The sequence below is a fragment of the Coregonus clupeaformis genome, chromosome 12, assembly GCF_020615455.1.
Source record: "Coregonus clupeaformis isolate EN_2021a chromosome 12, ASM2061545v1, whole genome shotgun sequence".
NCBI classification, from domain to species: Eukaryota; Metazoa; Chordata; class Actinopteri; order Salmoniformes; family Salmonidae; genus Coregonus; species Coregonus clupeaformis.
Window position 1 is genome coordinate 16,757,998 of NC_059203.1, and position 144,179 is coordinate 16,902,176.

The following is a 144,179-nucleotide window of genomic DNA, read 5'->3' on the forward strand; positions in this document are numbered from 1 at the left end:
GGACTGGAGTTGGGCTGTTGGGAGGACTGGAGTTGGGCTGTTGGGGGGACTGGAGTTGGGCTGTTGGGGGGACTGGAGGACTGGAGTTGGGCTGTTGGGAGGACTGGAGTTGGGCTGTTGGGGGTACTGGAGGACTGGAGTTGGGCTGTTGGGGGTACTGGAGTTGGGCTGTTTGGGGGTACTGGAGTTGGGCTGTTTGGGGGACTGGAGTTGGGCTGTTGGGGGGACTGGAGGACTGGAGTTGGGCTGTTTGGGGGACTGGAGTTGGGCTGTTGGGAGGACTGGAGGACTGGAGTTGGGCTGTTGGGGGTAGTGGAGGAGGGCTGTTGGGGGGTACTGGAGGACTGGAGTTGGGCTGTTGGGGGTACTGGAGGACTGGAGTTGGGCTGTTGGGAGGACTGGAGTTGGGGCTGTTGGGGGTACTGGAGTTGGGCTGTTTGGGGACTGGAGTTGGGCTGTTGGGGGACTGGAGGACTGGAGTTGGGCTGTTTGGGGGGACTGGAGTTGGGCTGTTGGGAGGACTGGAGGACTGGAGTTGGGCTGTTTGGGAGGACTGGAGGAGTTGGGCTGTTTGGGAGGACTGGAGTTGAGACACTGGTCTACAGGCTCTAACATCTATCAGGTGAACTCAGTGAGACACAGAGCTGTTGCGTAATCTCACCTGTGATTAATCAGACAGGGCATGGAACAACGACATGGAAAATAACCGTTCAGTATATTCTGTGACATCAGCATGTTGTAATGATTGGTAGTTAACTTGAGCTGTGAAGGTGTTGTGTTCATTTGATTATGGGTTTTCTCAGACTGATCTGTGGGTGTAGTGAATTAAGGGGTTTTCATTCATTTAAAGTATCTTGTTTCCTGTTCTATCCTCGTCATTAGAGCTCCGATGACTCTGATCCAAATAATCAGGCTTCTGGATTGATGTATTAGTGTTATAATTAGCAATATTTAGTGATTATGTATACATCCATTAGTATTACAATTAGCTCTTGTGATTTTGTATACATCTCTGACTCTAAGTCAGCAGCCTAATGGCCTGTACCCAGTTGTTGGTTACGTCTGCACTCGTCCTGAGTGGGCGATTTTAAACAGACCTGGGTTCAAATACTATTTGAAATCATTTCAAATACATTATCTGGGCTTGATTGACCTTGCCTGTTGCAATGGAACTAATAGGACAGTCAATAAAGTGCAACTTCTACCCGTATGGCACTCCAGGCAGGCTGAAGCAAACGCTAAAAGTATTTGAACGTTTTCAAATAGTTTTTGAACCCAGGTCTGGTGCGCTGGGCAATGTAAGGGCCCCATGTTCAAGCTGTGAACACTGCTCCCTCCTTGTGTGGTCCTTTAGTTTAACTGCTGCTAATGGTGCCAGTTTTAATCCCAAAGATAAAAGGAAGACTGCTGTTTAATGTCTTATGTGTTTTTAATGATAATATATGTAAAACAGATGTGGTTTAAAAGCTACTGTTGGGGGTACTGAACATTTATGGTAATTCATCTACAAGCCTGATTGGCTCCTTATGTCATATGTTAGACATCGGGGGTCCTCCATCTCTGGCTTGTCCAGGGCAGGGCAGCCTCCATCTCTGGCTTGTCCAGGGCAGGGCAGCCTCCATCTCTGGCTTGTCCAGGGCAGGGCAGCCTACATCTCTGGCTTGTCCAGGGCAGGGCAGGGCAGCCTACATCTCTGGCTTGTCCAGGGCAGGGCAGGGCAGCCTCCATCTCTGGCTTGTCCAGGGCAGGGCAGGGCAGCCTCCATCTCTGGCTTGTCCAGGGCAGGGCAGGGCAGCCTCCATCTCTGGCTTGTCCAGGGCAGGGTAGGGCAGCCTCCATCTCTGGCTTGTCCAGGGCTGGGTAGGGCAGCCTCCATCTCTGGCTTGTCCAGGGCAGGGTAGGGCAGGCTCCATCAATGGCTTGTCCATGGCAGGGCAGCCTCCATCTCTGGCTTGTCCAGGGCAGGGTAGGGCAGCCTCCATCTCTGGCTAGTCCAGAGCAGGGCAGGCTCCATCTCTGGCTAGTCCAGGGCAGGCACAGACAATTTGCCAATTCCAGTAGATTGTATCTGCTGGAGTTGGCTACTGCAGTCATATCTCTTGCACAGCCTTGATTGCAATTGAGTCATACGTTTCTGTTCCCAGTAGATAAGAGGGGTATCAGTGGACTGAATTCAACAATCCTGATTGAACGCTGTACTGGTCTCCTCCTGCTTGTACCCTAGTTCAGAGAGACAGAGATGTTCTCTGGTTTCTGAGTTCCAGCAAAAATGATAAATGAGAATGGAAAGGACAAAATGGCCGAAGGACGGGGTAACTGTTCTAAGGAAGATAAGGAGTTTGGATGGTTTATTCTATAATACTACAGGGCTGTTTGGAATAACAAAGTACTGGAACTAACCAAATGTCCTTCCAAAGAAAAGTGTTGGTTTCAGTACGAACTAGCTATCCAGATTACATAAATCCACACACAGATACACAGACAGAGGCTCTGAGCACCAGTTGGTCTGGTTCAAAGCGTTTCCGCTCGCTGTCCTTTTGATGTTTATAAAGCAGCAACAGAGGAACATTGAAGAGACTTTGTTTGATATGAATGTGCTGTTAGGTCCCACTGGAGCTCTCTTTCTCTCTCTCTCTCTCTCTCTCTCTCTCTCTCTCTCTCTCTCTCTCTCTCTCTCTCTCTCTCTCTCTCTCTCTCTCTCTCTCTCTCTGTCTCTCTCTCTCTCGCTCTGTCTCCCCCTCTGTGTGTGTGTGTCTCTTTCTCTGTCTCTCTCTCTCTCCCTCCCCCCTTCCCTCTGTCTCTGGCTGTCTCCCTCTCAACAGAGGAACAATGAAGAGACTTTGTTTGATATGAATGTGCTGTTAGGTCCCACTGGAGCTCTCTTTCTGTCTCTCTGTCTCGCTCTTGCTCTCTCTCTGTTACTCTCTCTCTCTGTCTCTCCCCCTCTGTGTCTTTCTCTCTGTCTCTCCCTCCCTCGGTCTCTGGCTGTCTCCCTCTCAACAGAGGAACAATGAAGAGACTTTGTTTGATATGAATGTGCTGTTAGGTCCCACTGGAACTCTCTCTCTGTCTGTCTCTCTCTCTCTCTCTTTCTAGCTCTGTCTCTGTGCCATAGCCACTGTGTAGAGACCCAGGAGTTTGTATTTCAGCATCCCAAATGGCACCCTATTCCCTACTTTTCACGAATGAAACCAAACCCTCCTTATGACTAGTGTTTGTACTAGCGAGGCCTCTGTCAGCCTGACTTGGGGAGCAGGTGTATGGGGAGAGGCCCGAGGCCTTTAACAGAGAGTACACAGTGGCAGAATACCTGACCACTGTGATTGACCCAAAATTCAGGAAAGCTTTGACTATGTACAGACTCAGTGAAAATAGCCTTGCTATTGAGAAAGGCCGCCGTAGGCAGACCTGGCGCTCAAGAGAAGACAGGCTATGTGCACACTGCCCACAAAATGAGGTGGAAACTGAGCTGCACTTCCTAACCTCCTGCCAAATGTATGACCAAGTAAAAGACCAAGTCCATATTATGGCAAGAACAGCTCAAATAAGCAAAGAGAAACGACAGTCCATCATTACTTTAAGACATGAAGGTCAGTCAATACGGAACATTTCAAAAACGTTGAACGTTTCTTCAAGCGCAGTCGCAAAAACCATCAAGCGCTATGATGAAACTGGCTCTCATGAGGACCGCCACAGGAATGGAAGACCCAGAGTTACCTCTGCTGCAGAGGATAAGTTCATTAGAGTTACCAGCCTCAGAAATTGCAGCCCAAATAAATGCTTCGCAGAGTTCAAGTAACAGACACACCTCAACATCAACTGTTCAGAGGGGACTGTGTGAATCAGGCCTTCATGGTCAAATTGCTGCAAAGAAGCCACTACTAAAAGACACCAATAAGAAGAGACCTGCTTGGGCCAAGAAACACAAGCAATGGACATTAGACCGGTGGAAATGTATCCTTTGGTCTGGACTCCAAATTTGAGATTTTTGGTTACAACCGCCGTGTCTTTGTGAGACGCGGTGTGGGTGAACGGATGATCTCCGCATGTGTAGTTCCCACCGTAAAGCTTGGAGGAGGAGATGTTATGGTGTGGGGGTGCTTTGCTGGTGACACTGTCTGTGATTTAGTTAGAATTCAAGGCACACTTAGCCAGCATGGCTACCACAGCATTCTGCAGCGATACGCCATCCCATCTGGTTTGGGCTTAGTGGGACTATCATTTGTTTTTCAACAGGACAATGACCTCCAGGCTGTGTAAGGGCTATTTTACCAAGAAGGAGAGTGATGGAGTGCTGCATCACATGACCTGGTCTGCACAATCCCCCGACCTCAACCCAATTGAGATGGTTTGGGATGAGTCGGACGGCAGAGTGAAGGAAAAGCAGCCAACAAGTGCTCAGCATATGTGGGAACTCCTTCAAGACTGTTGGAAAAGCTGGTTGAGAGAATGCCAAGAGTGTGCAAAGCTGTCATCAAGGCAAAGGGTAGCTATTTGAAGAATCTCAAATATATTTTGATTTGTTTAACACTTTATTGGTTACTACATGATTCCATATGTGTTATTTCATAGTTTTGATGTCTGCCTATATCAATCATCACAACTGAGGAGAGGCCTATATCAATCATCACGACTGAGGAGAGGCCTATATCAATCAACACGACTGAGGAGAGGCCTATATCAATCATCACGACTGAGGAGAGGCCTATATCAATCAACACGACTGAGGAGAGGCCTATATCAATCATCACAAGGCATTGATCTCATGTCCAAAGCTGTTCTTATTTTATTCTGTAACTCTGGAGGCCGTTTAAAGGCCCACTCCGTAGGCTGTAATTAAGATAATGAAGTGCATAATTATAGCCTCTCTCTTGCAGACTCCCTCTTGAAAAACAAGGAAGGGCCGTCATGCCAAAACCACAGCCAGGGATAAAATGGGTTATTCTATGTGTCGCTTTGGGACTATCCAGTGGTACGGTAATGTAGTTACTAGACCTGACTACCACAGTGGTACTGTAGTTACTAGACCTGACTACCACAGTGGTACTGTAGTTACTAGACCTGACTACCACAGTGGTACTGTAGTTACTAGACCTGACTACCACAGTGGTACGGTAATGTAGTTACTAGACCTGACTACCACAGTGGTACTGTAGTTACTAGACCTGACTACCACAGTGGTACTGTAGTTACTAGACCTGACTACCACAGTGGTACTGTACTGTAGTTACTAGACCTGACTACCACAGTGGTAATGTAGTTACTAGACCTGACTACCACAGTGGTACTGTACTGTAGTTACTAGACCTGACTACCACAGTGGTACTGTAGTTACTAGACCTGACTACCACAGTGGTAATGTAGTTACTAGACCTGACTACCACAGTGGTAATGTAGTTACTAGACCTGACTACCACAGTGGTAATGTAGTTACTAGACCTGACTACCACAGTGGTACTGTACTGTAGTTACTAGACCTGACTACCACAGTGGTACTGTACTGTAGTTACTAGACCTGACTACCACAGTGGTAATGTAGTTACTAGACCTGACTACCACAGTGGTACTGTAATGTAGTTACTAGACCTGACTACCACAGTGGTACTGTAGTTACTAGACCTGACTACCACAGTGGTACTGTAGTTACTAGACCTGACTACCACAGTGGTACTGTAGTTACTAGACCTGACTACCACAGTGGTACTGTAGTTACTAGACCTGACTACCACAGTGGTAATGTAGTTACTAGACCTGACTACCACAGTGGTACTGTAGTTACTAGACCTGACTACCACAGTGGTAATGTAGTTACTTGACCTGACTACCACAGTGGTACGGTAATGTAGTTACTAGACCTGACTATCACAGTGGTACTGTACTGTAGTTACTAGACCTGACTACCACAGTGGTACTGTAGTTACTAGACCTGACTACCACAGTGGTAATGTAGTTACTAGACCTGACTACCACAGTGGTACTGTAGTTACTAGACCTGACTACCACAGTGGTACTGTAATGTAGTTACTAGACCTGACTACCACAGTGGTACTGTAGTTACTAGACCTGACTACCACAGTGGTACTGTAGTTACTAGACCTGACTACCACAGTGGTACTGTAGTTACTATACCTGACTACCACAGTGGTACTGTAGTTACTAGACCTGACTACCACAGTGGTACTGTAGTTACTAGACCTGACTACCACAGTGGTACTGTAATGTAGTTACTAGACCTGACTACCACAGTGGTACTGTAATGTAGTTACTAGACCTGACTACCACAGTGGTAATGTAGTTACTAGACCTGACTACCACAGTGGTACTGTAATGTAGTTACTAGACCTGACTACCACAGTGGTAATGTAGTTACTAGACCTGACTACCACAGTGGTACTGTAATGTAGTTACTAGACCCGACTACCACAGTGGTACTGTAATGTAGTTACTAGACCTGACTACCACAGTGGTAATGTAGTTACTAGACCTGACTACCACAGTGGTACTGTACTGTAGTTACTAGACCTGACTACCACAGTGGTACTGTAGTTACTAGACCTGACTACCACAGTGGTAATGTACTGTAGTTACTAGACCTGACTACCACAGTGGTACTGTAGTTACTAGACCTGACTACCACAGTGGTACTGTAGTTACTAGACCTGACTACCACAGTGGTACTGTACTGTAGTTACTAGACCTGACTACCACAGTGGTACTGTAATGTAGGTACTAGACCTGACTACCACAGTGGTACTGTAATGTAGGTACTAGACCTGACTACCACAGTGGTACTGTAGTTACTAGACCTGACTACCACAGTGGTACTGTAGTTACTAGACCTGACTACCACAGTGGTACTGTAGTTACTAGACCTGACTACCACAGTGGTACTGTAGGTACTAGACCTGACTACCACAGTGGTACTGTAGTTACTAGACCTGACTACCACAGTGGTACTGTAGTTACTAGACCTGACTACCACAGTGGTACTGTAGTTACTAGACCTGACTACCACAGTGGTACTGTACTGTAGTTACTAGACCTGACTACCACAGTGGTACTGTACTGTAGTTACTAGACCTGACTACCACAGTGGTACTGTACTGTAGTTACTAGACCTGACTACCACAGTGGTACTGTAGTTACTAGACCTGACTACCACAGTGGTAATGTAGTTACTAGACCTGACTACCACAGTGGTACTGTAGTTACTAGACCTGACTACCACAGTGGTACTGTAATGTAGTTACTAGACCTGACTACCACAGTGGTAATGTAGTTACTAGACCTGACTACCACAGTGGTAATGTACTGTAGTTACTAGACCTGACTACCACAGTGGTACTGTAATGTAGGTACTAGACCTGACTACCACAGTGGTACTGTAGTTACTAGACCTGACTACCACAGTGGTACTGTAGTTACTAGACCTGACTACCACAGTGGTACTGTAGTTACTAGACCTGACTACCACAGTGGTACTGTAGTTACTAGACCTGACTACCACAGTGGTACTGTAGTTACTAGACCTGACTACCACAGTGGTACTGTAGTTACTAGACCTGACTACCACAGTGGTACTGTAGTTACTAGACCTGACTACCACAGTGGTACTGTAGTTACTAGACCTGACTACCACAGTGGTACTGTAATGTAGTTACTAGACCTGACTACCACAGTGGTAATGTAGTTACTAGACCTGACTACCACAGTGGTAATGTACTGTAGTTACTAGACCTGACTACCACAGTGGTACTGTAGTTACTAGACCTGACTACCACAGTGGTACTGTAGTTACTAGACCTGACTACCACAGTGGTACTGTAGTTACTAGACCTGACTACCACAGTGGTACTGTAGTTACTAGACCTGACTACCACAGTGGTACTGTAGTTACTAGACCTGACTACCACAGTGGTAATGTAGTTACTAGACCCGACTACCACAGTGGTACTGTAGTTACTAGACCTGACTACCACAGTGGTACTGTAGTTACTAGACCTGACTACCACAGTCGTACTGTAGTTACTAGACCTGACTACCACAGTGGTACTGTAGTTACTAGACCTGACTACCACAGTGGTACTGTAGTTACTATACCTGACTACCACAGTGGTACTGTAGTTACTAGACCTGACTACCACAGTGGTACTGTAGTTACTAGACCTGACTACCACAGTGGTACTGTACTGTAGTTACTAGACCCGACTACCACAGTGGTACTGTAGTTACTAGACCCAACTACCACAGTGGTACTGTAGTTACTAGACCCGACTACCACAGTGGTACTGTAGTTACTAGACCCGACTACCACAGTGGTAATGTAGTTACTAGACCTGACTACCACAGTGGTACTGTACTGTAGTTACTAGACCTGACTACCACAGTGGTACTGTAGTTACTAGACCTGACTACCACAGTGGTAATGTAGTTACTAGACCTGACTACCACAGTGGTAATGTAGTTACTAGACCTGACTACCACAGTGGTAATGTAGTTACTAGACCTGACTACCACAGTGGTACTGTACTGTAGTTACTAGACCTGACTACCACAGTGGTACTGTACTGTAGTTACTAGACCTGACTACCACAGTGGTAATGTAGTTACTAGACCTGACTACCACAGTGGTACTGTAATGTAGTTACTAGACCTGACTACCACAGTGGTACTGTAGTTACTAGACCTGACTACCACAGTGGTACTGTAGTTACTAGACCCGACTACCACAGTGGTACTGTAGTTACTAGACCTGACTACCACAGTGGTAATGTAGTTACTAGACCTGACTACCACAGTGGTACTGTAGTTACTAGACCTGACTACCACAGTGGTAATGTAGTTACTTGACCTGACTACCACAGTGGTACGGTAATGTAGTTACTAGACCTGACTATCACAGTGGTACTGTACTGTAGTTACTAGACCTGACTACCACAGTGGTACTGTAGTTACTAGACCTGACTACCACAGTGGTACTGTAGTTACTAGACCTGACTACCACAGTGGTAATGTAGTTACTAGACCTGACTACCACAGTGGTACTGTAGTTACTAGACCTGACTACCACAGTGGTACTGTAATGTAGTTACTAGACCTGACTACCACAGTGGTACTGTAGTTACTAGACCTGACTATCACAGTGGTACTGTAGTTACTAGACCTGACTACCACAGTGGTACTGTAGTTACTATACCTGACTACCACAGTGGTACTGTAGTTACTAGACCTGACTACCACAGTGGTACTGTAGTTACTAGACCTGACTACCACAGTGGTACTGTAATGTAGTTACTAGACCTGACTACCACAGTGGTACTGTAATGTAGTTACTAGACCTGACTACCACAGTGGTAATGTAGTTACTAGACCTGACTACCACAGTGGTACTGTAATGTAGTTACTAGACCTGACTACCACAGTGGTAATGTAGTTACTAGACCTGACTACCACAGTGGTACTGTAATGTAGTTACTAGACCTGACTACCACAGTGGTACTGTAATGTAGTTACTAGACCTGACTACCACAGTGGTAATGTAGTTACTAGACCTGACTACCACAGTGGTACTGTACTGTAGTTACTAGACCTGACTACCACAGTGGTACTGTAGTTACTAGACCTGACTACCACAGTGGTAATGTACTGTAGTTACTAGACCTGACTACCACAGTGGTACTGTAGTTACTAGACCTGACTACCACAGTGGTACTGTACTGTAGTTACTAGACCTGACTACCACAGTGGTACTGTAATGTAGGTACTAGACCTGACTACCACAGTGGTACTGTAGTTACTAGACCTGACTACCACAGTGGTACTGTAGTTACTAGACCTGACTACCACAGTGGTACTGTAGTTACTAGACCTGACTACCACAGTGGTACTGTAGTTACTAGACCTGACTACCACAGTGGTACTGTAGGTACTAGACCTGACTACCACAGTGGTACTGTAGTTACTAGACCTGACTACCACAGTGGTACTGTAGTTACTAGACCTGACTACCACAGTGGTACTGTAGTTACTAGACCTGACTACCACAGTGGTACTGTACTGTAGTTACTAGACCTGACTACCACAGTGGTACTGTACTGTAGTTACTAGACCTGACTACCACAGTGGTACTGTACTGTAGTTACTAGACCTGACTACCACAGTGGTACTGTAGTTACTAGACCTGACTACCACAGTGGTACTGTAGTTACTAGACCTGACTACCACAGTGGTACTGTAGTTACTAGACCTGACTACCACAGTGGTACTGTAATGTAGTTACTAGACCTGACTACCACAGTGGTAATGTAGTTACTAGACCTGACTACCACAGTGGTAATGTACTGTAGTTACTAGACCTGACTACCACAGTGGTACTGTAGTTACTAGACCTGACTACCACAGTGGTACTGTAATGTAGGTACTAGACCTGACTACCACAGTGGTACTGTAGTTACTAGACCTGACTACCACAGTGGTACTGTAGTTACTAGACCTGACTACCACAGTGGTACTGTAGTTACTAGACCTGACTACCACAGTGGTACTGTAGTTACTAGACCTGACTACCACAGTGGTACTGTAGTTACTAGACCTGACTACCACAGTGGTACTGTAGTTACTAGACCTGACTACCACAGTGGTACTGTAGTTACTAGACCTGACTACCACAGTGGTACTGTAGTTACTAGACCTGACTACCACAGTGGTACTGTAGTTACTAGACCTGACTACCACAGTGGTACTGTAATGTAGTTACTAGACCTGACTACCACAGTGGTAATGTAGTTACTAGACCTGACTACCACAGTGGTAATGTACTGTAGTTACTAGACCTGACTACCACAGTGGTACTGTAGTTACTAGACCTGACTACCACAGTGGTACTGTAGTTACTAGACCTGACTACCACAGTGGTACTGTAGTTACTAGACCTGACTACCACAGTGGTACTGTAGTTACTAGACCTGACTACCACAGTGGTACTGTAGTTACTAGACCTGACTACCACAGTGGTACTGTAGTTACTAGACCCGACTACCACAGTGGTACTGTAGTTACTAGACCCGACTACCACAGTGGTACTGTAGTTACTAGACCTGACTACCACAGTCGTACTGTAGTTACTAGACCTGACTACCACAGTGGTACTGTAGTTACTAGACCTGACTACCACAGTGGTACTGTAGTTACTATACCTGACTACCACAGTGGTACTGTAGTTACTAGACCTGACTACCACAGTGGTACTGTAGTTACTAGACCTGACTACCACAGTGGTACTGTACTGTAGTTACTAGACCCGACTACCACAGTGGTACTGTAGTTACTAGACCCAACTACCACAGTGGTACTGTAGTTACTAGACCCGACTACCACAGTGGTACTGTAGTTACTAGACCCGACTACCACAGTGGTACTGTAGTTACTAGACCTGACTACCACAGTGGTACTGTAGTTACTAGACCTGACTACCACAGTCGTACTGTAGTTACTAGACCTGACTACCACAGTGGTACTGTAGTTACTAGACCTGACTACCACAGTGGTACTGTAGTTACTAGACCTGACTACCACAGTGGTACTGTAGTTACTAGACCTGACTACCACAGTGGTACTGTAGTTACTAGACCTGACTACCACAGTGGTACTGTACTGTAGTTACTAGACCTGACTACCACAGTGGTACTGTAATGTAGTTACTAGACCTGACTACCACAGTGGTACTGTAATGTAGTTACTAGACCTGACTACCACAGTGGTAATGTAGTTACTAGACCTGACTACCACAGTGGTACTGTAGTTACTAGACCTGACTACCACAGTGGTACGGTAATGTAGTTACTAGACCTGACTACCACAGTGGTACTGTAGTTACTAGACCTGACTACCACAGTGGTACTGTAGTTACTAGACCTGACTACATCAGTGGTACTGTACTGTAGTTACTAGACCTGACTACCACAGTGGTACTGTAATGTAGTTACTAGACCTGACTACCACAGTGGTAATGTAGTTACTAGACCTGACTACCACAGTGGTACTGTAATGTAGTTACTAGACCTGACTACCACAGTGGTACTGTAGTTACTAGACCTGACTACCACAGTGGTACTGATGTTACTAGACCTGACTACCACAGTGGTACTGTAGTTACTAGACCTGACTACCACAGTGGTACTGTAATGTAGTTACTAGACCTGACTACCACAGTGGTACGGTAATGTAGTTACTAGACCTGACTACCACAGTGGTACGGTAATGTAGTTACTAGACCTGACTACCACAGTGGTACGGTAATGTAGTTACTAGACCTGACTACCACAGTGGTACTGTACTGTAGTTACTAGACCTGACTACCACAGTGGTACTGTACTGTAGTTACTAGACCTGACTACCACAGTGGTACTGTAGTTACTAGACCTGACTACCACAGTGGTACTGTAGTTACTAGACCTGACTACCACAGTGGTACTGTAGTTACTAGACCTGACTACCACAGTGGTACTGTAGTTACTAGACCTGACTACCACAGTGGTACTGTAGTTACTAGACCTGACTACCACAGTGGTACTGTAGTTACTAGACCTGACTACCACAGTGGTACTGTAATGTAGTTACTAGACCTGACTACCACAGTGGTAATGTAGTTACTAGACCTGACTACCACAGTGGTAATGTACTGTAGTTACTAGACCTGACTACCACAGTGGTACTGTAGTTACTAGACCTGACTACCACAGTGGTACTGTAGTTACTAGACCTGACTACCACAGTGGTACTGTAGTTACTAGACCTGACTACCACAGTGGTACTGTAGTTACTAGACCTGACTACCACAGTGGTACTGTAGTTACTAGACCTGACTACCACAGTGGTACTGTAGTTACTAGACCCGACTACCACAGTGGTACTGTAGTTACTAGACCCGACTACCACAGTGGTACTGTAGTTACTAGACCTGACTACCACAGTGGTACTGTAGTTACTAGACCTGACTACCACAGTCGTACTGTAGTTACTAGACCTGACTACCACAGTGGTACTGTAGTTACTAGACCTGACTACCACAGTGGTACTGTAGTTACTATACCTGACTACCACAGTGGTACTGTAGTTACTAGACCTGACTACCACAGTGGTACTGTAGTTACTAGACCTGACTACCACAGTGGTACTGTACTGTAGTTACTAGACCCGACTACCACAGTGGTACTGTAGTTACTAGACCCAACTACCACAGTGGTACTGTAGTTACTAGACCCGACTACCACAGTGGTACTGTAGTTACTAGACCCGACTACCACAGTGGTACTGTAGTTACTAGACCTGACTACCACAGTGGTACTGTAGTTACTAGACCTGACTACCACAGTCGTACTGTAGTTACTAGATCTGACTACCACAGTGGTACTGTAGTTACTAGACCTGACTACCACAGTGGTACTGTAGTTACTATACCTGACTACCACAGTGGTACTGTAGTTACTAGACCTGACTACCACAGTGGTACTGTAGTTACTAGACCTGACTACCACAGTGGTACTGTACTGTAGTTACTAGACCTGACTACCACAGTGGTACTGTAATGTAGTTACTAGACCTGACTACCACAGTGGTACTGTAATGTAGTTACTAGACCTGACTACCACAGTGGTAATGTAGTTACTAGACCTGACTACCACAGTGGTACTGTAGTTACTAGACCTGACTACCACAGTGGTACGGTAATGTAGTTACTAGACCTGACTACCACAGTGGTACTGTAGTTACTAGACCTGACTACCACAGTGGTACTGTAGTTACTAGACCTGACTACATCAGTGGTACTGTACTGTAGTTACTAGACCTGACTACCACAGTGGTACTGTAATGTAGTTACTAGACCTGACTACCACAGTGGTAATGTAGTTACTAGACCTGACTACCACAGTGGTACTGTAATGTAGTTACTAGACCTGACTACCACAGTGGTACTGTAGTTACTAGACCTGACTACCACAGTGGTACTGATGTTACTAGACCTGACTACCACAGTGGTACTGTAGTTACTAGACCTGACTACCACAGTGGTACTGTAATGTAGTTACTAGACCTGACTACCACAGTGGTACGGTAATGTAGTTACTAGACCTGACTACCACAGTGGTACGGTAATGTAGTTACTAGACCTGACTACCACAGTGGTACGGTAATGTAGTTACTAGACCTGACTACCACAGTGGTACTGTACTGTAGTTACTAGACCTGACTACCACAGTGGTACTGTACTGTAGTTACTAGACCTGACTACCACAGTGGTACTGTAGTTACTAGACCTGACTACCACAGTGGTACTGTAGTTACTAGACCTGACTACCACAGTGGTACTGTAGTTACTAGACCTGACTACCACAGTGGTACTGTAGTTACTAGACCTGACTACCACAGTGGTACTGTACTATAGTTACTAGACCTGACTACCACAGTGGTACGGTAATGTAGTTACTAGACCTGACTACCACAGTGGTACTGTAGTTACTAGACCTGACTACCACAGTGGTACTGTACTGTAGTTACTAGACCTGACTACCACAGTGGTACTGTAGTTACTAGACCTGACTACCACAGTGGTACTGTACTATAGTTACTAGACCTGACTACCACAGTGGTACGGTAATGTAGTTACTAGACCTGACTACCACAGTGGTAATGTAGTTACTAGACCTGACTACCACAGTGGTACTGTACTGTAGTTACTAGACCTGACTACCACAGTGGTACTGTAGTTACTAGACCTGACTACCACAGTGGTACTGTAGTTACTAGACCTGACTACCACAGTGGTACTGTAGTTACTAGACCTGACTACCACAGTGGTACTGTAGTTACTAGACCTGACTACCACAGTGGTACTGTAGTTACTAGACCTGACTACCACAGTGGTACTGTAGTTACTAGACCTGACTACCACAGTGGTACTGATGTTACTAGACCTGACTACCACAGTGGTACTGTAGTTACTAGACCTGACTACCACAGTGGTACTGTAATGTAGTTACTAGACCTGACTACCACAGTGGTACTGTAATGTAGTTACTAGACCTGACTACCACAGTGGTACTGTACTGTAGTTACTAGACCTGACTACCACAGTGGTACGGTAATGTAGTTACTAGACCTGACTACCACAGTGGTACTGTAGTTACTAGACCTGACTACCACAGTGGTACGGTAATGTAGTTACTAGACCTGACTACCACAGTGGTACTGTACTGTAGTTACTAGACCTGACTACCACAGGGGTACTGTAGTTACTAGACCTGACTACCACAGTGGTACTGTAGTTACTAGACCTGACTACCACAGTGGTACTGTAGTTACTAGACCTGACTACCACAGTGGTACTGTACTGTAGTTACTAGACCTGACTACCACAGTGGTAATGTAGTTACTAGACCTGACTACCACAGTGGTACTGTAGTTACTAGACCTGACTACCACAGTGGTACTGTACTGTAGTTACTAGACCTGACTACCACAGTGGTACTGTAGTTACTAGACCTGACTACCACAGTGGTACGGTAATGTAGTTACTAGACCTGACTACCACAGTGGTACTGTAGTTACTAGACCTGACTACCACATTGGTACTGTAGTTACTAGACCTGACTACCACAGTGGTACTGTAGTTACTAGACCTAACTACCACAGTGGTACTGTAGTTACTAGACCTGACTACCACAGTGGTACTGTAGTTACTAGACCTGACTACCACAGTGGTACTGTAATGTAGTTACTAGACCTGACTACCACAGTGGTACTGTACTGTAGTTACTAGACCTGACTACCACAGTGGTACTGTACTGTAGTTACTAGACCTGACTACCACAGTGGTAATGTAGTTACTAGACCTGACTACCACAGTGATACTGTAATGTAGTTACTAGACCTGACTACCACAGTGGTAATGTAGTTACTAGACCTGACTACCACAGTGGTACTGTACTGTAGTTACTAGACCTGACTACCACAGTGGTACTGTAATGTAGTTACTAGACCTGACTACCACAGTGGTACTGTAATGTAGTTACTAGACCTGACTACCACAGTGGTACTGTAGTTACTAGACCTGACTACCACAGTGGTACTGTAGTTACTAGACCTGACTACCACAGTGGTACTGTACTGTAGTTACTAGACCTGACTAACACAGTGGTACTGTAGTTACTAGACCTGACTACCACAGTGGTACTGTAGTTACTAGACCTGACTACCACAGTGGTACTGTAATGTAGTTACTAGACCTGACTACCACAGTGGTACTGTAATGTAGTTACTAGACCTGACTACCACAGTGGTACTGTACTGTAGTTACTAGACCTGACTACCACAGTGGTAATGTAGTTACTAGACCTGACTACCACCGTGGTAATGTAGTTACTAGACCTGACTACCACAGTGGTACTGTACTGTAGTTACTAGACCTGACTACCACAGTGGTAATGTAGTTACTAGACCTGACTATCACAGTGGTAATGTAGTTACTAGACCTGACTACATCAGTGGTACTGTACTGTAGTTACTAGACCTGACTACCACAGTGGTACTGTACTGTAGTTACTAGACCTGACTACCACAGTGGTAATGTAGTTACTAGACCTGACTACCACCGTGGTAATGTAGTTACTAGACCTGACTACCACAGTGGTACTGTACTGTAGTTACTAGACCTGACTACCACAGTGGTAATGTAGTTACTAGACCTGACTATCACAGTGGTACTGTAGTTACTAGACCTGACTACATCAGTGGTACTGTACTGTAGTTACTAGACCTGACTACCACAGTGGTACTGTACTGTAGTTACTAGACCTGACTACCACAGTGGTAATGTAGTTACTAGACCTGACTACCACCGTGGTAATGTAGTTACTAGACCTGACTACCACAGTGGTACTGTACTGTAGTTACTAGACCTGACTACCACAGTGGTAATGTAGTTACTAGACCTGACTATCACAGTGGTAATGTAGTTACTAGACCTGACTACCACAGTGGTACTGTAGTTACTAGACCTGACTACATCAGTGGTACTGTACTGTAGTTACTAGACCTGACTACCACAGTGGTAATGTAGTTACTAGACCTGACTACCACAGTGGTAATGTAGTTACTAGACCTGACTACCACAGTGGTACTGTAATGTAGTTACTAGACCTGACTACCACAGTGGTACTGTAGTTACTAGACCTGACTACCACAGTGGTACTGTAGTTACTAGACCTGACTACCACAGTGGTACTGTAGTTACTAGACCTGACTACCACAGTGGTAATGTAGTTACTAGACCCGACTACCACAGTGGTACTGTAGTTACTAGACCTGACTACCACAGTGGTACTGTAGTTACTAGACCTGACTACCACAGTGGTAATGTAGTTACTAGACCCGACTACCACAGTGGTACTGTAGTTACTAGACCTGACTACCACAGTGGTACTGTAGTTACTAGACCTGACTACCACAGTGGTACTGTAGTTACTAGACCTGACTACCACAGTGGTACTGTAGTTACTAGACCTGACTACCACAATGGTACTGTAGTTACTAGACCTGACTACCACAGTGGTAATGTAGTTACTAGACCTGACTACCACAGTGGTAATGTAGTTACTAGACCTGACTACCACAGTGGTACTGTACTGTAGTAGACCTGACTACCACAGTGGTAATGTAGTTACTAGACCTGACTACCACAGTGGTACTGTAGTTACTAGACCTGACTACCACAGTGGTACTGTAGTTACTAGACCTGACTACCACAGTGGTAATGTAGTTACTAGACCCGACTACCACAGTCTCCTCCCCTTCCTTCTCTGTGTGACTGTGTTTTAACAAAGACTCACCGGCAGCATGGTAGTCTGTCCCTGATCCTACTCAATCACACTATTTATTTTTAACAATAATTTAAATGTTTGTCATTTAGTAGACACTCTTATCCAGAGTTACTTGGAGGAGCAATTAGGGTTAAGTGCCTTGCTCAAGGGCACATCGACAGTCTTTTCACCTAGTCTGCTCAGGGATTCGAACCAACGACCTTTCAGTTACTGGCCCAATGCTCTTAACTGCTAGGCTGCCTGCCGCGGATCAACGTTTGTGGTCTCAGGGTTGCATCCCAAATCACTACATAGTGCACTGTATAGGGAATGGAATGCCATTTGGGCCGTGGTCTTAGTGTCCTGGAAGTATTAATCACATCTCAACTTTCAGGTTTCTGAAGCTGCATAGTGCCAAATATGATGTGTGAGTGAGTGAGTGAGTGTGTGGTGAGTGAGTGTGTGAGTGTGTTTTTGTATTGAGTGTCGACTTCGGTAAAAAAAAAACATGTAATGTCTACGTGAGGTTTATTTGATCTAATAGAAGTTTCATAATGTTTAAGTTGTTATGAGTGTACTGATATAAGTAGGAACTTGACATCCTGGAAACTTGGAGAAAAAACACTTTATATCAGAGTTGTGCTTGGTCATCACCACTAGTTACCACAGCCACAAAGTCATACAGCCTTGCCTATTTCTACAATGTCTCGTCTTAAAATGTGATTTTAAACCTAACCCTAACCACACTGCTAACCTTATGCCTAACCCTAACCTTAAATGAAAACCAAAAAGCAAATGGTTGTTGTCATGAATTTTTACAATATAGCCAATTTCGACTTTGTGGCTGTGGTAACTAGGGGAAACAGTTGTACCTGTTGTTCACATGCGTATCTGCCCTCTCATTGGATAGAATGGTCCCACATGAGCTTGCTTCCTCCTGACTGCCATTTTTGAATACATTTATTTTCCTTGTTAGAGGGGCCACTGTGGATAATCTGGATAATCTGTGGCTACATTCAGGGCGATGGCTTTCTGCATAGTCTCTTTTTTGAAATGGAAGCAAACCTGTCCTCTTCTCGCTCTCGCCTACATGTGAGCAGTTTATCTGATGTAAAACTCTCATTGTTATGTTTGTTTTATTGTCTTTTTAGATTTGGGACATGAGTGATGATGAGAGCATCTGAGAGGGAGGACGGAATCCGAAACAACAGAGTTCTAGAATGGGAACGCACGAAACGGAACACGGAACACAGTCCCAAAGGGATTCTACTGCGTTCCGACTATAGCCGTCTCTCTTCTGGTCAGAGTTCAGCTTAGAACATATATGGGCCTTCTTCGCTATAATTATTTTCTAAAACCCAGTTGGTGTTTGTTATGTATGCCACTGATAACAGTTTTAATAATGGCTAACAACATTTGAAATGGTAAGTTGAACTAAGAATATGGGCCTTCAGTATTTTCTGAAACTATTTGAATTGTCGTTGGGTATCGTCAGAAGGATGAAAAATGTAATCTTTAAAATGCCGCTGATACGGTTTTAGATAAACATCTAATAACATCTGAAATGCAAAGAATGTCTGCAGTGCTTCTGCAATGTTACATCAGTGAACTGATTTGACTTAACAAGGGTAAACCCTACAGGGGAAAACCCCTTGCATTATAAGTGTCACTCTCATGAGAACTAATATGAAGAGACATTATTTCTGTTCTAGTCATTCGATTTCTATGTGCTGAAGGGGAATGTAAGATGACCTATTTTGAGGGTTGTTGAAAATGTTTAAATGATTTCCAGTGTCTCTTGAATCTTTGTATTCATTGTGTTGTTATGTTCCCAGACAAGCTGTCCTGATACGACCCAAACCAACTTTACTGTCTGTCAGCTGACTTACCTTGTAATATATGCTCCTTTCCTGTTACCCTTGCAGTTTCTAATTTGTTACGGGGGAACGTATACATCTCCCAATTTGGCCTTTTACTGTAATATACACAATAAATAGTATATATATATATATATAACATTTACATCAATCTTCTGACCCCTTTACTGTTGCCCTTACAGTTTTAGGGTCTTTTCACACTTTTACACTCAACTAAACGTCTCTTTTGTTCCTCACCATCAGTTATGTCCTTTCAGATTATCACACTGTGGGGAAATATGGCTTGATGTAGACAATATACATACAGTACAACATACGCCAGTAGATTGAAGGAAATGCTTTACAACCCCGAGGGTAGGTACCGCGGTTTGGGAGACACTGAATGATGCCACCATACTCCGTATGTTTTCATATTTTGTCATGTTTTTGTCTTATACTTTCTGTAACGTCTTTGTCAAGTATATATAAAAGCCACGTACATGCGTGTATATCTGACTCTTACATTGGATGACATGTAAATCAAATTAAATGTTTCCTGTATGGATGTTGTCCTCTGTGCTTTATGTAATCTACATCAACCACCCACTTACACTGAGTGTACAAAACATTAAGAACACCTTACTAATATTGAGTTGCACCCCTTGACTTTTTCCACATTTTGTTACGTTACAGCCTTATTCTAAAATGGATTAAAAAATAAATAAATGTCCCCTCATCAATCACCACACTATACCCTATAATGACAAAGCAAAAACAGGTTATTACACATTTTGCAAATGTATTAAAAATGTGAAATATCACATTTACATAAGTATTCAGACCCTTTACTCAGTACTTTGTTAAATAATAATAATAATATGCCATTTAGCAGACGCTTTTATCCAAAGCGACTTACAGTCATGCGTGCATACATTTTTTTTGTGTATGGGTGGTCCCGGGGATCGAACCCACTACCTTGGCGTTACAAGCGCCGTGCTCTACCAGCTGAGCTACAGAGGACCACTTGAAGCACCTTTGGCAGCGATTACAGCCTCGAGTCTTTTTGGGTATGACGCTACAAGCTTGGCACACCAGTATTTGGGGAGTTTCTCCCATTCTTCTCTGCAGATCCTCTTAAGCTCTGTCAGGTTGGATGGGGAGAGTCTCTCCTGAGATATTTGATCGGGTTCAAGTCCGGGCTCTGGCTGGGCCACTCAAGAACATTGAGACTTGTCCCGAAGCCACTCCTGCGTTGTCTTGGCTGTGTGCTTAGGGTCATTGTCCTGTTGGAAGGTGATCCTTCGCCCTAGTCTGAGGTCCTGAGCGCTCTGGAGCAGGTTTTCATCAATGATCTCTCTGTACGTTGCGCTGTCCATATTTGCCTCGATCCTGACTCGTCTCCCAGTCATTGCCGCTAAAAAACATTCCCACAGCATGATGCTGCCGCCACCACCATGCTTCACCGTAGGGATGTTGCCAGGTTTCCTCCAGACGTGACGCTTGGCATTCAGGCCAAAGAGTTCAATCTTGGTTTCATCAGACCAGAGAATCTTGTTTCTCATGGTCTGAGAGTCTTTAGGTGCCTTTTGGCAAACTCCAGGTGGGCTGTCTTGTGCCTTTTACTGAGGAGTGATTTCCATCTGGCCACTCTACCATAAAGGCCTGATTGGTGGATTGCTGCAGAGATGGTTGTCCTTCTGGAAGGTTCTCCCATTTCCACAGAGGAACTATGGAATTCTGTTAGTGACCATCGGGTTCTTGGTCACCTCCCTGACCAAGGCCCTTCTCCCCCGATGGCTCAGTTTGGCTGGGCGGCCAGCTCTAGGAAGAGTCTTGGTGGTTCCAAACGACACAATTCTGTCTCGGAGCTCTACGGACAATTCCTTCGACCTCATGGATTGGTTTTTGCTCTAACATTCACTGTCAAGTGAGGGACCTTATATAGACAGGTGTGTGCCTTTCTAAATCATGTCCAATCAATTGAATTGACCACAGGTGGACTCCAATCAAGTTGTAGAAACATCTCAAGGATGATCAATGGAAACAGGATGCACCTGAGCTCAATTTCGAGTCTCATAGCAAAGGGTCTGAATACTTATGTAAATATGGTATTTCTGTTTTTAATTTTTATGAATTTGTAAACATTTATAAAAACCTGTTCACTTTTATTATGGGGTATTGTGTGTGGATTGATGAGAAAATAATGTAATCCATGTTAGAATAAGGCTGTAATGTAACAAAATGTGGAAAACGTCAATGGGTCTGAATACTTTCCAAATGCACTGTAAACCGTGCCTTCAGAAAGTATTCACCCCTTGACTTTTTCCACATTTTGTTACGTTACAGCTTGAATTTTGTCACTGATCTACACACAATAACCCATAATTTCAAAGTGGAATTATGTACTTAGAATTGTTTACAAATTAATTTAAATGTAAAGCTGAAAAATGTCTTGAGTCAAAAGTATTCAACCCTTTTGTTATGGCAAGCCTAAATAAGTTCAGGAGTAAAAATGTGCTTAACAAGTCCCATAATAAGTTCCATAGACTATGTGTGCAATAATAGCGTTGAACACTAAATGGCTACCTCTTCTCTGTACCCCACACATACAATTGTCTGTAAGGTCCCTCAGTCAAGCAGTGAATTTCAAGCACAGATTCAACCACAAAGGCCAGGGAGGTTTTCCAATGCCTCTCAAAGAAGGGCACCGATTGGTAGATTTTGAATATCTGTTTGAGCATGGTACAGTTATTACAAAGATACAGGCGTCCTTCCTAACTCAGTTGCCAGAGAGGAAGGAAACCGCTCAGGGATTTCACCATGAGGCCAATGGTGACTTTAAACAGTTACAGAGATAAATGGCTGTGATAGGAGAACACTGAGAATGGATCAAGAACATTGTGGTCCTCTGTAGCTCAGCTGGTAGAGCACGGCGCTTGTAACGCCAAGGTAGTGGGTTCGATCCCCGGGACCACCCATACACAAAAATGTATGCACGCATGACTAAATCGCTTTGGATAAAAGCGTCTGCTAAATGGCATATTATTATTATTGTAGTTACTCCACAATACTAACCTAATTGACAGAGTGAAAAGAAGGAAGCCTGTACAGAATACAAATATTCCAAAACATGCATCCTGTTCGCAAGGATCTAAAGTAACACTGCTAGAAATGTGGCAAATAAATGAACTTTTTGTCCTGAATACAAAGCGTTATGTTTGGGGCAACTCCAACACATCACTGAGTACCACTTCATATTTTCAGGAATGGTGGAGGCTGCATCATGTTATGGGTATGCTTGTCATCGGCAAGGAGTATGTTTTTGTTTGGGAATAGAGCTAAGCACAGGCAATTCCAATACAACACATTACTGAGTATTACTGAGTACAACTCTCCATATTTTCAAGCATAGTGGTGGCTGCATCATGTTATTGGTATGCTTGTAATCGTTAAGGACTGGGGAGTTTTTCAGGATAAAAAAATGAACGGAATGGAGCTAAGCACAGGCAAAATCCTATGGAAAACTTGGTTCAGTCTGCTTTCCAACAGACACTGGGAGATTAATTCAACCTTTCAGCAGGACAATAACCTAAAACACAAGGCCAAATCTACACTGGAGTTGCTTACCAAGAAGACAGTGAATGTTCCTGAGTGGCCTAGTTACAGTTTTTACTTAACTTGACAAAACTTGAAAATGGCTGTCCTACCAATGGTCAACAATCAACTTGACAGCTTGAATAATTTTTAAAAGAATGTGCAAATATTGTACAATCCAGGTGTTCACATTGGCAGTTTTAAGTGACTCAAATCCTATTTATTTGCATATCTGATTTGAATCTGTTATTTTTCCTGCAGTCTGAACAGCCAAAAAGCACATGGAATCTGATTCCTGGCAATGTGACTTGTCTGAACGGTCAAATATGTTTTTGTCCCCCCTCACGCGGTTTTTAGGCTGTTATTCTGCATATCTTGTTGCTTACTAGCTACTCTGTTGACAGTTTGACAAGAACATGTGGTAGATAACTAGCATGTTAATTGTTTACAAACAAATTGGTGAATGTGCTAGAAAGCTAAACAGCTACTTGGCTAGGACCCGTTTTGAAAGTTGTATCATCTTATCCTTTGAGGCTTTAAAAGTGTTCTTACACTATGATTTTGAACATTCAAAGCAACTGGGAAACGTCCATGGCAGGCATTGTTGTCACCTCAGCTTGCTACATAACTTCTGAGTGACAGGAAGCACCCCCCCAAGACACAGACGCAAGCGCTTGGAGTTTGCCAAAAAATAATTAATTAATTAAATTATAATGACTGGAAGAAGGTGCTCTGGTCAGATGAGACCGAAATTGAACGCTTTGGTCAGATCCAGCATCGGCATGTTTGGCGTCGAAACAGAGATGCATACAAGGAGAGGCACCTCATACCCACGGTGAAATATGGTGGTGGGTCAGTGATGTTTTGGGGCTGTTTTAATTCCAGAGGTCCAGGGACACTGGTTAAGTATCAGGCAATTTATTAAAATATCTCAATCATCAACAAGTGAAATACCTCCTGTCTATATGTGGATGACCTCCTGTCTATATGTGGATGACCTCCTGTCTATATGTTGATGACCTCCTGTCTATATGTGGATGACCTCCTGACCTCCTGTCTATATGTGGATGACCTCCTGTCTATATGTGGATGACCTCCTGTCTATATGTTGATGACCTCCTGTCTATATGTTGATGACCTCCTGTCTATATGTTGATGACCTCCTGTCTATATGTTGATGACCTCCTGTCTATATGTGGATGACCTCCTGTCTATATGTGGATGACCTCCTGTCTATATGTTGATGACCTCCTGTCTATATGTGGATGACCTCCTGTCTATATGTGGATGACCTCCTGTCTATATGTTGATGACCTCTTGTCTATATGTGGATGACCTCCTGTCTATATGTGGATGACCTCCTGTCTATATGTGGATGACCTCCTGTCTATATGTCGATGACCTCCTGTCTATATGTTGATGACCTCCTGTCTATATGTGGATGACCTCCTGTCTATATGTGGATGACCTCCTGTCTATATGTGGATGACCTCCTGTCTATATGTGGATGACCTCCTGTCTATATGTGGATGACCTCCTGTCTATATGTGGATGACCTCCTGTCTATTATTATATGTGGATGACCTCCTGTCTATATGTGGATGACCTCCTGTCTATATGTGGATGACCTCCTGTCTATATGTGGATGACCTCCTGTCTATATGTGGATGACCTCCTGTCTATTATTATATGTGGATGACCTCCTGTCTATATGTGGATGACCTCCTGTCTATATGTGGATGACCTCCTGTCTATATGTGGATGACCTCCTGTCTATATGTTGATGACCTCCTGTCTATATGTTGAATACCTCCTGTCTATATGTTGATGACCTCCTGTCTATATGTTGACGACCTCCTGTCTATATGTTGACGACCTCCTGTCTATATGTTGATGACCTCCTGTCTATATGTTGAATACCTCCTGTCTATATGTGGATGACCTCCTGTCTATATGTTGATGACCTCCTGTCTCTATGTGGATGACCTGTCTATATGTGGATGACCTCCTGTCTATATGTTGATGACCTCCTGTCTATATGTTGATGACCTCCTGTCTATATGTGGATGACCTCCTGTCTATATGTGGATGACCTCCTGTCTATATGTTGATGACCTCCTGTCTATATGTGGATGACCTCCTGTCTATATGTTGGTGACCTCCTGTCTATATGTTGATGACCTCCTGTCTATATGTTGATGACCTCCTGTCTGTGTGGATGACCTCCTGTCTATATGTGGATGACCTCCTGTCTATATGTTGGTGACCTCCTGTCTATATGTGGATGACCTCCTGTCTATATGTTGATGACCTCCTGTCTATATGTGGATGACCTCCTGTCTATATGTTGGTGACCTCCTGTCTATATGTGGATGACCTCCTGTCTATATGTGGATGACCTCCTGTCTATATGTTGATGACCTCCTGTCTATATGTGGATGACCTCCTGTCTATATGTTGGTGACCTCCTGTCTATATGTTGATGACCTCCTGTCTATATGTTGATGACCTCCTGTCTGTGTGGATGACAACCTGTCTATATGTGGATGACCTCCTGTCTATATGTTGGTGACCTCCTGTATATATGTGGATGACCTCCTGTCTATATGTTGATGACCTCCTGTCTATATGTGGATGACCTCCTGTCTATATGTTGGTGACCTCCTGTCTATATGTGGATGACCTCCTGTCTATATGTGGATGACCTCCTGTCTATATGTTGATGACCTCCTGTCTATATGTGGATGACCTCCTGTCTATATGTGGATGACCTCCTGTCTATATGTTGATGACCTCCTGTCTATATGTTGATGACCTCCTGTCTATATGTTGATGACCTCCTGTCTATATGTGGATGACCTCCTGTCTATATGTGGATGACCTCCTGTCTATATGTTGATGACCTCCTGTCTATATGTGGATGACCTCCTGTCTATATGTGGATGACCTCCTGTCTATATGTGGATGACCTCCTGTCTATATGTGGATGACCTCCTGTCTATATGTGGATGACCTCCTGTCTATATGTTGATGACCTCCTGTCTATATGTGGATGACCTCCTGTCTATATGTGGATGACCTCCTGTCTATATGTGGATGACCTCCTGTCTATATGTTGATGACCTCCTGTCTTTATGTGGATGACCTCCTGTCTATATGTGGATGACCTCCTGTCTATATGTGGATGACCTCCTGTCTATATGTGGATGACCTCCTGTCTATATGTGGATGACCTCCTGTCTTTATGTGGATGACCTCCTGTCTATATGTGGATGACCTGTCTATATGTGGATGACCTCCTGTCTATATGTGGATGACCTCCTGTCTATATGTGGATGACCTCCTGTCTATATGTTGATGACCTCCTGTCTATATGTGGATGACCTCCTGTCTATATGTTGGTGACCTCCTGTCTTTATGTGGATGACCTCCTGTCTATATGTGGATGACCTCCTGTCTATATGTGGATGACCTCCTGTCTATATGTGGATGACCTCCTGTCTATATGTGGATGACCTCCTGTCTATATGTTGATGACCTCCTGTCTATATGTGGATGACCTCCTGTCTATATGTGGATGACCTCCTGTCTATATGTTGATGACCTCCTGTCTATATGTTGATGACCTCCTGTCTATATGTTGATGACCTCCTGTCTATATGTGGATGACCTCCTGTCTATATGTGGATGACCTCCTGTCTATATGTTGATGACCTCCTGTCTATATGTGGATGACCTCCTGTCTATATGTGGATGACCTCCTGTCTATATGTGGATTACCTCCTGACCTCCTGTCTATATGTTGATGACCTCCTGTCTATATGTGGATGACCTCCTGTCTATATGTGGATGACCTCCTGTCTATATGTTGATGATCTCCTGTCTATATGTGGATGACCTCCTGTCTATATGTGGATGACCTCCTGTCTATATGTGGATGACCTCCTGTCTAAATGTCGATGACCTCCTGTCTATATGTGGATGACCTCCTGTCTATATGTTGATGATCTCCTGTCTATGTTGAATACCTCCTGTCTATATGTGGATGACCTCCTGTCTATATGTTGATGACCTCCTGTCTATATGTTGATGACCTCCTGTCTATATGTGGATGTCCTCCTGTCTATATGTGGATGACCTCCTGTCTATATGTTGATGACCTCCTGTCTGTATGTGGATGACCTCCTGTCTATATGTTGATGACCTCCTGTCTATATGTGGATGACCTCCTGTCTATATGTGGATTACCTCCTGACCTCCTGTCTATATGTTGATGACTTCCTGTCTATATGCGGATGACCTCCTGTCTATATGTGGATGACCTCCTGTCTATATGTGGATGACCTCCTGTCTATATGTGGATGACCTCCTGTCTATATGTGGATGACCTCCTGTCTATATGCGGATGACCTCCTGTCTATATGTTGATGACCTCCTGTCTATATGCGGATGACCTCCTGTCTATATGTGGATGACCTCCTGTCTATATGTGGATTACCTCCTGTCTAAATGTCGATGACCTCCTGTCTATATGTGGATGACCTCCTGTCTATATGTGGATGACCTCCTGTCTACATTCCCCAAGAGAGGATGGCTTTCACTTCAGCAGTAATAAATTCATGAACTTCTTTGAGGAAAAGATCATGACCATTAGAAAGCAAATTACGGACTCCTCTTTGAATCTGCGTATTCCTCCAGGGCTTAGCTGTCCTGGATCTGCACAGCTCTGCGAGGGCCTGGGATCGGGAGAGACACTTAAGTGTTTTAGTACTATATCTCTTGACACAATGATGAAAATAATCATGGCCTCTAAAACTTCAAGCTGCATACTGGATCCTATTCCTACTAAACTGCTGAAGGAGCTGCTTCCTGTGCTTGGCCCTCCTATGTTGAACATAATAAACAGCTCTCTATCCACCGGATGTGTACCAAACTCACTAAAAGTGGCAGTGATAAAGCCTCTCTTGAAAAAGCCAAACCTTGACCCGGAAAATATAAAAAACTATCGGCCTATATCGAATCTTCCATTCCTCTCAAAAATTTTAGAAAAAGCTGTTGCGCAGCAACTCACTGCCTTTCTGAAGACAAACAATGTATACGAAATGCTTCAGTCTGGTTTTAGACCCCATCATAGCACTGAGACTGCACTTGTGAAGGTGGTAAATGACCTTTTAATGGCGTCAGACCGAGGCTCTGCATCTGTCCTCGTGCTACTAGACCTTAGTGCTGCCTTTGACACTATCGATCACCACATTCTTTTGGAGAGACTGGAAACCCAAATTGGTCTACACGGACAAGTTCTGGCCTGGTTTAGATCTTACCTGTCGGAAAGATATCAGTTTGTCTCTGTGAATGGTCTGTCCTCCGACAAATCAACTGTACATTTCGGTGTTCCTCAAGGTTCCGTTTTAGGACCACTATTGTTTTCACTATATATTTTACCTCTTGGGGATGTTATTCGAAAACATAATGTTAACTTTCACTGCTATGCGGATGACACACAGCTGTACATTTCAATGAAACATGGTGAAGCCCCAAAATTGCCCTCGCTAGAAGCCTGTGTTTCAGACATAAGGAAGTGGATGGCTGAAAACTTTCTACTTTTAAACTCGGACAAAACAGAGATGCTTGTTCTAGGTCCCAAGAAACAAAGAGATCTTCTGTTAAATCTGACAATTCATCTTGATGGTTGTAAAGTCGTCTCAAATAAAACTGTGAAGGACCTCGGCGTTACTCTTGACCCTGATCTCTCTTTTGACGAACATATCAAGACTGTTTCAAGGACAGCTTTTTTCCATCTACGTAACATTGCAAAAATCAGAAATTTTCTGTCCAAAAATGATGCAGAAAAATTAATCCATGCATTTGTTACTTCTAGGTTAGACTACTGCAATGCTCTACTTTCCGGCTACCCGGATAAAGCACTAAATAAACTTCAGTTAGTGCTAAATACGGCTGCTAGAATCCTGACTAGAACCAATAAATTTGATCATATTACTCCAGTGCTAGCTTCCCTACACTGGCTTCCTGTTAAGGCAAGGGCTGATTTCAAGGTTTTACTGTTAACCTATAAAGCGTTACATGGGCTTGCTCCTACCTATCTTTCCGAGTTGGTCCTGCCGTACATACCAATACGTACGCTACGGTCACAAGACGCAGGCCTCCTAATTGTCCCTAGAATTTCTAAGCAAACAGCGGGAGGCAGGGCTTTCTCCTATAGATCTCCATTTTTATGGAACAGTTTGCCTACCCATGTGAGAGACGCAGACTCGGTCTCAACCTTTAAGTCTTTACTGAAGACTTATCTCTTCAGTAGGTCATATGATTGAGTGTAGTCTGGCCCAGGAGTGTGAAGGTGAACGGAAAGGCTCTGGAGCAACGAACAGCCCTTGCTGTCTCTGCCAGGCCGGTTCCCCTCTCTCCACTGGGGTTCTCTGCCTCTAACCCTGTTACAGGGGCTGAGTCACTGGCTTGCTGGTGCTCTTTCATGCCGTCCCTAGGAGGGGTGCGTCACTTGAGTGGGTTGAGTTACTGACGTGATCTTCCTGTCTGGGTTGGCGCCCCCCTTGGTTTGTGCTGTGGTGGAGACCTCTGTGGGCTATACTCGGCCTTGTCTCAGGATTGTAAGTTGGTGGTTGAGGATATCCCTCTGGTGGTGCGGGGGCTGTGCTTTTGGCAGAGTGGGTGGGGTTATATCCTTCCTGTTTGGCCCTGTCCGGGGTTTCTTCGGATGGGGCCACAGTGTCTCCGGACCGCTCCTGTCTCAGCCTCCAGTATTTATGCTGCAGTAGTTTATGTGTCGGGGGGCTGGGGTTAGTTGGTTATACCTGGAGTACTTCTCCTGTCTTATCCAGTGTCCTGTGTGAATTTAAGTATGCTCTCTCTAATTCTCTCGTTCTCTCTTTCTCTCTGAGAACCTGAGCCCTAGGACCATACGTCAGGACTACCGGGCATGCTGACACCTTGCTGTCCCCAGTCCGCCTGGCCTTGCTGCTATTCCAGTTTCAACTGTTCTGCCTGCGGTTACGAAACCCCCTACCTGTCCCAGACCTGCTGTTTTCAACTCTTAATGATCGGCTATGAAAAGCCAACTGAGAGACCTGAGCCCTAGGACCATACGTCGGGACTACCGGCCGTGGTGACTCCTTGCTGTCCCCAGTCCGCCTGGCCTTGCTGCTATTCCAGTTTCAACTGTTCTGCCTGCGGTTATGGAACCCCTACCTGTCCCAGAGCTGCTGTTTTCAACTCTTAATGATCGGCTATGAAAAGCCAACTGAGATTTATTCCTGATTATTATTTGACCATGCTTGTCACTTATGAACATTTTTGAACATCTTGGCATGGTTCTGTTATAATCTCCACCCGGCACAGCCAGAAGAGGACTGGCCACCCCTCATAGCCTGGTTCCTCTCTAGGTTTCTTCCTAGGTTTTGGCCTTTCTAGGGAGTTTTTCCTAGCCACCGTGCTTCTACACCTGCATTACTAGCTGTTTGGGGTTTTAGGCTGGGTTTCTGTAAAGCACTTCGAGATATTAGCTGATGTAAGAAGGGCTATATAAAATAAAATTGATTGATTGATTGATATATGTGGATGACCTCCTGTCTAAATGTGGATGACCTCCTGTCTATATGTGGATGACCTCCTGTCTATATGTTGATGACCTCCTGTCTATATGTTGAATACCTCCTGTCTATATGTGGATGACCTCCTGTCTATATGTTGATGACCTCCTGTCTATATGTTGATGACCTCCTGTCTATATGTGGATGACCTCCTGTCTATATGTGGATGACCTCCTGTCTATATGTTGATGACCTCCTGTCTGTATGTGGATGACCTCCTGTCTATATGTGGATGACCTCCTGACCTCCTGTCTATATGTTGATGACCTCCTGTCTATATGTGGATGACCTCCTGACCTCCTGTCTATATGTGGATGACCTCCTGTCTATATGTTGATGACCTCCTGTCTGTATGTGGATGACCTCCTGTCTATATGTTGATGACCTCCTGTCTATATGTGGATGACCTCCTGTCTATATGTGGATGACCACATATAGACCTCCTGTCTATATGTTGATGACCTCCTGTCTATATGTTGATGACCTCCTGTCTATATGTGGATGACCTCCTGTCTATATGTGGATGACCTCCTGTCTATATGTTGATGACCTCCTGTCTGTATGTGGATGACCTCCTGTCTATATGTGGATGACCTCCTGACCTCCTGTCTATATGTGGATGACCTCCTGACCTCCTGTCTATATGTTGATGACCTCCTGTCTATATGTGGATGACCTCCTGACCTCCTGTCTATATGTGGATGACCTCCTGTCTATAAGTTGATGACCTGTCTATATGTGGATGACCTCCTGTCTATATGTGGATGACCTCCTGTCTATATGTGGATGACCTCCTGTCTATATGTGGATGACCTCCTGTCTATATGTGGATGACCTCCTGTCTATATGTGGATGACCTCCTGTCTATATGTGGATGACCTCCTGTCTATATGTTGATGACCTCCTGTCTGTATGTGGATGACCTCCTGTCTATATGTTGAATACCTCCTGTCTATATGTGGATGACCTCCTGTCTATATGTGGATGACCTCCTGTCTATATGTGGATGACCTCCTGTCTATATGTGGATGACCTCCTGTCTATATGTGGATGACCTCCTGTCTATATGTGGATGACCTCCTGTCTATATGTGGATGACCTCCTGTCTATATGTTGATGACCTCCTGTCTATATGTGGATGACCTCCTGTCTATATGTGGATGACCTCCTGTCTATATGTGGATGACCTCCTGTCTATATGTGGATGACCTCCTGTCTATATGTTGATGACCTCCTGTCTATATGTTGAATACCTCCTGTCTATATGTTGATGACCTCCTGTCTATATGTGGATGACCTCCTGTCTATATGTTGATGACCTCCTGTCTATAAGTTGATGACCTCCTGTCTATATGTGGATGACCTCCTGTCTATATGTGGATGACCTCCTGTCTATATGTTGAATACCTCCTGTCTATATGTGGATGACCTCCTGTCTATATGTTGAATACCTCCTGTCTATATGTGGATTGCTTCTGTGGACAGGTGTCTTTTATACAGGTAACGAGCTGAGATAAGGAGCACACTCTTAAAGGGAGCGCTCCTAATCTCAGTTTGTTACCTGTATAAAAGACACCTGTCCACAGAAGCAATCAGTCAACAAAAATAAAACAAGAAAATTGTGCCATCTGGTTTGCTTAATATAAGGAATTTGAAGTGATTTATACTTTTACTTTTGATACTTTAGCACAGTACCAGTCAAAAGTTTGGACACACCTACTCATTCCAGGGTTTTTCTTAATTTTTACTATTTTCTACATTCTACAATAATAGTGAAGACATCAAAACTATGAAATAACACATATGGAATCATGTAGTAACCAAAAAAGTGTTAAACAAATCAAACTATATATTATATTTTAGATTCTTCAAAGTAGCCACCCTTTGCCTTGACAGCTTTGCACACTCTTGGCATTCTCTCAACCAGCTTCATGAGGTAGTTACCTGGAATGCATTTCAATTAACAGGTGTGCCTTGTTAAAAGTTAATTTGTGGAATGTCTTTCCTTTTTAATGCATTTGAACCAATCAGTTGTGTTGTGACAAGGTAGGATTGGTATACAGAAGATATCCCTATTTGGTAAAAGACCAAGTCCATATTATGGCAAGAACAGCTCAAATAACCAAAGAGAAACAACAGTCCATCATTACTTTAAGACATGAAGGTCAGTCAATTCGAACATTTCAAGAACTTTGAAAGTTTCTTCAAGTGCAGTCGCAAAAACCATCAAGCGCTATGATGAAACTGGCTCTCATGAGGACCGCCACAGGAAAGGAAGACCCAGAGTTAAGTTCATTAGAGTTACCAGCCTCAGAAATTGCAGAGTTTAAGTAACAGACACATCTCAAAATCAACTGTTCAGAGGGGACTGCGTGAATCAGGCCTTCATGGTCGAATTGCTGCAAAGAAACCACTACTAAAGGACACCAATAAGAAGAAGAGACCTGCTTGGGCCAAGAAACACGAGCAATGGACATTAGACCGGTGGAAATCTGTCCTTTGGTCTGATGAGTCCAAATTTGAGATTTTTGGTTCAAACCGCGTGTCTTTGTGAGACGCAGAGTAGGTGAACGGATGATCTCCCATGTGTGGTTCCCACCATGAAGCATGGAGGAGGAGGTGTGACGGTGTGGGGGTGCTTTGCTGGTGACACTGTCTGTGATTTATTTAGAATTCAAGGCACACTTAGCCAGCATGGCTACCACAGCATTCTGCAGCGATACGCCATCCCATCTGGTTTGCGCTTAGTGGGACTATCATTTGTTTTTCAACAGGACAATGACCCAACACACCTCCAGAAGGTGTAAGGGCTATTTGACCAAGAAGGAGAGTGATGGAGTGCTGCATCAGATGACCTGGCCTCCACAATCACCCAACCTCAACCGAATTGAGATGATTTGGGATGAGTTAGATCGTAGAGTGAAGGAAAAGCAGCCAACAAGAGCTCAGCATATGTGGGAGCTCCTTCAAGACTGTTGGAAAAGCATTCCAGGTGAAGCTGGTTGAGAGAATGCCAAGAGTGTGCAAAGCTGTCATCAAGGCAAAAGGTGGCTACTTTGAAGAATCTAAAATAAAATATATAGTTTGATTTGTTTAACACTTTTTTAGTTATTACATGATTCCATATGTGTTATTTCAAAGTTTTGATGTCTTCACTATTATTGTAGAATGTAGAAAATAGTAAAAAATTAAGAAAAACCCTGGAATGAGTAGGTGTGTCCAAACTTTTGACTGGTACTGTGCTAAAGTGTCAAAAGTAAAAGTATAAATCACTTCAAAATCCTTATATTAAGCAAACCAGACGGCACAATTTTCTTGTTTTATTTATTTTCGGATAGCCAGGGGCAGACAGAGCATGTGTGTTTAGTGAGTCCCCCAGATCAGAGGCAGTAGGGATGACCAGGGATGTTCTCTTGATAAGTGTGTGGATTTTTACCTTTTTTCCTGTCCTGCTAAACATTCAAAATGTAACGAGTACTTTTGGGTGTCAGGGAAAATGTATGGAGTAAAAAGTACATCATTTTCTTTAGGAATGTAGTGAAGTAAAAGTAAAAGTTGGCAAAAAAATATAAATTGTAAAGTACAGATACCCCCAAAAAGGACTTATGTAGTACTTAAAAGTATTTGTACACCACTGTCTATATATAGATAGCTCAACATACTAATAACCGTTCTAATGTGGTATTAACAAGTGCCCATACGCGGGCTAACTGATCCACAGTGTTCTAGTTTATATTAAATCTAACATATAAAAGACACCATTGATAATAACCAGTGTAGTATTCTTAGTATAAAGCAACTCAAGACTTGGACTCCAATGCTAGGGACTTAGACTCAGAGTTTAGTGACTTGGTAATAACATTAATAAAACAATAATATAACAGAGTAACATAACTAATAACAGTTACTTATAACATAAGTGACCAGACCGAGACACGACTTGAGGTTTAAAAGCAGTTTATTGTTCATCGAGACTACTTAAGTACAAAAAAGGTGGCCTGCCAAAACCTTTTTAGTTGGAGGAACAAGGCCACAAAATGAAGGTTTAACACAGATTTACTAACAGCCTGGACAGCACAATACAGAGTACTAGTATGTATTACAATGTTGGTGCAGCTTCCAAGTTAAGGAGCTTGAATATTTTGTGTCTCATTGGAAATGGCACCTAATTCCCTACGTAGCTACTGTTGACTAGTGCACTACATTAGGGGAAAAGGGTGCCATTTGGGAGGCATACCATTGATTTGGAAGCACACAGCCAGTCTTCCTGGGATCTTCCATTAAAATAACACAGCTAATACAGTAGCATCTTTATCCCAACTGGTTGGATGACTAACTGGATTTACCTGTTATTACTGGGATCACAAACAAGTCAAACAAGATGGATGACAAATATATTTTTGTTCAATTGTCTCAAGAGGCAAATGGGTTGAATAAAAAGCATTGTTGGTCTGTGTCATCAATGGCACTATATAGAGAATAAGGTAACCGTTATGTTCAATGGCTTTGTAGACTGTTGAGTAGCCTCTATTCAGCATTATAACCGTCATAATGCACAAGTCAACGCAGCGTTTTCATATTATAACTGTGTTCCTGCACTTTAACCTTTTAAAAGAACAAATCTAAAAACAAACAAAAAAGATCAACTTTTTTTTTTTTTTTTTACACCAAAGAAAAAAAAGAAATAAAATGCATGATTGGACAGAAAGGGAAATTAAATAGCTACATGTCATTAACAGATTAATTGATCCTCCAAAATACCTATGATTTTTTTTTTTCTCTGTACATTCGTTACGCACAGCGTAATGATGGTCTTATAGTTACCTATATAAAAAATAATTTTTTATTAAGTGATTTTCCTACAGTGTGTAGGGAATTGTGTTACCGAAGCAGAACGAGTGAGAGCCTACAAAATTCCGGTAACTTTCCCAAAACTCCCATATTTTCCAGAAATCCTGTTTGGACAATTCCTGCATTTCCTGCTTGTTCCCTCCCGATTCTGTGATCTTCCAACCGGGATTTCTTGAAAATCTGGGGAATTTTGGGAAAGTTATTGGGAATTTGCAACCCTAGTGACGGTAGTGAAATGTGTTTTTATAACAAATGACCTCAGGATACTAGGGCCCTTCCCTCTGCCCTCAGGATACTAGGGCCCTTCCCTCTGCCCTCAGGATACTAGGGCCCTTCCCTCTGCCCTCAGGATACTAGGGCCCTTCCCTCTGCCCTCAGGATACTAGGGCCCTTCCCTCTGCCCTCAGGATACTAGGGCCCTTCCCTCTGCCCTCAGGATACTAGGGCCCTTCCCTCTGCCCTCAGGATACTAGGGCCCTTCCCTCTGCCCTCAGGATACTAGGGGCCCTTCCCTCTGCCCTCAGGATACTAGGGCCCTTCCCTCTGCCCTCAGGATACTAGGGGCCCTTCCCTCTGCCCTCAGGATACTAGGGCCCTTCCTCTGCCCTCAGGATACTAGGGCCCTTCCCTCTGCCCTCAGGATACTAGGGCCCTTCCCTCTGCCCTCAGGATACTAGGGCCCTTCCCTCTGCCCTCAGGATACTAGGGCCCTTCCCTCTGCCCTCAGGATACTAGGGCCCTTCCCTCTGCCCTCAGGATACTAGGGGCCCTTCCCTCTGCCCTCAGGATACTAGGGCCCTTCCCTCTGCCCTCAGGATACTAGGGCCCTTCCCTCTGCCCTCAGGATACTAGGGCCCTTCCCTCTGCCCTCAGGATACTAGGGCCCTTCCCTCTGCCCTCAGGATACTAGGGCCCTTCCCTCTGCCCTCAGGATACTAGGGCCCTTCCCTCTGCCCTCAGGATACTAGGGCCCTTCCCTCTGCCCTCAGGATACTAGGGCCCTTCCCTCTGCCCTCAGGATACTAGGGCCCTTCCCTCTGCCCTCAGGATACTAGGGCCCTTCCCTCTGCCCTCAGGATACTAGGGCCCTTCACTCTGTGCTCATGCACATTATAAAATGACGGTTCATTTCACCACATTGGCCTAAATAACAGAACGTTTTCTCATAATGTGTCAAGAAACAACATTTACAGAAAGTACAGACCAATCATTCATCTGTTACTACTATAGATTAGAGGAGTTTGTTTACATCTAAAACTCAGAAACATTAAAAGTCAATAATAATAACATCATCAACTGAGTGGCAGCTGGACCCCGGCTCTGACAGAATATGGTTTTTTCGGATCCGTCCCAAACGGTTCGTTATTCCCTACATGGTGCACTACTTTTGGACAGACAAAATTTGAGAAAAGCACCAAAAAAAGAGAATATTGTCGAGAGTCCATTCCCGTGTAGCCCATCTTGCTTTTATTAAAGCTCATCTGAAGAGATGAGGGGCTGGCCAAAAGTAGTGCACTGCCTAGGGAATAGAGTACCATTTAGGAAGTGTAGCTTTAGTCAATGTAAATATGTTAATGTCCAAGGATATAGTCAATGTAAATATGTTAATGTCCAAGGATATGAGTTGGGATGATGGAATGTAAGGACATGTATAAAAAGGGCTTTAAAGCATTAAAGATGGACAGTGCTTCAAAAATAAAATAAAATAACCTATAGCTTTACCATGTTCTGTCACCTTCAAGTTATCGATTACCACCAGTGTTGTACATTTCCGGTAACTTTTCCAGAAATTCTGGTTGGTTGGAGGATTCCTGGATTTTCCAGAATCTTCCAACCGGAATTTCCAGAAAATCTAGGAATTTTTGGGAACGTTTCTGGAATTTCGCAAACCCCTAATCACCACCTTTTCCGTTAAATATGTTTGTTGCTATACTGACACTGAGAAGAATGCAACACCCGTACTAATCAAATCAAATCAAATCTAGGGTTCCCTATAAATAGGGAGGAATGTATGTTGCCTTGGTACAGGTTATTAAAACAAGTCAGTTTCACAAAGCTGCAGCAGCCTACCTGCCTACTTACCACTAGCAAACATCATATTAACGTTCTAGATTATAATCCAACTGATCAGATAATCCAACTGATCAGATAGAGCATATTAGTATAGAAGGCCCTGTACAGAGACTGTCCTCTGTGTCGCTAGCTGGCTGCTCCCAGAGAGAATATTACTGAAGAAATGCTAAATAATAAAATGGAGTACAACTGTCCCAGCAGTAAGTATAATCTACGACCATTACTGAACAAAAATAAAAATACATCTAGAAGAAAAAGCCTAGTATTAAAGATTGAAATGTCTAATAAACATGAATAGATACCAGCTATTTAAAAACAAACATGCATCGGTCTTATCCTGTACGGTTCCTCTGTTCTAACCTTCACACCAGAGCTCAAATCTACCTACCAACCCACACTGCTGCAGAGAGAGAGGAGCTATCTATTCTAAACCAGAGGAAATACAACAACGCCCAAAAGGAGGAATAGAAAATAGTCCAGTTGTGAGCACCAACAATAGTAAGAAGTGTTTGAATAAAAGAAAGAGATCTTTCCCCAGAAAGAAAAGGATGTTTTGACCACATGATGCAACATCACAGAACCGTCAGCGGTTGTCATCCGTTTCTAAACATATGAAAGTATTGTTATATCGTATGTTATAAGCATGTAGCATGTCTCATGTGTATCCATCGTGAGGTTGATATGCAAACCCTAGTCCCTCAACATTAGTGCAAATCAGTCGGCCTCTTTTCAAGTACGCACATACAGACATACAGGACAACTGGACAAAGAGGAGAGGAGGGGAGGACATGAGGGTAGAGGAGGAGAGATGGGAGGAGGAGAGATGGGAGGAGGGTAGAGGAGGGGAGATGGGAGGAGGGTAGAGGGAGTGAGAGATGGGAGAGAGGGGAGATGGGAGGAGAGGGGAGATGGGAGGAGGGGAGAGGAGGGGAGATGGGAGGAGTAGGGGAGATGGGAGGAGGGGAGAGGGGAGGAGAGATGGGAGGAGAAGGGTAAAGGAGGAGAGATGGGAGGAGGGTGGAGGAGGAGGGAGGATGGGGAGAGGAGGGAGAGAGGAGGGGAGTGGGAGGAGAGAGAGGAGAGAGGGGAGAGGAGGGGAGAAGGAGGGGAGGGGAGGAGGAGGTGGGGAGAGGAGGAGAGGGGAGAGGGGAGAGGAGGGGAGGGGAGAGGAGGGGAGATGGGAGGAGGGTAGAGGAGGAGAGATGGGAGGAGGGGAGATGGGAGGGGAGATGGGAGGAGAGGGAGAGGAGAAGGAGAGATGGGAGGAGGGGAGATGAGGAGAGATGGGAGGAGGGGAGGGGAGGAGAGAGGGAGAGGAGGGAGATGGGAGGAGGGTAGAGGAGGAGATGGGAGGAGGGTAGAGGAGGAGAGATGGGAGGAGGGGAGATGGGAGGAGAAGGGTAGAGGAGGGGAGATGGGAGGAGGGGTGAGAGAGGGGGGGGGAGATGGGAGGAGTAGAGGAGGAAGATGGGAGGAGGGAGATGGGAGGAGAAGGGTAGAGGAGGAGAGATGGGAGTGAGGAGAGATGGGAGGAGGAGAAGAGATGGGAGGAGGGGAGATGGGAGGAGGGGAGAGGAGGGGAGATGGGAGGAGGGGAGAGGAGGGTAGAGGAAGGAGAGATGGGAGGAGGGAGATGGGAGGAGAAAGGAGAGGAGGGAGAATGGGAGGAGGGTGAGATGGGAGGAGAGGGGGAGGGGAAGATGGGAGGAGAGGGGGGAGGGGAGATGGGAGGAGAGGGGGGAGGGGAGATGGGAGGAGAGGGGAGATGGGAGGAGAGGGGAGAGGAGGAGAGATGGGAGGAGGGTAGAGGAGGAGAGATGGGAGGAGGGTAGAGGAGGGTAGAGGAGGAGAGATGGGAGGAGGAGAGATGGTACTCTACAGTGGGGTGCTAGAGAGATGGAAAGGGGAAGTAAAATAATGGCCTTTTCATTATTTTAAAAAAGACAGATTTGCACCAGAGTTCTCTTTGGTAACGAAGGCATGTGGTTGGTTGGGATGCTTCTCCATACAGAATCCATAGGATAGAAACAAACACTTCCTCACTTTCAGCTTTTCGGGCATCCAATAACGCAAACCTACTTCAAAAAAAGAATACAATTCAAATAAATGAGAAAAGGAAACTCCCTCCATGGTTATGTACATGGCTTTGTAGCTAGCTACTAGCACAGCTCTCAGAGGGGCCAAATCATTCAGGGTAGACTTACACCAGGGACCAAGGCCAACCCTCTTCCTGGCTAGAGAGCTACTGGAGATGCAGTGTTTTGCTCCAGCCCTGTTATAAAGCACACCTGGATTGTACGCATTAGAGCTAAATAACAACAGAAAACTAAAACCAGTTTGGTACCTGGTGAATACGACCCTGATCCTGCTAAATCAGCTGCTCCTCAGGACCTCCATTAGCTTGCTCCAGGTGTGTTAGATGGTCTTAGTGCAGGGCTGGAGCAAAACAAAACCACCCTGCCTGCCTACCCAATAGCTCCCCAGGAGGGTGGTTCAACCAGCCCTGTGTTGGGTATAGCTGGCTCTGATTGGCCTACTGTAGCTCCTCCCTTCAGGACACAACCGAGGGGGAGTGGTTGTGGTTGACCATGTGACTGTTGGGAGAGGAGTCAGGGGAAGAGGAGGAGCTTCCTTTGGCTTTGATCTGCAGCCAGGTCTCTCCTAAGGCCTTGGTGAAGTGGTCGTCCACAGAGCCGGTGATGGACACAGAGTTAGTGACGGGTTCCGGCTGCTTGTAGTTCCTCCCCAGGCTGCGACGGAAATGCTCCTCGATCACCGGGTCCACACACACCGTGTTGGCTGGAAGAGAGCGGGGGAGAGAAGAGAGCGGGGGAGAGAAGAGAGGGGGAGAGAAGAGAGGACATTTCAGTTTTCTGTGAGGGGAGAGGAGGAATAAGCAAACTGGACAGACACTAGTTCATTAAAATCTACAGAGAGACAGGGCTATAAATATATTGACACATCAGACAGAATAATAATAATAATAATAATAATAATATGCCATTTAGCAGACGCTTTTATCCAAAGCGACTTACAGTCATGCGTGCATACATTTTTTGTGTACGGGTGGTCCCGGGGATCGAACCCACTACCTTGGCGTTACAAGCGCCGTGCTCTACCAGCTGAGCTACAGAGGACCAGAAGAAGACTGAACACATGATCTCACCAGCTTGAGATGACAGAAGACGGAACACGGTAAACCAGCCTGCTGTCAGAGCGACTCCTGTGTGTTTCATAATGACTGGCCGTGTAACAGTCCAGTCTGGTGTTTTTCCCTGGACGAACCATAAGAGTTAGACAGAGGTGTCCTTTTTGGATCTTTGTGCCGTTTGGCGTCTGACAGCATAGGTAGCGTCATTGAGACTATATCCACTTTAATGTAGTCCATTTTCTTGTTCCTTTGTGTTGTTTTGAAAAAAGCATAAAGCTTATATTGGTGATTTACTGCCACCTGCAGTGCTGGAGCCCTGAAATAAATATTGTGGCCACTAGATGGTGGTGATATAGCTTAAAGCCATTTGCAACCCATTTTGAAGAAGACAATGCTCTGATCATTGGCAGATCGCTCCCAATACATAGGAATCCCCACCCGGTTGACTACTTTAAAATGGTGGAAGCCCTCGATGGCAATGTCCATGCTAAAACAGGTTATATCCATGATGAGTCCTCTAGTCATCCTCTATGTCCATGCTAAAACGGGTTATATCCATGATGAGTCCTCTAGTCATCTCTATGTCCATGCTGAAACGGGTTATATCCATGATGAGTCCTCTAGTCATCTCTATGTCCATGCTGAAACGGGTTATATCCATGATGAGTCCTCTAGTCATCTCTATGTCCATGCTGAAACGGGTTATATCCATGATGAGTCCTCTAGTCATCTCTATGTCCATGCTGAAACGGGTTATATCCATGATGAGTCCTCTAGTCATCTCTATGTCCATTCTAAAACAGGATTTTATCCATGATGAGTCCTCTATTCGTAGAACAAGACAACGCCCAAGAGGACCTAGCTCCCTCTCTGCAGGAAGTAGTTCCTGCTGACCCGTCAATACACCCTATTCCCTGTGTAGTAGTTTTTCCAACATTCATTTTTCCCATAGGCGAATTTAGAAACACTTAAAATAAGGTCTGTGTTTCGTGTAGGCTTACCCTGGCGTGACGTTTTAATAACCGTGTAAATCTCTCTTGGACAAGGAGACTTTTATCAATATATTCGCCTGTTCATACCCCCCAAAAATGAAACGCTTATTAGCAGCTAATGTGGCTGTCATAAAGAACTACAAATGCCATGATCTGGACGAGACAGAATCTCTTGATTAACTATCTAATGTAAGCAACATTTTGTCTTGAATAAATTGGCAACATTTCTTTAAATTGACAATTCTGTGAAATAGTCCCATTCTACTGGTCTACATTACAATAGTCCCATTCTACTGGTCTACACTACAATAGTCCCATTCTAATGGTCTACATTGCAATAGTCTCATTCTACTGGTCTACATTGCAATAGTCCCATTCTATTGGTCTACATGACAATAGTCCCATTCTACTGGTCTACACTACAATAGTCCCATTCTACTGGTCTACACTACAATAGTCCCATTCTACTGGTCTACACTACAATAGTCCCATTCTACTGGTCTACACTACAATAGTCCCATTCTACTGGTCTACACTACAATAGTCCCATTCTACTGGTCTACACTACAATAGTCCCATTCTACTGGTCTACACTACAATAGTCCCATTCTACTGGTCTACACGACAATAGTCCCATTCTACTGGTCTACATGACAATAGTCCCATTCTACTGGTCTACATTACAATAGTCCCATTCTACTGGTCTACATTACAATAGTCCCATTCTACTGGTCTACACTACAATAGTCCCATTCTACTGGTCTACACGGCAATAGTCCCATTCTACTGGTCTACACTACAATAGTCCCATTCTACTGGTCTACACGGCAATAGTCCCATTCTACTGGTCTACACTGCAATAGTCCCATTCTACTGGTCTACATTGCAATAGTCCCATTCTACTGGTCTACATTGCAATAGTCCCATTCTACTGGTCTACATTGCAATAGTCCCATTCTACTGGTCTACACTACAATAGTCCCATTCTACTGGTCTACACTACAATAGTCCCATTCTACTGGTCTACATTACAATAGTCCCATTCTACTGGTCTACATTACAATAGTCCCATTCTACTGGTCTACACTACAATAGTCCCATTCTACTGGTCTACACTACAATAGTCCCATTCTACTGGTCTACATTACAATAGTCCCATTCTACTGGTCTACATTACAATAGTCCCATTCTACTGGTCTACATGACAATAGTCCCATTCTACTGGTCTACATTACAATAGTCCCATTCTACTGGTCTACACTACAATAGTCCCATTCTACTGGTCTACACTACAATAGTCCCATTCTACTGGTCTACACTACAATAGTCCCATTCTACTGGTCTACATTACAATAGTCCCATTCTACACTACAATAGTCCCACTCTACTGGTCTACACTACAATAGTCCCATTCTACTGGTCTACACTACAATAGTCCCATTCTACAGGTCTACATTACAATAGTCCCACTCTACTGGTCTACATTACAATAGTCCCATTCTACTGGTCTACACTACAATAGTCCCATTCTACTGGTCTACACTACAATAGTCCCATTCTACTGGTCTACATGACAATAGTCCCACTCTACTGGTCTACATTACAATAGTCCCATTCTACTGGTCTACACTACAATAGTCCCATTCTACTGGTCTACACTACAATAGTCCCATTCTACACTACAATAGTCCCACTCTACTGGTTTACATTACAATAGTCCCATTCTACTGGTCTACACTACAATAGTCCCATTCTACAGGTCTACATTACAATAGTCCCATTCTACTGGTCTACATTACAATAGTCCCATTCTACTGGTCTACACTACAATAGTCCCATTCTACTGGTCTACATTACAATAGTCCCATTCTACTGGTCTACATGACAATAGTCCCACTCTACTGGTCTACATTACAATAGTCCCATTCTACTGGTCTACACTACAATAGTCCCATTCTACTGGTCTACATTACAATAGTCCCATTCTACTGGTCTACATTACAATAGTCCCACTCTACTGGTCTACATTACAATAGTCCCATTCTACTGGTCTACACTACAATAGTCCCATTCTACTGGTCTACATTACAATAGTCCCACTCTACTGGTCTACACTACAATAGTCCCATTCTACTGGTCTACACTACAATAGTCCCACTCTACTGGTCTACACTACAATAGTCCCACTCTACTGGTTTACATTACAATAGTCCCATTCTATTGGTCTACATTACAATAGTCCCACTCTACTGGTCTACACTACAATAGTCCCATTCTACTGGTCTACACTACAATAGTCCCATTCTACAGGTCTACATTACAATAGTCCCACTCTACTGGTTTACATTACAATAGTCCCATTCTACTGGTCTACACTACAATAGTCCCATTCTACTGGTCTACATTACAATAGTCCCATTCTACTGGTCTACACTACAATAGTCCCACTCTACACTACAATAGTCCCATTCTACTGGTCTACACTACAATAGTCCCATTCTACGGGTCTACATTACAATAGTCCCATTCTACTGGTCTACACTACAATAGTCCCATTCTACTGGTCTACATTACAATAGTCCCATTCTACTGGTCTACACTACAATAGTCCCATTCTACTGGTCTACATTACAATAGTCCCATTCTACTGGTCTACATTACAATAGTCCCATTCTACTGGTCTACATTACAATAGTCCCATTCTACTGGTCTACATTACAATAGTCCCATTCTACTGGTCTACACATAATGACTTTACAACAACTATTAGATCATGTATGTGTACCACTGAGGATAACTTGTTGAGCACATATTGTTGTGTTGAATAATAATGGTATTTTTTGTTGGCAAGGTCTCCTGTAGTACTATACTGGTAGTAGTATGGTATAATATGGAACTATAGTATGCTACTTACAGCATATATGTACATACAATGTGTATAATATAGTATTATATCATATATTGTGGTATAGTACTTACAGCATATATGTACATACAACGTGTATAATATAGTATTATATCATATATTGTGGTATAGTACTTACAGCATATATGTACATACAATGTGTATAATATAGTATTATATCATATATTGTGGTATAGTACTTACAGCATATATGTACATACAATGTGTATAATATAGTATTATATCATATATTGTGGTATAGTACTTACAGCATATATATACAATGTGTATAATATAGTATTATATCATATATTGTGGTATAGTACTTACAGCATATATATACAATGTGTATAATATAGTATTATAGCATATATTGTGGTATAGTACTTACAGCATATATGTACATACAATGTGTATAATATAGTATTATATCATATATTGTGGTATAGTACTTACAGCATATATGTACATACAATGTGTATAATATAGTATTATATCATATATTGTGGTATAGTACTTACAGCATATATATACAATGTGTATAATATAGTATTATATCATATATTGTGGTATAGTACTTACAGCATATATATACAATGTGTATAATATAGTATTATAGCATATATTGTGGTATAGTACTTACAGCATATATGTACATACAATGTGTATAATATAGTATTATATCATATATTGTGGTATAGTACTTACAGCATATATATACAATGTGTATAATATAGTATTATATCATATATTGTGGTATAGTACTTACAGCATATATGTACATACAATGTGTATAATATAGTATTATATCATATATTGTGGTATAGTACTTACAGCATATATATATATACATACAATGTGTATAATATAGTATTATATCATATATTGTGGTATAGTACTTACAGCATATATATACAATGTGTATAATATAGTATTATAGCATATATTGTGGTATAGTACTTACAGCATATATGTACATACAATGTGTATAATATAGTATTATATCATATATTGTGGTATAGTACTTACAGTTGCTGGCTGGTCTCCTGCTGTAGTTGCTAGGGAGGTTGCTGGAACAGCCGTTGTGAGACACAGGGCATTGAGACAGGTTACAGTTACGGTTGTTGGCTGGAGCGCACGTTATCACTGACGGACGATTCTAAACACACACACACACACACACACACAAACACGTTTGGACTTAGCATGTGGTTTGAAGACCACTTTTTACCTGCATGTTCTGAGCTTTGAAAGACTGTGTGTGTGTGTGTGTGTGTGTGTGTGTGTGTGTGTGTGTGTGTGTGTGTCTCTCTCTCTCTACCTGCTGGCGTTCCACAGGACTGACGGCGGTTGGCGAGATGGGGAGGGTGCGGGCGGCGTCCATGTTGTTTTTAGTCAGGGCGAGGGGCTGGTCCATGGCCAGACTGGGAATGTGGTGGTGGGGGGCGTACAGGTGGTGGTTGCCATGGAGACCCATGGAGGGGGCGGCGGCTCTCTCTATGGGGCTGCGGTCCCTTGGGTCCTTGGAGGTGCGATAGTCTCCGTTGGAAGGCTTGCCTCTGCAAAGAGTAGGAGAAGATTACTTTACTGTCCAATTGTACATGGACGTCCAACGGAAACTTGTCTTCTGCTTCATTCCAACCCCTCTAAGACAAACATGAGAGAAGAAAAGGTCAATCATTAGGCAACGGAAAACCTTTTTAAAAGTTTGGCTACAGAACACAAAAAAATGAACACTTCTTATTGAACGAGCTCAGGTAGTCCCCTCGCTGTTTGAGTGTTTTTTTGTTTGGTGCCTGGTGAACAGGTTGGTGCCTGGTGAACAAGACCCAGAAGAACAAGAGGGGGATTGTACTGAGAGGAAGAGGAGGGGGGAGGAGGAGAAGAAGAGGGGGGAGGAGGAGAAGGGGAGGATGAGAAGAGGAGGAGGAGAAGCGGTGGAGGAGGAGAGGGGGAGAAGGAGAAGCGGTGGAGGAGGAGAGGGGGAGGGGGAGAAGCGGTGGAGGAGGAGAGGGGGAGGATGAGAAGGAGAGGAGGAGGAGAAGGAGTAGGAAGAGAAGCGGTGGAGGAGGGGGAGGAGGAGAAGGAGTAGGAAGAGAAGCAGCGGAGGAGGAGAGGAGGAGGAAGAGAGGGGGAGGAGAAGCGATGGAGGAGGAGAGGGGGAGGAGGAGAAGCGGTGGAGGAGGAGAGGAGGAGGAGAAGATGGGGAGGAGGAGGAGAAGGAGAGGAGGAGAAGGAGGAGGAGAAGGAGAAGTGGTGGAGGAGGAGAGGGGGAGGAGGAGGAGGAGAAGGAGAGGAGGAGAGGGCGGAGGTAGAGAGGGGGAGGACCTACTACCATACCCCAGTTCAAAAGGCACTTCAATCTTGTGTCTTGCCCATTCACCCTCTGAATGGCACACATACACAATCCATGTTTAAAAATCCTTCTTGAAGATGTCTCCTCCCCTTCATCTACACTGATTGATGTGGAAGGTGACATCAATAAGTGATCATAGCATTCACCTGGAGTCACCTGGTCAGTCTATGTCATGGAAAGAGCAGGTGTTCCTAATGTTTTGTACACTGAACAAAAATATCAACGCAACATGTAAAGTGTTGGTCCCATGCTCATGAGCTGAAATAAAAGATCCCAGAAATCTTCCATACGCACAAAAAGCTTATTTCTCAAGTTTTGTGAACAAATTTTGCTTACATCCCTGTTAGTGAGCATTTCTCCTTTGCCAAGATAATACATCCACCTGACAGGTGTGGCATATCAAAAAGCTGATTAAACAGCATGATTACACCAGTGCACCTTGTGTTGTGGACAATAAAAGGCCACTCTAAAATATGCAGTTTTGTCAACACAACACAATGCCACAGATGTCTAAGGTTTTGAGGGAGCATGCAAATGGCATGCTGACTGAAGGAATGTCCACCAGAACTGTTGCCAGAGAATTGAATGTTAATTTCTCTACCATAAGCCACCTTCAACATCGTTTTAGAGAATTTGGCAGTAGGTCCAACCGTCCTGTTACCACAGACCACATGTATGGCGGCGAGCGGTATGCTGATGTCAATGTTGTGAAAAGAGCGCCCCATTGTGGCGGTGGGGTTATGGTATGGGCAGGCATACCATAATGAACACAATTGCAAATTTGAATGCACAGAGATACCGTGAAGAGATCCTGAGTTCCATTGTCCTGCCATTCATCCGCCGCTATCACCTCATGTCATATCTGTACACAATTCCTGGAAGCTGAACATTTCCCCATTCTTCCATGGCCTGCATACTCACCAGACATGTCACCCATTGAGCATGTTTGGGATGCTCTGGATCAACGTGAGCGAAAGCATGTTCCAGTTCCCGCCAATATCCAGCAACTTAGGAGATGTATCGCGCTGCATGAGGCAAATGGTGGTCACACCAGATACTGACAAATTTTCTGATCCACACCCTACCTTTTTTTAAAGGTATCTGTGACCAGATGCATATCTGTATTCCCAGTCATGTGAAATCCATAGATTAGGGCCTATTGAATCTATTTCAATTGACTGATTTCCTTATATGAACTGTAACTCAGTCAAATCTTTGGAATTGTTGCATGTTGCGTTTATAGTTTTGTTCAGTATATGTATTCGGAATGTATTCAGACATCTTGACTTTTTCCACATTTTGTTACGTTACAGCCTTATTCTAAAATTGCCTTATTCTAAAATCTACACACAATACCCCATAGTGACAAAGCAAAAACAGGTTTTTAGAAATGTTTGCTAATTTATAAAAAATAAAAAATAAACTGAAATATCACATTTACATAAGAATTCAGACCCTTTACTCAGTACTTTGCTGAAGCACCTTTCAAGGCTGTAATCGCCGCCAGTTTTCTTGGGTATGGCGCTACAAGCTTGGCCAACCTGTATTTGGGCAGTTTCTCCCATTCTTCTCTGCAGATTCTCTCAAGCTCTGTCAGGTTGGATGGGGAGCGTCGCTGCACAGCTATTTTCAGGTCTCTCCAGAGTTATTCGATCGGGTTCAAGTCCGGGCTCTGGCTGGGCCACTCAAGGACATTCAGAGACTTGTCCCGAAGCCACTCCTGCGTTGTCTTGGCTGTGTGCTTTAATACAGTGGTTCTCAAACCTCTCCTCGGGGACCCCCAGATGTTTCACAATAACTCACCTGATTCATCTGATCAAGGGCTTGATGATTAGTTGACAAGTTAAATCAGGTGTGTTAGCTGTGGAATATATCAAATACATGGAACGGCTGGTGGTCGCCGAGGAGAGGTTGGAGAACGGCTGGGGGTCCCTGAGGAGAGGTTGGAGAACGGCTGGGGGTCCCTGAGGAGAGGTTGGAGAACGGCTGGGGGTCCCAGAGGAGAGGTTGGAGAACGGCTGGGGGTCCCCGAGGGGAGGTTTGGGAACGGCTGGGGGTCCCCGAGGGGAGGTTTGGGAACGGCTGGGGGTCCCAGAGGAGAGGTTGGAGAACGGCTGGGGGTCCCAGAGGAGAGGTTGGAGAACGGCTGGGGGTCCCAGAGGAGAGGTTGGAGAACGGCTGGGGGTCCCAGAGGAGAGGTTGGAGAACGGCTGGGGGTCCCAGAGGAGAGGTTGGAGAACGGCTGGGGGTCCCAGAGGAGAGGTTGGAGAACGGCTGGGGGTCCCAGAGGAGAGGTTGGAGAACGGCTGGGGGTCCCAGAGGAGAGGTTGGAGAACGGCTGGGGGTCCCAGAGGAGAGGTTGGAGAACGGCTGGGGTCCCAGAGGAGAGGTTGGAGAACGGCTGGGGGTCCCAGAGGAGAGGTTGGAGAACGGCTGGGGGTCCCAGAGGAGAGGTTGGAGAACGGCTGGGGGTCGCCGAGGAGAGGTTGGAGAACGGCTGGGGGTCGCCGAGGAGAGGTTGGAGAACGGCTGGGGGTCCCCGAGGAGAGGTTGGAGAACGGCTGGGGGTCCCCGAGGAGAGGTTGGAGAACGGCTGGGGGTCCCAGAGGAGAGGTTGGAAAACGGCTGCTTTAATACACACCAGTTCAGTTACACTTCAGAGCAGCAACACAACAATACAAGGGAAGTTAACATTGGGAAAAACAAGGGAAAACCTTTACCTTGTAAACAATTAGCCTTATTGATACATGTTTGTTGTTTGTTTTTTTCAAATATATTTCCCTTTATCACTTTCCAACCCCACCACTCCTTCCCTAATTGGAGTAAACTCGCGAACAACAATGCTTAGGCCTCTACTTCCAGCTTATTTAAAAAAAAAAAAATAGAAAATGTAACCTTTATTTAAACAGGTAATCCAGTTGAGAACAAGTTCTCATTTACAACTGCGACCTGGCAGTTATACATACTATATACATTTTATGGCCACAGTCAATTTTACAATAATTCTATTTTTGTTTGTTTTTACTCATGAACGTCCCTCAACCTCTGCGATCATTTTCATGATGTCCATCCGGTTTGCTTCTATATGCCATATCTTTCTAACTGTGCTCTTTCACAAAAGCTCTCAACCTATAACCTATATACTTATTATGGATACATGTTACTACAGATCCATTAGCAGACCAGGAGACAGCTACATGTGACTAAATTAGGAGGTATATTCTTCCACAAGGCAACAAAACAACTACAGTACTAGGAAAGCAGACTGACGAGGAAAGCATCTGCAGTCAGTCCACTGTTACCTCTACCACCTGCCCAAGCCCACGGACACATCTTTCTTTCACACAATAACAAATCTGGTCAGCTGAGGGTGGGGGGGGGGGGAAGAGAGAGAGAGATGTAGTATATACACGTGACACTAGAAATGAGAGAATGAGCTGCAGTGTTTCTTTCCGCTCTTCCTTCCTCTCCCCCCCCCGGTCTCTACTCTTGGCCTTCTCCCCAGTACACCTCCCCCAGTACACCTCCCCCAGTACACCTCCCCCAGTACACCTCCCCAGCACACCTCCCCCAGCACACCTCCCCAGTACACCTCCCCAGCACACCTCCCCAGGACACCTCCCCAGCACACCTCCCCAGCACACCTCCCCAGCACACCTCCCCAGCACACCTCCCCAGCACACCTCCCCAGCACACCTCCTGTGTCTTTAGGCTGCGTCCCTACAGGCACCCTATTCCCTACAGGCACCCTATTCCCTACAGGCACCCTATTCCCTACAGGCACCCTATTCCCTACAGGCACCCTATTCCCTACAGGCACCCTATTCCCTACAGGTCCCTATTCCCTACAGGCACCCTATTCCCTACAGGCATCCTATTCCCTACAGGTCCCTATTCCCTACAGGCACCCTATTCCCTACAGGCACCCTATTCCCTACAGGCACCCTATTCCCTACAGGCACCCTATTCCCTACAGGCACCCTATTCCCTACAGGTCCCTATTCCCTACAGGCACCCTATTCCCTACAGGCACCCTATTCCACTTCCCTACAGGCACCCTATTCCCTACAGGCACCCTATTCCCTACAGGCACCCTATTCCCTACAGGCACCTATTCCCTACAGGCACCCTATTCCCTACAGGCACCCTATTCCCTACAGGCACCCTATTCCCTACAGGCACCCTATTCCCTACAGGCACCCTATTCCCTACAGGCACCCTATTCCCTACAGGTCCCTATTCCCTACAGGCATCCCTACAGGCACCCTATTCCCTACAGGCACCCTATTCCCTACAGGCACCCTATTCCCTACAGGTCCCTATTCCCTACAGGCACCCTATTCCCTACAGGCACCCTATTCCCTACAGGCACCCTATTCCCTACAGGCACCCTATTCCCTACAGGCACCCTATTCCCTACAGGCACCCTATTCCCTACAGGTCCCTATTCCCTACAGGCACCCTATTCCCTACAGGCACCCTATTCCCTACAGGCACCCTATTCCCTACAGGCACCCTATTCCCTACAGGCACCTCCCTATTCCCTACAGGCATCCTATTCCCTACAGGCACCCTATTCCCTACAGGCATCCTATTCCCTACAGGCACCCTATTCCCTACAGGCACCCTATTCCCTACAGGCACCCTATTCCCTACAGGCATCCTATTCCCTACAGGCACCCTATTCCCTACAGGCACCCTATTCCCTACAGGCACCCTATTCCCTACAGGTCCCTATGAGCCAACAGCCACCAACTAGCTTCAGTTTGGTGGAGGAGACGTGACTTTTGTTTGTTCCATCTTTTTTGGTTAGACTAGAGGCTCCAATACAGACCACAGCCTCTCCATGAAAAGATTTCCAACAACTGGAGTTTGTTGCTGTCAATGTTTAGCATTACATTAAATAACATCCCAGTTGTGATTAGTAGAGCAGATTTAAGTAGAGTACTGAAAGTTAAGTAGAGTACTGAGAGTAGAGAGAGTTAAGTAGAGTACTGAGAGTAGAGAGTTAAGTAGAGTACTGAGAGTTAAGTAGAGTAGAGAGAGTTAAGTAGAGTACTGAGAGTTAAGTAGAGTAGAGAGAGTTAAGTAGAGTACTGAAAGTTAAGAAGAGTACTGAGAGTAGAGAGAGTTAAGTAGAGTACTGAGAGTAGAGAGAGTTAAGTAGAGTACTGAGAGTAGAGAGAGTTAAGTAGAGTACTGAGAGTTAAGAAGAGTACTGAGAGTAGAGAGAGTTAAGTAGAGTACTGAGAGTAGAGAGAGTTAAGTAGAGTACTGAGAGTAGAGAGAGTTAAGTAGAGTACTGAGAGTAGAGAGAGTTAAGTAGAGTACTGAGAGTTAAGTAGAGTACTGAGAGTAGAGAGAGTTAAGTAGAGTACTGAGAGTAGAGAGAGTTAAGTAGAGTACTGAGAGTACAGAGAGTTAAGTAGAGTACTGAGAGTAGAGAGAGTTAAGTAGAGTACTGAGAGTACAGAGAGTTAAGTAGAGTACTGAGAGTAGAGAGAGTTAAGTAGAGTACTGAGAGTACAGAGAGTTAAGTAGAGTACTGAGAGTAGAGAGAGTTAAGTAGAGTACTGAGAGTACAGAGAGTTAAGTAGAGTACTGAGAGTAGAGAGAGTTAAGTAGAGTACTGAGAGTACAGAGAGTTAAGTAGAGTACTGAGAGTTAAGTAGAGTACTGAGAGTAGAGAGAGTTAAGTAGAGTACTGAGAGTAGAGAGAGTTAAGTAGAGTACTAAGAGTTAAGTAGAGTACTGAGAGTTAAGTAGAGTACTGAGAGTAGAGAGAGTTAAGTAGAGTACTGAGAGTAGAGAGAGTTAAGTAGAGTACTGAGAGTAGAGCAGCGTTAAGTAGAGCACTGAGAGTTAAGTAGAGTACTGAGAGTAGAGATAGTTAAGTAGAGTACTGAGAGTTAAGTAGAGTACTGAGAGTTAAGTAGAGTACTGAGAGTAGAGAGAGTTAAGTAGAGTACTGAGAGTTAAGTAGAGTACTGAGAGTTAAGTAGAGTACTGAGAGTTAAGTAGAGTACTGAGAGTAGAGAGAGTTAAGTAGAGTACTGAGAGTAGAGAGAGTTATGTAGAGTACTGAGAGTAGAGAGAGTTATGTAGAGTACTGAGAGTTAAGTAGAGTACTGAGAGTTAAGTAGAGTACTGAGAGTAGAGAGAGTTAAGTAGAGTACTGAGAGTAGAGAGAGTTAAGTAGAGTACTGAGAGTAGAGAGAGTTATGTAGAGTACTGAGAGTAGAGAGAGTTAAGTAGAGTACTGAGAGTAGAGAGAGTTAAGTAGAGTACTGAGAGTAGAGAGAGTTAAGTAGAGTACTGAGAGTAGAGAGAGTTAAGTAGAGTACTGAGAGTAGAGAGAGTTAAGTAGAGTACTGAGAGTTAAGTAGAGTACTGAGAGTAGAGAGAGTTAAGTAGAGTACTGAGAGTTAAGTAGAGTACTGAGAGTAGAGAGAGTTAAGTAGAGTACTGAGAGTAGAGAGAGTTATGTAGAGTACTGAGAGTAGAGAGAGTTATGTAGAGTACTGAGAGTTAAGTAGAGTACTGAGAGTAGAGAGAGTTAAGTAGAGTACTGAGAGTAGAGAGAGTTAAGTAGAGTACTGAGAGTAGAGAGAGTTAAGTAGAGTACTGAGAGTAGAGAGAGTTAAGTAGAGTCCTGAGAGTTAAGTAGAGTCCTGAGAGTTAAGTAGAGTACTGAGAGTTAAGTAGAGTACTGAGAGTTAAGTAGAGTACTGAGAGTAGAGAGAGTTAAGTAGAGTACTGAGAGTAGAGCAGCGTTAAGTAGAGTACTGAGAGTTAAGTAGAGTACTGAGAGTTAAGTAGAGTACTGAGAGTTAAGTAGAGTACTGAGAGTTAAGTAGAGTACTGAGAGTTAAGTAGAGTACTGAGAGTAGAGAGAGTTAAGTAGAGTACTGAGAGTTAAGTAGAGTACTGAGAGTTAAGTAGAGTAGAGAGAGTTAAGTAGAGTAGAGAGAGTTAAGTAGAGTACTGAGAGTAGAGAGAGTTAAGTAGAGTACTGAGAGTTAAGTAGAGTACTGAGAGTAGAGAGAGTTAAGTAGAGTACTGAGAGTAGAGAGAGTTAAGTAGAGTAATGAGAGTTAAGTAGAGTCCTGAGAGTTAAGTAGAGTAGAGAGATTTAAGTAGAGTAGAGAGAGTTAAGTAGAGTAGAGAGAGTTAAGTAGAGTAGAGAGAGTAGAGAGAGTTAAGTAGAGTACTGAGAGTAGAGAGAGTTAAGTAGAGTACTGAGAGTTAAGTAGAGTACTGAGAGTTAAGTAGAGTACTGAGAGTAGAGAGAGTTAAGTAGAGTACTGAGAGTAGAGAGAGTTAAGTAGAGTACTGAGAGTAGAGAGAGTTAAGTAGAGTATAGAGAGTTAAGTAGAGTAGAGAGAGTAGAGAGAGTTAAGTAGAGTAGAGAGAGTTAAGTAGAGTACTGAGAGTAGAGAGAGTTAAGTAGAGTACTGAGAGTAGAGAGAGTTAAGTAGAGTACTGAGAGTTAAGTAGAGTACTGAGAGTTAAGTAGAGTACTGAGAGTAGAGAGGTTACGTAGAGTACTGAGAGTAGAGAGAGTTAAGTAGAGTACTGAGAGTAGAGAGAGTTAAGTAGAGTACTGAGAGTAGAGAGAGTTAAGTAGAGTACTGAGAGTAGAGAGAGTTAAGTAGAGTACTGAGAGTAGAGAGAGTTATGTAGAGTACTGAGAGTAGAGAGAGTTATGTAGAGTACTGAGAGTTAAGTAGAGTACTGAGAGTTAAGTAGAGTACTGAGAGTAGAGAGAGTTAAGTAGAGTACTAAGAGTTAAGTAGAGTACTGAGAATTAAGTAGAGTAGAGAGAGTTAAGTAGAGTACTAAGAGTTAAGTAGAGTACTGAGAGTTAAGTAGAGTACTGAGAATTAAGTAGAGTAGAGAGAGTTAAGTAGAGTACTAAGAGTTAAGTAGAGTACTGAGAGTTAAGTAGAGTACTGAGAGTAGAGAGAGTTAGGTAGAGTACTGAGAGTTAGGTAGAGTACTGAGAGTAGAGAGAGTTAGGTAGAGTACTGAGAGTTAGGTAGAGTACTGAGAGTAGAGAGAGTTAAGTAGAGTACTGAGAGTTAAGTAGAGTACTGAGAGTTAAGTAGAGTACTGAGAGTTAAGTAGAGTACTGAGAGTTAAGTAGAGTACTGAGAGTAGAGAGAGTTAAGTAGAGTACTGAGAGTAGAGAGAGTTAAGTAGAGTACTGAGAGTAGAGAGAGTTAAGTAGAGTACTGAGAGTAGAGAGAGTTAAGTAGAGTACTGAGAGTAGAGAGAATTTGACCAACTTCAACGACAGATTCTAAAGCAGAAGGCTTTATAGTTTGTAGACTTTATAGTTTATAAAGATAAAGTATATCTTACACATAAACAGAGAGTGAAGTGATGAGACCAGTCACGTATTCCCCTTTTATTTTTTATTTTCTTCCCTTCTTTTCCCTCCCTCCATGTCATTAGTGTTCTCTAGAGAGAGGAGTCTCAACATGTTCTGTCTCGGTTTCTCCCTGGGCTCTTTACCTTCATTCAGCAAGCTGAAACAGCGGACACCAGGAGAGGAGAGAAAGAGGGGAAGAAAGAGGAGAGGAGAGAATAAGGTGTAGAAAGAAAGTAAGGAGGAGCAATAACATGACATGTCCCTTCCCCCTTTCACTCCTACCTTTACAGAAAAGTGATGTTAGAAGTATCTAAATCAACTTCATGTGAAAACATGAAGCTGCAGCTGTTTTGATAAAGAGGGTTGGGGATGGGGTGGGGACAGGGAGGGATGTGGCTGGCTGGGGTATAGGGAAGGCTGGGAGGTTCTGGGGGGGGGGCTAGCCCAACTTTAATCATCGTCAAGAAGCATGAAGCAAACCCAGCATCCTCCCACTAGAAAGACTGGCTGGGGCCTCCCAAACTTGGCAAGGCGCTGTCTGGGGGAGGGAGGGAAAACAGAGGGTCTAATCTGGGCAAGTTGTAGTAGTCTTTTCACAAGAAATGTTCCCTACTATACCTTTCGCTGCTTGGAGACACAAACCTACTACACCTCAGCAGCAATAGTAAGACATTTTCTGATGTTTATCTTAATTTAATTTCAGAAAAAGAGAGAGACAGAAAAAAAAATACCATACGACAGACCACGTATACACCCTGCACACCCTTATCGACAAACAAACAAAACAAAAGCAAAGTCTTCTCATGTTTGGTTGATTTCAAAAAAGCTACCTTGGCCTAAACATCAACACATTTACATTTTACATTTTAGTCATTTAGCAGACGCTCTTATCCAGAGCGACTTACAGTTAGTAAGTGCATACATTTTTCATACTGACATGAGACATGAGGGGTGGGATGTGTGTTCTGGGTGACGGGTCCACACAGTGTCAGAACAACAGCATCCCCATGCTGACTAGTGGGTTGGCTGGCTGTGGACATCTTTTTTTGTCCTGTTACTGTGCTACATTTGGACATGCTTAATTACCCTCTTTTCCTAGCTGTAGTTAGTTAGTTAGAATATTACCGTAGCTGCATATCAGACGAGGCTAGCTACTCCTGAAACTCACAGCCAGAGCTAACGCCACCAGCAGCCTAGCCATGCCGCGCAGCTAGCTAACCGTTTATTCATTAAATCAGACTCAGTCACTCTTCAAACAATAAACTTTAAAATTACAAAAAAACTGCCCTAACACCATTATCGTTATACTACCATTTGAGAGTAAAAAAATTCCTTGACGGCTGGTGAAGGAAGGATGAATGGTGGCTTTGAAAGGTGGTTCTGAGGAGTGCAGGGCAAGGTTGGATAACCTTTTCAGCAGGGGAGGCCTTGTTGTCATAGTCCTCAACTGGAGCAGCAGGTTGCTAGTGGCATAGCTGGGAAGCACAGGGACTGGTAATCATAGATGCATTGTGGGCATGGGGGACGGGACGGGACGGGATGAGTATTATGGCGGCCAGAGGGTAGATCAGGGGATGGCAAATTGAACCACTAGCTCTTCTTTAGCATCCACCTTGATCTGAGAGATTGCACTGTAAGCATAGGCAGCTATCTTGGACACCTGTTGTACATCCGAGTCTGGCAACAGATCACTAGCGAGCACTTGGTGCGGCTGGCTGGTAAGGGAAGGGAGAGGGAGGGGCTTCTTCTGAGACAGACTGTTACTCAACAAGGCCAGTTTTGTACTGTATTGCCGAGCTTTGTCCATGTACTCATGCTGCTCCATGCCTTGAGAGTCTGCCGCCGAGACATCGATGATGTTCAGGGCTGTCTTGGTAAGGATGGATGTGAGTAAGGCCTGTTCGTCTGTGCGGGCTGAGGGTACACTGGCGGAGCTCCATTCTGTGCCGTTGAGGGGCTTGCTGTCGGGGTTCGGGTGGGGGATCAGCGGCTTACGCTCATCAGGGTCCTGCTCGGTGGTCTCGTTCTCGCTGCTGTAACAACAACCCATGGCGTCCGCTGGGCGTTCGGCGGTCTGCCAATCTCCAACTACTCCACCCCGGAAACTATAGCTATAATAAGAGAAACAGACCCTGTCTCAGTCCAAAGGAAAGGAATCAAACTTCTTTCCTTGTTTCTCTCTGACCGCTTATGTCAGCTAATACTACAAACAAAGCCTATCACATGACACAACAGGTAACTTCCACAAGGCTGTGAACGATCTAAGAGACAAGGTAAAATGGGCCTTCTATGCCATCAAAAGGAACATAAAACTCAACATCCCAATGGCTAAAAATACTTCAATCAGTTGTCGAACCCACTGCCCTCTATCGTTGTGAGGTCTAAGGTCCACTCACCAACCAAGAATTCACAAAATGGGACAAACACCCAATTGAGACTCTGCATGCAGAATTCTGTAAAAAATATACTTTGTCTACAATGTAAAACCCCAAACAATGCATGCAGAGCAGAATTAGGACTATACCCGCTAGTTATCAAAATCCAGAAAAGAGCTGTTAAATTCTACAACCACCTAAAAGGAAGCGATGCCCACACATTACATCACAAAGCCCTCACCTACAGAGAGATTAACCTAAAGAAGAGTCCCCTCAGCCAGCTGGTTCTGGGGCTCTGTTCACAAACACAAACAGACCCCACAGAGCCCAGGACAGAAACATATTTAGACCAGACCAAACTAAATTATGAGAAAGCAAAAAGATAACTATTTGACACACTGGAAAGAATCAACCAAAAAACTGAGCAAATTGGAACGCTATCTGGCCCTAAACAGAGAGTACACAGTGGCAGAAAACCTGACAAACGTGACTGACCCCAAATTAAGAAAATCATTGACTATGTACAGACTCAGTGAGCATAGCCTTGCTATTGAGAAAGGCCGCCATATGCAGACCTGGCTCTCAAGTGAAGACAGGCTATGTACCCACTGCCCACAAAATGAGGTGGAAACTGAGCTGTACTTCCTAACCTCCTGCCAAATGTATGACCACATTAGAGCCACATTTCCCACAGATCACACAGACCCACAAAGAATTAGAAAACAAATCAAACATTAGTAAACTCCCATATCTGTTAGGCAATCACAGCAGCAAGATGTGGCCCGTTGCCATGAGAAAAGGGCAACCAGTGGAGTCCAAACATTGTAAATACAATTTATCTGTTTATTTATTTTCCCGTTCATACTTCAACTACTTGCATATTGTTACAACACTGTACATAGCCAATAATATAACATTTGAAATGTCTATTCTTTTAAAACTTTTGTAATGTTTACTAATGTCTCCTTTGTTTAGTTCCCTTTTGTTTATTGTCTTTTCCATTTGGTTTGGCAATGTAAACATATGTTTCCCATGCCAATAAAGCCCTTTGAATTGAATTGAGAGAGAGAGAGAGAGAGAGAGAGCGCGAGAGAGAGAGAGAAAGCGAGAGAGAGAGAGAGAAAGCGAGAGAGAGAAAGCGAGAGAGAGAGAGAGAGAGAGAGAGAGAGAGAGAGAGAGAGAGAGAGAGAGAGAGAGAGAGAGAGAGAGAGAAAGAGAGAGAGAGAGAAAGAGAGTGAGAGAGGCAGACAGACCGAGAGAGAGAGAAAGCGAGAGGTGGGAGATTACTATAGATCACTGTATGTATGGTCAGTCACTAGCTAAAGTAACAGGTTGTGTAGTCCTATATATGACTTTTATTTAATAGACGTTGGGTTAGATACAGGGTGTTATTAGTGGTGGTGTGGTGGCAGAACCCACAGGTTTTATTCAGTCATCCATTAATAACAGAATCAAAACCAACCCGCAATACATAAATGATTAAGTAATACGTCCTGGTACAATATTAAAACACACTCCGGTCTACAGCTGCAGTCTGCGATTCGGAAAAACACCAAGAGTTCAAAGACCATTAAGCGGCTTCATATGTTAATGTAACTATGCTGGGACAGAATACTAACCCATATGTTAATGTAACTATGCTGGGACAGAATACTAACCCATATGTTAATGTAACTATGCTGGGACAGAATACTAACCCATCATATGTTAATGTAACTATGCTGGGACAGAATACTAACCCATATGTTAATGTAACTATGCTGGGACAGAATACTAACCTATCATATGTTAATGTAACTATGCTGGGACAGAATACTAACCCATATGTTCATGTAACTATGCTGGGACAGAATACTAACCCATGTGTTAATGTAACTATGCTGGGACAGAATACTAACCCATATGTTAATGTAACTATGCTGCGACAGAATACTAACCTATCATATGTTAATGTAACTATGCTGGGACAGAATACTAACCTATCATATGTTAATGTAACTATGCTGGGACAGAATACTAACCCATATGTTCATGTAACTATGCTGGGACAGAATACTAACCCATATGTTAATGTAACTATGCTGGGACAGAATACTAACCCATATGTTAATGTAACTATCATGGGACAGAATACTAACCCATATGTTAATGTAACTATGCTGGGACAGAATACTAACCCATCATATGTTAATGTAACTATGCTGGGACAGAATACTAACCCATATGTTCATGTAACTATGCTGGGACAGAATACTAACATATCATATGTTAATGTAACTATGCTGGGACAGAATACTAACCCATATGTTCATGTAACTATGCTGGGACAGAATACTAACCCATGTGTTAATGTAACTATGCTGGGACAGAATACTAACCCATATGTTAATGTAACTATGCTGGGACAGAATACTAACCCATATGTTAATGTAACTATGCTGGGACAGAATACTAACCCATATGTTCATGTAACTATGCTGGGACAGAATACTAACCCATATGTTCATATAACTATGCTGGGACAGAATACTAACCCATATGTTAATGTAACTATGCTGGGACAGAATACTAACCCATATGTTAATGTAACTATGCTGGGACAGAATACTAACCCATATGTTAATGTAACTATGCTGGGACAGAATACTAACCCATCATATGTTCATGTAACTATGCTGGGACAGAATACTAACCCATATGTTCATATAACTATGCTGGGACAGAATACTAACCCATATGTTCATATAACTATGCTGGGACAGAATACTAACCCATATGTTAATGTAACTATGCTGGGACAGAATACTAACCCATATGTTAATGTCACTATGCTGGGACAGAATACTAACCCATATGTTAATGTAACTATGCTGGGACAGAATACTAACCCATATGTTAATGTAACTATGCTGGGACAGAATACTAACCCATATGTTCATATAACTATGCTGGGACAGAATACAAACCCATATGTTCATATAACTATGCTGGGACAGAATACTAACCCATATGTTAATGTAACTATGCTGGGACAGAATACTAACCCATATGTTAATGTAACTATGCTGGGACAGAATACTAACCCATATGTTCATGTAACTATGCTGGGACAGAATACTAACCCATATGTTCATATAACTATGCTGGGACAGAATACTAACCCATATGTTAATGTAACTATGCTGGGACAGAATACTAACCCATATGTTAATGTAACTATGCTGGGACAGAATACTAACCCATATGTTAATGTAACTATGCTGGGACAGAATACTAACCCATATGTTAATGTAACTATGCTGGGACAGAATACTAACATATCATATGTTAATGTAACTATGCTGGGACAGAATACTAACCCATATGTTCATGTAACTATGCTGGGACAGAATACTAACCCATATGTTAATGTAACTATGCTGGGAGAGAATACTAACCCATATGTTCATGTAACTATGCTGGGACAGAATACTAACCCATATGTTAATGTAACTATGCTGGGACAGAATACTAACCCATATGTTAATGTAACTATGCTGGGACAGAATACTAACCTATCATATGTTAATGTAACTATGCTGCGACAGAATACTAACCTATCATATGTTAATGTAACTATGCTGGGACAGAATACTAACCCATCATATGTTCATGTAACTATGCTGGGACAGAATACTAACCCATATGTTCATGTAACTATGCTGGGACAGAATACTAACCCATATGTTAATGTAACTATGCTGGGACAGAATTCTAACCTATCATATGTTAATGTAACTATGCTGCGACAGAATACTAACCCATCATATGTTCATGTAACTATGCTGGGACAGAATACTAACCCATATGTTCATGTAACTATGCTGGGACAGAATACTAACCCATATGTTCATGTAACTATGCTGGGACAGAATACTAACCCATCATATGTTAATGTAACTATGCTGGGACAGAATACTAACCCATCATATGTTAATGTAACTATGCTGGGACAGAATACTAACCCATCATATGTTAATGTAACTATGCTGGGACAGAATACTAACCCATATGTTCATGTAACTATGCTGGGACAGAATACTAACCCATATGTTCATGTAACTATGCTGGGACAGAATACTAACCCATATGTTCATGTAACTATGCTGGGACAGAATACTAACCAATCATATGTTAATGTAACTATGCTGGGACAGAATACTAACCCATCATATGTTAATGTAACTATGCTGGGACAGAATACTAACCCATCATATGTTAATGTAACTATGCTGGGACAGAATACTAACCCATATGTTCATGTAACTATGCTGGGACAGAATACTAACCCATATGTTAATGTAACTATGCTGGGACAGAATACTAACCCATATGTTCATGTAACTATGCTGGGACAGAATACTAACCCATATGTTCATGTAACTATGCTGGGACAGAATACTAACCCATCATATGTTAATGTAACTATGCTGGGACAGAATACTAACCCATCATATGTTAATGTACCTATGCTGGGACAGAATACTAACCCATATGTTCATGTAACTATGCTGGGACAGAATACTAACCCATCATATGTTCATGTAACTATGCTGGGACAGAATACTAACCCATATGTTCATGTAACTATGCTGGGACAGAATACTAACCCATCATATGTTAATGTACCTATGCTGGGACAGAATACTAACCCATATGTTCATGTAACTATGCTGGGACAGAATACTAACATATCATATGTTAATGTAACTATGCTGGGACAGAATACTAACCCATATGTTCATGTAACTATGCTGGGACAGAATACTAACCCATGTGTTAATGTAACTATGCTGGGACAGAATACTAACCCATATGTTAATGTAACTATGCTGGGACAGAATACTAACCCATATGTTAATGTAACTATGCTGGGACAGAATACTAACCCATATGTTAATGTAACTATGCTGGGACAGAATACTAACCCATATGTTCATGTAACTATGCTGGGACAGAATACTAACCCATATGTTCATATAACTATGCTGGGACAGAATACTAACCCATATGTTAATGTAACTATGCTGGGACAGAATACTAACCCATATGTTAATGTAACTATGCTGGGACAGAATACTAACCCATATGTTAATGTAACTATGCTGGGACAGAATACTAACCCATCATATGTTCATGTAACTATGCTGGGACAGAATACTAACCCATATGTTCATATAACTATGCTGGGACAGAATACTAATCCATATGTTCATATAACTATGCTGGGACAGAATACTAACCCATATGTTAATGTCACTATGCTGGGACAGAATACTAACCCATATGTTAATGTCACTATGCTGGGACAGAATACTAACCCATATGTTAATGTAACTATGCTGGGACAGAATACTAACCCATATGTTCATATAACTATGCTGGGACAGAATACTAACCCATATGTTCATATAACTATGCTGGGACAGAATACTAACCCATATGTTAATGTAACTATGCTGGGACAGAATACTAACCCATATGTTCATATAACTATGCTGGGACAGAATACTAACCCATATGTTAATGTAACTATGCTGGGACAGAATACTAACCCATATGTTAATGTAACTATGCTGGGACAGAATACTAACCCATATGTTAATGTAACTATGCTGGGACAGAATACTAACCCATATGTTAATGTAACTATGCTGGGACAGAATACTAACATATCATATGTTAATGTAACTATGCTGGGACAGAATACTAACCCATATGTTCATGTAACTATGCTGGGACAGAATACTAACCCATATGTTCATGTAACTATGCTGGGACAGAATACTAACCCATATGTTAATGTAACTATGCTGGGACAGAATTCTAACCTATCATATGTTAATGTAACTATGCTGCGACAGAATACTAACCCATCATATGTTCATGTAACTATGCTGGGACAGAATACTAACCCATATGTTCATGTAACTATGCTGGGACAGAATACTAACCCATATGTTCATGTAACTATGCTGGGACAGAATACTAACCAATCATATGTTAATGTACTATGCTAGGACAGAATACTAACCCATCATATGTTAATGTAACTATGCTGGGACAGAATACTAACCCATCATATGTTAATGTAACTATGCTGGGACAGAATACTAACCCATATGTTCATGTAACTATGCTGGGACAGAATACTAACCCATATGTTCATGTAACTATGCTGGGACAGAATACTAACCCATATGTTCATGTAACTATGCTGGGACAGAATACTAACCAATCATATGTTAATGTAACTATGCTGGGACAGAATACTAACCCATCATATGTTAATGTAACTATGCTGGGACAGAATACTAACCCATCATATGTTAATGTAACTATGCTGGGACAGAATACTAACCCATATGTTCATGTAACTATGCTGGGACAGAATACTAACCCATATGTTAATGTAACTATGCTGGGACAGAATACTAACCCATATGTTCATGTAACTATGCTGGGACAGAATACTAACCCATCATGTTCATGTAACTATGCTGGGACAGAATACTAACCCATCATATGTTAATGTAACTATGCTGGGACAGAATACTAACCCATCATATGTTAATGTACCTATGCTGGGACAGAATACTAACCCATATGTTCATGTAACTATGCTGGGACAGAATACTAACCCATATGTTCATGTAACTATGCTGGGACAGAATACTAACCCATATGTTAATGTAACTATGCTGGGACAGAATTCTAACCTATCATATGTTAATGTAACTATGCTGCGACAGAATACTAACCCATCATATGTTCATGTAACTATGCTGGGACAGAATACTAACCCATATGTTCATGTAACTATGCTGGGACAGAATACTAACCCATATGTTCATGTAACTATGCTGGGACAGAATACTAACCAATCATATGTTAATGTACTATGCTAGGACAGAATACTAACCCATCATATGTTAATGTAACTATGCTGGGACAGAATACTAACCCATCATATGTTAATGTAACTATGCTGGGACAGAATACTAACCCATATGTTCATGTAACTATGCTGGGACAGAATACTAACCCATATGTTCATGTAACTATGCTGGGACAGAATACTAACCCATATGTTCATGTAACTATGCTGGGACAGAATACTAACCAATCATATGTTAATGTAACTATGCTGGGACAGAATACTAACCCATCATATGTTCATGTAACTATGCTGGGACAGAATACTAACCCATCATATGTTAATGTAACTATGCTGGGACAGAATACTAACCCATATGTTCATGTAACTATGCTGGGACAGAATACTAACCCATATGTTAATGTAACTATGCTGGGACAGAATACTAACCCATATGTTAATGTAACTATGCTGGGACAGAATACTAACCTATCATATGTTAATGTAACTATGCTGGGACAGAATACTAACCTATCATATGTTAATGTAACTATGCTGGGACAGAATACTAACCCATCATATGTTCATGTAACTATGCTGGGACAGAATACTAACCCATATGTTCATGTAACTATGCTGGGACAGAATACTAACCCATATGTTCATGTAACTATGCTGGGACAGAATTCTAACCTATCATATGTTAATGTAACTATGCTGGGACAGAATACTAACCCATCATATGTTCATGTAACTATGCTGGGACAGAATACTAACCCATATGTTAATGTAACTATGCTGGGACAGAATACTAACCCATATGTTAATGTCACTATGCTGGGACAGAATACTAACCCATATGTTAATGTAACTATGCTGGGACAGAATACTAACCCATATGTTAATGTAACTATGCTGGGACAGAATACTAACCCATATGTTCATATAACTATGCTGGGACAGAATACAAACCCATATGTTCATATAACTATGCTGGGACAGAATACTAACCCATATGTTAATGTAACTATGCTGGGACAGAATACTAACCCATATGTTAATGTAACTATGCTGGGACAGAATACTAACCCATATGTTAATGTAACTATGCTGGGACAGAATACTAACCTATCATATGTTAATGTAACTATGCTGCGACAGAATACTAACCTATCATATGTTAATGTAACTATGCTGGGACAGAATACTAACCCATCATATGTTCATGTAACTATGCTGGGACAGAATACTAACCCATATGTTCATGTAACTATGCTGGGACAGAATACTAACCCATATGTTAATGTAACTATGCTGGGACAGAATTCTAACCTATCATATGTTAATGTAACTATGCTGCGACAGAATACTAACCCATCATATGTTCATGTAACTATGCTGGGACAGAATACTAACCCATATGTTAATGTAACTATGCTGGGACAGAATACTAACCCATATGTTAATGTCACTATGCTGGGACAGAATACTAACCCATATGTTAATGTAACTATGCTGGGACAGAATACTAACCCATATGTTAATGTAACTATGCTGGGACAGAATACTAACCCATATGTTCATATAACTATGCTGGGACAGAATACAAACCCATATGTTCATATAACTATGCTGGGACAGAATACTAACCCATATGTTAATGTAACTATGCTGGGACAGAATACTAACCCATATGTTAATGTAACTATGCTGGGACAGAATACTAACCCATATGTTCATGTAACTATGCTGGGACAGAATACTAACCCATATGTTCATATAACTATGCTGGGACAGAATACTAACCCATATGTTAATGTAACTATGCTGGGACAGAATACTAACCCATATGTTAATGTAACTATGCTGGGACAGAATACTAACCCATATGTTAATGTAACTATGCTGGGACAGAATACTAACCCATATGTTAATGTAACTATGCTGGGACAGAATACTAACATATCATATGTTAATGTAACTATGTTGGGACAGAATACTAACCCATATGTTCATGTAACTATGCTGGGACAGAATACTAACCCATATGTTAATGTAACTATGCTGGGAGAGAATACTAACCCATATGTTCATGTAACTATGCTGGGACAGAATACTAACCCATATGTTAATGTAACTATGCTGGGACAGAATACTAACCCATATGTTAATGTAACTATGCTGGGACAGAATACTAACCTATCATATGTTAATGTAACTATGCTGCGACAGAATACTAACCTATCATATGTTAATGTAACTATGCTGGGACAGAATACTAACCCATCATATGTTCATGTAACTATGCTGGGACAGAATACTAACCCATATGTTCATGTAACTATGCTGGGACAGAATACTAACCCATATGTTCATGTAACTATGCTGGGACAGAATACTAACCCATATGTTCATATAACTATGCTGGGACAGAATACTAACCCATATGTTAATGTAACTATGCTGGGACAGAATACTAACCCATATGTTAATGTAACTATGCTGGGACAGAATACTAACCCATATGTTAATGTAACTATGCTGGGACAGAATACTAACCCATATGTTAATGTAACTATGCTGGGACAGAATACTAACATATCATATGTTAATGTAACTATGCTGGGACAGAATACTAACCCATATGTTCATGTAACTATGCTGGGACAGAATACTAACCCATATGTTAATGTAACTATGCTGGGAGAGAATACTAACCCATATGTTCATGTAACTATGCTGGGACAGAATACTAACCCATATGTTAATGTAACTATGCTGGGACAGAATACTAACCCATATGTTAATGTAACTATGCTGGGACAGAATACTAACCTATCATATGTTAATGTAACTATGCTGCGACAGAATACTAACCTATCATATGTTAATGTAACTATGCTGGGACAGAATACTAACCCATCATATGTTCATGTAACTATGCTGGGACAGAATACTAACCCATATGTTCATGTAACTATGCTGGGACAGAATACTAACCCATATGTTAATGTAACTATGCTGGGACAGAATTCTAACCTATCATATGTTAATGTAACTATGCTGCGACAGAATACTAACCCATCATATGTTCATGTAACTATGCTGGGACAGAATACTAACCCATATGTTCATGTAACTATGCTGGGACAGAATACTAACCCATATGTTCATGTAACTATGCTGGGACAGAATACTAACCCATCATATGTTAATGTAACTATGCTGGGACAGAATACTAACCCATCATATGTTAATGTAACTATGCTGGGACAGAATACTAACCCATCATATGTTAATGTAACTATGCTGGGACAGAATACTAACCCATATGTTCATGTAACTATGCTGGGACAGAATACTAACCCATATGTTCATGTAACTATGCTGGGACAGAATACTAACCCATATGTTCATGTAACTATGCTGGGACAGAATACTAACCAATCATATGTTAATGTAACTATGCTGGGACAGAATACTAACCCATCATATGTTAATGTAACTATGCTGGGACAGAATACTAACCCATCATATGTTAATGTAACTATGCTGGGACAGAATACTAACCCATATGTTCATGTAACTATGCTGGGACAGAATACTAACCCATATGTTAATGTAACTATGCTGGGACAGAATACTAACCCATATGTTCATGTAACTATGCTGGGACAGAATACTAACCCATATGTTCATGTAACTATGCTGGGACAGAATACTAACCCATCATATGTTAATGTAACTATGCTGGGACAGAATACTAACCCATCATATGTTAATGTACCTATGCTGGGACAGAATACTAACCCATATGTTCATGTAACTATGCTGGGACAGAATACTAACCCATCATATGTTCATGTAACTATGCTGGGACAGAATACTAACCCATATGTTCATGTAACTATGCTGGGACAGAATACTAACCCATCATATGTTAATGTACCTATGCTGGGACAGAATACTAACCCATATGTTCATGTAACTATGCTGGGACAGAATACTAACATATCATATGTTAATGTAACTATGCTGGGACAGAATACTAACCCATATGTTCATGTAACTATGCTGGGACAGAATACTAACCCATGTGTTAATGTAACTATGCTGGGACAGAATACTAACCCATATGTTAATGTAACTATGCTGGGACAGAATACTAACCCATATGTTAATGTAACTATGCTGGGACAGAATACTAACCCATATGTTCATGTAACTATGCTGGGACAGAATACTAACCCATATGTTCATATAACTATGCTGGGACAGAATACTAACCCATATGTTAATGTAACTATGCTGGGACAGAATACTAACCCATATGTTAATGTAACTATGCTGGGACAGAATACTAACCCATATGTTAATGTAACTATGCTGGGACAGAATACTAACCCATCATATGTTCATGTAACTATGCTGGGACAGAATACTAACCCATATGTTCATATAACTATGCTGGGACAGAATACTAACCCATATGTTCATATAACTATGCTGGGACAGAATACTAACCCATATGTTAATGTAACTATGCTGGGACAGAATACTAACCCATATGTTAATGTCACTATGCTGGGACAGAATACTAACCCATATGTTAATGTAACTATGCTGGGACAGAATACTAACCCATATGTTAATGTAACTATGCTGGGACAGAATACTAACCCATATGTTCATATAACTATGCTGGGACAGAATACTAACCCATATGTTCATATAACTATGCTGGGACAGAATACTAACCCATATGTTAATGTAACTATGCTGGGACAGAATACTAACCCATATGTTCATATAACTATGCTGGGACAGAATACTAACCCATATGTTAATGTAACTATGCTGGGACAGAATACTAACCCATATGTTAATGTAACTATGCTGGGACAGAATACTAACCCATATGTTAATGTAACTATGCTGGGACAGAATACTAACCCATATGTTAATGTAACTATGCTGGGACAGAATACTAACATATCATATGTTAATGTAACTATGCTGGGACAGAATACTAACCCATATGTTCATGTAACTATGCTGGGACAGAATACTAACCCATATGTTCATGTAACTATGCTGGGACAGAATACTAACCCATATGTTAATGTAACTATGCTGGGACAGAATTCTAACCTATCATATGTTAATGTAACTATGCTGCGACAGAATACTAACCCATCATATGTTCATGTAACTATGCTGGGACAGAATACTAACCCATATGTTCATGTAACTATGCTGGGACAGAATACTAACCCATATGTTCATGTAACTATGCTGGGACAGAATACTAACCAATCATATGTTAATGTACTATGCTGGGACAGAATACTAACCCATCATATGTTAATGTAACTATGCTGGGACAGAATACTAACCCATCATATGTTAATGTAACTATGCTGGGACAGAATACTAACCCATATGTTCATGTAACTATGCTGGGACAGAATACTAACCCATATGTTCATGTAACTATGCTGGGACAGAATACTAACCCATATGTTCATGTAACTATGCTGGGACAGAATACTAACCAATCATATGTTAATGTAACTATGCTGGGACAGAATACTAACCCATCATATGTTAATGTAACTATGCTGGGACAGAATACTAACCCATCATATGTTAATGTAACTATGCTGGGACAGAATACTAACCCATATGTTCATGTAACTATGCTGGGACAGAATACTAACCCATATGTTAATGTAACTATGCTGGGACAGAATACTAACCCATATGTTCATGTAACTATGCTGGGACAGAATACTAACCCATATGTTCATGTAACTATGCTGGGACAGAATACTAACCCATCATATGTTAATGTAACTATGCTGGGACAGAATACTAACCCATCATATGTTAATGTACCTATGCTGGGACAGAATACTAACCCATATGTTCATGTAACTATGCTGGGACAGAATACTAACCCATCATATGTTCATGTAACTATGCTGGGACAGAATACTAACCCATATGTTCATGTAACTATGCTGGGACAGAATACTAACCCATCATATGTTAATGTACCTATGCTGGGACAGAATACTAACCCATATGTTCATGTAACTATGCTGGGACAGAATACTAACCCATATGTTAATGTAACTATGCTGGGACAGAATACTAACCCATCATATGTTAATGTAACTATGCTGGGACAGAATACTAACCCATATGTTAATGTAACTATGCTGGGACAGAATACTAACCTATCATATGTTAATGTAACTATGCTGGGACAGAATACTAACCCATATGTTCATGTAACTATGCTGGGACAGAATACTAACCCATGTGTTAATGTAACTATGCTGGGACAGAATACTAACCCATATGTTAATGTAACTATGCTGGGACAGAATACTAACCTATCATATGTTAATGTAACTATGCTGGGACAGAATACTAACCCATATGTTCATGTAACTATGCTGGGACAGAATACTAACCCATATGTTAATGTAACTATGCTGGGACAGAATACTAACCCATATGTTAATGTAACTATCATGGGACAGAATACTAACCCATATGTTAATGTAACTATGCTGGGACAGAATACTAACCCATCATATGTTAATGTAACTATGCTGGGACAGAATACTAACCCATATGTTCATGTAACTATGCTGGGACAGAATACTAACATATCATATGTTAATGTAACTATGCTGGGACAGAATACTAACCCATATGTTCATGTAACTATGCTGGGACAGAATACTAACCCATGTGTTAATGTAACTATGCTGGGACAGAATACTAACCCATATGTTAATGTAACTATGCTGGGACAGAATACTAACCCATATGTTAATGTAACTATGCTGGGACAGAATACTAACCCATATGTTCATGTAACTATGCTGGGACAGAATACTAACCCATATGTTCATATAACTATGCTGGGACAGAATACTAACCCATATGTTAATGTAACTATGCTGGGACAGAATACTAACCCATATGTTAATGTAACTATGCTGGGACAGAATACTAACCCATATGTTAATGTAACTATGCTGGGACAGAATACTAACCCATCATATGTTCATGTAACTATGCTGGGACAGAATACTAACCCATATGTTCATATAACTATGCTGGGACAGAATACTAACCCATATGTTCATATAACTATGCTGGGACAGAATACTAACCCATATGTTAATGTAACTATGCTGGGACAGAATACTAACCCATATGTTAATGTCACTATGCTGGGACAGAATACTAACCCATATGTTAATGTAACTATGCTGGGACAGAATACTAACCCATATGTTAATGTAACTATGCTGGGACAGAATACTAACCCATATGTTCATATAACTATGCTGGGACAGAATACAAACCCATATGTTCATATAACTATGCTGGGACAGAATACTAACCCATATGTTAATGTAACTATGCTGGGACAGAATACTAACCCATATGTTAATGTAACTATGCTGGGACAGAATACTAACCCATATGTTCATGTAACTATGCTGGGACAGAATACTAACCCATATGTTCATATAACTATGCTGGGACAGAATACTAACCCATATGTTAATGTAACTATGCTGGGACAGAATACTAACCCATATGTTAATGTAACTATGCTGGGACAGAATACTAACCCATATGTTCATGTAACTATGCTGGGACAGAATACTAACCCATATGTTAATGTAACTATGCTGGGACAGAATACTAACATATCATATGTTAATGTAACTATGCTGGGACAGAATACTAACCCATATGTTCATGTAACTATGCTGGGACAGAATACTAACCCATCATATGTTAATGTAACTATGCTGGGAGAGAATACTAACCCATATGTTCATGTAACTATGCTGGGACAGAATACTAACCCATATGTTAATGTAACTATGCTGGGACAGAATACTAACCCATATGTTAATGTAACTATGCTGGGACAGAATACTAACCTATCATATGTTAATGTAACTATGCTGCGACAGAATACTAACCTATCATATGTTAATGTAACTATGCTGGGACAGAATACTAACCCATCATATGTTCATGTAACTATGCTGGGACAGAATACTAACCCATATGTTCATGTAACTATGCTGGGACAGAATACTAACCCATATGTTAATGTAACTATGCTGGGACAGAATTCTAACCTATCATATGTTAATGTAACTATGCTGCGACAGAATACTAACCCATCATATGTTCATGTAACTATGCTGGGACAGAATACTAACCCATATGTTCATGTAACTATGCTGGGACAGAATACTAACCCATATGTTCATGTAACTATGCTGGGACAGAATACTAACCCATCATATGTTAATGTAACTATGCTGGGACAGAATACTAACCCATCATATGTTAATGTAACTATGCTGGGACAGAATACTAACCCATCATATGTTAATGTAACTATGCTGGGACAGAATACTAACCCATATGTTCATGTAACTATGCTGGGACAGAATACTAACCCATATGTTCATGTAACTATGCTGGGACAGAATACTAACCCATATGTTCATGTAACTATGCTGGGACAGAATACTAACCAATCATATGTTAATGTAACTATGCTGGGACAGAATACTAACCCATCATATGTTAATGTAACTATGCTGGGACAGAATACTAACCCATCATATGTTAATGTAACTATGCTGGGACAGAATACTAACCCATCATATGTTAATGTAACTATGCTGGGACAGAATACTAACCCATCATATGTTAATGTAACTATGCTGGGACAGAATACTAACCCATATGTTCATGTAACTATGCTGGGACAGAATACTAACCCATATGTTAATGTAACTATGCTGGGACAGAATACTAACCCATATGTTCATGTAACTATGCTGGGACAGAATACTAACCCATATGTTCATGTAACTATGCTGGGACAGAATACTAACCCATCATATGTTAATGTAACTATGCTGGGACAGAATACTAACCCATCTATGTTAATGTACCTATGCTGGGACAGAATACTAACCCATATGTTCATGTAACTATGCTGGGACAGAATACTAACCCATCATATGTTCATGTAACTATGCTGGGACAGAATACTAACCCATATGTTCATGTAACTATGCTGGGACAGAATACTAACCCATCATATGTTAATGTAACTATGCTGGGACAGAATACTAACATATCATATGTTAATGTAACTATGCTGGGACAGAATACTAACCCATATGTTCATGTAACTATGCTGGGACAGAATACTAACCCATGTGTTAATGTAACTATGCTGGGACAGAATACTAACCCATATGTTAATGTAACTATGCTGGGACAGAATACTAACCCATATGTTAATGTAACTATGCTGGGACAGAATACTAACCCATATGTTCATGTAACTATGCTGGGACAGAATACTAACCCATATGTTCATATAACTATGCTGGGACAGAATACTAACCCATATGTTAATGTAACTATGCTGGGACAGAATACTAACCCATATGTTAATGTAACTATGCTGGGACAGAATACTAACCCATATGTTAATGTAACTATGCTGGGACAGAATACTAACCCATCATATGTTCATGTAACTATGCTGGGACAGAATACTAACCCATATGTTCATATAACTATGCTGGGACAGAATACTAACCCATATGTTCATATAACTATGCTGGGACAGAATACTAACCCATATGTTAATGTAACTATGCTGGGACAGAATACTAACCCATATGTTAATGTCACTATGCTGGGACAGAATACTAACCCATATGTTAATGTAACTATGCTGGGAAAGAATACTAACCCATATGTTAATGTAACTATGCTGGGACAGAATACTAACCCATATGTTCATATAACTATGCTGGGACAGAATACTAACCCATCATATGTTAATGTAACTATGCTGGGACAGAATACTAACCCATCATATGTTAATGTAACTATGCTGGGACAGAATACTAACCCATATGTTCATGTAACTATGCTGGGACAGAATACTAACCCATATGTTCATGTAACTATGCTGGGACAGAATACTAACCCATATGTTCATGTAACTATGCTGGGACAGAATACTAACCAATCATATGTTAATGTAACTATGCTGGGACAGAATACTAACCCATCATATGTTAATGTAACTATGCTGGGACAGAATACTAACCCATCATATGTTAATGTAACTATGCTGGGACAGAATACTAACCCATATGTTCATGTAACTATGCTGGGACAGAATACTAACCCATATGTTAATGTAACTATGCTGGGACAGAATACTAACCCATATGTTCATGTAACTATGCTGGGACAGAATACTAACCCATATGTTCATGTAACTATGCTGGGACAGAATACTAACCCATCATATGTTAATGTAACTATGCTGGGACAGAATACTAACCCATCATATGTTAATGTACCTATGCTGGGACAGAATACTAACCCATATGTTCATGTAACTATGCTGGGACAGAATACTAACCCATCATATGTTCATGTAACTATGCTGGGACAGAATACTAACCCATATGTTCATGTAACTATGCTGGGACAGAATACTAACCCATCATATGTTAATGTACCTATGCTGGGACAGAATACTAACCCATATGTTCATGTAACTATGCTGGGACAGAATACTAACATATCATATGTTAATGTAACTATGCTGGGACAGAATACTAACCCATATGTTCATGTAACTATGCTGGGACAGAATACTAACCCATATGTTAATGTAACTATGCTGGGACAGAATACTAACCCATATGTTAATGTAACTATGCTGGGACAGAATACTAACCCATATGTTCATGTAACTATGCTGGGACAGAATACTAACCCATCATATGTTCATGTAACTATGCTGGGACAGAATACAAACTCATATGTTCATGTAACTATGCTGGGACAGAATACTAACCCATATGTTCATGTAACTATGCTGGGACAGAATACTAACCCATCATATGTTAATGTAACTATGCTGGGACAGAATACTAACCAATCATATGTTAATGTAACTATGCTGGGACAGAATACTAACCAATCATATGTTAATGTAACTATGCTGGGACAGAATACTAACCCATCATATGTTCATGTAACTATGCTGGGACAGAATACTAACCCATATGTTAATGTAACTATGCTGGGACAGAATACTAACCCATCATATGTTAATGTAACTATGCTGGGACAGAATACTAACCCATATGTTAATGTAACTATCCTGGGAAGGAATACTAACCCATATGTTAATGTAACTGGTCTGGGGTAGATATCCCTAGTGGTCTGGGGTAGATATCCCTAGTGGACTGGGGGTAGATATCCCTAGTGGCCTGGGGGTAGATATCCCTAGTGGCCTGGGGATAGATAGCCCTAGTGGCCTGGGGATAGATAGCCCTAGTGGCCTGGGGATAGATAGCCCTAGTGGCCTGAGGGTAGATATCCCAAGTGGCCTGGGGGTAGATATCCCTAGTGGCCTGGGGGTAGATATCCCTAGTGGCCTGGGGGTAGATATCCCTAGTGGCCTGGGGGTAGATATCCCTAGTGGCCTGGGGGTTGATTTCCCTAGTGGCCTGGGGGTAGATAGCCCTAGTGGCCTGGGGGTTGATTTCCCTAGTGGCCTGGGGGTAGATAGCCCTAGTGGCCTGGGGGTAGATAGCCCTAGTGGTCTGGGGATAGATATCCCTAGTGGCCTGGGGATAGATAGCCCTAGTGGCCTGGGGGTAGATATCCCTAGTGGCCTGGGGGTAGATATCCCTAGTGGCCTGGGGGTAGATTTCCCTAGTGGCCTGGGGGTAGATATCCCTAGTGGCCTGGGGGTAGATATCCCTAGTGGTCTGGGGGTAGATATCCCTAGTGGTCTGGGGGTAGATATCCCTAGTGGCCTGAGGTAGATATCCCTAGTGGCCTGGGGTAGATATCCCTAGTGGCCTGGGGTAGATATCCCTAGTGGCCTGGGGTAGATATCCCTAGTGGCCTGGGGTAGATATCCCTAGTGGCCTGGGGTAGATATCCCTAGTGGTCTGGGGTAGATTTCCCTAGTGGTCTGGGGGTAGATATCCCTAGTGGTCTGGGGGTAGATATCCCTAGTGGTCTGGAGGTAGATATCCCTAGTGGTCTGGGGTAGATATCCCTAGTGGTCTAGGGTAGATATCCCTAGTGGTCTGGAGGTAGATATCCCTAGTGGTCTGGAGGTAGATATCCCTAGTGGTCTGGAGGTAGATATCCCTAGTGGTCTGGGGTAGATATCCCTAGTGGTCTGGAGGTAGATATCCCTAGTGGCCTGGGGTAGATATCCCTAGTGGCCTGGGGTAGATATCCCTAGTGGCCTGGGGTAGATATCCCTAGTGGCCTGGGGTAGATATCCCTAGTGGCCTGGGGTAGATATCCCTAGTGGTCTGGAGGTAGATATCCCTAGTGGCCTGGGGGTAGATATCCCTAGTGGCCTGGGGTAGATATCCCTAGTGGTCTGGGGTAGATATCCCTAGTGGTCTGGGGTAGATATCCCTAGTGGTCTGGGGGTAGATATCCCTAGTGGTCTGGAGGTAGATATCCCTAGTGGTCTGGAGGTAGATATCCCTAGTGGTCTGGGGTAGATATCCCTAGTGGTCTGGGGGTAGATATCCCTAGTGGTCTGGGGGTAGATATCCCTAGTGGTCTGGGGTAGATATCCCTAGTGGTCTGGGGGTAGATATCCCTAGTGGCCTGGGGGTAGATATCCCTAGTGGCCTGGGGGTAGATATCCCTAGTGGCCTGGGGGTAGATATCCCTAGTGGCCTGGGGTAGATATCCCTAGTGGCCTGGGGTAGATATCCCTAGTGGTCTGGGGTAGATATCCCTAGTGGTCTGGGGTAGATATCCCTAGTGGTCTGGGGTAGATATCCCTAGTGGTCTGGGGGTAGATATCCCTAGTGGTCTGGGGGTAGATATCCCTAGTGGTCTGGGGTAGATATCCCTAGTGGCCTGTGGTAGATATCCCTAGTGGCCTGTGGTAGATATCCCTAGTGGTCTAGGGTAGATATCCCTAGTGGTCTGGGGGTAGATATCCCTAGTGGTCTGGGGTAGATATCCCTAGTGGTCTGGGGGTAGATATCCCTAGTGGTCTGGGGTAGATATCCCTAGTGGTCTGGGGTAGATATCCCTAGTGGTCTGGATGTAGATATCCCTAGTGGTCTGGAGGTAGATATCCCTAGTGGTCTGGGGTAGATATCCCTAGTGGTCTGGGGTAGATATCCCTAGTCTTCGTAGCTCTTTAGTTATTTATCATGCCTCTCGTAGAACAGCAAAGTGATTAATTTGACAAGTTCCTGTTTGTTCACTCATAGATGATTGACTGTAAAATGTTTTATTTTTAGAATTGTTACCCTCTCTTGGCTCAGTTGTTGAAAGAAATAGGGTTGGATTGTACTTCATAAGAGAACAATGTTAGTTAGCTAGAATACTTTATTCAGAGGCAGAGAGAGTGTCTTGTGTGTGAAAATGGCCTAGAGAGCAATAAAACCCTGGAGCTTTTTCTCACAATTGTGTTTCAGTGTCGTTTGTTTGAGAAGAAACCCCACAACTGTTGATGGGCTGGGTTTATATTTCTGCTTTAACTTACTGAGTTAGTGGAGCCTCTGTGTGTGTGTGTGTGTGTGTGTGTGTGTGTGTGTGTGTGTGTGACCTCGCAGTCTCACAGGAAACATCTGGGAAGAATCAGGCTGGAGGAGGGAGGCACAACCACAGGTTCACACACACACACACACACACACACACACACACACACATACAATACACAAACACACACACACAGGAGGAGTAGAGGAGGGAGAACCACGGGTTAGGAACATAGCTCCTGATATACTGCCAGTCTCATACAAACCACACAGAGCTCTGCAGGTCCCAAACAGCTCCACTGTATTTAGAAGGTCTTCTGGAACCATCCAATCCCGCTCTGATATAGAGCTACTACTGCATATTCATTGCCACAACAACCCCAGTTGGCCCATCTACATTCAGACCCACAACAACCCCAGTTGGCCCATCTACATTCAGACCCACAACAACCCCAGTTGGCCCATCTACATTCAGACCCACAACAACCCCAGTTGGCCCATCTACATTCAGACCCACAACAACCCCAGTTGGCCCATCTACATTCAGTTCCACAACAACCCCAGTTGGCCCATCTACATTCAGACCCACAACAACCCCAGTTGGCCCATCTACATTCAGACCCACAACAACCCCAGTTGGCCCATCTACATTCAGTTCCACAACAACCCCAGTTGGCCCATCTACATTCAGACCCACAACAACCCCAGTTGGCCCATCTATATTCAGACCCACAACAACCCCAGTTGGCCCATCTACATTCAGACCCACAACAACCCCAGTTGGCCCATCTACATTCAGACCCACAACAACCCCAGTTGGCCCATCTACATTCAGTTCCACAACAACCCCAGTTGGCCCATCTACATTCAGACCCACAACAACCCCAGTTGGCCCATCTACATTCAGTTCCACAACAACCCCAGTTTGCCCATCTACATTCAGTTCCACAACAACCCCAGTTGGCCCATCTACATTCAGACCCACAACAACCCCAGTTGGCCCATCTATATTCAGACCCACAACAACCCCAGTTGGCCCATCTACATTCAGACCCACAACAACCCCAGTTGGCCCATCTACATTCAGACCCACAACAACCCCAGTTGGCCCATCTACATTCAGACCCACAACAACCCCAGTTGGCCCATCTACATTCAGTTCCACACCAACCATTCAGTTGACCCCATCACCTGTAGCCCTGCTCCCATCTCTTGTTTTACGTTGTTTACTATGTAGTGTTATGTTGTTTACTATGTAGTGTTTTATGTACAGCGGAGAGGAGATGTTCTCATGGCTCCTCCAGCCCCAGCCAACTGGACAGCAGAGAGGAGATGTTCTCATGGCTCCTCCAGCCCCAGCCAACTGGACAGCAGATATATGTTCTCAGGAGCCATGAGAACATCTCCTCTCTGCTGTCCAGTTGGCTGGGGCTGGAGGAGCCATGAGAACATCTCCTCTCTGCTGTCCAGTTGGCTGGGGCTGGAGGAGCCATGAGAACATCTCCTCTCTGCTGTCCAGTTGGCTGGGGCTGGAGGAGCCATGAGAACATCTCCTCTCTGCTGTCCAGTTGGCTGGAGGAGCCATGAGAACATCTCCTCTCTGCTGTCCAGTTGGCTGGAGGAGCCATGAGAACATCTCCTCTCTGCTGTCCAGTTGGCTGGAGGAGCCATGAGAACATCTCCTCTCCGCTGTCCAGTTGGCTGGAGGAGCCATGAGAACATCTCCTCTCTGCTGTCCAGTTGGCTGGGGCTGGAGGAGCCATGAGAACATCTCCTCTCTGCTGTCCAGTTGGCTGGGGCTGGAGGAGCCATGAGAACATCTCCTCTCTGCTGTCCAGTTGGCTGGAGGAGCCATGAGAACATCTCCTCTCTGCTGTCCAGTTGGCTGGGGCTGGAGGAGCCATGAGAACATCTCCTCTCTGCTGTCCAGTTGGCTGGGGCTGGAGGAGCCATGAGAACATATCCAGCTGTTGCTGCTGGTTCTCTGTAGCTCAGCTGGTAGAGCACGGCGCTTGTAACGCCAGGGTAGTGGGTTCGATCCCTGGGACCACCCTTTCGTAAAAATGTATGCACACATGACTGTAAGTCGCTTTGGATAAAAGTGTCTGCTAAATGGCATATTATATTATTACAACACAGGCCTGCCTACTCCTTATTGTCAGTACAGTACAGGTGAGAGATCTAACCACAAACCCTGGCACACTGCTGCACAACTCAGCACAGCTCAACCAAGACTGCTAATGTCATGGAGCCAAAGATAAAGTCATCAAATCAAAATGTTAATTGTCACATGCTTGGTAAACAACAGGTGGAGACTAACAGTGAAATGCTGACTGACGGGCCCTTCCCAACAACAGGTGGAGACTAACAGTGAAATGCTGACTGACGGGCCCTTCCCAACAACAGGTGGAGACTAACAGTGAAATGCTGACTGACGGGCCCTTCCCAACAACAGGTGTAGACTAACAGTGAAATGCTGACTGACGGGCCCTTCCCAACAACGCTGAGAGAAGAATAGAGGTCCACACAAAACGTCAGACGTGGCATAATACAGAACATTAACAGACAAAAACAGGACAGAACTACATACATGAGGTAGATATGTTCATATAGGTAGGGGTGAAGTGACTAGGCAACGGGATAGATAATAAACAGTAGCAGCAGCGTATGTATGTGATAAATCAAAATAAATGAGTGCAGAAAGGGTCAATGAAGATATTCCAGGTAGCTATTGGTTAACTATTTAACTAACTATTTAGCAGTCTTCTAGCTTGGGGGTAGAAGCTGATCAGGGTCCTGTTGGTTCCAGACTGGTGCGTCGGGGGAAGAGGCGTTGCCGTGCCCTCTTCACGACTGTCTTGGTGTGTTTGGACCATGATAGTTCCTTGGTGATGTGGACACTGAGGATCTTGAAGCTCTACACCTGTTCCACAACAACCCCATCGATGTGGATGGGGGCATACTCGGCCCTCCGTTTCCTGTAGTCATGGAGCTAAAGCTGTAGTCATGGAGCTAAAGCTGTAGTCATGGAGCTAAAGCTGTAGTCATGGAGCTAAAGCTGTAGTCATGGAGCTAAAGCTGTAGTCATGGAGCTAAAGCTATAGTCATGGAGCTAAAGCTGTAGTCATGGAGCTAAAGCTGTAGTCATGGAGCTAAAGCTGTAGTCATGGAGCTAAAGCTGTAGTCATGGAGCTAAAGCTGTAGTCATGGAGCTAAAGCTATAGTCATGGAGCTAAAGCTGTAGTCATGGAGCTAAAGCTGTAGTCATGGAGCTAAAGCTGTAGTCATGGAGCTAAAGCTGTAGTCATGGAGCTAAAGCTGTAGTCATGGAGCTAAAGCTGTAGTCATGGAGCTAAAGCTGTAGTCATGGAGCTAAAGCTGTAGTCATGGAGCTAAAGCTGTAGTCATGGAGCACAGACAGACAGACAGACAGACAGGGACAGCTAACAGGAGAGTAACTGCAGCAGGGAACAGACAGAGGGAGAGAGACGGCCGTAGCAGTAGCAGGCTTCCAGCCCACAGCCGTCTGACGGACAGGATAAGGGATCTTTGTTTTGAGAAAGAGAAAATGGCCCCCGCTGCCTGTCGTCTGAACTCCAGTCTGTTTTACAATTCAACATGTCTCAATTTGCAGTCGATATCGAATGGTTTTTGCTGCAGAACTGACCAGGGAGGTGAAATATTACCCTTGTTTCCACGTGAAAGGGTTTTGTGACAAAAGTTGCATGTTTTCCTGTGTCCCTCGCCATTATAGAAACCAGAGAAAGAACTAGGTGCAGCCCAGCCTCAGAATGAGGGATCAGGTATCAGTTAACACACACAGAGCTCCAGGACACTGCCACGTCAATAACACACACACACACACACACACACACGTTACAACATCCCTAGATGTTGCCCTCCGTCCGTCACCATTGTTCATTCACACCTTTACTCCACACACAGAGACACATACAAAGCTCTCCCTCGCCCTCCATTTGGCAAATCTGACCATGAGACCATCCTGATTCCTGCTTACAAGCAAAAATTCAAACAGGAAGTATCAGTGACGATCTCAATAGAGATGTGGTAAGCTACAGGACTGTTTCGCTAGCAGACTGGAATATGTTCTGGGATTCATCCGATGGTATTGAGGAGTTTACCACATCAGTCACCGGCTTCATTAATAAGTGCATCGACGGTGTCATCTCCACAGTGACCGTACGTACATACCCCAACCAGAAACCATGGATTACAGGCAACATCCGCACTGAGGTAAAGGCTAGAGCTGCCGCTTTCAAGGACGGGACACTAACCAGGACGCTTATTAAAAAATCCTGCTACGCCATCAAACAGGCAAAGCGTCAATAACAAGACTAAGATCAAATCCTACTACACTGGCTCTGACACTCATCGGATGTGGCAGGGCTTGCAAACTATCATGGATTACATAGGGAAACCAAGCTGCAAGCTGCCCAGTGACGCGAGCCTAGCAGAGGAGCTAAATGCCTTCTATGCTCGCTTCGAGGCAATCAACACTGAACCATGCTTGAGAGCACCAGCTGTTCTGGACGACTGTGATCACGCTCTCCGTAGCTAATGTGAATAAGACCTTTAAACAGGTTAACATTCACAAGACCACGGGGCCAGATAGATTACCGGGACGCGTACTCAGAGCATGCGCTGATCAACTGGCAAGTGTCTTCACTGACATTTTCAACCTCTCCCTGACCTGGTCTGTAATACCAACCTGTTTCAAGCAGACCACTATAGTCCCCGTGCCCAAGAACTCCAATGTAACCTGCCTTAAATGACTATTGCCCCGTAGCACTCATATCTATAGCCATGAAATGCTGGTCATGGCTCACATCAACACCATCATCCCAGACACCCTGGACCCACTCCAATTCGCATGAGCAGTCTACCATCCAGGACCTCTATACCAGGCGGTGTCAGAGGAAGGCCCTAAAAATGTACTCCAGCCACCCAAGTTATAGACTGTTCTCTCTGCTACCGCACGGCAAACGGTACCGGAGCACCAAGTCTGGAACTAGCAGGACCCTGAACAGCTTCTACCCCTAAGCAATAAGACTGCTAAATAGTTAAACAGTTAACCAAATAGCTACCTGGACTATCAGCATTGACCCTTTTGCACTAACTTTCTTGACTCATCACTGCTGCTGTTACTGTTTATCATCTGTTACTTTATTCCTAGTTATATGTACATACTGTATCTACCTCAATTACCTCGTACCCCTGCACATCGACTCGGTACTGGAACCCCTTGTATACAGAGTACAAAAAATTAGGAACACCTTCCTAATATTGAGTTGCACCCCATTTTGCCCTCGGAACAGCCTCAATTCGTTGGGCCGTGGACTCTACAAGGTGTCGAAAGCGTTCCACAGGGATCCTGGCCCCATGTTGACTCCAATGCTTCCCACAGTTGTGTCAAGTTGGCTGGATGTCCTTTGGGTGATGGGCCATTCTTGATACACATGGGAAACTGTTGAGTGTGAAAAACCCAGCAGCGTTGTGAGACCCAACAAAGTTGCAGTTCTTGACACACTCAAACCGGTGCGCCTGGCACCTACTACCATACCCCGTTCAAAAGGCACAAATCTTTCGTCTTGCCCATTCACCCTCTGAATGACACACAATCCATGTCAGGCTTAAAAATCCTTCTTTAACTTGTCTCCTCCCCTTCATCTACACTGATTGAAGTGGATTTAACAAGTGACATCAATAAGGGATCATAGCTTTCACCTACATTCACCTGGTCAGTCTATGTCATGGAAAGAGCAGGTGTTCCTAATGTTTTGTCCACTCAGTGCCAAGTTATCGTTACTGTGTATCTATTATTACTTTTATTATTACATGTTTTACTTTTCTATTATTAATCAATTTTCTTTCTCTCTGCATTGTGGGGAACGGCCCGTAAGTAACATTTCACTGTTAGTCCACGCCTGTATTGACGAATAAAATCACATTTGAATTGAGAGAGAGAGAAAGAGAACAGCCCCCTAACACACACCACACACAGGCTCCAGGGTAATGCCACGTCAATCACAGAAATGAAAATATACCTAATCAGTAACAAAACACTTGTTCAATAAAGAGCAGCAGTCTGGAGCTGACATGGTTAACCAGAGTTAAACTGGGCGTCTGAAGAACAACAGACTAGATGTTGCCCTCTGTCTGTCACCAATGAGGCATTAAACTATTATCTGGAAGATGCAATAAACCAGACCATCACCATGCCCTATAGACAGTACCATCCTTTGTTGAGACAAACCGCTCACAAGGTTTAAAAAAAAAAAGGACCATTGTCATGTCCAAAGAATCACAGAATCTCTACAAAACTGCACAAAATATTTTCAGATCTAATATTATCCAAATCACGTCTGCCACGTCTGTGGTGACGGCGCGCTGTCATTGTTTGGTCTCTCTTATGGAGGGCTCCTAATTATCTCCACACATTCCCAGGTCGTAGGCTTGGCGGTATACCGGGGTATTTGGATGATTTTTCAATACCGTCAAAACTTTTTATTTTTTTCCAATACATTTTAATATTTGTAGCAATTTTTATTATTATTTTAAACTATAAAGATTACCGTAGTTCCCCAGAAAAGTTGAGCCAGTCACGTTTGTTTGTAAATAGCACAACGGGAGAAAGCGAGCTGGTTAGTTCATAACATTCTATATCTATCGGCGAGTCTCTGTTGTTGCAATTAGTTTGTTTTCGCTCATTAGCATTTAATTAACTATGTGATTTGGGTATTAGTTTGTGCTAATTTTGTTAGCATTCTGTTAATAGCGGCTCAATGGGCTTTTCTTGCGTTTTTAGCACCCCCTTGCGGTATTTCGTTTTTTATGTATTATTTTTTACATTATTAGCTCAGAAAATGTTTTGTTCATTACATACAGCCGGGAAAAACTATTGGATATCAGAGCACCGATAACTCACCAGAACTACCAGCATTACGACCAGGAATACGACTTTCCCGAAGCAGATCCTTTGTTCGCTCTCCCCAGGACCCAAAACATCAGCGGCAGAAGAGAGGCACTCAGAGCGGCCTGCTGTTTCGACTTCCGAGTATATTACTCACAAATGTTCAGTCATTGGATAACAAAGTTGACGAGCTCAGGGCAAGGGTTTCTTCCAGAGAGACATCGGGGCCTGTAACATACTTCGTTTCACGGAAACATGGCTCTCTCGGGATATTCTGTCGAAATCGGTCCAGCCAGATGGGTTCTCAGTTCATCGCACAGACAGAAATAAATATCTCTCCGGGAAGCAGAAGGGCAGAGGTGTTTGTTTCATGATCAACGACTCATGGTGTAATTGTAGTAACATACAGGAACTCAAGTCCTTTTGTTCACCCGACCTTTAATACCTCAATCAAATGCCGACCGTATTATCACCCAATATACTTTATGCAAACTGGAAACCACATATCCTGAGGCTGCATTTATTGTAGCTGGGGATTTTAACAAAGCACATTTGAGGACAAAGCTGCCGAAGTTCTATCGACTGTTGTACTCGCGCGGCAAAAACCCTCGACCATTGCTATTCGAACTTCTGGGACGCTTACAATCCAGAAAAACACATGTCAAAAATGTTATAAATTGATTTGCATTTTTTTAAATTCCAAGTTAAACAATTTAAAGGCAATGCTACCAAATACTAATTGAGTGTATGTAAACTTCTGACCCACTGGGAATGTGATGAAAGAAATAAAAGCTGAAATAAATAATTCTCTACTATTATTCTGACATTTCACATTCTTAAAATAAAGTGGTGATCCTAACTGACCTAAGACAGGGAATTTTTACTAGGATTAAATGTCAGGAATTGTGAAAAACTGAGTTTAAATGTATTTGGCTAAGGTATATGTAAACTTCCCACTTCAACTGTATTCTTTATTCCATTCCTTACTTAGATTGTGTGTATTGGGTATATGTTGTTAAATTGTTAGACATTACTTGTTAGATATTACTGCACTGTCGGAGCTAGAAGCACACACGTGTATGTGACTTGATTTACATAACAAAAGTTATTTGTCGATATCACGAGATCCTCTAAAGTACCAAGCGTCATACGTTCATTTGTTCAGATGTACGATAACCACCTCATCAAGGAGCCCTGTGGCTGCATTGATCTGATAACCACCTCATCAAGGAGCCCTGTGATCACAATATAGTCGTGGGGCATACTGCTGGCTTGCCTCTGAAGCTGAGCAGGGTTGGTCCTGGTCGGTCCCTGGATTGGAGATGCTGCTGGAAGTGGTGTTGGAGGGCCAGTAGGAGGCACTCTTTCCTCTGGTCAATTCCAATGCCCCAGGGCAGTGATTGGGGACATTGCCCTGTTTCGGATGGGATGTTAAAACGGGTGTCCTTACTCTCTGTGGTCACTTAAGATCCCAGGCTGGCCATCATGCCACCTAATTAGCTTCCAATTGGCTCATTCCTCTCCCCTGTAACTATTCCCCAGGTCGTTGCTGTAAATGAGAACGTGTTCAGTCAACTTACCTGGTAAAAAAAATAAAGTCCTGAATGATGCCCGATAGGCAGCACTGTGTCCCAGGCTGCGTGCAGACCACAGCCAATTGCATGCAAGGAACGCAGCAGCTAACTTGGCAATTCAACAGCAGCCTCAGAGGCTGATAAATCAGGATGCTGCCTTTGAAGCTGTTTCATATGTAAGGCTCTTTGCAGACTGCCTACAAGGCAGCACCCTGATTTATCAGCCTCTGAGGCTGCTGGTGAATCTGATCAGCCTGCCAGGAAATCGAGCTCACCCCCTGGATCAGATATGCTTCTGCATATAAAGCACTTTGACTGCTAATCTGCCTTCAAGGAGCTTTACCTATGAAACTGCTTACAAGGCACAATCCTGACTTATCAGCCGCTGAGGCTGAAATTGAATCTGATCAGCCTGTCCGGAATGGAGCTCACCCACTCTGTAAATGTAAATACTATCCATAAAACATGAAGTATCCCTTACAATTACATACATATCAGTTATGCAAGCTAACGACCAGCATAGATAGCTAGCTAATAAGACTACCTAACTAACTAGTTCACTCACTCACAAGACTAGCTGCGTTGTTGCTTGCATGCAATTGGCTGTGGTCTTGGGGGTGGCACACATCCTTGGAGACAGCGCTGCCCGTCAGGCATCGTTCAGGGCTTAAATCCCCCACCAGCTCTTAGCCACCAGCTCTTAGCTCAAGGTAAGGGACATTTAGCTTGCTAACATTCTAACTTATAAACTGATAATGAGCTCCCAACACAAATGAACGCATGACGTTAGCATGAAATGTACCATCCCTTAGTGTATCAATCAATAAAAACATATGCGCTGATCCACCGTGGGCTCTGCTGCCTCAGCCATACAGGCAATCTATCATCAATACTTCCACTCCTATTTATAGAGTTTCTCGTGATCGACAAAGGCAGAGAGAGGGTAGTGGAGGAGAAGAGGACAAGCAGGGGAGAGAGGGGAGGGAGGACAAGCAGGGGAGAGAGGAGAGGAGGACAAGCAGGGGAGGGAGGGGAGGGAGGAGAAGAGGACAAGCAGGGGAGAGAGGGGAGGGAGGAGAAGAGGACAAGCAGGGGAGAGAGGGGAGGGAGGAGAAGAGGACAAGCAGGGGAGGGAGGGGAGGGAGGAGAAGAGGACAAGCAGGGGAGAGAGGGGAGGAGGACAAGCAGGGGAGAGAGGGGAGGGAGGAGAAGAGGACAAGCAGGGGAGAGGGGAGGAGGACAAGCAGGGGAGAGAGGAGGGAGGAGAAGAGGACAAGCAGGGGAGAGAGGGAGGAGGACAAGCAGGGGAGAGAGGGGAGGGAGGAGAAGAGGACAAGCAGGGGAGGGAGGAGAAGAGGACAAGCAGGGGAGAGAGGGGAGGGAGGAGAAGAGGACAAGCAGGGGAGGGAGGAGAAGAGGACAAGCAGGGGAGAGAGGAGAAGAGGACAAGCAGGGGAGAGAGGGGAGGGAGGAGAAGAGGACAAGCAGGGGAGAGAGGGGAGGGAGGAGAAGAGGACAAGCAGGGGAGGGAGGAGAAGAGGACAAGCAGGGGAGAGAGGGGAGGGAGGAGAAGAGGACAAGCAGGGGAGAGGAGGAGAAGAGGACAAGCAGGGGAGGGAGGAGGGAGGAGAAGAGGACAAGCAGGGGAGAGAGGGGAGGGAGTAGAAGCAGGGGAGAGAGGGGAGGGAGGAGAAGAGGACAAGCAGGGGAGAGAGGGGAGGGAGGAGAAGCAGGGGAGAGAGGGGAGGGAGGAGACAAGCAGGAGGAGAGAGGGGAGGGAGGACAAGCAGGGGAGAGAGGGGGAGGGAGGAGAAGAGGACAAGCAGGGGAGAGGAGGAGAAGAGGACAAGCAGGGGAGGGAGGGGAGGGAGGAGAAGAGGACAAGCAGGGGAGGAGGAGGGAGGAGAAGAGGACAAGCAGGGAGGGAGGAGAAGAGGACAAGCAGGGAAGAGAGGGAGGGAGGAGAGAGGGGAGAGAGGGGAGGGAGGAGAAGAGGACAAGCAGGGAGAGAGGGGAGGGAGGAGAAGAGGACAAGCAGGGGAGGGAGGAGAAGAGGACAAGCAGGGAAGAGAGGGGAGGGAGGAGAAGAGGACAAGCAGGGGAGGGAGGAGAAGAGGACAAGCAGGGGAGAGGAGGAGAAGAGGACAAGCAGGGGAGGGAGGGGAGGGAGGAGAAGAGGACAAGCAGGGGAGGGAGGAGAAGAGGACAAGCAGGGAAGAGAGGGGAGGGAGGAGAAGAGGACAAGCAGGGGAGGGAGGAGAAGAGGACAAGCAGGGGAGGGAGGAGAAGAGGACAAGCAGGGGAGAGAGGGGAGGGAGGAGAAGAGGACAAGCAGGGGAGAGGAGGAGAAGAGGACAAGCAGGGGAGGGAGGGGAGGGAGGAGAAGAGGACAAGCAGGGGAGGGAGGAGAAGAGGACAAGCAGGGAGAGAGGGGAGGGAGGAGAAGAGGACAAGCAGGGAGGGAGGAGAAGAGGACAAGCAGGGGAGGGAGGGAGAAGAGGACAAGCAGGGGAGGGAGGAGAAGAGGACAAGCAGGGGAGGGAGGAGAAGAGGACAAGCAGGGGAGGGAGGGGAGGGAGGAGAAGAGGACAAGCAGGGGAGGGAGGAGAAGAGGACAAGCAGGGGAGGGAGGAGAAGAGGACAAGCAGGGGAGAGAGGGGAGGGAGGAGAAGAGGACAAGCAGGGGAGGGAGGAGAAGAGGACAAGCAGGGGAGGGAGGAGAAGAGGACAAGCAGGGGAGGGAGGAGAAGAGGACAAGCAGGGGAGGGAGGAGAAGAGGACAAGCAGGGGAGGGAGGGGAGGGAGGAGAAGAGGACAAGCAGGGGAGGGAGGGGAGGGAGGAGAAGAGGACAAGCAGGGGAGGGAGGAGAAGAGGACAAGCAGGGGAGGGAGGGGAGCAGAGGAGGAAGGATGAAGGCAGGAACGTGAGCAGCAGCCTCGACCACCAGGCCTGCATCCTCAAATGGCACACTGTTCCCTATATAGTGCACTACTTTTTGACCTTTTTGTGCCATTTGAGAAACAGCCCGGAAACATAGGGGAGGGCACGGCCAGCCTCCACCAGTTCCACAGCCCAGCCATGTGCTCCAATCACAGGCATGGTATGTGAGGAATTCTGTGCCTCAGAGAGAAGTAGAGCCATGCCAACCTCTCTCTGTGCCCCAGAGAGCAGTAGAACCATGCCAACCTCTCTCTGTGCCCCAGAGAGCAGTAGAACCATGCCAACCTCTCTCTGTGCCTCAGAGAGCAGTAGAACCATGCCAACCTCTCTCTGTGCCCCAGAGAGCAGTAGAACCATGCCAACCTCTCTCTGTGCCTCAGAGAGCAGTAGAACCATGCCAACCTCTCTCTGTGCCTCAGAGAGCAGTAGAACCATGCCAACCTCTCTCTGTGCCTCAGAGAGCAGTAGAACCATGCCAACCTCTCTCTGTGCCTCAGAGAGCAGTAGAACCATGCCAACCTCTCTCTGTGCCTCAGAGAGCAGTAGCACCATGCCAACCTCTCTCTGTGCCTCAGAGAGCAGTAGCACCATGCCAACCTCTCTCTGTGCCTCAGAGAGCAGTAGAGCCATGCCAACCTCTCTCTGTGCCTCAGAGAGCAGTAGAGCCATGCCAACCTCTCTCAGGGAGCAGTAGAACCATGCCAACCTCTCTCTGTGCATCAGAGAGCAGTAGAGCCATGCCAACCTCTCTCTGTGCCTCAGAGAGCAGTAGAGCCATGCCAACCTCTCTCAGGGAGCAGTAGAACCATGCCAACCTCTCTCTGTGCCTCAGAGAGCAGTAGCACCATGCCAACCTCTCTCTGTGCCTCAGAGAGCAGTAGAGCCATGCCAACCTCTCTCTGTGCCTCAGAGAGCAGTAGAGCCATGCCAACCTCTCTCAGGGAGCAGTAGAACCATGCCAACCTCTCTCTGTGCATCAGAGAGCAGTAGAACCATGCCAACCTCTCTCAGGCATCACGGATTACTAGAGCAGTGGCAGGGGGCGTGGCAGGGGGGGCGTGGCAATGGGCGCGGTCGGCACGACTGAATTTCAGAGGCCCTACATCTTGGAGGTGTACAGAAATCTTTGCATTTAAGCCAATTTCCAAAAATTTCTAGAAATGTGTCTGGGTAGGCATTTGATTAGCTATTTAGCCATTTTGTTTAAAGTTTACACTGAAAGCATTTTTTCCATCCCAAAAAACGTCCACTGTTTGGACTTAGGCATCCCGAAGGAGCGGTCCGCCAAAAGATTTCAATGGCAAAAAAAAGCCCTGAGCATGGTGGGGTGTTCGCTAACCAACTCCTGTTTATGGCTACCTGTACAGGCCTCATAATGGGCCCCGGCATGGGACAGCCCTCTGACAACAGTGGACATCTGCAAAACACTTCCCTGTGAAGTTGAATAGCTTTGGAAAAGTTGATATTCCTGCGCCGAAGGCAACATTCCATTAAGATGTCAGATAGGTGTGTGGAGAAAACTAATCAATCAATCAATCAATCAATTTTATTTTATATAGCCCTTCTTACATCAGCTAATATCTCGAAGTGCTGTACAGAAACCCAGCCTAAAACCCCAAACAGCTAGTAATGCAGGTGTAGAAGCACGTTAAGGGAGAAAACTAATGTCACTTTGTGTGTGTGTGTGTGTGTGTGTGTGTGTGCGTGTGTGTGTGCGTGTGTGTCTACTTACAGCTGTGCAGCAAACAGCCGGCTCATCTTGGCATGTTGGTTGTCACAGTCTTGGTCATCATTGCCCTGTTGGTCCTGTCCTGTACTGTGGCTGAGGCTGAGCTTCCTCTTAACGGGGCTGATGGGAGGAGGGCCCGTCCGGTGGCTGTGGTTGGTGATGCCAGGTGATGACAGGGACATGGACTGGTGCATCCTGGGGTCACCTCGCAGCGCTGCCTCGCCTGGATGGGGAGAGAGAGAGAACATTTAGAATGCCTTGTTATCAACGGGGAGGGGAGAGAGAGAGAGAGAGAGAGAGAGAGAGCGAGAGAGAGAGAGAGAGAGAGAGAGAGAGAGAGAGACAACATTTAGAACGCCTTGTTATCAACGGGGAGGGAGAGTAGGAAAGAGAGCTATCTATCCAAAACAGAGATGTATGGGTAAACCACTTCTCCAATCTTTTTGGCCCTATAACAAAGAACAAACAGCAAAAAAATATACATGATCAAATGCAAATCTTAGAGTCAACTATTAAAGACTACCAGAACCCACTGGATTCTCCAATTACATTGAATGAACTACAGGACAAAATACAAACCCTCCAACCCAAAAAGTCCTGTGGTGTTGATGGTATCCTCAAATCAAATCAAATTTTATTGGTCACATGCGCCGAATACAACAGGTGCAGACATTACAGTGAAATGCTTACTTACAGCCCTTAACCAACAGTGCATTTATTTTAAACAAAAAAAGTAAGAATAAAACAACAACAAAAAAAGTGTTGAGAAAAAAAGAGCAGAAGTAAAATAAAGTGACAGTAGGGAGGCTATATATACAGGGGGGTACCGTTGCAGAGTCAATGTGCGGGGGCACCGGCTAGTTGAGGTAGTTGAGGTAATATGTACATGTGGGCAGAGTTAAAGTGACTATGAATAAATACTTAACAGAGTAGCAGCAGCGTAAAAAGGATGGGGTGGGGGGGCAGTGCAAATAGTCCGGGTAGCCATGATTAGCTGTTCAGGAGTCTTATGGCTTGGGGGTAGAAGCTGTTGAGAAGTCTCAATGAGAAATCCTCAATGAAATGATAAAATATACAGACCACAAATTCCAATTCGCTATACTTAAACTATTTAACATCATCCTTAGCTCTGGCATCTTCCCCAATACAGTGAGGGAAAAAAGTATTTGATCCCCTGCTGATTTTGTACATTTTCCCACTGACAAAGAAATTATCAGTCTATAATTTTAATGGTAGGTTTATTTGAACAGTGAGAGACAGAATAACAACAAAAAAATCCAGAAAAACGCATGTCAAAAATGTTATAAATTGATTTGCATTTTAATGAGGGAAATAAGTATTTGACCCCTCTGCAAAACATGACAGTACTTGGTGGCAAAACACTTGTTGGCAATCACAGAGGTCAGACGGTTCTTGTAGTTGGCCACCAGGTTTGCACACATCTCAGGTGGGATTTTGTCCCACTCCTCTTTGCAGATCTTCTCCAAGTAATTAAGGTTTCGAGGCTGACGTTTGGCAACTCGAACCTTCAGCTCCCTCCACAGATTTTCTATGGGATTAAGGTCTGGAGACTGGCTAGGCCACTCCAGGACCTTAATGTGCTTCTTCTTGAGCCACTCCTTTGTTGCCTTGGCCGTGTGTTTTGGGTCATTGTCATGCTGGAATACCCATCCACGACCCCGCGATATGCAACTTTTCAGGGAAGTTAGGAACCAATATACACAAGCAGTCAGGAAAGCAAAGGCTAACTTTTTCAAACAGAAATTTGCATCCTGTAGCACTAACTCCAAAAAGTTTTGGGACACTAAAGTCCATGGAGAATAAGAGCACTTCCTCCCAGCTGCCCACTGCACTGAGGCTAGGAAACACTATCACCACCGATAAATCTACAATAATCGAGAATTTCAACAAGCATTTTGCTACGGCTGGCCATGCTTTCCACCTGGCTACCACTACCCCGGCCACCAGCTCTGCACCCTCCGCTGCAACTTGCCCATGCCCCCCCCGCTTCTCCTTCACACAAATTCAGACAGCTGATGTTCTGAAAGAGCTGCAAAATCTGGACCCCTACAAATCTGCTGGGCTAGACAATCTGGACCCTTTCTTTCTAAAACTAGCCGCCGAAATTGTCGCAACCCCTATTACTAGCCTGTTCAACCTCTCTTTCGTAACGTCTGAGATCCCCAGAGATTGGAAAGCTGCCGCGGTCATCTCCCTCTTCAAAGGGGGTGACACTTCAAAGGGGGTGACACACTGTTACAGACCTATATCCATCCTGCCCTGCCTTTCGAAAGTTTTTGAAAGCCAAGTTAACAAGCAGATCACCGACCATTTCGAATCCCACCGTACCTTCTCCGCTATGCAATCCGGTTTCCGAGCTGGTCATGGGTGCACTTCAGCCACGCTCAAGGTCCTAAACGATATTATAACCGCGATCGATAATAGACAGTACTGTGCAGCCGTCTTCCTCGACCTGGCCAAGGCTTTCGACTCTGTCAACCACCGCATTCTTATTGGCAGACTAAATAGCCTTGGTTTCTCAAATGACGGCCTCGCCTGGTTCACCAACTACTTCTCAGATAGAGTTCAATGTGTCAAATCGGAGGGCCTGTTGTCTGGACCTATGGCAGTCTCTATGGGGGTGCCACATGGTTCAATTCTTGGGCCGACTCTTTTCTCCGTGTATATCAATGATGTCGCTCTTGCTGCTGGTGACTCTCAGATCCATCTCTACGCAGACAACACCATTTTGTATACATCTGGCCCTTCATTGGACACTGTGTTAACAAACCTCCAAACGAGCTTCAATGCCATACAACACTCCTTCAGTAGCCTCCAACTGCTCTTAAACACTAGTAAAACTAATGCACTACCCACCATTGTGACCTGTACGCTCTTGTTGGCTGGTCCTCACTACATGTTCGTCGTCAAACCCACTGGCTCCAGGCCATCTATAAATCACTGCTAGGCAAATCCCCGCCTTATCTTAGCTCATTGGTCACCATAGCAGCACCCACCCGTAGTCTGCGCTCCAGCAGGTATATCTCACTGGTCATCCCCAAAGCCAACACCTCCTTTGGCCACCATTCCTTCCAGTTCTCTGCTGCCAATGAACGGAATGGAACGAATTGCAAAAATCTCTGAAGCTGGAGACTCTTATCTCACTCACTAACTTTAAGCATCAGTTGTCAGAGTACCTTACCGATCACTGCACCTGTACACAGCCCATCTGTAATTAGCCCACCCAACTACCTCATCCCTATATTGTTATTTATTTTGCTCTTTTGCACCCCAGTATCTCTATTTGCACATAATCTCTTGCACATCTATCATTCCAGTGTTAATACTAATTGTAATTATTTTGCACTATAGCCTATTTATTGCCTTACCTCCATAACTTGCTACATTTGTATATATATTTTCTGTTGTATTTTTTTTTTTTTTTTTTTTACCCCATATGTAACTCTGTGTTGTTGTTTTTATCGCACTGCTTTGCTTTATCTTGGCCAGGTCGCAGTTGTAAATAAGAACTTGTTCTCAACTGGCTTACCTGGTTAAATAAAGGTGAAACAAAAAAATAATAAAAAAAATGTCAATGCCTTGGCTGAGGGAAGGAGGTTCTCACCCAAGATTTGACGGTACATGGCCCCGTCCATCGTCCCTTTGATGCGGTGAATCTGATTGATTGATTGCTTCTGTGGACAGGTGTCTTTTATACAGGTAACAAGCTGAGATTAGGAGCACTCCCTTTAAGAGTGAGCTCCTAATCTCAGCTCGTTACCTGTATAAAAGACACCTGGGAGCCAGAAATCTTTCTGATTGAGAGGGGGTCAAATACTTATTTCCCTCATTAAAATGCAAATCAATTTATAACATTTTTGACATGCGTTTTTCTGGATTTTTTTGTTGTTATTCTGTCTCTCACTGTTCAAATAAACCTACCATTAAAATTATACACTGATCATTTCTTTGTCAGTGGGCAAAAGTACAAAATCAGCAGGGGATCAAATACTTTTTTCCCTCACTGTATTTGGAACCAAGGACTGATCAACCCAATCCACAAAAGTGGAGACAAATTTGACCCCAATAACTACCATGGGATATGCGTCAACAGCAACCTTGGGAAAATCCTCTGCATTATCATTAACAGCAGAATAGTTCATTTCCTCAGTGAAAACAATGTACTGAGCAAATGTCAAATTGTTTTTTTTACCAAATTACCATACGACAGACCACATATTCACCCTGCACACCCTAATGGACAAACAAACAAAACAAAGGCAAAGGCTTCTCATGCTTTGTTGATTTCAAAAAAGCTTTTGACTCAATTTGGCATGAGGGTCTGCTATACAAATTGATGGAAAGTGGGGTTGGGGGAAAAATATACGACATTATAAAATCCATGTACACAAACAACAAGTGTGCGGTTAAAATTGGCAAAGAACACACACATTTCTTTCCACAGGGCCGTGGTGTGAGACAGGGATGCAGTTTAAGCCCCACCCTCTTCAACATATATATCAACGAATTGGCGAGGGCACTAGAACAGTCTGCAGCACCCGGCCTCACCCTACTAGAATATGAAGTCAAACGTCTACTGATGATCTGGTGCTTCTGTCACCAACCAAGGAGGGCCTACAGCAGCACCTAGATCTTCTGCACAGATTATGTCAGACCTGGGCCCTGACAGTAAATCTCAGTAAGACAAAAATAATGGTGTTCCAAAAAAGGTCCAGTTGCCAGGACCACAAATAAAAATTCCATCTAGACACCGTTGCCCTAGAGCACACAAAAAACTATACATACCTCGGCCTAAACATCAGCGCCATAGGTAACTTCCACAAAGCTGTGAACGATCTGAGAGACAAGGCAAGAAGGGCCTACTATGCCATCAAAAGGAACATAAAATTTGACATCACAATTAGGATCTGGCTAAAAATACTTGAATCAGTTATAGAACCCATTGCCCTTTATGGTTGTGAGGTTTGGGGTCCGCTCACCAACCAAGAATTCACAAAATGGGACAAACTCCAAATTGAGACTCTGCATGTAGAATTCTGCAAAAATATCCTCAGTGTACAACGAAAAACACCAAATAATGCATGCAGAGCAGAATTAGGCAGATACCCGCTAATTATCAAAATCCAGAAAAGAGCTGTTAAATTCTAAAACCACTTAAAAGAAGCGATTCCCAAACCTTCCATAGCAAAGCCATCACCTACAGAGAGATGAACTTGGAGAAGAGTCCCCCAAGTAAGCTGGTCCTGGGGCTCTGTTCACAAAACACAAACAGACCCCACAGAGCCCCAGGACAACAACAACACAATTAGACCCAACCAAATCATGAGAAAACAAAAAGAGAATTACTTGACACATTGGAAAGAATTAACAAAAAAACAGAGCAAACTAGAATGCTATTTGGCTCTAAACAGAGAGTACACAGTGGCAGAATACCTGACCACTGTGACTGACCCAAACTTAAGGAAAGCTTTGACTATGTACAGACTCAGCCTTGCTATTGAGAAAGGCCGCCGTAGGCAGACCTGGCTCTCAAGAGAAGACAGGCTATGTGCACACTGCTCACAAAATGAGGTGGAAACTGAACTGCACTTCCTAACCTCCTGCCAAATGATTACAGAGATCCACAAAGAATCCGAAAACAAACCCAATTTTGATAAACTCCCATATCTACTGGGTGAAAAACCACAGTGTGCCATCACAGCTGCAAGATTTGTGACCTGTTGCCACAAGAAAAGGGCAACCAGTGAAGAACAAACACCATTGTAAATACAACCCATATTTATGTTTATTTATTTTCCCATTTGTACTTTAACTATTTTGCACATCATTACAACACTGTATATATACATAATATGACATTTGAAATGTCTTTATTCTTTTGGAACTTCTGAGTGTAATGTTTACTGTTAATATTTATTGTTTATTTCACTTTTGTTTACCATCTACTTCACTTGCTTTGGCAATGTTAACATACGTTTCCCATGACAATAAAGCCCTTCAATTGAATTGAATTGAATGAGAGCGAGAGAGAGACATTTAGAACGCCTTGTTATCAATGGGGGGAGAGAGAGAGAGAGAGAGAGAGAGAGAGAGAGAGAGAGAGAGAGAGAGAGAGAGAGAGAGAGAGAGAGAGAGAGAGAGAGAGAGACAGAGAGACAGAGAGACAGAGAGACAGAGAGACAGAGAGAGAGAGAGAGAGAGAGAGACAGAGAGACAGAGAGACAGAGAGAGAGAGAGAGAGAGACAGAGAGAGAGAGAGAGAGAGAGAGAGAGAGGAGAGAGAGGAGAGAGAGAGAGAGAGAGACCATTTAGAACACCTTGTTATCAATGGGGAGGAAGCTGTACTGATGACATTTCTATCTCTAACATTATCACCAGCATCAAAATAAAAACATAACTGCCTTATCCAGAGCGATTTCCAGGTAGGTAATACAGCTAACACAATCATAGCAAGTAAAGCCTTCTACAACAACACTTGGGAGCTTTCCACACACTGCAGACGGTCAGAACACAAAACACGCTGGCTCCAGACGGTCAGAATACAAAACACGCTGGCTCCAGACGGTCAGAACACAAAACACGCTGGCTCCAGACGGTCAGAACACAAAACACGCTGGCTCCAGACGGTCAGAACACAAAACACGCTGGCTCCAGACGGTCAGAACACAAAACACGCTGGCTCCAGGGATTTAATGACAATGCAATGAACTGTGTAAGCTCTTTCAACCTAATTTCACTTGGATTCGAGGAATGTTTTTTAAATATTTTTTTGGTCATTTAGCAGACGCTCTTATCCAGAGCAACTTACAGGCGCAATTAGGGTTAAGTGCCTTGCTCAAAGGCACATCGACAGATTTGTCACCTAGTCGGCTCTGGGATTAGAACCAGCGACCTTTCGGTTACTGGCACAACGCTCTTAAACCACTAAGCTACCTGCCGCCCCTTGGTTTATATGAACCAAGTAACTGATGTGGACGGACAGTGAGTCTCTCACTCTGTTCTGGTTACGTGTCTACATGGCTGTTAAACGTTAGAGTAGTTAGATTACAGGACCGTGGAGCAGCAGGGAAGGGTCCTTTACTACTGTGTTAAAATGTGTACACCACACAGCTATTATTTAATATCAAACGTCCAGTAAACACTAAAACGCAACACGTTGCTGAATGTTGAATGTCCTAGCATGGTAGGTCTGCAGGAAACTGGTTGAAATGTTTGAATAACAAAACATGTTAAAATACTTGTTGTATGCTGTTCCTTCTTGGTCCCAGAGAATAGCAAAGCATAGCAGAGAGTTCAGTGTGTGTGTGTGTGTGGGGGGAGGGGAGGGGGGTGGGGCAGGAAAAGTACTACTGGCAATATGTACCCATGGGGACTTTCCACTAGAAGAGTTTAGGCCAATGTTACACTCACTCAACTCTGAGAAGCATTTTACTGAGCCGAGTTTACGTGTGAAACATTTCAAAGCAGATAATTACAACATACACATCTTCTGTGCCTTAACAATGTACAGCATTGTTCACCTAACTAATGCACAGTAGTCACATTGTCAAGCTAGGCCTAGGGTCATACAACTCAATGCAACGTATTGTTCACAGAAATACAATAAAACTAAATACTGTGAAAACAATCCAGTCCATTCTTATTCGGAACAATTCAAACAACGAGTATTGAAATGGAATGAACTAAGAGCATTTAGACTGTGTAGAACAGTAGAATGTGCAGAGGGAGCCTTCTAAACAAGCCACCCATTTTCCTGACTGCCGTGTTTCTGCTCGTCAGAGCGCTCCATGGCAACAAAGATGACATCATTGTTTTTGGCAGGAGAGAGAAAGCGAGAGAGAGAAAGCTACAGCCTACAGCCTACAAGCTACAAGCTACAGCCTACAAGCTACAGCCTACAAGCTACAGCCTACAAGCTACAGCCTACAAGCTACAGCCTACAAGCTACAGCCTACAGGCTACAAGCTACAGCCTACAAGCTACAGCCTACAAGCTACAGACTACAAGCTACAGCCTACAAGCTACAAGCTACAGACTACAAGCTACAGCCTACAGACTACAAGCTACAGGCTACAAGCTACAGCCTACAAGCTACAGCCTACAGACTACAAGCTACAGCCTACAAGCTACAGCCTACAGACTACAAGCTACAGCCTACAAGCTACAGACTACAGACTACAAGCTACAGACTACAGGCTACCGCCTACAAGCTACCGCCTACAAGCTACAGCCTACAGGCTACAAGCTACAGCCTACAAGCTACAAGCTACAGCCTACAAGCTACAGGCTACAGACTACAAGCTACAGCCTACAAGCTACAGCCTACAAGCTACAGCCTACAAGCTACAGCCTTACTATCCAGCCAAGCACTCATAACAAAACACAGCCACTCACAGCACAGCCACTAAAACCACAACAATGCAGCCACTCACAACACAACCACTAACAAAGCACAGCACAGACACTCACACACAACCAACAACTCACAACAACACACACCACAACACAGTCAGCTCCAGCCTGACTAACCATCCAACAACAGTCAGCTCCAGCCTGACTAACCATCCAACAACAGTCAGCTCCAGCCTGACTAACCATCCAACAACAGTCAGCTCCAGCCTGACTAACCATCCAACAACAGTCAGCTCCAGCCTGACTAACCATCCAACAACAGTCAGCTCCAGCCTGACTAACCACCCAACAACAGTCAGCTCCAGCCTGACTAACCATCCAACAACAGTCAGCTCCAGCCTGACTAACCATCCAACAACAGTCAGCTCCAGCCTGACTAACCATCCAACAACAGTCAGCTCCAGCCTGACTAACCACCCAACAACAGTCAGCTCCAGCCTGACTAACCATCCAACAACAGTCAGCTCCAGCCTGACTAACCATCCAACAACAGTCAGCTCCAGCCTGACTAACCACCCAACAACAGTCAGCTCCAGCCTGACTAACCATCCAACAACAGTCAGCTCCAGCCTGACTATCCATCCAACAACAGTCAGCTCCAGCCTGACTATCCATCCAACAACAGTCAGCTCCAGCCTGACTATCCATCCAACAACAGTCAGCTCCAGCCTGACTAACCACCCAACAACAGTCAGCTCCAGCCTGACTAACCATCCAACAACAGTCAGCTCCAGCCTGACTATCCATCCAACAACAGTCAGCTCCAGCCTGACTATCCATCCAACAACAGTCAGCTCCAGCCTGACTAACCATCCAACAACAGTCAGCTCCAGCCTGACTAACCATCCAACAACAGTCCGCTCCAGCCTGACTAACCACCCAACAACAGTCCGCTCCAGCCTGACTATCCTGCCATGTAAACATTGACATGTAAAACAATGAGCATGCATAACAACATTGTACACTGAAACGGGACTCCATAAACTCAAACACGTTTATTAACAGGATGACTAGTAGTGATGTAAGAACTCACCAACACGCCTAGATAAGAACCGCAGAACCCAAACGTCCCAAATGTAGCATGCGTTGGTCAGAAAACAGGTTCAAACCGATTCAAATTTATCCAAATGTAGCATGCATCGGTCAGAAAACTGATTCAAAATGTTACAAGACGGTTTAGAAAATGTTTTTTTTGCTCATAATTACATTCTTTCTACCTTCCGAAAATACCTTATATTTTGTGACAACTGATGCGTCCTCTCTTTCAGTGTCGAACTAAGCATGTAACTGTGTTGACAGTCATTGATCTACAAGTCAAGTCATGCCAAACAACCCTAGGGAATATCAGTAGCCTAGTCAAAATGCGCACTGTGCCCAGTTTCGCACGCTGACCAATGAGAGGTAGGCAGCCTGTTCCTGATCTTGTACATCTGCGCGGCACCTTCAGCACTCAGATACTAATATGGCTTGCGTGATATTGGGTTTTATTAGTTGACAACCTATGTAATTTGCTAGGTTATTGTTATCTATGTGCTGTTTGAACATGGTGTTTTACCAGAATAAAAGTTAACTACTGGAGACAACTCACCTGTCTATACCTGCTGAACGGGGTTTACAATAGATTATATTTTGATTGTTCAGGTCCAGCATCAGTTTTGGTAGTTCTGCTTTAATCCTTAAGAGTCACCTGTGCATCAATCTAAGTTTTAAAAAAAATCACCATCAAAATCCGTCAGTTTAAGCTAGAGATATCTGTATGGGCTGCGTCTCAATCCACCGCATCCTGTTATGTCGGCTTTCCGCATCTGCGGTGGAAGGTGGCCGAGCTACAGCGGTGTTTGTCAGACCATGAGACATCCCGAAAATCGGTCTTCTCACGAAAACGTCTTTGCCATTTATTCAATGCGTTTCTATTGGCTATACTAGTAAAGGCCAAATTCAATATTTTAACTCCTTCAAGACTGTTGGAAAATAATTCCAGGTGAAGCTGGTTGAGAGAATGCCAAGAGTGTGCAAAGCTGTCATCAAGACAAAGGGTGGCTATTTGAAGAAACTCAAATACATAATATATTTTGATTTGTTTAACACTTTTTTGGTTACTACGTGATTCCATATGTGTTATTTCATAGTTTTGATGTCTTCACTATTATTCTACAATGTAGAAAATAGTAAAAATAATGAAAAACCCTTGAATGAGTAGGTGTATATAGTACCAGTCAAAAGTTTGGACACACCTACTCATTCAAGGGTTTTTCTTTATTTTTACTATGACAGACAGAGACACAGACACAGACTGAGACAGACTGAGACAGACACACAGGCAGGCAGACAAAAATATGTGGACACCCCTTCAAATTAGTGGATTCTGCTATTTTAGCCACATCCGTTGCTGACAGGTGTATAAAACCGAGCACACAGCCATGCAATCTCCATAGACCAACATTGGCAGTAGAATGACCTTACTGAAGAGCTAAATGACTTTCAACGTGGCACGGTCATAGGATGCCACCTTTCCAACAAGTCAGTTCGCCTCATTTCTGACCTGCTAGAGCTGCCCCGGGTCAACTGTTAGTGCTGTTATTGTGAAGTGGAAACGTCTAGGAGCAACAACAGCTCAGCCGCGAAGTGATAGGCCACACAAGCGCTCAGAACGGGACCGCCGAATGCTGAAGCGCGTAAAATCGTCTGTCCTCTGTTGCAACACTCACTACTGAGTTCCAAACTGCCTCTGGAAGCAACATCAGCACAAGAACAGTTCGTCGGGAGCTTCATGAAATGGGTTTCCATGGCCGAGCAGCCGCACACAAGCCTAAGATCACCATGAGCAATGCCAAGCATCGGCTGGAGTGGTATGAAGCTCGCCGCCATTGGACTCTGGAGTAGTGGAGTGATGAATCACGCTTCACCATCTGGCAGTCCGACAGATGAATCTGGGTTTGGTGGATGCCAGAAGAACGCTACCTGCCCAAATGCAAAGCGCCAACTGTAAAGTTTGGTGGAGGAGGAATAATGGTCTGGGGTTGTTTTCCATGGTTCGGGCTGGGCCCCTTAGTTCCAGTGAAGGGAAATCTTAACTCTACAGCATACTACAGCACACAATGACATTCTAGATGATTCTGTGCTTCATCTTTGTGGCAACAGTTTGGGGAAGGCCCGTTCCTGTTTGAGCATGACAATGCCCCCGTGCACAAAGCGAAGCCCAACAACAGAATCCTTCTTCCTCCTGAGTCAACCTTTATGGTACAGTAGTAGGTAAGGTAACCTGTCCTCTGAACAGAGCAGAGCGGTATGAAACATAAAGATGTATATCTGTGTCAGGGGAGACGCTTCGTGTTTGATCTACTCAAAGACGCTTATTAAGTTCTACACGATCAAAGGGGAGAGGGAGAGAGACAGAGCCCCCTCAGAGGACTTCAAACATGTCAGGACAGGATGGCTCGAGTTACAGAGGCTCAGAGAGAGGTGAACCTCAAACCCCCCCCCAACCCTCTCCTAGCAGAAACTAAGCATTGCCCCCATGTCTCCGTCTCTGCTAAATGATATTTCTGGCCGACTAAACTGAGTCCCTGGCATGGGATGCCTTTTATTCGTTTTTATAATGCATGAAAGTCAGTTACATAAAAACACGATACAATGGCCATGTCTTGTTCCTCTGTGTTCCCCTGTGCTAGCTAGCTCTAAAATATTAGAATCATTGGTCAACAAACCGCTATGTTATTTTCTATCTGTAAATGGTATTCTTAATGTTAATCCATCCGGATTCAGACCTAAACATTGCACCACTACGGCTACCATGCTTGTTGTAAATAATATTTCAAATGACTTAGATGATAGAAAGAATTGCGCTGCCATGTTTGTAGACTAGTCAAAAGCTTTTGATACTGTAGACCAGGGCTGCCCAACCCTTTTCCTGGAGATCTACTGTCCTGAAGGTTCAGTCCAACCCTAACTTTGCATATCTGATTCAGCTAGTTAAGGTCTTGTTGAGCAGCTAATAAGTAGAATCAGGTGTGTTAAATTACGGTTGTACTGAAAACCCACAGGACGGTAGATCTCCAGGAAGAGGGTTGGGCAGCCCTGGTCTAACCAAACCATAATTTCCAGCTAGCGCTAAACTAACTCCTCTCCAGCTAGCGCTAACCAAACCATCATCTCCAGATAGCACTAACCAAGCAATAATCTCCAGCTAGCGCTAACCAAACCGTCATCTCCAGATAGCACTAACCAAGCAATAATCTCCAGCTAGCGCTAACCAAACCGTCATCTCCAGATAGCACTAACCAAGCAATAATCTCCAGCTAGCGCTAACCAAACCGTCATCTCCAGATAGCACTAACCAAGCAATAATCTCCAGCTAGCGCTAACCAAACCGTCATCTCCAGATAGCACTAACCAAGCAATAATCTCCAGCTAGCGCTAACCAAACCGTCATCTCCAGATAGCACTAACCAAGCAATAATCTCCAGCTAGCGCTAACCAAACCGTCATCTCCAGATAGCACTAACCAAGCAATAATCTCCAGCTAGCGCTAACCAAACCGTCATCTCCAGATAGCACTAACCAAGCAATAATCTCCAGCTAGCGCTAACCAAACCGTCATCTCCAGATAGCACTAACAAAAAAAAAAATAATTGCACTAACCAAAACATAATCTCCATTTCATTTCCATTTTTTTTAAATTAGTGTACTGGAGCGCCAAGTCTAGGTCCAAAAGGCTTCTTAACCTGTAGCTCAGTTGGTAGAGCATGGCGCTTGCAACGCCAGGGTTGTGGGTTCGATTCCCACGGAGGGGCCAGTATGAAAAATGTATGCACTCATTAACTGTAAGTTGCTCTGGATAAGAGCGTCTGCTAAGTGACTAAAATGTAAATGTAAAATGTTAACAGCTTCTACCCTCAAGCCATAAGACTCCTGAACAGCTAATCATGGCTACCCGGACTATTTGCATTGCCCCCCCACCCCATCCCCCTCTTTTACACTGCTGCTACTCTATTTATTATTTATGCATAGTCACTTTAACTCTACCCACATGTACATATTACCTCAATTACCTCGTCTAACCTGTGCCCCCGCACATTGACTCTGTACTGGTACCCCCTGTATATAGCCTCGCTACTGTTATTTTATTTTACTGCTGCTCTTTAATTATTTGCTATTTTAATTTTTTTCTTAAAACTGCATTGTTGGTTAAGGGCTTGTAAGTAAGCATTTCACTGTAATGTCTACACCTGTTGAATTCGGCGCATGTGGCAAATACAATTTGATTTGATTAAGTAAAGCTACATGGTCCCAGACCTGTTTGTGCTGTTTTCCAAAAAGAGTTAGCATGACAGATCTGGGAGCAGGCAGGCTATGAAAACGCTACCCACCAAATCACACGTATATCAACAGAAAAAGAACAGGCAGCCGTTGGGACAACAAAGGCCCATAGCTCGAGGGGTCCTCACCTCACCTCTCTCCACAGAGCATGCACGAACGCACACGCCAGCGTTTTTCTCCTGTTCAGCAGGAAAAGTGACAGTCAGCATTCCCCCCCCCTTCCCCAATGCAGGCTGGGGCTGGCTCAGAGAGAGCTGAGAGACTAAACTGAGCTAGCAGGGGCAGGGAGTGAAGCCAGTTCAGCCCAGCAGAGCCACAGCAGACAACACCGACCGGATGGAGCCAATGACAGCCCAGCCAGGGTAAGAGGCCCAGGACACAGGACTCCGGTGGTCAAAGAGGTAGGTTTGGACTGACTGAACCAAACAAGGCCTTAGGGTCATAAAAGATGTTATAACAAAGTAGTTATCAATTAAAGACAGAGAGAGGGGCCGCCATCGGCAGACCTGGCTCTCAAGAGAAGACAGGCTATGTGCACACTGCCCACAAAATGAGGTGGAAACTGAGCTGCACTTCCTAACCTCCTGCCAAATGTACGACCATATTAAAAAGACACATTTCCCTCAGAATACACAGACCCACAATGAATTCGAAAACATACCCAATTTTGACCAACTCCCATATCTACTGGGTGAAATAGCACAGTGTGCCATCACAGCTGCAAGATTTGTGACCTGTTGCCACAAGAAAAGGGCAACCAGTGAAGAACAAACACCATTGTAAATACAAACTATATTTATCTGTTTATTTTCTCTTTCATACTTCAGCTATTTGCATATTGTTACAACATTACCATTAATATAACATCTGAAATATCTATATTATTTTAAAACTTTTGTGAGTGTAACGTTTACTGGTCATGTTTCATTGTTTATTTCCCTTTTGTTTCCTGTCTATTGAAATTGAATTGAAAGAAGAGAGAAACCAAGAGAGGGAGAGAGAGACAGTAGTGCAGGAGCTGCTCTGTCCCATCTATCTAAACCCCTTTTAGTTAAACATCTATATTTACTCAGGATGATGTACTACTCCATGTCCACAGTCCCAGACAGCCAGGATCTCTACCCTGTCCACAGTCCCAGACAGCCAGGATCTCTACCCTGTCCACAGTCAGCCAGGATCTCTACCCTGTCCACAGTCAGCCAGGATCTCTACCCTGTCCACAGTCCCAGACCGCCAGGATCTCTACCCTGTCCACAGTCAGCCAGGATCTCTACCCTGTCCACAGTCAGCCAGGATCTCTACCCTGTCCACAGTCCCAGACAGCCAGGATCTCTACTCTCTACACAGTCCCAGACAGCCAGGATATCTACCCTGTCCACAGTCCCAGACAGCCAGGATCTCTACCCTGTCCACAGTCCCAGACAGCCAGGATCTCAACCCTGTCCACAGTCCCAGACAGCCAGGATCTCTACCCTGTCCACAGTCCCAGACAGCCAGGATCTCTACCCTGTCCACAGTCCCAGACAGCCAGGATCTCTACCCTGTCCACAGTCCCAGACCGCCAGGATCTCTACCCTGTCCACAGTCCCAGACAGCCAGGATCTCTACCCTGTCCACAGTCCCAGACAGCCAGGATCTCTACCCTGTCCACAGTCCCAGACAGCCAGGATCTCTACCCTGTCCACAGTCCCAGACAGCCAGGATCTCTACCCTGTCCACAGTCCCAGACAGCCAGGCTGGAATAGACTACTGGACATGCGCTCCCTCTTCTTCAGAGCTGCATACCAAAAATAACTCTGCGGCCTTGTTGCCCTGGTCCGTAGTGACTGGGACAGACCAAACAGATACAGTAGACAGCACAAGTGGCTTATGGGTAGATATGGATTCTGTCCTGTCATCAGGTCACGTGACTAGCTGGGCGGCAGAGAGGACAGAGATAGAGGCAGCAGACATTCTGCTGGACCCGGTAGTGGCCAGGCCGGTAGTGCGGACAGTGGCCAGGCCGGTAGTGCGGACAGTGGCCAGGCCGGTAGTGCGGACAGTGGCCAGGCCAGGGCACAAGTAGGAATGCTGATCTGGGATCATTTTGGGAGAAAGAGTGAAAAAGAGAAAGGGAAGAGAGAGAGACAGAGAGAGGGAGTAGGAGAGAGAGACAGAGAGAGAGAGAGAGAGAGAGAGAGAGAGAGAGAGAGAGAGAGAGAGAGAGAGAGTAGGAGAGAGAGAGAGAGAGAGAGTAGGGAGAGAGAGAGAGAGAGAGAGAGAGAGAGAGAGAGGAGAGAGAGAGAGAGAGAGAGAGAGAGAGAGAGAAGGAGAGAGAGAGAGAGAAGAGAGAAGGAGAGAGAGAGAGAGAAGGAGAGAGAGAGAGAGAGGGAGAGAGAGAGAGAGAGAGAGAGAGAGAGAGAGAGAGAGAGAGAGAGAGAGAGAGAGAGAGAGAGAGAGAGAGAGAGAGAGAGAGAGAGATGTAAACATATGTTTCCCATGCCAATAAATCCTTTTGAATTGCCAGCCATTCTGAATGACCAAGGAGAGAACAGGTAATGGGGAGAGATAAGTAACTGATAATTGACATCAGCAGTGAAAAATCTACAGTCACTTGATTGTCTGCATCAAAAGGTAATCACAGTTCGCATCCCAAATGGCACCCTATTCCCTACATAGTGCACTACTTTTGACCAGGGCCCATAGACCTATGGTCAAAATTAGTGCACTATATAGGGAATAGGGTGCCATTTGGGCCAAACAACAGTAAATGGGCTTAGAATGAATTGGAACAGTCAGAGCCCATCATCACAGCCACTGATTTAGTCTATAGTACATGTCCTTTCCCTGTCTGTTCAATACATACAAATCAAAGCAAAATCAAATGTTATTGTTCACATACACATATTTAGCAGATGTTATTGTGGGTGTAGCGAAATGCTTGTGTTCCTAGCTCCAGCAGTGCAGTAGTATCTAACAATTCACAACTACACAAACAAATCTAAAAGTAAAAGAATGGAATAAAGAAATATATAAATATTAGGACGAGCAATGTCGGAGTGTATATATATATATAAACAGTGCCTTCGGAAAGTATTCAGACCCCTTGACTTTTTCCACATTTAGTTACATTAGAGCCTCATTCTAAAATTGATTAAATGTTATTTTTTTCAGCAGTCTACACACAATACCCCATAAAGACAAAGGGAAAACAGGTTTTTAGAAATCTTTGCACATTTGTAAAAAAATATTTACATAAGTATTCAGACCCTTTGCTATGAGACTCGAAAATTGAGCTCAGGTGCCTCCTGTTTCCATTGATCATCCTTGAGATGTTTCTACAACTTGATTTGAGTCCACCTGTGGTAAATTCAATTGATTGGAGCAACCTGAAAATAGCTGTGCAGCGACACTCCCCATCCAACCTGACAGAGCTTGAGAGGATCTGCAGAGAAGAATGGGAGAAACTTCCCAAATATAGGTGTGCCAAGCTTGTAGCGTCATACCCAAGAAGACACAAGGCTGTAATCGCTGACCCAAAGGTGCTTCAACAAAGTACTGAGTTAAGGGTCTGAATACTTAGGTAAATGTCATATTTCTGGTTTTTACAAACATTTCTGAAACCCTGCTTTAGCTTTGTCATTATGGGGTATTGTGTGTAGATCGATGAGAAAAAAGGAAAACAAATTAACCCATTTTGGAATAAGGCTGTAACGTAACAAAAATGCGGAAAAAGTCAATGGGTCTGAATAATTTCCGAATGCACTGTACGTCTCGTGTCTGAGCCGTTTAATTGCCACTCCACTTTGTCTCTGTGCTGACGTTTTGCCTGTTTGATTGCCTCACATAACTGCACTGTTTCTATTCAACCATCTTTCCAGTCACCTTGCCGTGGTTAAATGCAGTGGTTTGCACTTTCATGCTGCCATCTATCCACAGCTTTTAGTTTGGGTAGGTTTTAATAATCACAGTGGGAACAACATCCCCTATACACTTTCTGATTAACTCAGCCACTGTGTCAGTGAATACGTCAATGTTATTCTCAGAGGCAACCCGGAACATATCGCAGTCCGTGTGAACAAAATGTTGAATAGACCTTAGCGCGGGTACTTCCTGTTTGAGATTCTGCCTATAGGAAGGGAGGAGCAGAATGGAGTCGTGATCTGATTTGCCAAAGGGAGAGAGGGGAAGGGCCTTGCAGCCATCACGGAAGGGAGAGTAACAATGGTCGAGAGTTTTTGAAGCGCGAGTACTACAGGTAATGCGTTGATAGAATTTCTGTAATGTTTTCCTCATATTTGCTTTGTTAAAGTCTCCAGCTACAATAAATGCGGTTTCCAGTTTGCACAAAGTACAGTTCCTTGAGGGTCGTCGTGGTATCGGCTTGAGGGGGAATATACACGGCTGTGACGATAACTGAAGAGAATTATCTTGGGAGGTAATACGGTCTGCATTTGATTGTGAGGTATTCTAGGTCGGGTGAACAAAAGGACTTGAGTTCCTGTACATTATCACAATCACACCATGAGTAGTTAATCATGAAACATACACCACCGCCTTTCTACTTCCCCGATAGTTTTTATTCCGGTCTGCGTGTGGTACTGAGAACCCAGCTGGCTGTAAGGACGGGGACAGTATATCCGGAGAGAGCCATAAGAGTCCCTGATGAGAGATCCTCGTCTAATTAATTGTCCAGGGACTGAATATTAGCGCGTAATCTACTCGGAAGAGGTGGATGGTGTGCACGCCTCCTGAGTCGGACTAGAAGTCCACTCCGAATACCTCTTCCCCGCACACAGTGTCTTGGAGCAGCCTCTGGGATAAGTTAAATTGCCTTGGGGGGTACGAACAAAGGATCCAACTCGGGAAAGTCGTATTTCTGGTCAGAATGCTGGTGAGTTACCGCCGCTCTGATATACACAAGTTATTTCCGACTATGTAATAACACAAAAAACGTTCTGGGTTAATAAAGTAAGAACTAACACAACAAAATACTGCAAAGTACCATTTATTTTTCAACAGGACAATGACCCAACACACCTCCAGGCTGTGTAAGGGCTATTTGACCAAGAAGGAGAGTGATGGAGGGCTGCATCAGATGACCCGACCTCAACCCAATTGAGATGGTTTGGGATGAAAAGCCATATCTCAGACTGGCAAATAAAAAGAAAAGATTAAGATGGCCAGTGCTGTGCTTCCCTTTGTAGTCTAATAGTTTTCAAGCCCTGCCACATCCGACGAGCGTCAGAGCCGGTGTAGTACGATTCAATCTTAGTCCTGTATTGACTCTTTGCCTGTTTGATGGTTCGTCGGAGGGCATAGCAGGATTTCTTATAAGCGTCCGGGTTAGAGTCCCGCTCCTTGAAAGCGGCAGCTCTACCCTTTAGATCAGTGCGGATGTTGCCTGTAATCCATGGCTTCTGGTTGGGATATGTACATTTTTTTTATTTTTTTTATTTCACCTTTATTTAACCAGGTAAGCCAGTTGAGAACAGGTTCTCATTTACAACTGCGACCTGGCCAAGATAAAGCAAAGTAGTGCAATAAAAACAACACAGAGTTACATATGGGGTAAAAAAAAACAAAGTCAGAAATACAACAGAAAATATATATACAGTGTGTGCAAATGTAGCAAGTTATGGAGGTAAGGCAATAAATAGGCTATAGTGCAGAATAATTACAATAGTATTAACACTGGAATGCTAGATGTGTACAGGTGCAGTGATCGGTAAGGTGCTCTGATCACTGCACCTGTACACAGCCCATCTGAAACTAGCCCACCCAACTACCTCATCCCTATATTGTTATTTATTTTGCTCTTTTGCACCCCAGTATCTCTATTTGCACATCATCTCTTGCACATCTAGCATTCCAGTGTTAATACTATTGTAATTATTCTGCACTATAGCCTATTTATTGCCTTACCTCCATAACTTGCTATACATACGGTCACTGTGGGGACGACGTCGTCGATGCACTTATTGATGAAGCCAGTGACTGAGGTGGTGTACTCCTCAATGCTATCGGAAGAATCCCGGAACATGTTCCAGTCTGTGCTAGCAAAACAGTCCTGTAGCTTAGCATCTGCGTCATCTGACCACTTTTTTATTAACCGAGTCACTGGAGCTTCCTGCTTTAGTTTTTGCTTATAAGCAGGAATCAGGAGATAGAGTTATGGTCAGATTTGCCAAATGGAGGGCGAGGGAGAGCTTTGTATGCGTCTCTGTGTGTGGAGTAAAGGTGGTCTAGAGTTTTTTTCCTCTGGTTGCACATTTAACATGCTGGTAGAAATTAGGTAGAACTGATTTAAGTTTCCCTGCATTAAAGTCCCCGGCCACTAGGAGTGCTGCCTCTGGATGAGCGTTTTCCTGTTTACTTATGGCCTTATACAGCTCATTCAGTGCAATCTTAGTGCCAGCATTGGTTTGTGGTGGTAAATAGACAGCTATGAAAAATATAGATGAAAACATCCCCACAGCATGATGCTGCCACCACCATGCTTCACTGTGGGGATGGTTTTCTCAGGGTGATGAGAGGTGTTGGGTTTGCGCCAGACATTTTCTTTGATGGCCAAAAAGCTCAATTTTAGTCTCATCTGACCAGAGTACCTTCTTCCATATATTTGGGGAGTCTCCCACATGCCTTTTGGTGAACACCAAACGTGTTTGCTTATTCTTTAAGCAATGGCTTTTTTCTGGCCACTCTTCCGTAAAGCCCAGCTCTGTGGAGTGTACGGCTTAAAGTGGTCCTATGGACAGATACTCCAATCTCCGCTGTGGAGCTTTGCAGCTCCTTCAGGGTTATCTTTGGTCTCTTTGTTGCCTGTCTGATTAATTCCCTCCTTGCCTGGTCTGTGAGTTTTGGTGGGCGGCCCTCTCTTGGCAGGTTTGTTGTGGTGCCATATTCTTTCCATTTTTTTATAATGGATTTAAATGGTGCTCCGTGGGATGTTCAAAGTTTCTGATATTTTTTTATAAACCAACCCTGATCTGTACTTCTCCACAACTTTGTCCCTGACCTGTTTGGAGAGCTCCTTGGTCTTCATGGTGCCCCTTGCTTAGTGGTGTTGCAGACTCTGGGGCCTTTCAGAACAGGTGTATATATACTGAGATCATGTGACAGATCATGTGACACTAAGATGGCACACAAGTGGAATTTATTTAACTAATTATGTGACTTCTGAAGGTAATTGGTTGCACCAGATCTTATTTAGGGGCTTCATAGCAACGTGGGTAAATACATATGCACGCACCAGTTTTCCGTTATTTATTTTTTAGAATTGTTTGAAACAAGTTATTTTTTTCCATTTCACTTCACCAATTTGGACTATTTTGTGTATGTCCATCACATGAAATCCAAATAAAAATCCATTTAAATTACAGGTTGTAATGCAACAAAATAGGAAAAACGCCAAGGGGGATGAATACTTTTGCAAGGCACTGTCCTGCCAAATTCTCTAAAACGACGTTTATGGTAGTGAAATGAACATTAAATTATCTGCCAACAGCTCTGGTGGATACTCTTGCAGTCAGCATGCCAATTGCACACTCCCTCAAAACCTGAGACATCTGTGGCATTGTGTTGTGTGACAAAACTGCACATTTTAGAGTGGCCTTTTATTGTCCCCAGCACAAGGTGCACCTGTGTAATGATCATGCTGTTTAAATCTGCTTCTCACTAACATGGATGTAAACATGGATGGATTTCTGCACAAAATTTGAGATTAATAAGCTTTTTGTGCGTATGGAACATTTCTGGGATCTTTTATTTCATCTCATGAAACATGGGACCAACACTTTACATGTTGCGTTTATATTTTTGTTCAGTGTACATTCCAACAGGACAATGACCCCAAGCATACATCCACAACAACGCTGGAATGGCTTCAGAACAAGACTGTGAAAGTCCTTTAGGCCCCCATCCAAAGCCCAGACTTGAACCCCATTGAAAATCTGTGGAAAGACTTGAAGATTGTGAGCGTCAGTGAACAGCAATCTAACTTAAAAGAGTTGAGAAAATCTGCAAGGAAGAATGGGAGAAAATCCCCAAATCCAGATGTGCAAAGCTGATACAGACATACACAAGACGACTCAAAGCTGTAAATCGCCGCCAAAAAGGTGCTTCTACAAAGTATTGACTCAGGTGTGTAAATACTTATGTAAATGAATATATTTCTGTATTTCATTTTCAATACATTTGATACAATTTCTAAAACATGTTTTCACTTTCTCATTATGGGGTATTGTGTGTAGATGGGTGAGAAACAAATCAATTGAATCCGTTTTGAATTCAGGCTGTAACACAACAACATGTGGAATAAGTCAAGGGGTATGAATACTTTCTGAAGGAACTGTATTTCCCCACAGATCACACAGGCCCACAAAGAATTTGAAAACAAATCCAACATTAATAAAAACTCCCATATCTGTTAGGCGAAATCCTGCAGTGTGCAATCACAGCAGCAAGATTTGTGGCCCGTTGCCATGAAAACAGGGGCAACCAGTGAAGCATAATTCAGTGAACCAATATTTATCTGTTTAATTATCTTCCCCTTACCATTTGTACTAGAACTATTTGCACATTGTTAAAAACACTGTACATAGCAGATATAAAACATTTGAAATGTCTATCCTTCTGAAACCTTTATGAGTTCACGCATGGTATGTCTGTCTACCCCTCCGACAGCCAGCAGCAGGAGGGTTAGGGCAGGGGGATTCAACTCTTGATTCAACACAGCTGATTCAAATGATCAAAGCTTGATGATTAGTTGATTATTTGAAATCAGCTGTGTAGTGTTAGGTCAAAAAACAAAACAAAAACGTGCACCCCTTGGGGTCCCGAGGACCAAGTTTAGGAAACCCTGCCCTACGAGGTCCGGAGCCACCCGGGTTTCCGTTCTACCTGATAATTAATTGCGCCCACCTGGTGTCCCAGATCTAAATCAGTCCCTGATTAGAAGGGAACAAGGGGGGAAAAATGCAGTGGAACTGGCTTTGAAGTCCAGAGTTGAGTGTGAGGGTGCTAGGGGCTGGTGACCCTTCATCACTATTCCCCCTATACTACACCACACTACACTATACTATGTCACCCTCTACAGCACACCTGTCTGGGTTCAAATACTATTTCAAATGCTTTTTAGCCTGCCTGGAGTGCCATATGGGCAGGGTTTGTACTTTAGGTACTTTTCTATTGGTTTGATTGCAACAGGCAAGCTAAATCAAGCATAGCTAGAGCGGCTAAGTATTTGAAATGACTTGAAAATAGTAATTGAACCACTAGAGCCATTACCCAACCCCTACAGACCCTTGCATACTGGGCCATGTGACATGGTCCACCGAGTGGCGCAGTGGTGAGGCTGTGCCACTAGAGATCCTGGTTCGAATCCAGGCTCTGTCATAGCCTGCCGCGACCGGGAGACCCATGGGGCGGCGCACAATTGACTCAGCGTCGTCCAGGGTAGGGGAGGGAATGGCCGGCAGGGATGTAGCTCAGTTGGTAGAGCATGGCGTTTGCAACGCCAGGGTTGTGGGTTCGATTCCCATGGGGGGTATGAAAAAAAAAAATATGTATGCACTGGATAAGAGCGTCTGCTAAAATGAACAAAAAAAATAATAACGACTCAAATGTAAAATGGTCACAAAGTCACACAGAGACCCTCTACTCATGGTGATTGGCTGTTGGAAAACAAGAAGCAATGACATCACTTAGCTTATAGTGAATATCCACAATGATCCTCCTCCTCCACAAAAGCCCCATGATTTCATCAACCACCCATGCTGGAGTGAAATATGTAAATAAAAATGTGACTACGGTCCACAATGGAGGAGCAATTCACCACAGATAGGCCTAACCAACGATAGTCGAAACAGAGCATGTAATGTCATCTCTGGCTGGAGCAGCCTCCTATTACTAATGATCTAATACAAGCACAGAGACACTGGTTCACTGAATCTGTGATACATCTAATGGTGAGAGAGTCTGTCAGACTAATTACGCAACTGGTATGATTCCTGTGAGTCAACCTGAACCTAGGTCAGTGGAGGGGATTTAGTGTTTTGATATTCACACACACACACACACACACACACAAATGGACGACCAATTGTCCACAGGTAGATAACAACAGCCAAATACAAATCCAATATTGACCAAATCAGACAAATTCTGCAAACTCCTATCATTCCTGTGAGTCAATGTGGGTCAATAATACTTGGGTCAGTGCGAGCTGATATTCACACAAGACTGAACAATAACAATTACACTAGGATCATGGACCCTCTGATGTTCAATAAGAGACATGTTTCTTTAAATCTTAGTTTCAATAGTACAACCTTGGTGTAGTGAAGGCCAGAAAAAGACACCAACAGAATGGAAGCGACGTCATTTCTAGAGAAAATATCCCCTAGCATGAAACTGTATTTTAGCGACTACAATTCGTAAGGTTTCAGTTAAACTCTTGCTGCTATACCACTTCTACGATAGAAAACACATTATTCGATGAGTATCGAACACATCTACAGCAGTATAGTGCAAAAAAAAAAAAGATATTTCCGATTTATTTTAAACACAATCATGCTGCTCTGAAACTTTTATGAACTAATAATCATTTCAGCTTTAAAAACAAATGCGACAAGTTATAGGCAACAAATTAACCAGCGATTTTATGTCAGGTTTTATGTCAATGTATTTAGTATATTGTTACAATTTCGCGTGTAAAACAAAGTTTTCCAAATCAACCAAATAACGGAGGCGATTAAAGTAATTTGCTTACCTTGGTAGCAGAGTATGCCGATGTTGTTGTTCATCTTGTCCAGGTACTGATAGTTCAGCAGATCCATTTTCGTAACAAGCATTTAACGGTTTAGCAAAAAGACCAGCTTTTTTGCTTCCAACCGAGTCGAGAGGAAAAACGATGCGACGGCAGTCAGTCTAAATGTACGTGGACTAGTCGATCGACACAGAGCAGCTAAAAGCCCAGCCTTCAGCTCAAGTTTTCTTCGCGCAAAATGATCTCATCGAATCAAGGTTAAACGCTTTAAAATAGTTACGGACAAAATTCTAAAAGGAGTTTTTATAATACTTGTAAAGATTGTATAAAAGTATTTGTTCAGACAAAAAGGGTAGCACCAGTTCTTCCTAACCTTACAGCCAGCTGTAAAGTCCACTGCACTGACACGCAGCTTGGTATGACTCGAATGTACACCCGTTTCCTCAGAGTAGGCTGCGACCACTGGGCATGCTTGCTAAATCCCGGGAGCTCCTCAAATGTCAGGGATTTTTTTTCCACAAGATCAACCTTCCAAATGCAGAGCCAGCCAGGCCCTGTGAGGAGAGGGAAAAGAAGCCATGCCGGATTACCAACACAGGGCACTCCAGGGGGCCACCAACCCCCCCCACCAAAACATTTGCATATGATAGCAAAAAGTGTAGAATTGGGCCTCCCGAGTGGCGCAGTGGTCTAAGGCACTGCATCGCAGTGCTAACTGTGCCACTAGAGATCCTGGTTCGAATCCAGGCTCTGTCGCAGCCGGCCTCGACCGGGAGACTCATGGGCGGCGCACAATTGGCCCAGCGTCGTCCAGGGTAGGGGAAGGAATGGCCGGCAGGGATGTAGCTCAGTTGATAGAGCATGGCGTTTGCAACGCCAGGGTTGTGGGTTCGATTCCCACGGGGGGCTAGTATAATTTTTTTTAAAAAAACATGTATTCACTAACTGTAAGTCGCTCTGGATAAGAGCGTCTGCTAAATGACTAAAATGTAAATGTAAAATGTAATCCCGGGCTGTATCACAACCGGCCATGATCGGGAGACAAATTGGCCAAGCGTCGTCCGGGTTTGGCCAGTTGTGACTCCTTGTGGGGGGCCGGGCACCTGCAGGCTGACCTCGGTTGTCAGTTGAACGGTGTTTCCTCCGACACGTTGGTGCGGCTGGCTTCCGGGTTAAGCGGGCGTTAAGAAGCACGGTTTAGTGGGTCATGTTTCGGAAACGCATGACTTGACCTTCGAAATGTGTAGAATTGCAGGAAATTAGCTTTAAAACTGCAAAAATTCTCTCAGTCCCATGTCAAAATGTAAACAAAAGCATGAAATAAGCTATAAAAACAGCTCATTTTCCACCCTGCCCCATGGCAAAAAGTGTAGAATTGCAGGAAATTAGCTTTAAAACGGCAACATTTCCCCTTAGCCTCATGACAAAATGTGTAGAACATCATTATAAAACAGTCAATTTTTTCTCTACACCATGGTAAAATGTGATGAAATGCTGGAAGTTAGCAGAATGTTTTATTTCTGTGTGTGTGTGTGTGGGGGTGGTACTCTAGCCCTGAAGAGGAGGTGGGAGCGAGTGAGTGTGGTAGAGAGTGGGGAGAAAGAGACCCAAAACAAGGAGAGGGCTAGTAGCCCATGTAGAATTTGGCAGACAGGAAACAGTGCGGTCTTGGCCAAAACAACATACAAAGAGAGCTCTATTCAGAATTCATTCAACCTGGTTCCTGCTTACAAACAGATGGATATTCACCGTGTCCTTCGGGAACTATTGTTTTCTTGAAGACAAAAAGTTTTGGCTACTATAATTAAATGTATAATTCTGTACTGTAGAACTGTTCCTCAAAATCCACTACTCAATCTTCAAATGCAACATTATTTATTGTTTTGATAGGAGAAAAAGCAATGCCCTGGTATTGACCAAATATCTTACCGTATCTTATTATACCTTATTTACAAAGTGAATTAATGTAGAAATCAGTTGCAGAGCTTCCAAAGTTATTCCAGGGCCCAATTGATGTTCTACTGCACTCTAGTGGTACAAAACCACTACCCGACAGACTGCTTCACGGCCAACGTCAACAAAACAGACATTTCCTTTAAAGCTATAGCTTGTCACAGTTCTTGATTTCACAAGTATATATATACACACACACACACACACACACACATGGAAATATGATAGTCCAATGATATGAGCCGTTAGTAAATGATGTTTACTAACGGCAGCATACCACCCTGCATCCCACTGCTGGCTTGCCTCTGAAACTGAGCAGGGTTGGTCCTGGTCGGGAGACTGGATGTGCTGTTGGAGGGTCAGTAGGGGGCACTGTTCCCTCTGGTCTGAAATAAAATATCCTGATGCCCCAGGGCAGTGATTGGGGACAAATATCCCAATGCCCTGTGTAGGGAGACGTTAAACGGGTGTCCTGACTCTCTGTGGTCACTAAAAGATCCCATGGTACTTATCGTAAGAGTAGGGGTGAAAACCCCGGTGTCATGGCTAAACTCCCTACCTGGCCCTATTCCATCATGGCCACCTAATCATCCCCAGCTTCCAATTGGCTCATTAATCTCCCCTGTAACTATTCCCCAGGTTGTTGCTGTAAATGAGAATGTGTAAAAAAAAAAAAAAATTTAAAACATTGAAGCAAATTCTTTGGTAACCGGGACCTGAACCCGGATCCAGCGACTGTCAAACCAAGAACTTAACCATTAAGTTGAACCTCGTGACCAAGACCTTAACCATTACGTTGAACCTCGTGGTTAGGCTATGTTGGAGCCTGGGGCTGTGGTAATAACTGACAATACTGAGAAGAGAATATCAGATAGGGAGGTGGGAACAGCAAGACCAGTGGAACTACACCATCCTCCTCTGGCTATACCTGCTGCACAGGGTTTACAATACATTTTAGCAGACGCTCTTATCCAGAGCGACTGACAGGAGCAATTAGGGTTAAGTGCCTTGCTCAAGGGCACAGACAGATTTTTCACCTAGTCGGCTCGGGAATTAGAACCAGCGACCTTTCGGTTACTGGCACAGCGCTCTTAACCACTAAACTACCTGCCATCAATAGATTGTATTTTGATTGTTCAGTGGTAATGCCTAGTCTACTTTATGGCTCTAATCTGATAGTGGTAGTGGGGTGGTAGATGTCTAGTCTCCTTTATGGCTCTAATCTGATAGTGGTAGTGGGGTGGTAGATGTCTAGTCTCCTTTATGGTTCTAATCTGATAGTGGTAGTGGGGTGGTAGATGTCTAGTCTCCTTTATGGCTCTAATCTGATAGTGGTAGTGGGGTGGTAGATGTCTAGTCTCCATTATGGCTCTAATCTGATAGTGGTAGTGGGGTGGTAGATGTCTAGTCTCCATTATGGCTCTAATCTGATAGTGGGGTGGTAGATGTCTAGTCTCCATTATGGCTCTAATCTGATAGTGGTAGTGGGGTGGTAGATGTCTCCATTATGGCTCTAATCTGATAGTGGTAGTGGGGTGGTAATGCCTAGTCTCCCGTATGGCTCTAATCTGATAGTGGTAGTGGGGTGGTAGATGTCTAGTCTCCTTTATGGCTCTAATCTGATAGTGGTAGTGGGGTGGTAGATGTCTAGTCTCCATTATGGCTCTAATCTGATAGTGGTAGTGGGGTGGTAGATGTCTAGTCTCCATTATGGCTCTAATCTGATAGTGGTAGTGGGGTGGTAGATGTCTAGTCTCCCTTATGGCTCTAATCTGATAGTGGTAGTGGGGTGGTAGATGTCTAGTCTCCATTATGGCTCTAATCTGATAGTGGTAATGGGGTGGTAGATGTCTAGTCTCCCTCATGGCTCTAATCTGATAGTGGTAGTGGGGTGGTAGATGTCTAGTCTCCTTTATGGCTCTAATCTGATAGTGGTAGTGGGGTGGTAGATGTCTAGTCTCCTTCATGGCTCTAATCTGATAGTGGTAGTGGGGTGGTAGATGTCTAGTCTCCATTATGGCTCTAATCTGATAGTGGTAATGGGGTGGTAGATGTCTAGTCTCCTTTATGGCTCTAATCTGATAGTGGTAGTGGGGTGGTAGATGTCTAGTCTCCTTTATGGTTCTAATCTGATAGTGGTAGTGGGGTGGTAGATGTCTAGTCTCCATTATGGCTCTAATCTGATAGTGGTAGTGGGGTGGTAGATGTCTAGTCTCCTTTATGGCTCTAATCTGATAGTGGTAGTGGGGTGGTAGATGTCTAGTCTCCATTATGGCTCTAATCTGATAGTGGGGTGGTAGATGTCTAGTCTCCATTATGGCTCTAATCTGATAGTGGTAGTGGGGTGGTAGATGTCTCCATTATGGCTCTAATCTGATAGTGGTAGTGGGGTGGTAGATGCCTAGTCTCCGTTATGGCTCTAATCTGATAGTGGTAGTGGGGTGGTAGATGTCTAGTCTCCTTTATGGCTCTAATCTGATAGTGGTAGTGGGGTGGTAGATGTCTAGTCTCCATTATGGCTCTAATCTGATAGTGGTAGTGGGGTGGTAGATGTCTAGTCTCCATTATGGCTCTAATCTGATAGTGGTAGTGGGGTGGTAGATGTCTAGTCTCCATTATGGCTCTAATCTGATAGTGGTAATGGGGTGGTAGATGTCTAGTCTCCCTTATGGCTCTAATCTGATAGTGGTAGTGGGGTGGTAGATGTCTAGTCTCCCTTTATGGCTCTAATCTGATAGTGGTAGTGGGGTGGTAGATGTCTAGTCTCCTTTATGGCTCTAATCTGATAGTGGTAGTGGGGTGGTAGATGTCTAGTCTCCCTCATGGCTCTAATCTGATAGTGGTAGTGGGGTGGTAGATGTCTAGTCTCCCTTATGGCTCTAATCTGATAGTGGTAGTGGGGGGTAGATGTCTAGTCTCCATTATGGCTCTAATCTGATAGTGGTAGTGGGGTGGTAGATGTCTAGTCTCCTTTATGGCTCTAATCTGATAGTGGTAGTGGGGTGGTAGATGTCTAGTCTCCTTTATGGTTCTAATCTGATAGTGGTAGTGGGGTGGTAGATGTCTAGTCTCCATTATGGCTCTAATCTGATAGTGGTAGTGGGGGGGTAGATGTCTAGTCTACCTTATGGCTCTAATCTGATAGTGGTAGTGGGGTGGTAGATGTCTAGTCTCCTTTATGGCTCTAATCTGATAGTGGTAGTGGGGTGGTAGATGTCTAGTCTCCATTATGGCTCTAATCTGATAGTGGTAGTGGGGTGGTAGATGTCTAGTCTCCATTATGGCTCTAATCTGATAGTGGGGTGGTAGATGTCTAGTCTCCATTATGGCTCTAATCTGATAGTGGTAGTGGGGTGGTAGATGTCTCCATTATGGCTCTAATCTGATAGTGGTAGTGGGGTGGTAGATGCCTAGTCTCCCTTATGGCTCTAATCTGATAGTGGTAGTGGGGTGGTAGATGTCTAGTCTCCTTTATGGCTCTAATCTGATAGTGGTAGTGGGGTGGTAGATGTCTAGTCTCCCTTATTGCTCTAATCTGATAGTGGTAGTTGGGTGGTAGATGTCTAGTCTCCTTTATGGCTCTAATCTGATAGTGGTAGTGGGGTGGTAGATGTCTAGTCTCCCTTATGGCTCTAATCTGATAGTGGTAATGGGGTGGTAGATGTCTCCTTTATGGCTCTAATCTGATAGTGGTAGTGGGGTGGTAGATGTCTAGTCTCCTTTATGGCTCTAATCTGATAGTGGTAGTGGGGTGGTAGATGTCTAGTCTCCCTTATGGCTCTAATCTGATAGTGGTAGTGGGGTGGTAGATGTCTAGTCTCCATTATGGCTCTAATCTGATAGTGGTAGTGGGGTGGTAGATGTCTAGTCTCCATTATGGCTCTAATCTGATAGTGGTAGTGGGGTGGTAGATGTCTAGTCTCCATTATGGCTCTAATCTGATAGTGGTAGTGGGGTGGTAGATGTCTAGTCTCCATTATGGCTCTAATCTGATAGTGGTAGTGGGGTGGTAGATGTCTAGTCTCCATTATGGCTCTAATCTGATAGTGGTAGTGGGGTGGTAGATGTCTAGTCTCCATTATGGTTCTAATCTGATAGTGGTAGTGGGGTGGTAGATGTCTAGTCTCCTTTATGGCTCTAATCTGATAGTGGTAGTGGGGTGGTAATGCCTAGTCTCCCTTATGGCTCTAATCTGATAGTGGTAGTGGGGTGGTAGATGTCTAGTCTCCCTTATGGCTCTAATCTGATAGTGGTAGTGGGGTGGTAATGCCTAGTCTCCCTTTATGGCTCTAATCTGATAGTGGTAGTGGGGTGGTAGATGTCTAGTCTCCATTATGGCTCTAATCTGATAGTGGTAGTGGGGTGGTAGATGTCTAGTCTCCCTTTATGGCTCTAATCTGATAGTGGTAGTGGGGTGGTAGATGTCTAGTCTCCCTTTATGGCTCTAATCTGATAGTGGTAGTGGGGTGGTAGATGTCTAGTCTCCCTTATGGCTCTAATCTGATAGTGGTAGTGGGGTGGTAGATGTCTAGTCTCCATTATGGCTCTAATCTGATAGTGGTAGTGGGGTGGTAGATGTCTAGTCTCCATTATGGCTCTAATCTGATAGTGGTAGTGGGGTGGTAGATGTCTAGTCTCCATTATGGCTCTAATCTGATAGTGGTAGTGGGGTGGTAGATGTCTAGTCTCCTTTATGGCTCTAATCTGATAGTGGTAGTGGGGTGGTAGATGTCTAGTCTCCATTATGGCTCTAATCTGATAGTGGTAGTGGGGTGGTAGATGTCTAGTCTCCCTTATGGCTCTAATCTGATAGTGGTAGTGGGGTGGTAGATGTCTAGTCTCCATTATGGCTCTAATCTGATAGTGGTAGTGGGGTGGTAGATGTCTTCCATTATGGCTCTAATCTGATAGTGGTAGTGGGGTGGTAGATGTCTAGTCTCCATTATGGCTCTAATCTGATAGTGGTAGTGGGGTGGTAGATGTCTAGTCTCCCTTATGGCTCTAATCTGATAGTGGTAGTGGGGTGGTAGATGTCTAGTCTCCATTATGGCTCTAATCTGATAGTGGTAGTGGGGTGGTAGATGTCTCCATTATGGCTCTAATCTGATAGTGGTAGTGGGGTGGTAGATGTCTAGTCTCCTTTATGGCTCTAATCTGATAGTGGTAGTGGGGTGGTAGATGTCTAGTCTCCATTATGGCTCTAATCTGATAGTGGTAGTGGGGTGGTAGATGTCTAGTCTCCATTATGGCTCTAATCTGATAGTGGTAGTGGGGTGGTAGATGTCTAGTCTCCATTATGGCTCTAATCTGATAGTGGTAGTGGGGTGGTAGATGTCTAGTCTCCATTATGGCTCTAATCTGATAGTGGTAGTGGGGTGGTAGATGTCTAGTCTCCATTATGGCTCTAATCTGATAGTGGTAGTGGGGTGGTAGATGTCTAGTCTCCATTATGGCTCTAATCTGATAGTGGTAGTGGGGTGGTAGATGTCTAGTCTCCATTATGGCTCTAATCTGATAGTGGTAGTGGGGTGGTAGATGTCTAGTCTCCATTATGGCTCTAATCTGATAGTGGTAGTGGGGTGGTAGATGTCTAGTCTCCTTTATGGCTCTAATCTGATAGTGGTAGTGGGGTGGTAGATGCCTAGTCTCCCTTATGGCTCTAATCTGATAGTGGTAGTGGGGTGGTAGATGTCTAGTCTCCATTATGGCTCTAATCTGATAGTGGTAGTGGGGTGGTAGATGTCTAGTCTCCATTATGGCTCTAATCTGATAGTGGTAGTGGGGTGGTAGATGTCTAGTCTCCATTATGGCTCTAATCTGATAGTGGTAGTGGGGTGGTAGATGTCTAGTCTCCATTATGGCTCTAATCTGATAGTGGTAGTGGGGTGGTAGATGTCTAGTCTCCATTATGGCTCTAATCTGATAGTGGTAGTGGGGGGGGTAGATGTCTAGTCTCCATTATGGCTCTAATCTGATAGTGGTAGTGGGGTGGTAGATGTCTAGTCTCCCTTATGGCTCTAATCTGATAGTGGTAGTGGGGTGGTAGATGTCTAGTCTCCTTTATGGCTCTAATCTGATAGTGGTAGTGGGGTGGTAGATGTCTAGTCTCCTTCATGGCTCTAATCTGATAGTGGTAGTGGGGTGGTAGATGTCTAGTCTCCCTCATGGCTCTAATCTGATAGTGGTAGTGGGGTGGTAGATGTCTAGTCTCCCTTATGGCTCTAATCTGATAGTAGTAGTGGGGGGTAGATGTCTAGTCTCCATTATGGCTCTAATATGATAGTGGTAGTGGGGTGGTAGAGGTCTAGTCTCCTTTATGGCTCTAATCTGATAGTGGTAGTGGGGTGGTAGATGTCTAGTCTCCTTTATGGTTCTAATCTGATAGTGGTAGTGGGGTGGTAGATGTCTAGTCTCCATTATGGCTCTAATTTGATAGTGGTAGTGGGGTGGTAGATGTCTAGTCTCCTTATGGCTCTAATCTGATAGTGGTAGTGGGGTGGTAGATGTCTAGTCTCCTTTATGGCTCTAATCTGATAGTGGTAGTGGGGTGGTAGATGTCTAGTCTCCATTATGGCTCTAATCTGATAGTGGTAGTGGGGTGGTAGATGTCTAGTCTCCATTATGGCTCTAATCTGATAGTGGTTGGGGTGGTAGATGTCTAGTCTCCATTATGGCTCTAATCTGATAGTGGTAGTGGGGTGGTAGATGTCTAGTCTCCATTATGGCTCTAATCTGATAGTGGTAGTGGGGTGGTAGATGCCTAGTCTCCCTTATGGCTCTAATCTGATAGTGGTAGTGGGGTGGTAGATGTCTAGTCTCCTTTATGGCTCTAATCTGATAGTGGTAGTGGGGTGGTAGATGTCTAGTCTCCATTATGGCTCTAATCTGATAGTGGTAGTGGGGTGGTAGATGTCTAGTCTCCATTATGGCTCTAATCTGATAGTGGTAGTGGGGTGGTAGATGTCTAGTCTCCATTATGGCTCTAATCTGATAGTGGTAGTGGGGTGGTAGATGTCTAGTCTCCCTTATGGCTCTAATCTGATAGTGGTAGTGGGGTGGTAGATGTCTAGTCTCCCTTATGGCTCTAATCTGATAGTGGTAGTGGGGTGGTAGATGTCTAGTCTCCATTATGGCTCTAATCTGATAGTGGTAGTGGGGTGGTAGATGTCTAGTCTCCATTATGGCTCTAATCTGATAGTGGTAGTGGGGTGGTAGATGTCTAGTCTCCTTTATGGCTCTAATCTGATAGTGGTAGTGGGGTGGTAGATGTCTAGTCTCCCTTATGGCTCTAATCTGATAGTGGTAGTGGGGTGGTAGATGTCTAGTCTCCATTATGGCTCTAATCTGATAGTGGTAGTGGGGTGGTAGATGTCTAGTCTCCATTATGGCTCTAATCTGATAGTGGTAGTGGGGTGGTAGATGTCTAGTCTCCATTATGGCTCTAATCTGATAGTGGTAGTGGGGTGGTAGATGTCTAGTCTCCATTATGGCTCTAATCTGATAGTGGTAGTGGGGTGGTAGATGTCTAGTCTCCATTATGGCTCTAATCTGATAGTGGTAGTGGGGTGGTAGATGTCTAGTCTCCATTATGGCTCTAATCTGATAGTGGTAGTGGGGTGGTAGATGTCTAGTCTCCTTTATGGCTCTAATCTGATAGTGGTAGTGGGGTGGTAGATGCCTAGTCTCCCTTATGGCTCTAATCTGATAGTGGTAGTGGGGTGGTAGATGTCTAGTCTCCCTTATGGCTCTAATCTGATAGTGGTAGTGGGGTGGTAATGCCTAGTCTCCCTTATGGCTCTAATCTGATAGTGGTAGTGGGGTGGTAGATGTCTAGTCTCCATTATGGCTCTAATCTGATAGTGGTAGTGGGGTGGTAGATGTCTAGTCTCCTTATGGCTCTAATCTGATAGTGGTAGTGGGGTGGTAGATGTCTAGTCTCCTTATGGCTCTAATCTGATAGTGGTAGTGGGGTGGTAGATGTCTAGTCTCCATTATGGCTCTAATCTGATAGTGGTAGTGGGGTGGTAGATGTCTAGTCTCCATTATGGCTCTAATCTGATAGTGGTAGTGGGGTGGTAGATGTCTAGTCTCCCTTATGGCTCTAATCTGATAGTGGTAGTGGGGTGGTAGATGTCTAGTCTCCATTATGGCTCTAATCTGATAGTGGTAGTGGGGTGGTAGATGCTCTAGTCTCCATTATGGCTCTAATCTGATAGTGGTAGTGGGGTGGTAGATGTCTAGTCTCCATTATGGCTCTAATCTGATAGTGGTAGTGGGGTGGTAGATGTCTAGTCTCCATTATGGCTCTAATCTGATAGTGGTAGTGGGGTGGTAGATGTCTAGTCTCCCATTATGGCTCTAATCTGATAGTGGTAGTGGGGTGGTAGATGTCTAGTCTGTCTCTAGATGGCTCTAATTTGATAGTGGTAGTGGGGTGGTAGATGTCTAGTCTCCTTTATGGCTCTAATCTGATAGTGGTAGTGGGGTGGTAGATGTCTAGTCTCCTTTATGGCTCTAATCTGATAGTGGTAGTGGGGTGGTAGATGTCTAGTCTCCTTATGGCTCTAATCTGATAGTGGTAGTGGGGTGGTAGATGTCTAGTCTCCATTATGGCTCTAATCTGATAGTGGTAGTGGGGTGGTAGATGTCTAGTCTCCCTTATGGCTCTAATCTGATAGTGGTAGTGGGGTGGTAGATGTCTAGTCTCCCTTATGGCTCTAATCTGATAGTGGTAGTGGGGTGGTAGATGTCTAGTCTCCATTATGGCTCTAATCTGATAGTGGTAGTGGGGTGGTAGATGTCTAGTCTCCCTTATGGCTCTAATCTGATAGTGGTAGTGGGGTGGTAGATGTCTAGTCTCCATTATGGCTCTAATCTGATAGTGGTAGTGGGGTGGTAGATGTCTATCTCATTATGGCTCTAATCTGATAGTGGTAGTGGGGTGGTAGATGTCTAGTCTCCATTATGGCTCTAATCTGATAGTGGTAGTGGGGTGGTAGATGTCTAGTCTCCATTATGGCTCTAATCTGATAGTGGTAGTGGGGTGGTAGATGTCTAGTCTCCATTATGGCTCTAATCTGATAGTGGTAGTGGGGTGGTAGATGTCTAGTCTCCATTATGGCTCTAATCTGATAGTGGTAGTGGGGTGGTAGATGTCTAGTCTCCATTATGGCTCTAATCTGATAGTGGTAGTGGGGTGGTAGATGTCTAGTCTCCATTATGGCTCTAATCTGATAGTGGTAGTGGGGTGGTAGATGTCTAGTCTCCTTATGGCTCTAATCTGATAGTGGTAGTGGGGTGGTAGATGTCTAGTCTCCCTTATGGCTCTAATCTGATAGTGGTAGTGGGGTGGTAGATGTCTAGTCTCCATTATGGCTCTAATCTGATAGTGGTAGTGGGGTGGTAGATGTCTAGTCTCCCTTATGGCTCTAATCTGATAGTGGTAGTGGGGTGGTAGATGTCTAGTCTCCATTATGGCTCTAATCTGATAGTGGTAGTGGGGTGGTAGATGTCTAGTCTCCATTATGGCTCTAATCTGATAGTGGTAGTGGGGTGGTAGATGTCTAGTCTCCATTATGGCTCTAATCTGATAGTGGTAGTGGGGTGGTAGATGTCTAGTCTCCATTATGGCTCTAATCTGATAGTGGTAGTGGGGTGGTAGATGTCTAGTCTCCATTATGGCTCTAATCTGATAGTGGTAGTGGGGTGGTAGATGTCTAGTCTCCATTATGGCTCTAATCTGATAGTGGTAGTGGGGTGGTAGATGTCTAGTCTCCATTATGGCTCTAATCTGATAGTGGTAGTGGGGTGGTAGATGTCTAGTCTCCATTATGGCTCTAATCTGATAGTGGTAGTGGGGTGGTAGATGTCTAGTCTCCATTATGGCTCTAATCTGATAGTGGTAGTGGGGTGGTAGATGTCTAGTCTCCCTTATGGCTCTAATCTGATAGTGGTAGTGGGGTGGTAGATGCCTAGTCTCCCTTATGGCTCTAATCTGATAGTGGTAGTGGGGTGGTAGATGTCTAGTCTCCCTTATGGCTCTAATCTGATAGTGGTAGTGGGGTGGTAGATGTCTAGTCTCCCTTATGGCTCTAATCTGATAGTGGTTGGGGTGGTAGATGTCTAGTCTCCATTATGGCTCTAATCTGATAGTGGTAGTGGGGTGGTAGATGTCTCCTTTATGGCTCTAATCTGATAGTGGTAGTGGGGTGGTAGATGTCTAGTCTCCTTTATGGCTCTAATCTGATAGTGGTAGTGGGGTGGTAGATGTCTAGTCTCCCTTATGGCTCTAATCTGATAGTGGTAGTGGGGTGGTAGATGTCTAGTCTCCATTATGGCTCTAATCTGATAGTGGTAGTGGGGTGGTAGATGTCTAGTCTCCATTATGGCTCTAATCTGATAGTGGTAGTGGGGTGGTAGATGCCTAGTCTCCCTTATGGCTCTAATCTGATAGTGGTAGTGGGGTGGTAGATGTCTAGTCTCCATTATGGCTCTAATCTGATAGTGGTAGTGGGGTGGTAATGCCTAGTCTCCCTTATGGCTCTAATCTGATAGTGGTAGTGGGGTGGTAGATGTCTAGTCTCCTTTATGGCTCTAATCTGATAGTGGTAGTGGGGTGGTAGATGTCTAGTCTCCATTATGGCTCTAATCTGATAGTGGTAGTGGGGTGGTAGATGTCTAGTCTCCATTATGGCTCTAATCTGATAGTGGTAGTGGGGTGGTAGATGTCTAGTCTCCTTATGGCTCTAATCTGATAGTGGTAGTGGGGTGGTAGATGTCTAGTCTCCCTTATGGCTCTAATCTGATAGTGGTAATGGGGTGGTAGATGTCTAGTCTCCTTATGGCTCTAATCTGATAGTGGTAGTGGGGTGGTAGATGTCTAGTCTCCATTATGGCTCTAATCTGATATTGGTAGTGGGGTGGTAGATGTCTAGTCTCCATTATGGCTCTAATCTGATAGTGGTAGTGGGGTGGTAGATGTCTAGTCTCCATTATGGCTCTAATCTGATAGTGGTAGTGGGGTGGTAGATGTCTAGTCTCCATTATGGCTCTAATCTGATAGTGGTAGTGGGGTGGTAGATGTCTAGTCTCCATTATGGCTCTAATCTGATAGTGGTAGTGGGGTGGTAGATGTCTAGTCTCCATTATGGCTCTAATCTGATAGTGGTAGTGGGGTGGTAGATGTCTACCCCTTTATGGCTCTAATCTGATAGTGGTAGTGGGGTGGTAGATGTCTAGTCTCCTTTATGGCTCTAATCTGATAGTGGTAGTGGGGTGGTAGATGTCTAGTCTCCCTTATGGCTCTAATCTGATAGTGGTAGTGGGGTGGTAGATGTCTAGTCTCCATTATGGCTCTAATCTGATAGTGGTAGTGGGGTGGTAGATGTCTAGTCTCCATTATGGCTCTAATCTGATAGTGGTAGTGGGGTGGTAGATGTCTAGTCTCCATTATGGCTCTAATCTGATAGTGGTAGTGGGGTGGTAGATGTCTAGTCTCCATTATGGCTCTAATCTGATAGTGGTAGTGGGGTGGTAGATGTCTAGTCTCCATTATGGCTCTAATCTGATAGTGGTAGTGGGGTGGTAGATGTCTAGTCTCCCTTATGGCTCTAATCTGATAGTGGTAGTGGGGTGGTAGATGTCTAGTCTCCATTATGGCTCTAATCTGATAGTGGTAGTGGGGTGGTAGATGCCTAGTCTCCCTTATGGCTCTAATCTGATAGTGGTAGTGGGGTGGTAGATGTCTAGTCTCCTTATGGCTCTAATCTGATAGTGGTAGTGGGGTGGTAGATGTCTAGTCTCCTTATGGCTCTAATCTGATAGTGGTAGTGGGGTGGTAGATGTCTAGTCTCCATTATGGCTCTAATCTGATAGTGGTAGTGGGGTGGTAGATGTCTTCTCCTTTATGGCTCTAATCTGATAGTGGTAGTGGGGTGGTAGATGTCTAGTCTCCTTTATGGCTCTAATCTGATAGTGGTAGTGGGGTGGTAGATGTCTAGTCTCCCTTATGGCTCTAATCTGATAGTGGTAGTGGGGTGGTAGATGTCTAGTCTCCATTATGGCTCTAATCTGATAGTGGTAGTGGGGTGGTAGATGTCTAGTCTCCATTATGGCTCTAATCTGATAGTGGTAGTGGGGTGGTAGATGTCTAGTCTCCATTATGGCTCTAATCTGATAGTGGTAGTGGGGTGGTAGATGTCTAGTCTCCTTTATGGCTCTAATCTGATAGTGGTAGTGGGGTGGTAGATGTCTAGTCTCCCTTATGGCTCTAATCTGATAGTGGTAGTGGGGTGGTAGATGTCTAGTCTCCCTTATGGCTCTAATCTGATAGTGGTAGTGGGGTGGTAGATGTCTAGTCTCCTTTATGGCTCTAATCTGATAGTGGTAGTGGGGTGGTAGATGTCTAGTCTCCATTATGGCTCTAATCTGATAGTGGTAGTGGGGTGGTAGATGTCTAGTCTCCATTATGGCTCTAATCTGATAGTGGTAGTGGGGTGGTAGATGTCTAGTCTCCATTATGGCTCTAATCTGATAGTGGTAGTGGGGTGGTAGATGTCTAGTCTCCATTATGGCTCTAATCTGATAGTGGTAGTGGGGTGGTAGATGTCTAGTCTCCATTATGGCTCTAATCTGATAGTGGTAGTGGGGTGGTAGATGTCTAGTCTCCATTATGGCTCTAATCTGATAGTGGTAGTGGGGTGGTAGATGTCTAGTCTCCATTATGGCTCTAATCTGATAGTGGTAGTGGGGTGGTAGATGTCTAGTCTCCATTATGGCTCTAATCTGATAGTGGTAGTGGGGTGGTAGATGTCTAGTCTCCATTATGGCTCTAATCTGATAGTGGTAGTGGGGTGGTAGATGTCTAGTCTCCATTATGGCTCTAATCTGATAGTGGTAGTGGGGTGGTAGATGTCTAGTCTCCATTATGGCTCTAATCTGATAGTGGTAGTGGGGTGGTAGATGTCTAGTCTCCATTATGGCTCTAATCTGATAGTGGTAGTGGGGTGGTAGATGTCTATCCCTTTATGGCTCTAATCTGATAGTGGTAGTGGGGTGGTAGATGTCTAGTCTCCTTTATGGCTCTAATCTGATAGTGGTAGTGGGGTGGTAGATGTCTAGTCTCCATTATGGCTCTAATCTGATAGTGGTAGTGGGGTGGTAGATGTCTAGTCTCCATTATGGCTCTAATCTGATAGTGGTAGTGGGGTGGTAGATGTCTAGTCTCCATTATGGCTCTAATCTGATAGTGGTAGTGGGGTGGTAGATGTCTAGTCTCCATTATGGCTCTAATCTGATAGTGGTAGTGGGGTGGTAGATGTCTAGTCTCCCTTATGGCTCTAATCTGATAGTGGTAGTGGGGTGGTAGATGTCTAGTCTCCATATGGCTCTAATCTGATAGTGGTAGTGGGGTGGTAGATGTCTAGTCTCCATTATGGCTCTAATCTGATAGTGGTAGTGGGGTGGTAGATGTCTAGTCTCCTTTATGGCTCTAATCTGATAGTGGTAGTGGGGTGGTAGATGTCTAGTCTCCCTTATGGCTCTAATCTGATAGTGGTAGTGGGGTGGTAGATGTCTAGTCTCCCTTATGGCTCTAATCTGATAGTGGTAGTGGGGTGGTAGATGTCTAGTCTCCCTTATGGCTCTAATCTGATAGTGGTAGTGGGGTGGTAGATGTCTAGTCTCCATTATGGCTCTAATCTGATAGTGGTAGTGGGGTGGTAGATGTCTAGTCTCCATTATGGCTCTAATCTGATAGTGGTAGTGGGGTGGTAGATGTCTAGTCTCCATTATGGCTCTAATCTGATAGTGGTAGTGGGGTGGTAGATGTCTAGTCTCCATTATGGCTCTAATCTGATAGTGGTAGTGGGGTGGTAGATGTCTAGTCTCCATTATGGCTCTAATCTGATAGTGGTAGTGGGGTGGTAGATGTCTAGTCTCCATTATGGCTCTAATCTGATAGTGGTAGTGGGGTGGTAGATGTCTAGTCTCCATTATGGCTCTAATCTGATAGTGGTAGTGGGGTGGTAGATGTCTAGTCTCCATTATGGCTCTAATCTGATAGTGGTAGTGGGGTGGTAGATGTCTAGTCTCCATTATGGCTCTAATCTGATAGTGGTAGTGGGGTGGTAGATGTCTAGTCTCCTTTATGGCTCTAATCTGATAGTGGTAGTGGGGTGGTAGATGTCTAGTCTCCTTTATGGCTCTAATCTGATAGTGGTAGTGGGGTGGTAGATGTCTAGTCTCCATTATGGCTCTAATCTGATAGTGGTAGTGGGGTGGTAGATGTCTAGTCTCCATTATGGCTCTAATCTGATAGTGGTAGTGGGGTGGTAGATGTCTAGTCTCCATTTATGGCTCTAATCTGATAGTGGTAGTGGGGTGGTAGATGCCTAGTCTCCTTTATGGCTCTAATCTGATAGTGGTAGTGGGGTGGTAGATGTCTAGTCTCCCTTATGGCTCTAATCTGATAGTGGTAGTGGGGTGGTAGATGTCTAGTCTCCATTATGGCTCTAATCTGATAGTGGTAGTGGGGTGGTAGATGTCTAGTCTCCATTATGGCTCTAATCTGATAGTGGTAGTGGGGTGGTAGATGCCTAGTCTCCCTTATGGCTCTAATCTGATAGTGGTAGTGGGGTGGTAGATGTCTAGTCTCATTATGGCTCTAATCTGATAGTGGTAGTGGGGTGGTAGATGTCTAGTCTCCCATTATGGCTCTAATCTGATAGTGGTAGTGGGGTGGTAGATGTCTAGTCTCCTTTATGGCTCTAATCTGATAGTGGTAGTGGGGTGGTAGATGTCTAGTCTCCATTATGGCTCTAATCTGATAGTGGTAGTGGGGTGGTAGATGTCTAGTCTCCTTATGGCTCTAATCTGATAGTGGTAGTGGGGTGGTAGATGTCTAGTCTCCCTTATGGCTCTAATCTGATAGTGGTAGTGGGGTGGTAGATGTCTAGTCTCCCTTATGGCTCTAATCTGATAGTGGTAGTGGGGTGGTAGATGTCTAGTCTCCATTATGGCTCTAATCTGATAGTGGTAGTGGGGTGGTAGATGTCTAGTCTCCTTTATGGCTCTAATCTGATAGTGGTAGTGGGGTGGTAGATGTCTAGTCTCCATTATGGCTCTAATCTGATAGTGGTAGTGGGGTGGTAGATGTCTAGTCTCCTTATGGCTCTAATCTGATAGTGGTAGTGGGGTGGTAGATGTCTAGTCTCCATTATGGCTCTAATCTGATAGTGGTAGTGGGGTGGTAGATGTCTAGTCTCCATTATGGCTCTAATCTGATAGTGGTAGTGGGGTGGTAGATGTCTAGTCTCCTTTATGGCTCTAATCTGATAGTGGTAGTGGGGTGGTAGATGTCTAGTCTCCTTATGGCTCTAATCTGATAGTGGTAGTGGGGTGGTAGATGTCTAGTCTCCTTATGGCTCTAATCTGATAGTGGTAGTGGGGTGGTAGATGTCTAGTCTCCATTATGGCTCTAATCTGATAGTGGTAGTGGGGTGGTAGATGTCTAGTCTCCATTATGGCTCTAATCTGATAGTGGTAGTGGGGTGGTAGATGTCTAGTCTCCATTATGGCTCTAATCTGATAGTGGTAGTGGGGTGGTAGATGTCTAGTCTCCATTATGGCTCTAATCTGATAGTGGTAGTGGGGTGGTAGATGTCTAGTCTCCATTATGGCTCTAATCTGATAGTGGTAGTGGGGTGGTAGATGTCTAGTCTCCATTATGGCTCTAATCTGATAGTGGTAGTGGGGTGGTAGATGTCTAGTCTCCATTATGGCTCTAATCTGATAGTGGTAGTGGGGTGGTAGATGCCTAGTCTCCTTATGGCTCTAATCTGATAGTGGTAGTGGGGTGGTAGATGTCTAGTCTCCATTATGGCTCTAATCTGATAGTGGTAGTGGGGTGGTAGATGTCTAGTCTCCATTATGGCTCTAATCTGATAGTGGTAGTGGGGTGGTAGATGTCTAGTCTCCATTATGGCTCTAATCTGATAGTGGTAGTGGGGTGGTAGATGTCTAGTCTCCATTATGGCTCTAATCTGATAGTGGTAGTGGGGTGGTAGATGTCTAGTCTCCTTTATGGCTCTAATCTGATAGTGGTAGTGGGGTGGTAGATGTCTAGTCTCCCTTATGGCTCTAATCTGATAGTGGTAGTGGGGTGGTAGATGTCTAGTCTCCCTTATGGCTCTAATCTGATAGTGGTAGTGGGGTGGTAGATGCCTAGTCTCCCTTATGGCTCTAATCTGATAGTGGAGTGGGGTGGTAGATGTCTAGTCTCCATTATGGCTCTAATCTGATAGTGGTAGTGGGGTGGTAGATGTCTACCCTTATGGCTCTAATCTGATAGTGGTAGTGGGGTGGTAGATGTCTAGTCTCCTTTATGGCTCTAATCTGATAGTGGTAGTGGGGTGGTAGATGTCTAGTCTCCCTTATGGCTCTAATCTGATAGTGGTAGTGGGGTGGTAGATGTCTAGTCTCCATTATGGCTCTAATCTGATAGTGGTAGTGGGGTGGTAGATGTCTAGTCTCCATTATGGCTCTAATCTGATAGTGGTAGTGGGGTGGTAGATGCCTAGTCTCCCTTATGGCTCTAATCTGATAGTGGTAGTGGGGTGGTAGATGTCTACCCATTATGGCTCTAATCTGATAGTGGTAGTGGGGTGGTAATGCCTAGTCTCCCTTATGGCTCTAATCTGATAGTGGTAGTGGGGTGGTAGATGTCTAGTCTCCTTTATGGCTCTAATCTGATAGTGGTAGTGGGGTGGTAGATGTCTAGTCTCCATTATGGCTCTAATCTGATAGTGGTAGTGGGGTGGTAGATGTCTAGTCTCCATTATGGCTCTAATCTGATAGTGGTAGTGGGGTGGTAGATGTCTAGTCTCCCTTATTGCTCTAATCTGATAGTGGTAGTGGGGTGGTAGATGTCTAGTCTCCTTTATGGCTCTAATCTGATAGTGGTAGTGGGGTGGTAGATGTCTAGTCTCCCTTATGGCTCTAATCTGATAGTGGTAGTGGGGTGGTAGATGTCTAGTCTCCATTATGGTTCTAATCTGATAGTGGTAGTGGGGTGGTAGATGTCTAGTCTCCTTTATGGCTCTAATCTGATAGTGGTAGTGGGGTGGTAGATGTCTAGTCTCCATTATGGCTCTAATCTGATAGTGGTAGTGGGGTGGTAGATGTCTAGTCTCCATTATGGCTCTAATCTGATAGTGGTAGTGGGGTGGTAGATGTCTAGTCTCCATTATGGCTCTAATCTGATAGTGGTAGTGGGGTGGTAGATGTCTAGTCTCCATTATGGCTCTAATCTGATAGTGGTAGTGGGGTGGTAGATGTCTCCTTTATGGCTCTAATCTGATAGTGGTAGTGGGGTGGTAGATGTCTAGTCTCCTTTATGGCTCTAATCTGATAGTGGTAGTGGGGTGGTAGATGTCTAGTCTCCCTTATGGCTCTAATCTGATAGTGGTAGTGGGGTGGTAGATGTCTAGTCTCCATTTATGGCTCTAATCTGATAGTGGTAGTGGGGTGGTAGATGTCTAGTCTCCATTATGGCTCTAATCTGATAGTGGTAGTGGGGTGGTAGATGTCTAGTCTCCATTATGGCTCTAATCTGATAGTGGTAGTGGGGTGGTAGATGTCTAGTCTCCATTATGGCTCTAATCTGATAGTGGTAGTGGGGTGGTAGATGTCTAGTCTCCATTATGGCTCTAATCTGATAGTGGTAGTGGGGTGGTAGATGTCTAGTCTCCATTATGGCTCTAATCTGATAGTGGTAGTGGGGTGGTAGATGTCTAGTCTCCTTTATGGCTCTAATCTGATAGTGGTAGTGGGGTGGTAATGCCTAGTCTCCCTTATGGCTCTAATCTGATAGTGGTAGTGGGGTGGTAGATGTCTAGTCTCCCTTATGGCTCTAATCTGATAGTGGTAGTGGGGTGGTAATGCCTAGTCTCCCTTATGGCTCTAATCTGATAGTGGGGTGGTAGATGTCTAGTCTCCATTATGGCTCTAATCTGATAGTGGTAGTGGGGTGGTAGATGTCTCCTTTATGGCTCTAATCTGATAGTGGTAGTGGGGTGGTAGATGTCTAGTCTCCTTTATGGCTCTAATCTGATAGTGGTAGTGGGGTGGTAGATGTCTAGTCTCCCTTATGGCTCTAATCTGATAGTGGTAATGGGGTGGTAGATGTCTAGTCTCCATTATGGTTCTAATCTGATAGTGGTAGTGGGGTGGTAGATGTCTAGTCTCCATTATGGCTCTAATCTGATAGTGGTAGTGGGGTGGTAATGCCTAGTCTCCCTTATGGCTCTAATCTGATAGTGGTAGTGGGGTGGTAGATGTCTCCATTATGGCTCTAATCTGATAGTGGTAGTGGGGTGGTAATGCCTAGTCTCCCTTATGGCTCTAATCTGATAGTGGTAGTGGGGTGGTAGATGTCTAGTCTCCTTTATGGCTCTAATCTGATAGTGGTAGTGGGGTGGTAGATGTCTAGTCTCCATTATGGCTCTAATCTGATAGTGGTAGTGGGGTGGTAGATGTCTAGTCTCCATTATGGCTCTAATCTGATAGTGGTAGTGGGGTGGTAGATGTCTAGTCTCCCTTATTGCTCTAATCTGATAGTGGTAGTGGGGTGGTAGATGTCTAGTCTCCCTTATGGCTCTAATCTGATAGTGGTAATGGGGTGGTAGATGTCTAGTCTCCCTCATGGCTCTAATCTGATAGTGGTAGTGGGATGGTAGATGTCTAGTCTCCATTATGGTTCTAATCTGATAGTGGTAGTGGGGTGGTAGATGTCTAGTCTCCTTTATGGCTCTAATCTGATAGTGGTAGTGGGGTGGTAGATGTCTAGTCTCCATTATGGCTCTAATCTGATAGTGGTAGTGGGGTGGTAGATGTCTAGTCTCCCTTATGGCTCTAATCTGATAGTGGTAGTGGGGTGGTAGATGTCTAGTCTCCATTATGGCTCTAATCTGATAGTGGTAGTGGGGTGGTAGATGCCTAGTCTCCATTATGGCTCTAATCTGATAGTGGTAGTGGGGTGGTAGATGTCTCCTTTATGGCTCTAATCTGATAGTGGTAGTGGGGTGGTAGATGTCTAGTCTCCTTTATGGCTCTAATCTGATAGTGGTAGTGGGGTGGTAGATGTCTAGTCTCCCTTATGGCTCTAATCTGATAGTGGTAGTGGGGTGGTAGATGTCTAGTCTCCATTATGGCTCTAATCTGATAGTGGTAGTGGGGTGGTAGATGTCTAGTCTCCATTATGGCTCTAATCTGATAGTGGTAGTGGGGTGGTAGATGTCTAGTCTCCATTATGGCTCTAATCTGATAGTGGTAGTGGGGTGGTAGATGTCTAGTCTCCATTATGGCTCTAATCTGATAGTGGTAGTGGGGTGGTAGATGTCTAGTCTCCATTATGGCTCTAATCTGATAGTGGTAGTGGGGTGGTAGATGTCTAGTCTCCATTATGGTTCTAATCTGATAGTGGTAGTGGGGTGGTAGATGTCTAGTCTCCTTTATGGCTCTAATCTGATAGTGGTAGTGGGGTGGTAGATGCCTAGTCTCCCTTATGGCTCTAATCTGATAGTGGTAGTGGGGTGGTAGATGTCTAGTCTCCATTATGGCTCTAATCTGATAGTGGTAGTGGGGTGGTAGATGTCTAGTCTCCATTATGGCTCTAATCTGATAGTGGTAGTGGGGTGGTAGATGTCTAGTCTCCATTATGGCTCTAATCTGATAGTGGTAGTGGGGTGGTAGATGTCTAGTCTCCATTATGGCTCTAATCTGATAGTGGTAGTGGGGTGGTAGATGTCTAGTCTCCTTTATGGCTCTAATCTGATAGTGGTAGTGGGGTGGTAGATGCCTAGTCTCCCTTATGGCTCTAATCTGATAGTGGTAGTGGGGTGGTAGATGTCTAGTCTCCCTTATGGCTCTAATCTGATAGTGGTAGTGGGGTGGTAGATGCCTAGTCTCCCTTATGGCTCTAATCTGATAGTGGTGTGGGGTGGTAGATGTCTAGTCTCCATTATGGCTCTAATCTGATAGTGGTAGTGGGGTGGTAGATGTCTTCCCTTTATGGCTCTAATCTGATAGTGGTAGTGGGGTGGTAGATGTCTAGTCTCCTTTATGGCTCTAATCTGATAGTGGTAGTGGGGTGGTAGATGTCTAGTCTCCCTTATGGCTCTAATCTGATAGTGGTAGTGGGGTGGTAGATGTCTAGTCTCCATTATGGTTCTAATCTGATAGTGGTAGTGGGGTGGTAGATGTCTAGTCTCCATTATGGCTCTAATCTGATAGTGGTAGTGGGGTGGTAATGCCTAGTCTCCCTTATGGCTCTAATCTGATAGTGGTAGTGGGGTGGTAGATGTCTCTCCATTATGGCTCTAATCTGATAGTGGTAGTGGGGTGGTAGATGCCTAGTCTCCCTTATGGCTCTAATCTGATAGTGGTAGTGGGGTGGTAGATGTCTAGTCTCCTTTATGGCTCTAATCTGATAGTGGTAGTGGGGTGGTAGATGTCTAGTCTCCATTATGGCTCTAATCTGATAGTGGTAGTGGGGTGGTAGATGTCTGTCCCTTTATGGCTCTAATCTGATAGTGGTAGTGGGGTGGTAGATGTCTAGTCTCCTTTATGGCTCTAATCTGATAGTGGTAGTGGGGTGGTAGATGTCTAGTCTCCTTATGGCTCTAATCTGATAGTGGTAGTGGGGTGGTAGATGTCTAGTCTCCATTATGGCTCTAATCTGATAGTGGTAGTGGGGTGGTAGATGTCTAGTCTCCATTATGGCTCTAATCTGATAGTGGTAGTGGGGTGGTAATGCCTAGTCTCCCTTATGGCTCTAATCTGATAGTGGTAGTGGGGTGGTAGATGTCTCCATTATGGCTCTAATCTGATAGTGGTAGTGGGGTGGTAGATGCCTAGTCTCCCATTATGGCTCTAATCTGATAGTGGTAGTGGGGTGGTAGATGTCTAGTCTCCTTTATGGCTCTAATCTGATAGTGGTAGTGGGGTGGTAGATGTCTAGTCTCCATTATGGCTCTAATCTGATAGTGGTAGTGGGGTGGTAGATGTCTAGTCTCCATTATGGCTCTAATCTGATAGTGGTAGTGGGGTGGTAGATGTCTAGTCTCCCTTATGGCTCTAATCTGATAGTGGTAGTGGGGTGGTAGATGTCTAGTCTCCATTATGGCTCTAATCTGATAGTGGTAGTGGGGTGGTAGATGTCTAGTCTCCCTCATGGCTCTAATCTGATAGTGGTAGTGGGGTGGTAGATGTCTAGTCTCCATTATGGTTCTAATCTGATAGTGGTAGTGGGGTGGTAGATGTCTAGTCTCCTTTATGGCTCTAATCTGATAGTGGTAGTGGGGTGGTAGATGTCTAGTCTCCATTATGGCTCTAATCTGATAGTGGTAGTGGGGTGGTAGATGTCTAGTCTCCCTTATGGCTCTAATCTGATAGTGGTAGTGGGGTGGTAGATGTCTAGTCTCCATTATGGCTCTAATCTGATAGTGGTAGTGGGGTGGTAGATGCCTAGTCTCCATTATGGCTCTAATCTGATAGTGGTAGTGGGGTGGTAGATGTCTAGTCTCCTTTATGGCTCTAATCTGATAGTGGTAGTGGGGTGGTAGATGTCTAGTCTCCTTTATGGCTCTAATCTGATAGTGGTAGTGGGGTGGTAGATGTCTAGTCTCCATTATGGCTCTAATCTGATAGTGGTAGTGGGGTGGTAGATGTCTAGTCTCCATTATGGCTCTAATCTGATAGTGGTAGTGGGGTGGTAGATGTCTAGTCTCCATTATGGCTCTAATCTGATAGTGGTAGTGGGGTGGTAGATGTCTAGTCTCCATTATGGCTCTAATCTGATAGTGGTAGTGGGGTGGTAGATGTCTAGTCTCCATTATGGCTCTAATCTGATAGTGGTAGTGGGGTGGTAGATGTCTAGTCTCCATTATGGCTCTAATCTGATAGTGGTAGTGGGGTGGTAGATGTCTAGTCTCCATTATGGCTCTAATCTGATAGTGGTAGTGGGGTGGTAGATGTCTAGTCTCCTTTATGGCTCTAATCTGATAGTGGTAGTGGGGTGGTAGATGCCTAGTCTCCATTATGGCTCTAATCTGATAGTGGTAGTGGGGTGGTAGATGTCTAGTCTCCATTATGGCTCTAATCTGATAGTGGTAGTGGGGTGGTAGATGTCTAGTCTCCATTATGGCTCTAATCTGATAGTGGTAGTGGGGTGGTAGATGCCTAGTCTCCCTTATGGCTCTAATCTGATAGTGGTAGTGGGGTGGTAGATGCCTAGTCTCCATTATGGCTCTAATCTGATAGTGGTAGTGGGGTGGTAGATGTCTAGTCTCCATTTATGGCTCTAATCTGATAGTGGTAGTGGGGTGGTAGATGTCTAGTCTCCATTATGGCTCTAATCTGATAGTGGTAGTGGGGTGGTAGATGTCTCCTTTATGGCTCTAATCTGATAGTGGTAGTGGGGTGGTAGATGTCTAGTCTCCTTTATGGCTCTAATCTGATAGTGGTAGTGGGGTGGTAGATGTCTAGTCTCCCTTATGGCTCTAATCTGATAGTGGTAATGGGGTGGTAGATGTCTAGTCTCCATTATGGTTCTAATCTGATAGTGGTAGTGGGGTGGTAGATGTCTAGTCTCCATTATGGCTCTAATCTGATAGTGGTAGTGGGGTGGTAATGCCTAGTCTCCCTTATGGCTCTAATCTGATAGTGGTAGTGGGGTGGTAGATGTCTCCATTATGGCTCTAATCTGATAGTGGTAGTGGGGTGGTAATGCCTAGTCTCCCTTATGGCTCTAATCTGATAGTGGTAGTGGGGTGGTAGATGTCTAGTCTCCATTATGGCTCTAATCTGATAGTGGTAGTGGGGTGGTAGATGTCTAGTCTCCATTATGGCTCTAATCTGATAGTGGTAGTGGGGTGGTAGATGTCTAGTCTCCATTATGGCTCTAATCTGATAGTGGTAGTGGGGTGGTAGATGTCTAGTCTCCTTATGGCTCTAATCTGATAGTGGTAGTGGGGTGGTAGATGTCTAGTCTCCCTTATGGCTCTAATCTGATAGTGGTAGTGGGGTGGTAGATGTCTAGTCTCCATTATGGCTCTAATCTGATAGTGGTAGTGGGGTGGTAGATGTCTAGTCTCCATTATGGCTCTAATCTGATAGTGGTAGTGGGGTGGTAGATGTCTAGTCTCCTTTATGGCTCTAATCTGATAGTGGTAGTGGGGTGGTAGATGTCTAGTCTCCCTTATGGCTCTAATCTGATAGTGGTAGTGGGGTGGTAGATGTCTAGTCTCCATTATGGCTCTAATCTGATAGTGGTAGTGGGGTGGTAGATGTCTAGTCTCCATTATGGCTCTAATCTGATAGTGGTAGTGGGGTGGTAGATGTCTCCTTTATGGCTCTAATCTGATAGTGGTAGTGGGGTGGTAGATGTCTAGTCTCCTTTATGGCTCTAATCTGATAGTGGTAGTGGGGTGGTAGATGTCTAGTCTCCCTTATGGCTCTAATCTGATAGTGGTAGTGGGGTGGTAGATGTCTAGTCTCCATTATGGCTCTAATCTGATAGTGGTAGTGGGGTGGTAGATGTCTAGTCTCCATTATGGCTCTAATCTGATAGTGGTAGTGGGGTGGTAGATGTCTAGTCTCCATTATGGCTCTAATCTGATAGTGGTAGTGGGGTGGTAGATGTCTAGTCTCCATTATGGCTCTAATCTGATAGTGGTAGTGGGGTGGTAGATGTCTAGTCTCCATTATGGCTCTAATCTGATAGTGGTAGTGGGGTGGTAGATGTCTAGTCTCCATTATGGCTCTAATCTGATAGTGGTAGTGGGGTGGTAGATGTCTAGTCTCCTTTATGGCTCTAATCTGATAGTGGTAGTGGGGTGGTAGATGTCTAGTCTCCCTTATGGCTCTAATCTGATAGTGGTAGTGGGGTGGTAGATGTCTAGTCTCCATTATGGCTCTAATCTGATAGTGGTAGTGGGGTGGTAGATGTCTAGTCTCCATTATGGCTCTAATCTGATAGTGGTAGTGGGGTGGTAGATGTCTAGTCTCCATTATGGCTCTAATCTGATAGTGGTAGTGGGGTGGTAGATGTCTAGTCTCCATTATGGTTCTAATCTGATAGTGGTAGTGGGGTGGTAGATGTCTAGTCTCCATTATGGCTCTAATCTGATAGTGGTAGTGGGGTGGTAATGCCTAGTCTCCCTTATGGCTCTAATCTGATAGTGGTAGTGGGGTGGTAGATGTCTAGTCTCCATTATGGCTCTAATCTGATAGTGGTAGTGGGGTGGTAGATGTCTAGTCTCCTTTATGGCTCTAATCTGATAGTGGTAGTGGGGTGGTAGATGTCTAGTCTCCTTTATGGCTCTAATCTGATAGTGGTAGTGGGGTGGTAGATGTCTAGTCTCCTTTATGGCTCTAATCTGATAGTGGTAGTGGGGTGGTAGATGTCTAGTCTCCATTATGGCTCTAATCTGATAGTGGTAGTGGGGTGGTAGATGTCTAGTCTCCATTATGGCTCTAATCTGATAGTGGTAGTGGGGTGGTAGATGCCTAGTCTCCATTATGGCTCTAATCTGATAGTGGTAGTGGGGTGGTAATGTCTAGTCTCCATTATGGCTCTAATCTGATAGTGGTAGTGGGGTGGTAGATGCTAGTCTCCATTATGGCTCTAATCTGATAGTGGTAGTGGGGTGGTAGATGTCTAGTCTCCCTTATGGCTCTAATCTGATAGTGGTAGTGGGGTGGTAGATGTCTAGTCTCCTTTATGGCTCTAATCTGATAGTGGTAGTGGGGTGGTAGATGTCTAGTCTCCATTATGGCTCTAATCTGATAGTGGTAGTGGGGTGGTAGATGTCTAGTCTCCATTATGGCTCTAATCTGATAGTGGTAGTGGGGTGGTAGATGTCTAGTCTCCATTATGGCTCTAATCTGATAGTGGTAGTGGGGTGGTAGATGTCTAGTCTCCTTATGGCTCTAATCTGATAGTGGTAGTGGGGTGGTAGATGTCTAGTCTCCCTTATGGCTCTAATCTGATAGTGGTAGTGGGGTGGTAGATGTCTAGTCTCCATTATGGCTCTAATCTGATAGTGGTAGTGGGGTGGTAGATGTCTAGTCTCCTTTATGGCTCTAATCTGATAGTGGTAGTGGGGTGGTAGATGTCTAGTCTCCATTATGGCTCTAATCTGATAGTGGTAGTGGGGTGGTAGATGTCTAGTCTCCCTTATGGCTCTAATCTGATAGTGGTAGTGGGGTGGTAGATGTCTAGTCTCCATTATGGCTCTAATCTGATAGTGGTAGTGGGGTGGTAGATGCCTAGTCTCCATTATGGCTCTAATCTGATAGTGGTAGTGGGGTGGTAGATGTCTTCCTTATGGCTCTAATCTGATAGTGGTAGTGGGGTGGTAGATGTCTAGTCTCCTTTATGGCTCTAATCTGATAGTGGTAGTGGGGTGGTAGATGTCTAGTCTCCCATTATGGCTCTAATCTGATAGTGGTAGTGGGGTGGTAGATGTCTAGTCTCCATTATGGCTCTAATCTGATAGTGGTAGTGGGGTGGTAGATGTCTAGTCTCCATTATGGCTCTAATCTGATAGTGGTAGTGGGGTGGTAGATGTCTAGTCTCCATTATGGCTCTAATCTGATAGTGGTAGTGGGGTGGTAGATGTCTAGTCTCCATTATGGCTCTAATCTGATAGTGGTAGTGGGGTGGTAGATGTCTAGTCTCCATTATGGCTCTAATCTGATAGTGGTAGTGGGGTGGTAGATGTCTAGTCTCCATTATGGCTCTAATCTGATAGTGGTAGTGGGGTGGTAGATGTCTAGTCTCCCTTATGGCTCTAATCTGATAGTGGTAGTGGGGTGGTAGATGCCTAGTCTCCCTTATGGCTCTAATCTGATAGTGGTAGTGGGGTGGTAGATGTCTAGTCTCCATTATGGCTCTAATCTGATAGTGGTAGTGGGGTGGTAGATGTCTAGTCTCCCTTA

The 144,179-nt window shown here is 44.1% G+C and overlaps 3 protein-coding genes across 6 annotated transcripts in view; 1 reads left to right on the top strand and 2 right to left on the bottom strand.

Annotated features, from left to right (window-relative positions):
* atg7 (ATG7 autophagy related 7 homolog (S. cerevisiae)) overlaps positions 1–20,276 on the top strand; it is a 126,893-nt gene extending 106,617 nt beyond the window's left edge. For all 4 annotated transcript variants that reach the window (XM_041891857.2, XM_041891858.2, XM_041891859.2 and 1 more), the window contains one exon: positions 19,007–20,276. In XM_041891857.2, the coding sequence (XP_041747791.2) occupies positions 19,007–19,039 (33 nt within the window). In that variant the 3' untranslated portion in view covers positions 19,040–20,276. The remainder of the gene's footprint in view (positions 1–19,006) is intronic.
* A 19,375-nt stretch (positions 20,277–39,651) lies between these two features.
* On the bottom strand, positions 39,652–116,777 carry vgll4b (vestigial-like family member 4b). Its single transcript, XM_041891861.2, has 5 exons — positions 116,232–116,777; positions 91,733–91,952; positions 46,221–46,458; positions 45,929–46,058; positions 39,652–40,650 (listed from the first exon to the last, which is right to left on the bottom strand). The coding sequence occupies exons 1-5, from the start codon at positions 116,311–116,313 to the stop codon at positions 40,403–40,405; spliced, it is 918 nt and encodes a 305-aa protein (XP_041747795.1). The 5' UTR covers positions 116,314–116,777; the 3' UTR covers positions 39,652–40,402.
* Positions 56,531–57,730, bottom strand: LOC121577891 (ragulator complex protein LAMTOR1-like). The gene has a single exon (XM_041891863.2). The coding sequence runs from the start codon at positions 57,677–57,679 to the stop codon at positions 57,197–57,199; it is 483 nt and encodes a 160-aa protein (XP_041747797.2). The 5' UTR covers positions 57,680–57,730; the 3' UTR covers positions 56,531–57,196.
* Positions 116,778–144,179: the final 27,402 nt, after the last annotated feature.

What these genes read in the sequence shown, in the direction of transcription:
- LOC121577891 (XM_041891863.2), bottom strand. Translation starts at nt 57,679, where the DNA reads ATGGGTTGTTGTTACAGCAGCGAGAACGAGACCACCGAGCAGGACCCT.
- vgll4b (XM_041891861.2), bottom strand. Translation starts at nt 116,313, where the DNA reads ATGCTTGTTACGAAAATGGATCTGCTGAACTATCAGTACCTGGACAAG. An exon ending in CGGCTGTTTGCTGCACAGCT is followed by an intron (nt 46,459 to 91,732) that starts GTAAGTAGACAC and finishes TACTCTTTGCAG; the next exon opens with AGGCAAGCCTTCCAACGGAG. An exon ending in GTCCTGTGGAACGCCAGCAG is followed by an intron (nt 46,059 to 46,220) that starts GTAGAGAGAGAG and finishes GTGTGTGTTTAG; the next exon opens with AATCGTCCGTCAGTGATAAC.